The sequence below is a fragment of the Geotrypetes seraphini genome, chromosome 12 (genome assembly GCF_902459505.1).
Source record: "Geotrypetes seraphini chromosome 12, aGeoSer1.1, whole genome shotgun sequence".
Classification (NCBI taxonomy): Eukaryota; Metazoa; Chordata; class Amphibia; order Gymnophiona; family Dermophiidae; genus Geotrypetes; species Geotrypetes seraphini.
In genome coordinates this window covers 117,147,765-117,278,043 of record NC_047095.1, presented here as the reverse complement: position 1 = coordinate 117,278,043, position 130,279 = coordinate 117,147,765, and the positions used below count along the sequence as shown (strand labels likewise).

Genomic DNA, 130,279 nt, shown 5'->3' with positions numbered 1-130,279 from the left:
AGCACAGGCTTAAACACTTTTCGAGCCCCACTTACACTGATCTGCCACCCAGAGTCTTATCTTCAATAATTATTTGGAACATGGCTGTACGGAAAGGATCTACCCCCCAATCTCCTGAAGAAGCTTAGGGTGAAACGGGCCTCGTTGGGATCAAAGATCTGAGATTTGAATCAATTCAAGCTAAGATCCTGTTTAATTGCTTTTTTTTGAACTGCAGATGTACTTTAAGATTGGAGGAGGTGGTGGACCGATGATTGATGGAATTTAAGTGCTTATGTTGTTTATTAATGTTTGTATAATTCATGGCACTTTGTATTAGTTTTGAAAATTAAAAATAAAAATGGGAGGAGGTGGTGGACCAGTGATTGATAAGGCACCCATTGAATAGATCAGCATAAGCTGCTCTGTTATAAGTTAGGAAGGGGGGTCTGAAGTCCTTCCACCTTCCCAAAATATTATTTAAAGAAATATTATTGAGATATTAGAGTCAGCACACATTTGACAATTTTGAAATTATTTAAAAATTGTTTGAAGACAGATAGGGAAAAATACTTGAGTACGGTACTGGGGTTCAAGAAAGGATTGGACAATTTCCTGCTGGAAAAGGGGATAGAGGGATATAGATAGATGATTACTGCACAGGTCCTGGATCTGTTGGGCCGCCGCGTGAGCGGACTGCTGGGCACGATGGACCTCAGGCCTGACCCAGAGGAGGCATTTCTTATGTTCTTTTATGTTCTACCTGAATGTAAACCACTTAGGCTATAAGCATATGAATACTTAAAATAAAATGCTTCTGTAAGCTTACATTTTTATAAGCAGCTAAAACCTTATTGTTCTACATCTAAGTATTTTGTATTCTGCCCCCTCCTTTTGTAAAGGAGTGGTAGGGCTGCCTTGCAGCAAACACTCAACTGGTGTTTCATTATTGCACTGCTCCGTGTTATTAGCCATGTTTGTAATTATTATTAACTCACATTTTAATCCATAGCAATATTTTAAATTGTATTTTAACTAGTGCTGTATTAGACTGATGTATGTAGTAGCACTTTTTTGAAACTGTATCTTTTGCTGAAATGTCTGTTTCTCCTAGGACAAGCAGGATGAGTCAGCCACATATGGGTGTTGTCCCAACAGCTCCCAATTTGCGTTGGGACAACACCCTTGTGTGGCTGACTATCCTGCTGTCCACGGAGAACCTACGTTACAGGTAAGTAACTACACTTTTCCTGTTGTGAACCACCTAGAACTGTATAGAACTGTTTGTTTATAGAACTTATTTGTTATATCACACTGTTCTGTACTGTCAATTTACGATCCAATTTGTAAATCCCTTCGGAATCTACCCAGCTATCTCTCCTCTGTTGTAAAAAAAAAATATCCAGTCAAATCTTTTGTAATCCGCCTTGAACTGCAAGGTATAGGCGGAATAGAAATCCGTAATGTAATGTAATGTAATATAACTGTATAGAAGACTATATATAAGTAATAATATTAAATATTGAACTAAGGCCAGTACTTGGGCAGACTTGTACGGTCTGCGTCTATGTATGGCCGTTTGGAGGAGGATGGGCAGGGGAGGGCTTCAATGGCTGGGAGGGTGTAGATGGGCTGGAGTAAGTCTTAACAGAGATTTCGGCAGTTGGAACCCAAGCACAGTACCAGGAAAAGCTTTGGATTCTTGCCCAGAAATAGCTAAGAAGAAAAAATTAAAAAATGTAAATTGAATCAGGTTGGGCAGACTGGATGGACCGTTTAGGTCTTTATCTGCCGTCATCTTCTATGTTACTATGTTACTGTATAGAAGAAAACAAATTATTATTATTATGTTGTTCTATTAGCCATGTAAAGCAGTATGTAATTTGTGGATGGTTTTCTGTATGTTTTGTTCATGCATTGAAGTGCCACAGTGCAATAGGAAAAATGCCACAGATACTCTTACAACAGTGGAGAAAAGACCTCAGCGTCATGAAAAATTGTAATCCTCCGGACAGAGCAAACCTCAAAAAGATTTTTGCTTTGCTTTGAGTTTTTGACATGATTTGATACTATTTATTATGCAACTATTTATATGATTACTAGTTTGATTCAGGCAATGATTGATAATAAAATGTGGAGTTTTTGAGACTGAGAATGTGTCTGCACCTTCAAGAATCTTTTTGAGGTTTGCTCTGTCCGGAGGATTACAATTTTTCATGACGCTGAGGTTTTTTCTCCACTGTTGTAAGAGTATCTGTGGCATTTTTCCTATTGCACTGTGGCATGTTAGAGTTGGTGATTTAAGGAGCAAACTACAATATTTGATTGTTTTCTATTTTTTATTATGCATGTATTTTTTATTATGTTAATTTCCAAGCCACTTAGATGGCAGAATATATATATTTTAAATAAAATATTTATTTAAATATTTAATTGTTCTTTGTTTCTTTGTTTAGCTGCTTTGATGCCCTTTTACACCACTGTGGCCGTATATCAAATGCTAATAAAGATTAATTTATTTTACAAATTTATAGCACACTTATAATTTAAAAGTGTACCTAGTAACACTAAGCAATACATACCCCACGTTCAAAAGTTACAAACATACCCCCTCTTTTACGAACGCATAGCGTGGGTTTTAGCGCCAGCAGCGGCGGTAACTGTTCCGACAGTCATAGAATTCCTATGAGCGTCGGAACAGTTACTGCCGCTGCCGGCGCTAAAACCCGCTGTACCGGGCCATGGTGTGACCTCTCCTGGAATACTGCGTCCAGCTCTGGTCGCCGTACATGAAGAAGGACACGGTACTACTCGAAAGGGTCCAGAGAAAAGCGACTAAAATGATTAAGGGGCTGAAGGAGTTGCCGTACAGTGAAAGATTAGAGAAACTGGGCTTCTTCTCCCTTGAAAAGAGGAGACTGAGAAGGGACATGATCGAAACCTTCAAGATAATGAAGGGAATAGACTTAGTGAATAAGGTCAGACTGTTCACCCTCTCCAAGATAGGGAGAACAAGAGGGCACTCTCTAAAGTTAAAAGGGGACAGATTCCGGACAAACGTAAGGAAGTTCTTCACCTAGAGAGTGGTAGAAAACTGGAACGCTCTTCCGGAGGCTGTTATAGGGGAAAACCCCCATCTAGGGATTCAAGACAAAGTTAGACAAGTTCCTGCTGAACCGGAACGTACTCAGGTAGGGCTAGTCTCAGGACGCTAGTCTGACCAGAGGGCCGCCATGTGGGCGGACTGCTGGGCACGATGGACCACTGGTATGACCCAGTAGCGACAATTCTTATGTTCTTAACCCACGCTATGCATTCGTAAAAGAGGGGGATAAATTCCTAAATACAGATGAAAGATGATTGTAGAAGATTGAATCATCACAAGGTAAAGATTGATGGATTTCGTGTTATTTCACTTCCCCCCTCTTTTACTGAGCCCAGCAGCTGAATGCTCCGAGGGCCATAGGAATGGAATGGGCGTCAGAGGGTTTGCCATTCAGCACTTGACTGCCCAAGGGGCTGTTAATCTATTCTATTTTCCTAAATTGTATGTTCCCACTGACATGGACTATGATTTCTTTGTATATCATATGGTGTGAAATATTTATTTCATTTTTTTCTATCTCCTTCTCCCCAACGAGATCAGAACGGGTTATAGGGTAACATACATAATATACAGTCAAAACGGGATTTCATTTACTATCTACCATACAGGGGGTCCATCCTAACTTCACATAACAGAAGATCTAATTCCAGTCATATTGCAATAGGAAGAGGATTAGGTGAAAAGGTAAGTTTTTATTGCTTTCCTAACGTTCAGGAGTCCTTCGAGGGATCTGATCTGAGGGGACACTTAATTCCAGTAGCTTGGTATGAAATGGGAGTAGGATCATCCTGGGTTACCAGATGTCTGGATTTCCCTGGATGGCTTTTCAAAACCCGGCTCTGCCCCATGTTGGAGGGTCCCGGGTTCAAATCCCTCTCTTTGATTCAATTTTAAAAATAGATAAAAGACATTTATTTATTGAAAGGGTTTGAACCCTCAGACTCTTTCTCCAAATGCATGAACATCTTCCACTAGACCACCACTTACCCAGTGAATGCTGGGTTGACTTTTCTTCCCCTTATACCTTTCTCTCTCTGATTCGATTTTTTAAAATAGATAAAAGACATTTATTCACTGAAAGGATTTGAACCCTCAGCCACTTGCTCCAAAGACAGGAGCACCTTCCACTAGTCCACCACTTACCCACTGACTTTGCAGTTGATTTTTCTTTCCCTTATACCTTTCTCTCTCTGGCAGTTGTGGCAGATCTGAGAATGTGGAACTCAGTGAAAGGTTCAGTGCAGACTTTAAGACTTTTAAAAAATCTCTAAAGACGTATCTACTTGTGAGAGCTTTCCATAACCGACTGTTTGAAGATTAGCAGATGTTTCTGCTTCCCTTGACATACTGGTAACAAGAGAAGGGTACTCTAATGTAACCTGTCTTTTAATGTGTATTGATGTATTTGTTATTATTTTACATATTTAAGAATTGTAACCTGCTTAGTTTATAAGTGGGATATATATTTTTTAAATAAAATAAAATCTAAATATTAATCATATATGTGAGGTAGACCTCATGTCAAAGTGAAAGGTTGAGGGGTTTCCTTCCCTCCCAGCTCCTAATACAACTAAAAGCCAAAGAAGGCAGTTCCTGTGAAAGCTAATAAAATAATGTTTTAAGTTAGCCCAATAAAAAGATATCATCTCATTTTCTTTTCTTTGTGTATTTCTTTTTTTATGCTCTATTAACTTCCACAGGTGAAAATGGGTCAGGGATTCATCATCCATTCTGTATTCTGAAAAAGCACCAGATGAGGGCAGCACTGGGCACATTGACTACTATATTAAAAATGGGGATGGCTGAGACAATGGCGCCCTCTTGTGGGAAATCTTCAGAATTGTGTGTTCAAATGAAGGCAAACCTTAGGTACAAATTCTTGAGAGAAATCCCTTGCAATCAGATTCTTCAAGCACTTATATAGAGAGCAGATCTTGTCAGAAGGCACAAACTCACCCCACATCTCATCAAAACAGCTGCCCTTTCCCTTTAGAAACTCATGTTTGAGGAAGGGGGGCTAGCAAATAGCAAAAGCCTTAAGGTGTTGTCTTCCCCCATGTCATAAAATTGCCAAGTTAACCCAAATCTAGGAAGGAGACCTTTTGGCCAGTTGGTTCTGAACTCATACCTCAGACAAAGGAGGACGGATTGAGACATCCAAGTTTTACTTCCAATGCTTTCAATTGAAGTAAAACCCAGATGTGTCACTCTGTCTTCCTTTTTCTGGAGCTATATGGTTTGGTAACCCTAGTCTAGGAAGATGGGGGGATGAAAATGGAGAAGATGCTTGGACAGAGGGATAGAGGGCAGGGAGTAAGGGAAGAATCAGGAGCTGCCAAGCCAGAGTGGCAGGAGGGAGCAGCTCCCAGCAGAAGGCAGCATTCCACTGGATCTGCTACTGGTTGGTAAGCTGGTTTAGGGGTGTGGGTTTCAAGGTTCACCTGAATCTCCTAATACCCTTCAGCCAGCCCTAGGTTACCAGATTTGCCCCCAGCCCTGCCCCCACACAAAGCTCATCTCTTCTCCAACCCTGAATCCAGGCCACATCTGGATGGCGTCCAAGCTTGTGCAAATGTCCCTATATGTCGTGTCTCTGTTCCAGTTAGATTGTAAGCTCTTCTGAGCAGGGACCATCTATAAATATCAAAATGTACAGCGCTGTGTATGCCTTTCAGTGCTATATGTAATAAGTAGTAGTAGTAGAAGATGTGACATCATTGCATTGCATCCGAACATGCTCAGAGGCCCTCCAGATGCAGCCCCAAGCTCATCAGGGCCTTCTGAAAACTGGCTTTGAACATAAGAACATAAGCAGTGCCTCCGCCGGGTCAGACCACAGGTCCATCCCACCCAGCAGTCCGCTCCTGCGGCGGCCCAAAACAGGTCAAGACCTGTCTGAATCATCAGAAGGGGCTCCCTTGCCACCTTGGTTTCCCATTTAAGTCCTGCCTTCCTATCGAAGTCCTAGCCCTCCGGTCTTGCACATTGTGGGACCGGGATCCTGGCGAGGCCTAGTAACTCCACAGAATCCCAGTCTTGGCGCGAGTGTAACCGTGGTGGGCCACAGCTGGCCTGGTGCCTCCCATAAACTGCACACCACACTGGCCGGGTTTTGTCCAAATATTTTACTTTTATTTCTCCACAAGGAAAGTTTCAAACAAAAAGGTCAAAATTTGGCATTCAAAGTAAAAACCCAAAACATTCCAATTTTCTCTTGTTCTGCTTTCTTTCTCTTATGTGCCAGTTCTTATCACTGCACCCTTTAGTGCTGGCCAATTTAAGTTCACAAATTAAGAACATAAACTACAGTTCCTGTTAGGTAGTATTTCCACAAGCAGTGCTAGAACCGTACCTGCCTTGGCAATAGATAGGCTACCTGGTTCTAGGCACTAATTAGGCTTCTGGTAGATTTGAGTGGCAGTTCCCTTTTCCTAGGAGCAGAGAGACTTGTACTCCCACAGGTGTGGCCACTGTTCCACTTATCTAACCCAACAGTAAATTCAGCAGCTTCCAGCCCAGGTTGAAAACAGGATACAAAATCCTTCACAAAACATAAAACTCAAAAAGGAAGAACAAAAAAACAAAACCCTTTCACCAAGGAAAAAGGACATTCAGGCTTTCCTAAACCTATTCCCATTCCCTAGGGTGTTCTTCCCCAGAAGACATAGCATTATTCTCTAACCAGTCCATGTCACAAACCTCAGATAGTGTTTCAAGGTTTTGCATTTCCCTATCCTGGTGAGAACTTTCCAAGGCTGGCCAAAAGTTAGCTGCTTTAGCTGGGTTCCTTCTCAGCTTCCCCTGAGCTTCCAGTCCCAGCTGTCCCTCCTCTCTCTCTGACGAGGGAGCTTCAGAAAAAGGGAGACTCGGCACATAACCACGCCCCCTCACAGCAGCTTTAGCTAATTCCTTAAAGAGCCCTGTCCTTCCCGTTCCAGCCTGAGCTCTGTGAGCTTTTAAAGGGACAGGCTCCCTCTTAACCTTGTGCTCAGGATTTTCCCTATACACAGGATATTTCTTCTCCTTAGTCCCTGGCACATTATTAATGCTTCCCTGCTCTTTTCCCTGGGCTTTATTAGGACTAGCCAGATCCCTGTCACAACATGCACGACCAGGTTAGTTTATACTCATTACCTGATTTACTTCCTATACTTGTGTTACCTCCCAGCTCCTCCCTCAGTATCCCACGATCCCTTTATCCCTCAGGAATCCATCCAATCCCTGTTTGAATCCTTGTACCGTATTCTGCCTGATCACTTCCTCCGGTAGCGCATTCCAAGTGTCCACGACCCTTTGGGTGAAAAAAAAACTTCCTTGCATTTGTTTTGAACCTGTCTCCCTTCAGTTTCTCAGAATGTCCCCTCGTATTTGCTGTCCCCTTCAGTCTAAAGAATCTGTCCCTATCCACCTTCTCTATGCCCCTCATGATCTTGAAGGTCTCTATCATATCTCCCCTGAGCCTCCTTTTCTCCAGAGAGAATAGCCCCAGCCTATCCAGCCTCTCGGCGTATGAGCAGTGTTCCAGCCCTCTTACCAATTTCGTTGCTCTCCTTTGGACTCTCTCAAGTACCGCCATGTCCTTCTTGAGGTGCGGCGACCAATACTGAACGCAGTATTCCAGATGTGGACGCACCATCGCTCGATACAATGGCATGATGACTTCCCGTGTTCTGGTTGCTATGCCCTTCTTTATGATGCCCAGCATCCTGTTGGCTTTTTTGAAAATCCATCTGGACATGTCCAGGTTTTCACAGACATCTGGTAACCCTAAACAGCCCTGCACCATGAAAGGCTATCGCCCATCTTACGCACCACACGGGATGGCTGATAATTGTTTGTACACTGAGCCTTAAGATACCAGAATACCAGAAAGGTTTTTCCACTGGACATGGAAAGAGGGAATGGGAGAGGAGGGGGAGGAAAATGAACAGCAAAGCCATTTACAAAAAAGAAGAGCCTTCACGCTTGGTTCCAAACCACAGGGAAGCCCAGGAACTTCTTTAAATATTCAGTTCATATATAAATACACCCATTTTACTATAGTGGAGAAATATGTTACCCTCTCCTTAGGTTCACAGCGACCTTTTGACCATTTGTGGAAAAGCTTACACACAAAGGAAAGCAGTTTCATTATTACCAGGTCCCTCACCCAAGCACCAGGGCTGCACCCTACAGCTGTTAGCCAGGCCGTCTATCCCTCAATCTTGCATCAGGGTCTCGTCACCTCTTCCAGCATTTCGGTCTACGATACTCCTAGCTAAGTTAGGGCTAGATTCACTAAGCAAACCGATCATGTACCGATCGGTTTGCAACCCCTTAATGAGCAAATTTCCCTCCAGCCTGATTCACTTAATTCTCCTGCGAACCACTTCGAATCCGAGCATACAAATGAGGAGAAACGCATGCAAATTGGACAGCGACCCGATTCACTACACAAAATATCACATTGTACAGGGCTGGCCGATCAACGGAAGAAGCGACTACTGGGGACCAGTCATTCAGTGGTTTCCAACTGCATATCCTGCTCTCTGCCCCAACTCAAGCACAAATCTCCTGCCCCGAAGTCCTGCTGCCCTACACTGCCCCGAATCTCCCCGAAGTACTGCTGCCCTGCACTGTTCTTCCCCGCCCTGAGAGCCCATGGTTTTAACCCGCGAGTTTAAAGCAGGTTAAAACCACGGGCTTACGGGGCTCAAAACTACAAAAAAAAAGTAAAAAAAAACAACCGCGGGTCCAATGGACTGAAAGTTGGGAGGAGGGGTGCTTGGTCCCTCCTGCTCCTTAGGCTCACCAACCCCTCGGCCGGGTCCAGCTCAGCCCGACCCCCCCCCCCCCTGCAATATCCAAGTTGGGAGCAGGAGGGGTGCTTCTACTCTGCTGCCCAATAGCGGCCTTAGGCCCCACCCTGGCACATCATCTGATGCACAGGGAGAGGCCTAAGGCACTGATTGGCTGAGGTGCCTCAGGCTCCTCCCTTTGGAGAGGCCGGGGTACCTCAGCCAATCAGGGACTTCCTTAGGAAGGAGTCTAGGGAAGTCCCTGATTGGCCAAACCAAGGAAGTCCCTGATTGGCTGAGGTGCCCTGGCCCCTCCAAAGGTGTAACGGCTGCTAAGAAAGCAAATTGAATGTTAGGAATTATCAGGAAAGGAATGGAAAACAAAGATGAAAAGGTTATAATGCCCTTGTATTTGATAAATATAAAGACACTGACGAGGTACCTGATAAGAATAAAGACACTGAAGAGAAACCCTTTAAATGCTTGATTATATTTGCATACAAAAATAGATATGCTTGTTACCTACATCATTATGAATATCTTGGAATCCTGGATAGTTTCTCTTCAGTGTCTTTATACTTATCACATTCAGAACATTTAAAAGGTATCTCTTCAGTATGTGTCTTTATATAATATTGCAGAGACAAAGCATGCCTAAAATACATATCACATTCAGAACATTTAAATGGTTTCTCTTCAGGGTTTCAGGATATCCTTAGTAAATATGCTTGATTATATTTGCATACAAAAATAGATATGCTTGTTACCTACATCATTATGAATATCCTGGATAGTTTGTTGCATTCCAGGACTGCAGGTTGACACCCCTAAAATCTCACCTCGGCTTCCGGGTTCAGGTTAACGGTTAATCAGCTTGAGCAATCAGGGCTGCTGAAAGCTCCACACGGAGCCGGACAGGTAGGAAGTGCTTCTGTCCTAGTGACTGCTCCCGCCTCCCTTTATAGCCTATTGGCTGGAATATCTGAGGAAGAGAGGGCTATTGGAAGCAAGGATAAGCCACACCCTGCCTGCAGCTGATAATGGGGTAAGTGAATCGCAAGAGGTGATTTCCCAGGACATAGAAGTAAGCAAAAAAGAAGAGGTGAGGGGTGATGAAGGCAATCACTGGGAGAGAAATAGAGGGGTTAGGAAGGAATACTGCAAGAAACAGAAAGGGGAGAAGGGCTGGGTGACTTCTCTATTTATGCAAGTCAAAAGGAGTTCAACATAATAATAATAACTTTATTTTTGTATACCGCAATACCATAAAACAGTTCAGAGTTCATCTCTGATGATTTTAATCCCGTGGTGGGCAACAGATCACAGAGAGCCCAGATCTCTTCCAGTCCGGCCTCCTGTTCAGTGCCAGCTTTTAATAGCTGAGGGAGGTTCCTGTTTTCTCCAGCTTTGGGACTGGCTCTTGCCTGCTTTGAGGATGCTGGAGATTTAGTTAACTACTTCTATCACATTCTCCAGCAATGATTTTCAGAGTTTAATTGCACATTTTGTGAAGAAATATTTTCTCCGGATTGTTTTAAATCTACTACTTAGTAGCTTCATCGCATGCTCTCTAGTCCTAGTATTTTTGGAAAGAGTTAACAAGCGATTCACATGTACCCTTTCCATTCAGTATTTTATAGACCTCTATCATATCACCCCTGAGCTGTATCTTCTCCAAATTGAAGAGCCCTAGTTGCTTTAGCCTCTCCTCATAGGGAAATCAACCCATCCCTTTTAGCATTTTCATCAACCTTCTCTGTACTTTTTAAGGCCTGGACAGTGGTGTAGCAAGGGTGGGCAATGCCCACCCCCATTCCTTCTGTGCCAACCCCTCTCCCTCCCCACCCCCTGTACACCTCTACACCCGTGTGAGCAGGTTCTCCAGCCTGCTGTTCACGCTGGCATTGGCTGTCCCTCTGATGACACTTCCTGGCCCTGTGACCCAGAAGTGATTACACTTCTCTCTCCGTAACCGTGGTTTCCATATCTGCAGATTCGCTTATTTGCGATTTTTTGAATGCTGACTCTGACCCATAATTTTCATCACTGAACCAGGCATTTCACATTGGAAATTGCTGCTCCCGGTGGTTCCTGGAGGAAATCGCTGCTCCCGGCATCGTATGGAGCAAATCGCAGGTCGGGTTATTCACGGTTTATTATCTTTTTCAGGTCTATTTTACCGAAAACTCACGAATAACACGCAAAAAAGTTATTTACGGTGCGCGGCTATGTTCTGCCCCGCATCCCCTGCGAATACGGAGGGAGAAGTGTACAGAAGGAGCCAGGCCAGTGCAAGCAATAGGCTAGAGTAATTGCTCACGCTGGCGAAGATTTTAAAGAAGTACCGGGGGGTGGGGAAAGGAGGGTGCCAGTATGGTGGGGGGGGGGGGCAGAGAGGTGCCGGCGCCCTCACCAGGATGGCACCCTCCCTTATTACGCCACTGGCCCTGGATTCCATAAACACCACGGTTGTCGGCAGCCACCTCAAAAGCGACCACCAACCATATGTCATGTTTACAGAATCAAGCCTTCAGGAAATGTAGGTGCCAGAAATGGGCATAATATGGGCGTTAGTGTCTGTATTAGGAGCACCCGCTTTATAGAATACACTTCTCTCTCCGTATTCGCTGTTATAGGGGATAAACAGAAGAACAAATACTGAAAAACCGCAAATAACTTTTTCACTGTTTTCTATTATAAACCATTGTGAATATGGTGAAACCGCGAATAACATGGTGGGAGTCCTGACCTGCTCCTAAAGGGGAGGCAAAACACGGAGAACAAAGTGCCGGGAATCAGCGAGTTTCTCTGTAAACGCTTGGAATCAACGATTTCTCTACGCAAGCTGATGTAATTTGGGGGGAGGAGCCAGCAAGCTAAAAACCATGAATAATCGAAATCGCGAATACGGAGGGAGAAGTGTATTTTAAATTCCGTCAAAGCCGATTGGTTTGTATATGTTTGGCCAAGGATGTAAATCCCTTTGGGTCTGGATGAGATGCACTGAATACATTAAGTGAGAGCCGAGGCCGAAAATGCAGGATTTTATTAAACAATCTACGTGGGAGGCAAGATACAATCCACCTATAAACGGTTCCATATATTAGTGTAAAGATCTCATTTCTTGTGTTACCTTTATCCAATATGTACAAATATCATATTATTGCAGGAGGGGAGGGAGCACGGGATGCCACTTGCACCGCTCAAGTCAGGGACAGGCATAGTACCCCCTTCACCCTAAAAAACATACACACACACACACACACACAGAGCAGCAAGTCACCTAAATATATATATATATATACAGTTATCAGCACAATATTTATATGCTATATAACTTTTAAATTCATCGCTCTTTACAGACTGTCAGCTAAAACTAGCTACATTACAAATATTTATCAAGTTTCTACAGTTAAAAGGCCAGAGAGGCTTTGTGAGCTAGAAAATTTCTCCAGTGTTACCAGTGTTAGTGCAGAGTATGTTGTGGGGAGTGTCATTGTGAAGGTGGAGTAAAGCTGGTGGGGGGGGGGGGGTTACCAGTCTGTGCTAGTGTGGGGTACATGATTTTCAGTGTTAACACACAAAAAAAAACCGCTGCAGCTCCCCACAGAGCTACATCCAGCAGTTAGCCAGTAAGTCCAAAAATTGCTGAGGTCAAAGAGTTGGTTCTGATCCACAAGACAAAGTAAAATGTGATAATTCAATCCAATCTTGTTCCCAATTAGAAAAATGCAATAATAAAAAACAACAACCCAAAAATACAAGTTGTAATACCTCTGTTCACTCCCATTCCTATTCACTCGGTGCAACCCCATCGCCAGCAACAGGGCCCCCCCCCCCCCATAACAAAAGACATGTCACAGTAAAAAGTCCCAAGTAGGGATTTCACCTCTAGTGGAGTCAGCAGCTGATCCCTGACCATATTTTTAATTTATGAGGCCTTGAGACATATAAAAGAACATGGAGTGAGCCGGACTGAGAGGAAAATCACAGAGCCTCAGGTCCATCCTTCACAGCGAGACTAGGCTTGAAGGAGCCAATCAGGAATGAGCGCTGCCAGGGCTCCTTTCTTCCGTTAGCTGGGTCCGAGCATGCTCAATCCATCCCAGGATGACAGAGGTTCAGCAGGAGCCACATCTGTCCTCTCCATCTGCACAGCTGGACTCCAGGCCGAGAGAGAAGGAGATCAATGTTGAAATCACGATCCAGCGATTCCCAGTCTGTGATCCATTGATGCTCAATACACGAGACAGTGATTCTTGTCATTTTAATTCCAGTTACAGTACACCCCAAGGACCTGAGGGATGGTGGCAGTTACCTTATCTCTGCTTTTTTTCTACCCTACTTCCCCCATTCATACAGTATTGCCGTCATAATTGCCTTCCTACCCCTGGGGGCTAGAAGCACCTTCCAATATTCCTGGAAAAATTTCAACCGGTACGTCCATTCTCCAAGAATAGTCCCAGTCTTCCTGAGGCCATGCCTGGGAGCGTCTCCTCCTCTCTCCCTCCACCTGAACAATTTACTATTTGACTTAAGACCCAGGAGCTGGCAGGAATCCCCCAAGGGACAGGTTGTAGGGGTGATGAAGGACTCATGCCAGGGGACAGCTTGCATGGAGCTCAGCAGACGGCAGGGGGTGGTTTGCAGAGGTTGAAATACTGCGGCTTTTTTCTATACTTCCACCACCCCTCCCCCTAGTTAAAAAACCAGGTCCTGTTTCTACTGAATGTCCTTGGGAAGGGGGCACCAGGAGGAGGAAACCCCTAACTACACCATATTTAAAGCATCCTCTGTCAAGAAGCGATAGAGGTGCTGGAAGGAAGGCCGGTCCTTCGAATCCCGACACCAACACCGCTGTATCACATCATAGAGCATCTGAGGGCAGACAGGAGGGCGGGTGAGGTATATCTGCCAATAAGAAGGAAAAAAAAAATCACATACACAGCTCTGCCAATGCACCTCATTCCTGCTCTGCAACACCCTATCGTTCCAATGTTAAAATTTCTCTCACCCCAACATGCAATACACCTTACTCCAGCTCTGCAAGACCCCCTTTCTAGTCCAGCTGTGCAAATGCACTTCACTCCTACCCTGCAGCACCCCAGTTATTCCAGTGCTCCAACCCTAGGCACACAGCTTGTCTGATGCACCTTATTCCTGGCTTGCCTCACCCGCTTGTGTTCCAGTGCTCTGACCCCAGAATTGCAATTCTGCCAGGGCAGTTCATTCTGTCCTGCATCACCCTCTAATGTTCTAGTACCGAGACCATCACACGCAGCTTTTCCAATTCACCAATTTAAAGAGTGAGTAAGGTTGAGCAGACTGGATGGACCATTCGGGTCTTTATCCACCGTCATCTAATATGTTACTATGTTACCTCAGTCCTTCCTGCAGCGACCTCGAGTGTAATTATAGGCTTACTGTTCTCTGCTACATTACTGGGTCTCATAATACTTTATAAAGAAAAGGATGAGGGCTCAGGAGGTGGTTCTGATGTTCACCTGCTTGCCCTGGTCTCTGAAGAACTCTCCCGCGTTCTCAATCACATTTTCGTCGGTCAGCTGGCTGTACGGCTGCTCTTTGCACAGCATCAGGATCTCCCAGAGCGTCACCCCAAAGGCCCACACATCACTGGCCATTGTAAACTTGCCCTGCAATCAAAGCATGCGTCAGATTAGATGTCATATGCTTATTAATGTGGAAACAAAATGTTCCCTAAAATACTCCAAGAAAAAAAGGCAACAGTGGCAAAGTAAAGAGGGGGTGGGGGTGGTCCGCCCCAGGTGCCGTCTTGCTCAGGGTGCCAATACCCCTACTCTTCCCCGCCCCTCCCTCTTCCCACGCCTCCCCCTGACAAGTGCATGCCCCTTCCCTTGTACCTTTTTTTTTTTACCCTGTCCGGGACCCACACCCAGGAAGTGATGTCAGAGAGAGGGCTGAAGCAGACGTGGGCGAGTTAAAAAGGCACAGGGAGGGGGCGCACAGCAGGGAAAGGCCACCATTCACCCTCGCTACGCCAATGGAGAGTAATCCTTGTAAAACTCTGGCACCTAAATATTGACCCCAGACAGAGATATGTTCAACCTACTCTTAAAAATTTTCCGCAATGAAGATTTCTCTTTTCCAGGAAATTTGCCAAACTAATTCTTCCTGACAGATAATAAATCATAACTAGAGAATGACACGGTGACAAAATTCATAACCGCGGGAAACCATCTTCATGTCATTCTTTAAGGAGAGAGGAAGAATCAGAGTATGAATGGCCACAACCACTGACCCGCAAGCTTTGCTTTGAAGAATGCTGGTGTAGAAGGACTGAGGTTGAAATAGACACTACAGAATGACAGTCTCTGGTATCCAGAGCAGATATTGTGATGTCATGTCTCATTCCACCAATAAAAGCCAAGCTTATCAGTGATGTCACAATGGCTTCATTGTTATATACTTGGCTCAGATAAGAATCAGAGTATGAATGGCCACAACCACTGACCCGCAGGCTTTGCTTTGAAGAATGCTGGTGTAGAAGGACCAAGGTTGAAACAGACACTAGAAAATGACATGGGATTATTTCCCGCGGTTATCCGCGGGGACGGGAACGGTGATGAATTTTGTCACCGTGTCATCATAACCCACACACACATATACACACTTATTAAACAAGTGAAGAAAATTTGTTGATATCGCAAAAAAAAAGGGGGGGGGGAAACCTACAGCTGACACTTCCCAATCTGCAGAACTCATGCCAGAAAAACAAGTGATTTTTTAAAAACCTGTAAATGGATAAAGGGGGTCACGTTTATGCTGCCTTCTTTTATTAGTGTAGGGAAATGCTTTCAAGAGTTGCAGATCTCACCATGAGGATGCACTCCCAGGCCATCCAACGGATGGGCAGTACAGCCCGGCCCTGGATGCGATAGTAGTCTCCAGAGTACAGGTTTCGGCTCATGCCAAAGTCGGCGATCTTAATGGTGTAATTCTCTCCCACAAGACAGTTCCTCGTAGCCAGGTCCCGGTGTACGAAGTTTAGGGAAGCCAGGTAGGTCATTCCTGAGGCGATCTGAGTAGCCACGTGAATCAGATTCGGGTAACTGGGGAAATATTTAAATAAAAACACTTCAAGAAATATGTCTTACAAATTCAAGGGAGGAAACCCCCCCCCCCAAGTGCTCCATTTCAAGGACTAACAAAGATACCACTCTTGTGTCCAGATCAAACAGAAAACAGTAATTACATTCCACAGGAGCTAATTAAAACTCACGGCCTTGCAAAATCTTACCACCGACATGCTGGTTTTTAACAAAAAATAAAATTTCTTTTTAAAAAAAAAAAAAAATTCTTTATTCATTTTTGCATATTACAAGTGTAACAGATAAACTCATATGAACTTATAAATAAACACTTGATTAACTCTCATATATCACTTTAAGTATAAAATTTCATTACAAATTAATATTCTATTTCTTTAATAAATGTAGATGGTAAACTCTTAGCTAAGATATTGGCATTACGATTGGCTAAAAAATAAAATGTCATCATTTGTTTGTAAGCGAAAGTCAAATCAATATTGAATTATTTTTCTATGTATTCTTCAGACAACAATAGTGTTTGGATAGTCTCATGCTATATTTCTAAATTGATGGTATTAGACTTGCTTTGCATGCTAATGTGAATTGGTGTGGCTATCTACCTTAGAATTGATCATTTGATTTGATGTGGATGTGGTTTTGCTTTGATTTTTTTGACATTTTACATTGGGGGGATGTCTATTATGATGTTCAGACATGTCTGCGTTATATGTGAAAATCATAGGGAAACATGATTTTATGCATGTGACTTGGAAACCGCATAGTTATATGCGGTATATAAATTTTTAAATAAATAAATAAATGGCCGAAAAAGCAAAACTGTAATAGATGGTAAATCAATCACTTTGACTTGCTGAGCAGAAAGTAAAGACAAAGAAACCATAAAGACATAACTTTCCTTATTCCCTCTTCATAGTAATTTGCTGCTCTGGATACTTGGACTCAGTTTGTATATTATGCTGACTGCTGTTGGTTGTGGGAGAAACATTATCAACATTTTGGAGGTAATTTTGTGACTGGAGTGAGTAAAGCAGCATTTCAGAGATTCCAGTTAGTACTTCTAATATCTCAGGCAAAGGAAAACATACTGAGTAGAGTGGAATGGGTAGATGTGAGTCGCTTGTTTACGTTTTCCAAAAAGACTAGGGACTAGGGGGCATGCAGTGAAGCTACTAAGAGGTAGAATTAAAGCAAACGGGGGGGGGGGGGGAAATATTTCTTCACACAACATGTAATTAAAGTCTGGAATTCAGTGCCAGAGAATGTGGTGAAAGCAGTTAGCTTAGCAGGGTTTAAAAAAGGTTTGGATAATTTCCTAAAAGTCTGTAAGCTATTATCAAAATGGATTTGGGGAAATCCACTGCTTATTCCTAGGATAAGCAACATAAAATCTGTTTTACTCCTTGGGATCTTGCCAAATACTTGTGACCTGGGTTGGCCACTGTTGGAATCAGGATACTGCGCTTGATGGACCTTCAGTCTGTCCCAGTACAGCAATACTTATGTACTTATGTATTGCCTACCCTTATGTGAAATCCTAAGGGCAGGGAATGGGCAGCACCGAGGGTACAATTGGCACTTGTGTGTGTATATACTAAATAAATCTGTTCTTTAGTAGAATGTATGTGACTTCTAAGTATGAATGATTTCTATCCTTTAAAATAAATCGTAATTTCTTTTCCGTGACATAAGTCTGTATACCGCCTTGATCTCAGAAAAGGCGGTACAGTATGCAATTTTAATAAACAAACATTTAATATTTCATATATATCTCCTGCAAGACTGAAACCTATTGAAGCAGTGACATTCAGGTATCATAGGTTTTCTGTTCCTGGAGGGCTCACAATGAGTTTGTACCGGAGACAATGAAGGGTTAAGTGACTTGTCCAAGATTACAAGGAGCTCCAGTGGGATTTGAACCAGCTTCCCCCGATTGTGGCAGCAGGCAAAGGGAAAATGGGGGCAATGATGGACATTTTTGATGTGGTGAAGGAGAGGAGGGAGATGCTGAACACCTGGGAAGAAGAGATGCTGGACTATGGGCAGGGGTGTATAGCTTATAGTTCACCTAGGATGTCAGATATTATTTTAAGCCAGAAACTGCTTTTCTTAAGAAAATTGAAATTAGAAGACTAGACCAGCAATGAGGATTAAACCAGGACTGAATCTTTAGAAACCTCCAGGCTACTTGTGACACTTCTCTAAGGAAGGCTGCTGGATTTGTCCAGAAGTATATTACCAGCTAGAAACATAATAATGAGAGCGAGATGCTCTCTTTCAGTGAGCTGCACCGGAGAATACTGTAATAACAATTTCTGATTAAATGCGGCCGTTACAGCCTCTGCGACTCACCTGATGCTTTGTGCATCGCTGGCTGCATCCCTGGCTTTGTCTTCTAACTCATGGCTGCTGAGGAACTGGTTCAGGTCCCCGTTCTCCATGTACTCGGTGATCATGCAGAGGGGGTCGTCTCGCACGCAGACCCCCAGCAGCTGAATGATGTTCGGGTCCTTCAGCCGTGACATCACCTTCACCTCTTTTAGGAAATCATTCCTAGGTGGCAGAATGGAGAAAGGGAACAAAAATTCATCAGGCAGGAAACAAAGCATTTATTCTGTGGAGAGAGACCAGTAAGAAGATAAGTATGTGTATGAGTGTGTGGGAGGTGGGGGATGCTCCAAAAAACCCAAAGGGCAAAGTTTTCTAGCTGTGGTAATTTGGGTATCTGTTGGGAAAGGGTTTGGGGGAATAAGACACGTTTTAATGTTCTACAAATTGTGTATCGTGTGTTGATTAAATTTCAGCTGTATAAGTCATTTGTTGAAACTGAATAAAAATATTTTGGTGGAATTCAGTTTGTCATATTTATAAAATGGAGAGAGTGCTTGCTATACAGCAAGGCAATTATAATAGTTTCAAAAAGATCTGGGGGCCATTGATTACATATTCTAATGATTAGACACCTTAGACACCTTTTTATTACATAGGGCTATATTTAATGTGGGGATGGGGAGGTATGTTATGGGATTTAATGGGTTTATTCCTGATGAATGGGATGGGTGGGGGAGGGGTCTTTTTATATGCATTTGACAATAATTGTAAGAATGTCAAGTGATTTGTACGAATTATTTGATTGAATTTTGTACACTTGTTGCAAGAGTTAAAACTGAATAAAGAATTTAAAAATATATATATATTGTTACAAAATCAAATCAAACGGGGCTGCGTGGCATTAGTCATTAGCCATTAGCATGTGCGCTAAGGGGCTGATTCTGGAAATGGCGCCATAAGTTTTAATTGGCTTTTATCAGCGTGGTAATTGACCTCGTTGTTTAAAACCAAGTAAAAACTCGTTAAAAAATATAGGCCCCAGAGGCACCTACAAAAGGGGTGCTGTAATCACGTTTACAGAGGCGCCCAACGTCGAAGTAGGCATGGTTTGGGCTGGAAATGATCTCAGGTGCAGCTAGGCGCGATTCTCCGTCAAACACAGGCACCAGAAATATAGGCCTTTATTCAGGTCTGATACAGACCGTTTAACTCTTTTCAGGAAAGCTATCTTCATGGCTTTTCTAACTGATTCTCTGAAGAAGTACGAACGAAACGGATCCGTCAGAGTCAGTAACTGTGCCCCAAATTAATTCATTGTTAGAAAATCATGTTGCCCTTTCATATGATACTATATTATTTGGTACTTCAATGAGATTTAAAAGCCCAATTTCAGCTAATAATAATAAACTTCTATTAATATTAACAGGGGTTGCCATTCAGCAGATTACAGGGAATTGGAAAGATCATACTAAACTAAATTATACTTTTTGGTGGAACTCAGTGTGCCATATTTATAAAATGGAAAGGGTATTTGCTATGCAGCAAGGCAATTATAATAAGTTTAAAAAGATTTGGGAGCCATTGACTATTTATTCTCGTGATCAGACATCTTAAACACCTGAATATTGGATAAGATAAAGAGGGGTGGGATTATGATTGATAATAATTGATATATGTTAAGTATTAGTATATGGGTGGGAGGGGTGGGTCTCTTTTATAAATATTTATTTGGAGTAATACAAACAAGAATGTCAAGTGATTAATTAATGTATTTCTGAATGATAATTGTTCACTTGTTGAAATTTCTGAAAATGAATAAAGATTAAAAAAAAAAAAAAAAATAGTTTCTGTGCCACTAAGATAAGACAAGTGGTTTTAATGAATTTTTTGATATTATAAACTGAGTCAGTTTCAATGATATATTTTGAAATCTTTATCTATTTATAACAAAACTGCTATTCTTGCACAGAATTTTTCATATGACCTCATACAACTTCATCATTCATTTTGACCATCACATTATAAAATTATAAAATCCACTGAAAAATTTTTTAAATATTAATTACAGCACTTAATGAATTATTACAGTCACGTTAAGGGGATGGAGGCAGACCAATGATTGAAACCACAATATTGCATTTGTCAATAGCCTTTGGCTTTTATGAGACGTAGCAATATGGTCTGAGGTTTTGCCTTCTTCCATTTATGATCTATTAGTGCAACTGAACTGATATGTTTTGACAGTAGCCAAGATTCTGTTAATGGCGTCCACACACGATTGGCACAGGGTCGACGAGATTTTTGTAGGCGACATTTCCAAAATCTGGCCCTAAATCCATTAGCACATCTTTGTATAAGGACCCCGTTTGAGATAAGTGTTGCTTTCCCTCTTCACATATGATTTGAGGGTTTACATCTACTACTTTTGCTTTTAGTGGTTTTTTGATTTTTTCATTATTACACAATATATATATATATTTTTTTTTTTAATTTATTTATCATTTTAATACATCCTAAAATACAAGATGTTTAAAGGAAATACAGAAAATATAATACTCTCTTAGTCATAATACAAACCAAGAACTGAAATTTAAACATCCATAATAAATCAACTAATACAGTCCACAACCTGGGAGACGGAGACAAGATGAAAATAAAAACCCCTCGGGAAAGGGGAAATATACAAAGAAATAAAGATATTAAGAAATAGAGCAGCTAGTTCTTATCCTATCCAAAATAGTAATACTGCATAATTAACCTGTATCATTCGGGCTGTGTAGAGATTCCTTTACCTTCAAGGAAAAAACCTAATTGGGCAGGTTCAAAGAAAATATATTTACTCCCCTGATAGGAGACAAAACACTTACAAGGAAATCGCAACTGAAAACTTGCCCCCAAAGCAATCACCTTTGATCTATATAACAAAAATTCTTTCCTCCTAGATTGCGTCCACCTTGAAACATCAGGAAATATGTATACCCTTTCCCCCAAATAGGTAATCTGCTTTAAATTGAAATATAATTTCAGCAACATCTCTTTATCTTGAAGAAATACCAACGAGACCAATAAAGTTGCTCTTCCCAAAATTTCAATATCTGAAGACTGCAGTATAGCGGAAATGTCTAATTGAGCATTTTCCTCTACTAAAGCTTTTTCTTTCTTCATTTGTTTTAAATAATAAGTTCTTTGTATCGGGGGAAGGCTCGCTTCTGGTACGTTTAGAATATTCAACATAAAGTTCTTAAACAGTTCTTGAGGTGACATAAACTTGGCAACTGGAAAATTAAGAATCCTCAAGTTCAAATTCTTCTGCTGGTTTTCCAAGTTTTCAATCTTTCTCAAAATCATCATTTTATCTGTTGTTTGTTTGGTAATTAAGTTCTTAGTCTCTGTTGTTACTTTTTCTAAGTTTTTTAAGTCCACTTGGTGTTGCTGGGTAATAGACTCTAAAGAGCTTATCCTGGAAGTAGAATTCTGAGTTATAGTAACAAAGTTAGAACATACCAGGTGAAGATTCTCAATCGCAGACCAAATAGAGTCCAGGGTAACAGCCTGTGGTTTCACCAACGGTCCAAGGAGGGAGATACCAGCCGTCTTAGGTACGGCTCCTGCTCCAGGAATGAAATTCTGGGCTCCTGCAACCTCCCCACCGCTGTCTACCGACGGCTCCTCTCCCCCAGAACGCTGCTTCTCCAACATCGAGGTCAGCGTGTCTGTTGTATGTTTCACTTCCGGGTTCGCTTCAGAGAGAGAGCAAGCCTCCCCCCACACACCGGGGGAGCCCTCTAGCCAAGTCTGCTGCTGCGAAGATTCTCCAGGATTGGGAGGGGTGTGCGGTCCTCGTGGGCTCAGCGAGAGAGACATCTCGCTGCCCAAGCTGTGGAGTTCCCGCTCCCCAGCAACGGAGACGCCCGATATGGAAGGAGGGACTGTAAAAGCTGTTATTACAGTCTGCCTCGGCGTCGAGGAGCCCGAGGTAGGTAGAGGGATACCCCTCGTTTTTCCTCTTCGTTTAGGCATGGAAATAGCGTTTTTAAGAATGAAATAAAGAAAATTTTCCCCTAGAAGAGAGAAGTGCTCCTCTCAGCGTCCTGCTCCAAACGCCATCTTGTGAATTGTCCACCATTACACAATATATTTTGATGATACAGCTCATGAAGCACACACCTCATGTAGTTCTGTAGTTTTTTTACACAAAATAGGTAAGGCAGGTAGCACAGGACAGGCGTAGGCGATTAAAATTTGGAGTCAGGATGTGGACCTGAAGTAATATGGTCGCCGTACATGAAGAAGGACACAGTACTACTCAAAAGGGTCCAGAGAAGAGCGACTAAAATGGTTACGGGGCTGGAGGAGTTGCCGTACAGTGAGAGATTAGAGAAGCTGGGCCTATTCTCCCTTGAAAAGAGGAGGCTGAGACGGGACATGATCAAAACATTCAAGATAATGAAGGGAATAGACTTAGTAGATAAAGACAGGTTGTTCACCCTCTCCAAGGTAGAGAGAACGAGAGGGCACTCGCTAAAGTTAAAATGGGATAAATTCCGTACAAACATAAGGAAGTTCTTCACCCAGAGAGTGGTAGAAAACTGGAACGTTCTTCCGGAGCCTGTTATAGGGGAAAACACCCTCCAGGGATTCAAGACAAAGTTAGACAAGTTCCTGCAGAACCAGAACGTACGCAGGTAGGGCTGGTCTCAGGGCACTGGTCTTTGACCTGGGGGCCGCCGCAGGAGCGGACTTCTGGGTACGATGGACCACTGCTCTGACCCAGCAGCGCCAACTTCTTATGTTCTTATAAGAGGTCCTATGATCTGATCACCCACGATTATGATACGCCTGTCTCTTACTGCAAGTAAATCTACTCTTTAGAAAAAGATAGTAGCTTATTTTGTTCTATATGGTAGGCCTTTTCCTTTAGAAACATCTATTTTAGACCCAATTTACTCTACACCACAAAGCTGATGCGAGCAGCTAGTTTGTCGCTGCTTGCTCTGGAGTTAAAAAGGTACCAGGAAGGAGCAAGAGCTCACGTGCGCGGCTGGGGGAGGAGTTGGAAAGGTGGGGAGGGGTGGCCTGTGCCCTGAGGAAGACCGTGCCTGGGGCAGACCGCCCCCCTTGTACCACCCCCGATAACATGGAGTATAACAGGGTAGAGCAAAAAAAAGGAAATAAACTCCACGAAAAGACAATAGAAAATCATATAAGTGGGGCTGGAGCTGTACACATCGGTTCGCAACTGTCTTGCGCCAAGTTGTCTTCGCGCAACTGTCCGCATGCTTTTGTCTTGCGTGCATTTGACTTGCCACCGTACACATCAACCAGGGATAGATTGAATGAGGAAATACTTATTGAAATATTCATATAACTAGTGTTTTAGCCCGTTACATTCATTACAGTAACGGGTGCTAGAATAGCCCCACCTATATTCTGACCCTGACTCTGACCCCACCCATGCCCCACCTCTATCATGCCCGGACCCTGCCTCCCACTGATTCCAGTCCCACCACCTTACCTTTCACCATTTCCTTTGTACTCTTTTGGCCCTCCTGATAGGGTCTTTACTTACCCAAGGCGGCAGCAGCAGTCCTGATGTCCCAACCTTTCCTCCCTCAGTGCCCCAAAGCAGCAGTGGTCCTACCATTTCCATCTCTCCCTTTCCCCCTTTCACACCCTCTACCATCTCTCTCTGACCCTGTTTCACCTCTTTTGCCATCTTTCCCTTTCCTGTCCCCCTCTGTCCTTCCCCAAGACCATCTCTCTCTCCTGCTCCCCTCCACACTCTCTGAAGTCTATCTCTCCCTATCCCCTACCATCTCTCCTGGTCCCCCTAGTAGCCCCTATGTCCTTCTCATCCATCTGTCTCTGTCTCTCTCTCTCTCCTCACCTCCTGCCTCTGTGGAGCTCTCGCAGCTCCTCCTCATCCTCCTCCAGCCAGGCTTCGGCCGACATCCGCCTCGGGAGATTCTCGCGCATGCGCACTCCTACCTGCGGTGCCCTACAGCGTACGGAAAACGGGAGCACGCAGGTGGGAGTGCGCATGCGCGCTTAGGGCTTTATTATATTAGATAGTCTATCATATATTCATTACATCTTACATAAATGAGCTTGAAAAAACCCGAGAGAAATGCAGGGTTTTGTAGATGAAAGGAAGGGGCCAGTATGTGGTGAACCATATTATGGGTGGGGAGAAAGACAACGGTCAAATGCTATGGACCAGGAAGCAGGCGAGTCGGGCTCAGGCCCTGGCCCTCTGTGCACAATTTCAGGCTGAATCCAATTTGAAGTGTAAACTCTTATTAGCGCTCTCTGTTACTGGACTCTCATTCCCGATTGCTTTCCTCACCTGGCATTTTTGGTGGCATCCGAGCGCAGGATCTTCACAGCCACCATGAGTGGGCGTCCCTTCCGAATGTTAAAGGGGAACTCCAGGCCGGGCAGGTCCTGGGGGTTGTCGATCTCACACAGGTGCACCTGAAACGGGAGGCAAGCAGTGGAAAAATCTCGCTGAAGAGAAGATTCATGGCGAGTTGCATTATTCATTTGCTTTGACAATTGCTAACCTGCGATACCGAGTTACTCCTGAGGTAAATTAAGTTGCAGTAAAATGTGATAAGTTCCCACAGCTTAGTAACTAGCCACCTTAGTGTATGCAAATTCATGGGGGCTATTCTGAAATCCAGACTGGTAGGGAGCGTTTTCAGAAGAGGAAACATGGGACCACAGACTGAAAAGGACTTGTTTCTTAATAGGTTAAATAGAGCAGGGCTTTTCAGCATTGAGAAGAAAAAAAATGACACGAGGGGATATGATAAAGGTTATAAAATCATTAGGGAGGTGGCAAACAAAAAAGGAGGAAGCAAAATCCACACCACACTATATCCCAAAAAATGTATTGGAACACAGAAACTGTATCTGGATGAATACAGGGTTTTTTGGGTTTTTTTAATAATCATCTTTATTCGTTTTCAAATAGTGACGAAGCAAAACAACGGTCAACCATAGGACAACAGGAGTAAGAACAGCAGTGAAAAACACTGAAAAATACAAATATACAGCATCCAGTCACTGAACCAAAAACAGCCCGTTCCCCTCAATCCCAAACACCCCCCTTCTCATCACCCTCCCCCTCCCTACCAGAGTTGCCAGTTGGGTAAAAAGTTCACTTCAGATTGAATTCTAAAGAATATACGGTTGTATTAAACAATCCAGTGGTAGCTATGTTACGACCCGACGTGGTCCGTGTTTCGGCAGTTCTTGCCTTCATCGGGAGTCCTCCAAAGAGCGTATGTCCAAGAATCGCATTAGCTACACGCGAAGCAATTATTCTGCGTGACACCTTAGGCGGGTTCGCAACAGAACGCAACGCCATAATCACTGAAAAGGCAAGAAGTGCCAAAATACGAACAGTGTCGGGTCCTAGCACCAACCATCTTACATCGCCTACAATTGTATAGCTGTGACTGGACTGTTTAATAAAACTGCCCGTATTCATCCAGGGACAGTTATCTTTCAAACACCACGAAAAAAGGACACGCCGTGAAACTGATGGTCAACAGATTGAAAAAAACTAATTGTAGAAAGTCCTTCGCACAACGCATAATTACGCTGTGGAATCGGTTGGAGGAGGAGGTGGTCAAAGAGACTCATAAAGCAAAGTTCAAATGAGGATTGGACAAGTTTCTGGAGGAAAAATCTATACAAAAATTATTAGCTGGGTTTTAGAAAACCATCCAGACACTCTACAAAGAGGACATGTCTGTGTAAATCCAGACGTATGGCAACCCTAGGCAAGGCGGACAAAAAGCATTTTCCTTCCCTCACCAGCAAAACTTGTGCAGATAGAACCGCTAGAGAGCCAATTAACAAAGGTGCAAAGCTTGTGGTGCGCTTTGGCCAGGAGTCAGAACTGAGCCAGTTATCTCCATAATTTTAAGCAAAATCCAGGCAGGCCTACATTTTGTCTGCCTAGATTAAGCCCAGGTACTCAGCCTAGAAGCCAGGTCGTTAGTCTTGGCACGATATTCGATGAAAATAACCTTATGATAGTAAAAATATCTGTTGAGTAGCAGAGATTAAAATCTATTCTTTGATAACCAATTACTTAATTAACCAATTACCATATTTTCACACATATAACGCGCGCGTTATACACGATTTTACAAACGGAGCATAACCATGCGCGTTATATGCGTGAGCGCGTTGTACAATTTTTTTTTTTCATTGCGATCCGGCATCCCCCCTGCAAACCGGCATCCTCCCCCCCCCACTCGCGTCACCCCCCCTCCCCCACGATCCCCAGAAGGCTTTGAGCATGCACAAATGCTCAAAGCCCAGTCCAGCCCAGCACAGGGAAGAGGGGGGATCTCCCTCGCACCGCCCAGCCCAGCCCAGGCGAGGGAGGATCTTCGGGCACTGGCACTGGCACGTCCTGTGCATTGGTGCTGGTGCCGGTGCCCAATCGGGGTAAGTGATGTCTCTGCGGTGCTGGGGGGGATGTAGAATCGCGGGGGAGGGGGGTGGCGCAAGCGGGGGGGGGGGAGGATGCCTGTTCGCATGGCCAGAAGAGGGAGTAAGCGGGGGTGGCGGGAGGAGGTTTTAGCAGCATGCACGGTATACGCGAGTGCGTGCTATATAGAAATTTTTTTTACATAAGTGCGTTGTTCCCGTGCGCTATACGCGTGTTATACATGTATGCGTGTTATATGCGTGAAAATACGGTATTTAATGCAGCTTATCTTGGAGTCATTGATTTATATGTTAACTCCTGGTATAAACTAAAAAATACATAAAGAAAGGAAAAGCTAGTGGAGGGAGTGTCTCAGCTCCGACGATGGAGATTCCCCTTGATTTCAGATTCCATAAAAGGGATACCCCCCATCACCCTCTTAAGCGCTTCCTTACCCCCACTGTAGAAGCAATTCCCCCCTCCTCCCACCAAATTCATTCTCCCCACACAACTGTTCTCTCCACCTGCCGCTTTCAAATATCTGACCTACCTCTCCAAACTGCCCTTCCCCCAGCTTCTCCTTAAACCTCAGCCGGGCACGGGGAAACTCTCCCACAGCAATATCCTTGCCAGAAAGGGCGTCAATAGCCAGGGCGGGCACAGCGTAGGTGTTGTTTCCAGTTACCCCCTGCAGGTTGATGATGTCGGCCTCGGCATAGTGTGGGACATTGTTTGGCGGGGGCACGGGTGGGGCGGCCGCCGCGGCTAGCTTCAGGGGATCTGGTTCCGTGTAATCGGGTCCACGAACTAGACCAGGGAGAGAAAAAAAGGGGAAATGGGGGAGGGGAGAAAAAAAACAAAACAGTCCAGTAACAAAACAGAAGCTGAAAATAACCACCCCTAGAGAAGAACGAAGGAAGGGTCGAAACTGGAGGTCAAAAGCAGTCGGGGGAGATAGATGCAGCCACAAGGACAGTTTTTCTGCTCCCTCTTTATTAGATCCCTACTGAGTTGATGTATTTTCCATAAAGAGGTGCTGTTACAGGGAGGGCCAAACAGTTCTTAATGCAGCCAGGAGCTAAGAAAGAGCAGTCTTATCAGAGACAGAGAGGGAGAGAGAAAGAGGAGGAAATGAGTGCGGGTTAAAAATTGGAGATGGGTGAACATTACGGAAATCTAGCTTTGTTCTCTACTCGCATGCCCGGAATTCAGAAGAAGGGAATTAGAAAGGGTCTTAAAAGCTCTCCAATGAAACTCCCCAGAGCCAGGATTTTTTTTTTTTTTTAAGTGCACAGAAAAGAGTTAAGCTAAAGCTCCGGGTGCATAACGGATTAAGCCAGTCTGGGTTTTACTCCAAGCACCACCAGACTCTTAGGATATAGCTCTGCAAATCACAAAATAATAAACTTGAGATAGTGCCTCATATGGCTCAGAGTAAATCCTGGAGTGGCTCAGACTGCTCTGAAACAGGAGTCTTAGATTACTCCCTGTTCAGTGGAAAGGGGGGGGAAGAGCTTTCGGCAATAGGCTGGGAACGAACATTTCCATGTCTCTCTTTCTCTCTCTCCTCTCTCCGCTGACCACGGCCGCTCTTACCCTGGGTGTTGATTGGCTTAGCTTGGTCCTGTGGCCAGCCGAGGCCTCCCATTGGCTGAGAGTATGCTGAGAGGAGGAGCCGATAGGCCGGGTTGGGTAGCAGCAGAGCTGTGGGAGACGAGGGAAGACAAACAGATGGATGAGACCACCGCACACACACACACACACGCAAATGCAAACCTCAGCAATATACACAGCCGTTATACATGGTGCAAATGCACATGCAAATGATATGTTCAGATACACGTGCATTCCATATGATGAACCCGGGGTGTCAAAGTCCCCCCTCGAGGGCTGCAATCCAGTCGGGTTTTCAGGATTTCCCCAATGAATATGCATGAGATCTACTAGCATACAATGAAAGCAGTGCATGCAAATAAATCTCATGCATATTCATTGGGGAAATCCTGAAAATCCGACTGGTTTGCGGCCCTCGAAGAGGGACTTTGACATCCCTGTGATGAACAGATGCAAACACAATATTACGTGCCCTCCCCCAACACACACACAACCATACACATGAGAGGATGATAGAAAAAGGTTGGAGTGAAGAGAAGGACATGATGGGATGTGGGAAATACATCTGTAAAGACAGCAGCTGACTCCAGCTTCGCCAGAACAGGCTGAGCCAGCCCTGATTTTACCCTGTTGCAGCTACAGATCTGTAACCCTTGCTTTTGTAAAAGACACCGGTCGGCCCCATCGCCCGCCTCACCTGAATTCTCTGAACCTGTGGGGAGCTCTGGCAACTTCATGCGGGCTCGGCTGGGTTCCTGGTACTCCGTTTCCCCACAACTGATGCGCTCGTAGCGGTTGGAGGGTCGGACGTGGCCCAGGGAATTCTGGGTATTGTTAATGACAATGGTGTCCCCGGGAACAGAGAGGTGAACAGTCAGATCTTCCTCAGACATACGACGTTGGGCCTGTAGGTTGAGAAGAGAAGAGCTGGCATGAAGGGATAATGACCCAAGTACCCCCACTCCCAGATACATCAATGCACTTCAGTCCTTCCCAACTATTCTGCCACTTAAACTCACCCCCACCCCCCCACCAGTCCAACCAATGCATCTCATTCCTGGCCTACAGCATCCCCTTCCCTTTCTAGTACTGAAATCCCACACAATATTTGCCCCCAAAGCTCCCCCCTGCTACTCCAATACTGAGACACCCACACACTACTCTGTCAATGCACCCCATTCCTGCCCTGCTGCACCCCTTTGCTATTCTAGTGCTGAAACTTACATCCCCAGTTATACTAATGCACCTCACTCCTACTCTGTTGCATTTCCTATTTTAGGCCTGCTAGTCCCCTACACACACACACACATCTCTACTAGTGTTGAGACCACCCCCACCCCCCATTAACCATTTACCTTCCCCAGTAGATTCCTCCAGTATTGTCTCCAGAGGATAAGGAAAATCACCACCAAAAGGAGCAGGATTATCAGAGCCAAACAGCCAATCAGGATCGAGGTATTGCTGCTCTCGTCCTTGGCTATGGGAAGGTTGGCCTTGGGGTCCAGATCTGCGGAGTAATTCCAACAACATGAAGACAGCGCAACAGCAGAAAGGTCTTCCAATCTTGTCAGCTCCCCATTTTAGTTGAAATTAAAATTGAACTCCGGTTCAAGATGGATCACAGGGTCAATTACCACCTACACCAGGGCTGCCCAAGTCCGGTCCTCGAGATCTACTGGCAGGCCAGGTTTTCTGGATATCCAATGAATATGCATGAGAAATATTTGCATACCAAGAAGGCAGTGCAGGCAAATCTCTCTCATGCATATTCACTGCGGATATTCAGAAACCCTGGCCTGCTAGTAGATCTCAAGGACCGGACTTGGGCAGCGCTGACCTACACAATCATCCAATTAAAACTAGAAATCCACAGTTATTACATCATAATTCAGAAACAAAAATATTACAATATCATTAAATGGATATTTAACCACATCATTCCAATAGATATTGGTGGAAAGGCCATCCCTAGAACAGGGCCAGCATTAGAGAGGAGCAAACAAGGCAATTGCCCTGGGTCCCACAGCTCCATGGGGCCCCCTGTTGGCTAGGATGTCCCTTCCTTTTCCCCGCCCCGTTCTGAAGCCCCACCACCACCACCACCACCACCTCACCTTTTAAAATGCAAAGATGTTGCCGGTGCAGCTGCGATTCTCTAGCGCTGCTCCCCTGCCACCGTCTGCCCAAGTGGAAACAGGAAGTTGCATCAAGGGGAGCAGACCACGGCAGGGGAACAGTGCCGAAGAAGCCAAGGGCGGCGCTAGAAAACTGCTGCCGTACCGGTAAACCCTTTGCATTTTAAAAGGTGAGGGGAACTTCAGAACAGGGTGGGGAGAAGGGAAAGACATCCCGGCCATGGGGGGTCCACTGGAGCAGCTGATTTTTAAAAGAAGAAAAGGATGCTGGATAGAAGAACATGTGGTGGACTGGGGGAGAAGGAGGGAGGGGGAAGGGAGAGATGCTGGATGGAAGAGCATTTGGTGGGGAGTGGAGGAGAGGAATAGGGGGCCCTCTCCTTAATTTCTGCATGAGCCACAGTTTGTGTAACACCGACCCTGCCCTAGAAGAATTAATGTCCCTCCCTATACATGGTAAAGAATTCCAACCACTACCTTGTGCTCTGGGGAAAATTTGTCCCCGCGTCATTCTCTAATGTGGGCCGCATGGAGCAATGTCATTTCTGATCTCCAAGTAAAGCATCATCCCCTCTCAAACATTATACTTCCTTCCCCTTCTCCCATCTCACCAGAGGTGAGGTTAGAGCCACTGGCATGATCCTCTAGTTCTATGCCCCCTGTGGATCCAGGTTCCTCCATTCGTGGAGGGTCCAACCTCTCGCCGCGTGTTGGCCGAGGGAACCACTGGGTGGTCTCAGTCACATCAGAAGCGCCAACCACATCTGCAGAAAGAGTTAAAAACCGTAACCAATATTCAAAGGAAAAAGGCAGGTCTTCTTTTCCACCAAACACACACAGATCTCTAAGAGTGGGACAAATCTCCTTTAACCGTGCCTGAAACACAGGCAGGTCTACTGCCATACGTCACCTGAGAGAAAGGAGATCTCGCTGAAGAGCAACCAAGTGTCCGAGAAATAGAAGTGACAGCGCAGGAAGCGTCCGTTTCTCCCCTGCAGCGGGACCGTGATGGTGCGGGCACTGGGGTCCCGGGTGTCAAGCACCAGTGAGAATCCTACAGGATCGGTCTCCCAAGGTAAGTGAATGCCACGTCTGAAGAAACAGTCCACGTGGCGGAAGGCCTGCACCCCGTGCGTGTGAATATTATTACAATGCACCTACAGGCAGAGAACCAAACAAGGAAATGTGTTATTGACCTGTAAGAGCTGCAGAGAGAGAGAAAGAGAACACACCATACAGGACCGAAGGTCCATCAAGCATAGTATCCTGTTTCCAACCATGGTCAACCCAGGTCCCAAGTACCTAGCAGGATCCCAAGACAGTAAAACAGATTTTATGCTGCTTAACCTAGAAATAAGCAAGATTTTACCATCTTAATAATGGCTTATGGATTTCTCTTTTAGGGAATTTTCTAAACTTTTCTAAAACCCTGCTAAGCTAACTGCTTTCACCACATTGTCTGGCAATGAATTCGAGTTTAATCATACGTTGAGTGAAGAAATATTTTCTCAAGTTTGTTTTAAAATTTACTACTTATTAACGTCATTGCATGTCCCCTGGTGCTAGTATTTTTGGAAAAAGTAAACAAGAGACAGTCAAACACACAAAGAGAGATACAAGTGGCACATTGGTGCCAGAAAATCTTTGTAAATAAACACACAAGGTAGCAGGTCTATCCACTGGAAAGTACACAAACATTACAATATTGCTTGTTCTGTCCCCACAGTGTGAACACAATCTCCATATCCTGGCTTCGGAGTGAGGTCCTCTACTGTCATAGTATGTAGACCAAAACCCCATAAAGAGACAGTACCCCAAGAAATAGCTACCTAGACAAAATGAGATGCCCGTAAGGGCACAAACAAAGACACAACAAAGATGCAAGCATGTAGCCAGCTAGTCACTTACCTTTATGTAGGTGAACTCTCTCAGTTGGTCGAAGGCAAACTCCATCTCTAGGAAGCCCTTTCCCAAGCTGTCGTTTCTCCAACCCACGTAGTCGTAGCCCGGCCACACTCGTTGCTCCTTCATGTGCATGAAGTTGTCCGCTCCCAGAACCCCATCTGTCAGCTGGCCCAGGCCACCGTACTGCAGCCTGAGGTAGGAGGGGAAGAGTGGTAAAAGGTGAATCACAGGTAATGTCACTGCCAGCAGGGGGAGACAGAGATGAGATGAAAGGGGGAGGGGCCAATGCAGGGGAAGGGAGGCAAGACAGTTCTTACATGGAGACGGTGAATCCATCGTAGGTGGAGTCATTCAGGTTGATGGTCTCGGAGGGCAGTTTCATGATTTGACCTATTGGGGAGGTGTACGCCTGAAGACCATCTGAGTCCAGGGAGAGGGAGGGGGAGGAAAGAAACAGGAGAAGAAAGTGACAGATACAAAAAAGAAAACAAGAAATGACTTCACAGTGGGAGGGGAAGAATGAGCAGAACCTCTCTCTCTCTCTCTCTGCACATAAGTTTCATGTTCAGAGCAGTATCACACATATTATCACAAAGCTAGGCCAGGATCAGAGGGCGACAACACACTCAGGGTGGCTTCCCAACAAGAAAGGGGAGGGGAAGGGTCCTCACCTTTCCACACACAGCCGTAGAGTTCAACACGCAGACAGACAGACATCACTCGGTCTGCCATGGGGTAGAAACGCACGTAACGGGCAATGATGGGAGGGCCCAGGTCCTTCAGCACTACCTCTTGTGTGTTTTCATTGCCTGCGATGACCTAGGGGGAAGTTTCAAGAATCCTGTTACACAGCTGATTTTTTTTTTTTTTTAATCTGTTTATTAATTTTCAACCATTCAAACAAGCACGATTGCAAGAACAAACTTTTGTGTTGTACAGTTTAGTCTAAGATAACAAACCATTTCAGTTGAACCAAGGCCTGGGTTCTTATGACCTCAGTTCCCGAACCAGACAAAAAAAAGTAAAAGAAATACCCCAAACAATTTTTCCCCATACAATTACTCCCTCCATCCCTCCCCCATGCTATCCCTCCCTTTACTCTCCCTCCCCCTTCCCCCCTTGAAAGTCTTTAAAGACACTTCTGATTATTTTAAGAGACCACAAGAGAATTCTGACCCAGATGTGACATACAAGAGTGTATTTATTACCTAATGGCCACAAGCTAGAACCGTGAAAGAAATGGCAGAGTATTTACAAAGACAAGAAGCAATACATCACCGTGAAAAATGGGCAGCATCGTCTAGCCTCCAAAAACAAAGACCGGGAAGCCCTCTAAGAATGGACTGGCTGGAAGAGCTCACGCGAGGGTTCCCGGGCCGTAGTCGTATTAATTCACAGGTGAACTTCAAACCAGCCCCCTTGAGAGGATTGTTTTATGCACACACAAGAAGCGCAAGATGGTACATGTTCCCAAAATATGAAACTGAAACATGTTTTGTTTTTTTAAATGTCAGGTAAAAAGAAGACATCTACTCATAGAGAGGAAAACCAGGCCGTATCAGCATTTGAAACGTTTAATCAGTCTGTTCAGTCTAAACAACAGATGTACTGGCTTCAGTTCCCAGTGAGCTCCAAGCACAAACAGGCCCTCCTAGCCAGTGTCAGCAAACTATGCCGATAAGCAGCTAGCCATAGTCGAGTCAGCAAACACTATGCAGCTTATAACACTATGCAACGCTGTCCTATATGGTATATAGGCTCTACGATAGGGCTCTAAGCTAAATACTGCACTACAGGGAGTTACAGTACTGGCCCAGTGTGACCAGCTGTTCCCAGCTATTCCAGCCACTATCAAAACACTGGCACACCAGGATCAGTCCGTCTCCAACCACAATTTTGCCCTAGTTAGGGTTACCAGATTTTAGCAAACCCTTTCCCTTATTATTTTAGGAAGCTGATGCTCCAAAGCACAGCCAGCTGGAGAAATCGTGTGGTGGCTGGAGGCTCTGTATAAGTAACGCCCTTGAAGCGGCTCTGCCAGACAAAACACAACCATTTGGGGCATCTTTTTATCTGATTATTCTACAACAACGGCTTCTCAATAATCCTTCACAGTGTCTGCTTCAACATCATCACTCCAGAAAAATAGATAGGAGCAGTAATATATCAAAATAAGAATACACTGTTTCCCTGAAAATAAGCCCTAGTTAAGATCGACCCTGAAGCCCCCTTCCCCTGAATGTCCCCAACACTCCCTGACTCCATCCCTGATACTAGTGCTGCCTGATTTGCCGAAAAAATTGGACTCGATTCAGCAACCCCCACCCTGGCTGCTTTAGGAGGCCTCAGAGCGAAGGTATGTCAGTCTCACGATGGGAGGGTCGGTGGGGTTCTGCTGCACAGGGGGATGGGAGGGAGGGGAAGAAAGATGCTGCACATGGGGGGGAGGGGAGAAAGAGAGAGGAAGAAATGGGGTGGAAGAGAGGAAGGGAGAGATGATTGTTGTACATGACAAAAATAAGACATCCCCAAAAATAAGCCTTAATGTATTTTTTCGACCCAAAATTAATATCAGATATGGTCTTATTTTCGGGGAAACATGGTAGTATGTTACAAAACGCAATGGCCCCCCTACCCCTCCCACACAAACAAACAAACAAACAAACACCTCTGTCCCATTTCCCCTTCCATTTTTTGGATTTTTAATGTTTCTTAGCCCCGAATGGAACTTATTTTAACTAGCTAGCCATCTGGTTAGTATTCTGAATATAGTCACTAACTAGACAGCTGTGGCATTCAGCACTATATCTGGATATTCTGCATTGACTGGTATCTGGATACTGATGCCGACTGTCTGAATATTTAAAAAACCCATGGCAGCCAGTGTTGTGTCATACTGTATATTGTAACAGTGTTGACATTGCTCTATTGTTACCACCAGGTGGTGCTGTCTCTCCATCAACTTCACAACTGCAGCTCCAAAGTGACTTACCTTATTCCCAACTCCTCCCTTCCTTTGCTCTCACTTTCCTTAATTTGTTCTCCCTCTCCTTACCTCGTTCCCCCAACGATCCTTCCAGTTCATCCACTTCACCCCATCCCGACTGTACTTCAGCTGGTAAGTGCGCGCAAACTCCTTGCCATGGCCCCCGGCGTGCCGGCCCTGGGTCCCCACCAGCGTGATAAAGTGGAGACGCCGCAGATCGATCTGGAGGAACTCAGTGTTGTAGGGGAAAACGGGGCCCGCGGGGCACCAGGCTCCATCCCCGTCACTACTGTCCAACCTGCAGGAAGGGAGACAACCAAAAAATAAACCCCAAGATACCCTGCTGGCAATGACCTCATTCCCCTGTTCCCTTAATCTCCCCTCTCCCCCCATCCTGCTTCCTTTTACCTGCTGTGCTTGGCCTCAGTGGAGTCAGACCAAGCACTGGAGGATGTAATGTCCTCATCCAGGATTGTCTGGTCCTGCATTCCCAGAGCATAGCGACAGAGGGCTGCCAGACAGAGAAAGGGGGAGAGCGTTAAAGAGTTTATCACGCTGAACCTTTTCCACTTCCCCTCCATGGTGCTCACTAAGTCTGCTGCACAGTTTATCTTCCACCGCAGACGCTTCATTGGCGCCCTAATCCCTATCTGTTTCTGGACAAGGTTCAAACTAGAGAGTTGCGCAGGGACAGAAATCTCACCCATCCCCGCACTTCCCCGCCAGGATCCTCTCCAACCCCACCCGTCCCCATCAGGATCCTCTCCGTCCCCACCCGTCCCCGTCAGGATCCTCTCCGTCTCCACCCATCCCCGCAACTATTTACCTCCATCCCTGCCTGTCCCCATCAGGATCTTCTCCGTCCCCACCAGGATCCTCTCCATCCCCACCGTCCCTGCCAGGATCCTCTCCGTCCCCACCTGTCCCCATCAGGATCTTCTCCATCCCCACCCGTCCCCGCCAGCATCCTCTCCAACCCCACCCGTCCCCGTCAGGATCCTCTCCGTCCCCACCCATCCCCGCAACTAATTACCTCCATCCCCGCCCGTCCCCATAAAAAGCAGCAATTACTTTTGACAGGATCATCAATTCCACAGTTTCTTTTGTGTTGGCGCTGCTGTTTTCCTTGTGGAATCTCTTTGGTGGAACCCTTTCTTTGTTATCTGTTCAGGTAATTAACTTATAAACCCCCCTCTTTTACTAAGGCTGACGTGTCCGTTATATTATATGGACGAACCCTGCTTCCAAAGCCTTCCATCCCCGTGGGAGTCCCGTGGGCCAGAGGAGGGTCCCCGTGGGAGTCCCGTGAGTTAGGGGGATATTCCCACAGGATCCGTGGGATTCCCGCGATCCCTGTTCCCATGCAGACCTCTAGTTCAAACGCCTCACATTGACTCGCAAGTGCATTCATTCCGTGGCTCCTCTGTATTTCTCCGCTCAGATCTCTTCCTACACCCCTCCCCGAGACCTCCGATCATCTGGTTAAGCTACTCTTAGCTGTACCCTTCTCATCCACCGCTAACTCGACTCCGTTCCTTCAATCTCGCTGCACCATATACCTGGAGTAGACTTCCTAAATCAGTACATCAGACTCCATCTCTGACCCTATTCAAATTCAGGCTAAAAGCCCATTTTTAAATTATTTCTTTAGTGTTATATCCCATCCTCCCCAGGGAGCTCAGAATGGTTTACATGAACTTTCCCTATCTGTCCTGGTGAGTTCACAATCTATTTAATGTCCCTGGGGCAATGTGGGGGAATTAAGTGACTTGCCCAGGGTCACAAGGAACAACGTGGGTTTGAACCCACAACCTCGGGGTACTGAGGCTGTAGCTTTAACCACTGTACATACCACTCTAGAAATCAAAATGTAGTAAAAGTGAGCCACGTATAGGACAATCAAGCCACTGTGACATCACTGATGAGGTTGGCTCTTATTGGTGGAATGAGGCTTTATGATGTCACAAGCTCTGGTTATCGAAGGCTGAAACTTTTTACACTATTTATGGATTCAGTTTTCTATACCATTCTCCAAGGGAGCTCAGAACAGTTAACACGAATTTATTCAGTTACTTGAGCATTTTTGCATTCGACCACCTCAACTCCTTGACAAAATCATGCTTTTTTAGCCTCCACATGCTAAGGAAAGCAAGACCCTTCTTCCGCCAAAAACATTTCGCCGTCCTTGTCCAATCCATCATCCTCTCCAAACGTGACTATTGTAATGCCATTTACCTATGCTTAACAAAAAAAGCCTCCAAAGACTCCAGTTTATTCAGAACACGGCAGCCAAGCTGATTTTTGCAAAATGTAAATCTGACCACGTCTCCCCACTCCTGGCCAATCTTCATTGGCTCCCAGTGATTTCCAGAGTCCAATTCAAATGCTCTTGCCTGGCTTTTAAAATTATTCACGGCATCCTTCCTTCCCTAATCCCACTTTCCTTCAACTCCTCGTGCCCTGACTCCACCAGGACCGCCCATAAATTAAAACTATCCTTCCCCTCCCTACATGGTATTCTCCACGCAGGTAAACTGGGAAAATCACAGGTCTCTGGAATGACTTTACTATCCCGCTGCGGAACCTGAGCTCCCTCCATTTATTCCGCAAGCAACTAAAAACCTGGCTCTTCTCTAACATGTAACTTCTTTTTTTCCCTTACTTTTCCACTCGACTTATAAACTTATGTAAACCTTTTCCTACCCTTTCTCATTTTTAAGTTCTTGTAAACCGTGCCGAGCTCTACTTCCGTGGAGATGATGCGGTATATAAACTTGAGGTTTAGTTTAGTCCTGGTGGGCTCACAAGGGGGGCAAGGGGGCAAGGGGGGGATTAAGTGACTTGCTTGGTCAGTTTTTGCTTGTTTCTGTGTATGTATATGAATCGGAAGGCCTGTGTTTGGGCAGCTGTCTGTATTACGTCTATTTCTCTGTGAGCATTATTCCTGTCTTTCCTACCCCCATACATATTCCCTCTTCCCCTCTACCTGCCAGCCCTGTGCCCAGAGTTGGGATCTCCCCAGAGCTGAGAGAGAGGACCGACCTCAGGAATCCCACTCACACCCACCTGTCACAGCTGCAGTGGTGGTGGGAAGAAAGGGAGAGCATTCCTCCCAGCTGAGGCCATCGATTAACTCCCGCACTGCTGCAGGGGCGTGCAGGCAGAGACCTAAGAAGGGATTCTCTGTGTCAGGGCCCAAGGTGGCGAGGTGGCACCGCAGGCTGGGGAAATGAGCAAGGGGATCGCAGCGTGCGATGTCTCTCCGATGAGAGATGGATAGGCAATGTTGGCCCTAGCTGCTGTTTGAAGACTCGGTTTATCAAGAGTTTGTGTGTATGTTTTATTTTGCGAACTGGGAAGGGCTAGGGAACGGGGACTTGTATACTGCCTTTCTGTGGCTTTGGCATTCAAAGCGGTGGGCATTGGAGGGTTAAGTGACTTGCCCGGGGTCACAGGGAGCTGCACAGAGATTTGATCTCGCAACCCCCTGGGTTCGGAGGCAGCAGCTCTACCAATGAGCTACACCTTCCTAGGTGCAAGTCAAAAATTTTTTAAATAAATAAATTCAGAACACATGCACTTGTAACCCCTGATAAATATGTATGGAAGCATTACACAATACTTCCTGTAATCTTCTGAAATTGACCAAGGATAAAGCAAAGAAACTTCTGATCACTGGCAATGACTGAGCACAGCACAGACTCGGGTTCTAATTCCACCTCTTACCAGCTCTCAATGTGTCATGTGCCGAGGAGCCCAGAATTGTGAAACATGCAAACTCAGGCTCTAATCTCACTGCTCCCGCAAGGTCTGTCACGGCCTACCATCACAAGCCCAGAGCTGCGAGACCCACACATCCAGGTTCAAATTCCACCAACTCCACCTTCTTTCTCTGTGTGTCAGTCAGTGGCTTAGCGACAGTAGGAGGTGACGGGGCGGTGGTTTCCCCCCGCAGCTTCCATGCTCCCCCACTTCTTCCCCACACCACACTCGTACCTCTTCAAATCTTCGCCGGCATGAGCAGATTCTCCGGCCTGCTGTTCGTGCTGGTGTTGGCTTTCCCTCCGCTGTCACTTCCTGGCCCCACGACCTGGAAGTGATTTCAGAGGGGAGCCAGGCTGGCGTGAACATCAGGCTGGAGAAGTTGCTTGCACTGACACACACACACACTACGCCACTGGCAACAGAGGAGATAACCACTCTCGCACCTGCAGGCACAGCGTCCAATCCCACTGCCACCTCAAACTGTCTCCATGTTACAACCTAGTATCAAGAGGCCAGAGCTATGAAACCCACAGGTCCAGGTTCAAATCCCACCACTTTCACAAACCTTTCCTGCACAGACAGCCAAGCGCTACACAACTCCGACACTTGCAGACTGGGGGCCCGATCCCGCTCCTGCCACCAACTCACCAAGATCAAAGTGCGGCTCTTCAACCTCCTCCCCACCAACTCTTGCAGGAAAGAGTAAGGCAAGAACGAAGAGCAAGAAGGAGGAGAGCATGCTGGATCCTACGATGCCTCCCTTTTTTTTCAAAGGCTGCAAGAGCTGAGAGTCAGCACCACCTTCATCTCTGCAAGCAAAAAAGGACAGACAGGGATTAGTCTGAGGAGAGGTGTTGCATGTTTACAAAAGAGCATTGAAAGGTCAATCTACTTAGCTGAGCTAGGTTCAAGTCGATCCAGAGATTACTTCCAGGGCACCCCTTTAAGCCAGTGTTTCTCAACCAGGGACACCTCTAGCCCTTGCTTGTGCCTGGGAATCTTACTACCCTGTGGGATTGGTTTATTTATTTCATTTTCTATACCACAGGTGTCAAAGTCGGTCCTCGAGGGCCAGAATCCAGTCGGGTTTTCAGGATTTCCCCAATGAATCTGCATGAGATCTATTTGCATGCACTGCTTTCAATGCATATTCATTGGGGAAATCCAGAAAACCCGACTGGATTCCGGCCCTCGAGGAGGGACTTTGACACCCCTGTTCTATACTGTTCTCCCAGGGGAGCTAAGAACGGTTTACATGCATTTATTCAGGCACTCAAGCATTTTCCCCTGTCTGTCCCAGCAGGTTCACAATCTATCTAATGTACCTGGGGCAATGGGGGGGGGGGGGGGATTAAGTGGCTTGCCCAGGGTCACAAGGAGCAGTGTGGGTTTGAACCCACAACCTCAAGCTGTAGCTCAGGGGTAGGGAACTCCAGTCCTCGAGAGCCGTATTCCAGTCGGGTTTTCAGGATTTCTCCCAATGAATATGCACGAGATCTATGTGCAGGCACTGCTTTCAATGCATATTCATTGGGAAATCCTGAAAACCCGACTGGAATACGGCTCTCGAGGACCGGAGTTCCCTACCCCTGCTGTAGCTTTAACCACTGCACCACATTCTCATTCTCAATTCTGCGTGGAATCTTGCTACTCTTGAGATTCTGAAACCTTGCTACTCTTTGGGGTTTTGATCTGGATTGGCCTAGAACAGGGGCAGGGAACTCCGGTCCTCGAGAGCCGTATTCCAGTCGGGTTTTCAGGATTTCTCCCAATGAATATGCACGAGATCTATGTGCAGGCACTGCTTTCAATGCATATTCATTGGGGAAATCCTGAAAACCCGACTGGAATACGGCTCTCGAGGACCGGAGTTCCCTACCCCTGCTGTAGCTTTAACCACTGCACCACATTCTCATTCTCAATTCTGCGTGGAATCTTGCTACTCTTGAGATTCTGAAACCTTGCTACTCTTTGGGGTTTTGATCTGGATTGGCCTAGAACAGGGGCAGGGAACTCCGGTCCTCGAGAGCCGTATTCCAGTCGGGTTTTCAGGATTTCCCCAATGAATGTGCATGAGATCTATTTGCATGCACTGCTTTCAATGCATAGTCATTGGGGAAATCCTGAAAACCCGACTGGAATGCCCCTGGCCTAGAAGACAAAATCGATTGGCTTTGGAAAATTTTAAGCACGAGAGCACTAGTGAAGTATAATTGGCAACGGAGAGGTTTTGAAAATAGACGCGTCTAGAATTTGGGGCGTTATCTTAGATGCTAGTCTAGGTTTCGATTGTCAGTTGAAGATGCTATCTAGAAAAAAAAAAAAATCTTTTTTTCGCCTTGGGCAATAAAGAGCTATTATGTCAATCTAAATTGTTGCCATATTTAGACTGTTGCAATTCCATCTTTTGTGGTGCATCTGAAAAATTGCTCACTAGATTACAAGACTTCAGAACACCCCTGTTAGATTCATTTTTTCGGCTAGACAATTTGACAAGGCTACAGCACTGTTGCATAACTTATGTTGCCTTCCAATGATTAAGTTGGTACAAACACGTGCATATACGTAGAATGATCAAAGTGCCAGTAACCTAAGTAGGATGATGGATTATGGCATAATCATGTTGATATTAATAACTCTGCATTGCAACACCACCACAGAGCTCTGTGTATTTCACTATAGAGCCCATGTGTTGTAACACCTCACAAAAGCACTTGTAACTCTGTATGGTAGGGAAGGGGTAAAACGCGGACCTCACGGACCTGATGGACCTGGCGGATATAAACCCACACGTCCTTAAAAATCTGAGGTCCATGCCGCTTGTATGTAGTTTCTGGCTCTAACAGACCTCGGTGACAATTTAGCGCTGACGGATCCGTCTCAGCATAGGGAGGGGAAAGGATTAGGATCCGTCAGCGCTACCATGTCACCGAGGTCTGTCAGAGCTGATTTACTGGGGGCTGCAGGAAACCCGTTTAAAGGATTCGTTTTAGAGCCGCTCCAGCACTCGTCTCTGGCTCCGACAGACCTCGGTGACATTGTAGCGCTGACGGATCCTAATACTTTTCCCTCCCTATGCTGAGACGGATCCTTCAGCGCTAAATTGTCACCGAGGTCTGTCAGAGCCAGAAACTAACTACAAGCGACACGGACCTCTGATTTTTTAAGGACGTGCGGGTTTAGATCCGCCAGGTCCGTGTTTTACCCCTTCCCTGTATGGTAACATCTCTACAGAAGCTCGTGTATTATAGCACCTTTGCAGAGGCTCATGTTGTCCCTCTGAATTGACTCCCCAGTTTTAGTAGCTGTATAGAAACTCTCAATAAACAAACACAAAACGTTTCATTCACATGGCCATGCTATTAACATCTAATACATGCGATTGGTCTATTAAGATTGGTTAAGTCTGTTGTGGATATTTGATCACTTGTAGGTTTTCACTTCTCAAAGACCTTTTTTTTTTTTTTTTAACTCATCGCATGCTCATCCAGGATCTCATAATCAAATCCAATACTCTACTACGTCCTTATTGATTTCCACAAAAGTTTGTCATAATCTAACAAAACTGATTAATTAATTAATAATAATAATTATTTATTTATTATATACTGCCAAAGCCGTAGAAGTTTGAGGCGGTTTACAATAAAGAAGGCTGGACAAACAGCGAAAATTGGGACAATCAGCGAAAGAAGATACAATTGATAGGGCTGGACAATCAGCGCATATAATATAATATAAGAAGGACTAGACCGTCAGCGGATATTGGTATAGTCAGCGAATGGAGATGCAATTAAAGGGAAACTGGATGCAGGTACAATATAATATAGGGGCCGTATGTAAAGGCTATAATTACTATAATTGCATTAATTTCTTTGGTTTTGTGAGTTGCTGTTACATAGAAATTTTGCATTGGATTTTTGGATACAATTCCTGACTTATTTTTGCTTTTCAGGATTCCTACAATAAGTAGTTTGTTCTTACCAAAAAATATTTGAAACAAATTTACTCCCGCTTTTATGAAGCTGCGTTAGCGTTTTTTCCTCACTGGCTGCGGCGGTATAAGTTCCAATCGATGCTCATAGGAATTCTATGAGCGTTGGAGATTTTACCAACGGGGCAGGTGATAAAAAGCGCTAATGCAGTTTCATTAAAAGGGGTGGGGGGGGTCATTTTATTTGCTTAAGATAATGTAGCACAGGGGTTCCCAACCCTGTCCTGGAGGACCACCAGGCCAATCGGGTTTTCAGGCTAGCCCTAATGAATATGCATGGAGCAGATTTGCATGCCTATCACTTCCATTATATGCAAATCTCTCTCATGCATATTCATTAGGGCTAGCCTGAAAACCCGATTGGCTTGGTGGTCCTCCAGGACAGGGTTGGGAACCACTGATGTAGCACACTAGTTATGGCTACGATATTGCTGTGAGCATTCTCATGTCATGAATAGTCAGGGACCACAGCACAGGTGATAGACCTGGAGGGCTGTCGCGGGAGCGGACCGCTGGGCGGGACGGACCACTGGTCTGACCCGGCGGAGGCAAATTCTTATGTTCTTATGTCACCTTGTTGGGTCTGATGGATCATTCATTGCATCACCTGCAAAATATTACCACTGGTTTTCAAGAAACTACAAGCAAATGAACCACTCTTTCACGACACCTTATACCACACAGAGCATAACTGCTTAGCGATTCCCATGCATAGAGAAATTATCCACGAGCATGTTTATCAACCCATCTTTTCCGAACATGGACCACACTCTGGAACTCGTTTCCAGTTCATCAGTGGCATAGCGAGGGTGGGAGGTGCCCGGGACACTGGTGCCCCCCCCTCGTCATGTGAGCACCCCTTCCCTATCCCGTACCTCTTTAAACTTCCCTGGCACAAGCAGCATCCCCAACTAGCTGCCTGCGCTGGCCTCAGCTCTCCATCTGACGTCACTTCCTGGTCCCGCAATCAGGAAGTAACATCAGAGGAAGAGCCGAGGCCAGCGCGAGCAGCAGCTTGGAACTGCTGCTTGCATTGGCAAAGAGCTAAAGGTACGGGGCGGGGAAGTGGAGGCATGGGAGAGGGGCTGAGAGGAGGAGAGGTGCCTGGAATAGTCTGCCCCTCCGCCCCCCCTTACTATGCCCCTGCAGTCCAAGTACGCCTCCACACCTCCTTAAAACTTTGAAATCAGACCTAAAACCTTTTCGATGATGCATACTCCTGCTGAACTAAACATTCTTTGCCAGAAACTTATAAAATCAAATCAAGTCTGGACATAGCGGCACCCCCTATTGTATTTTTCTCCCTACATTTCTATTCTTTATTGTAGTTCCTCCCTCCCCCCCTAAAAATCATGTCTTTGTTTAACCCCTGTCCTTTTATGTATCAAATTATTTTTACCTTGTAAGCCACCTAGAAGGATCCCCAATGGGCGGGATGGTAAATAAATAAAAACAGGAAACATATTTAAACTCCCAATTTACCAACTGTTACAAGGTTTAATTAGAAAGAGCCATTTGGAACGATCTTTTCCTTATCAAGCTGTTCAGGTTCGGAACAATCTTCCTTTGCAAATAAGACGCCCAGTAAGCTATATTTCGCAATGCACTAAAGATCTATTTTTGCCATGTTACTCAATAGCATTGTATTGATTTTGTATGTATTTTCATTGTAATTGATATAATTCTCCTTAACGTAGGGAACTCTTTGTTGTAATCCAGATTGAATCTGAATGGAAAAATAGCAGAATAGGTGGCCATTGATTAGATTAGGACAGGGGTAGGCAATTCCAGTCCTCGAGAGCCAGAGCCAGGTTAGGTTTTCAGGATATCCACAATGAATATGTATGCAAATCTATCTCATGCATATTTATTGTGGATATCCTGAAAACCTGACCTGGCTCCGGCTCTCGAGGACCGAAATTGATTAGGAGTATGGCTATTCTTATGTAGGTTTTCAGGATACCCACATTGAATATGCATGAGATAAATTTCTCTCATGCATATTGATTGTGGATATCCTGAAAACCCGGCTGGCTAGGTGTGTCCCAAGCACTGGGATGAGAAACCCAGCTCTACGCAGAAGACTCAGAACTACAAGTCCCAGAATGCACCCATGACAAAAAACCAGAAGAAGCTGACCTGGAACCATCCCATGGTCCTTCTCCCCCATCCCCAGAGCTAGGGTTGCCAGATTTTACATGAGTAAAACGAGCAGCAACCCGGGCCCAGCTAAACAGGGGCCGCATATGTGAAAGCGACCATGAGCGTACGTCCAGTCCTGCTGCCCATAGGCGCCCTGTATAAGAGGGTTCAGGGGGCTAGGCCTCCCCAGCCCCCACCACAATCTTCCCTCAAGTCAGAGGCTTTGAACTGGGCCTCGAGGTGTTAATATTCTCTCTCAGGTAATGAAATACTTTCCAGCTTCTGGTTTCTCAGGTTTTGTTTTTTGGCTCAGTCTTTCCTCCTCATTCTCTTCTCTGTTCCTGTTACGTTAACTCTCTTTCGGCCTTGTTTTCTGTTTGAGTTCTTTTTTCTTCAGGGAAGATGCAACACATTCTCTTCCTTACTTATTTTCAATCTTTTTGAGTGTAGGTGTTTAGGTTTCTCAGCCAGTCCACCCTCTCTTATCTTTCTTTCCGATTTCTTCTCCAGCCCCTTCCTATGCACCCTCTCTACTTAAATTCCCACTCTCCTCCTCTGTCATCCCCCCCCCCCAGTTCTCTTTACTCCTCTTATGCCTTTCCCTTCTCTCTCATCTCTTAGCTCCCATCTGGGTCATATCTTCCCCCTCCCTCATTTGCTCCCATCCCAGCTTCAGAAAGCTGTTCCCATATCTTCCCTCCTAACCCCTTATCCTCCCAGTTACCAGAAAGGTCTCCCAGCATCCCCTTCACCCCTGGACGTTTCTTGCCCCATTCTTCCCCGCTCACCCCATATTCTCGTCTCTCCCCACCCAAAGCTGTTCTTGCATTCTCACCAGACCCCATTCCTGGCTTCCCTAGAATCTCTTTGCCTGATATCTATCCTGGGGGGGGGGGAGGGAAGAGGCAGACAGTGACCAAGCAGAACTGAGCTGGGCAGTGGCTTTACCAGTTTCAGGAAGCCCAACCTATTGGAAGATTGTAGGAAGATTGAGCAGTGCAGAATTGGCTTCTCCTCTTTTGTCTGCCCTTTCCTGGGTCACCAGCAGGAGGCACCACTTAGTAAAGCATTAATTTCTCCTAGGACAAGCAGGATGAGTCAGCCACAAATGGGCGATGTCCCCCGACAGCTCCAATTGGCCGACTTATCCTGCTGTCCACAGGTAAGCGACTACACTTAATGGTGCATGTGGGAGTTGTGCTGGGATCTGTGCCTGGTTTGAGCAGTGGGACACACCAACCCTGCCAGATTCTTCCTTGTTCTCCTCTCTCCAATTCCAAGGATTGTTCATATCACTCGAGTATGTAAGAATATGTAAGATAGTGTTGCCACCTTATTCCAGGTGAACTGCAACAGGCTAATTCAAATCTCAATTTCATCCTACTGCATGAAGAGAGGCTGATCTCAGATCCAGACTTGGTTTTGGATGTCACTTCCTCCCCTACAAGAGTGTACTATGGGAAATGTAGTTCCAATGAGGCAACAGGCACCAGAATGACCCTGGAAGAAATATCCAAACCCAAATGGGACTGGGACCATTCCCAAGCTTCAAAGATCCGGTACCACTTCCTGCACCAAATCTGTGTCCGCATGTAGAGAAATATTTCCAAAAGTCCTTCAAGATCATCACCTAACATTCTGTTATTATTTTTTAAGTTTATTCAACTTCCTGTAATTCTTATGGAACACGTTTTTAACGCCGTCACCTGAAATCCTCAGCTCTGCCAATCCTGCCTCAAAACAAATGCTAGGAAGTTTTTCTTTACTCAGCGGGTGGTGGACACCTGGAATGCGCTTCCAGAAGATGTAATAGGGCAGAGTACGGTACTGGGGTTTAAGAAAGGATTGGACAATTTCCTGTTGGAAAAGGGGATAGAGGGGTATAGATAGAGGATTATTACGCAGGTTCTGGACCTGTTGGGCCGCCGCGTGAGCGGACTGCTGGGCACGATGGACCTCAGGTCTGACCCGGCAGAGGCATTGCTTATGTGCTTATGTGGAGCTTAGATAGAATTACGTACCTTGCCAAACCCAAACTCCAGGCGAGTTACAATTCAGGGACAGTAGCTATTTCCTCATTCTGTCCAAATTAGATTGTAAGCTCTTCTGAGCAGGGACCATTTATTAAATGTCAAGATGAACAGCACTGCATGAGCCTTTCAGCATTATATAAGCGACAAATAGTAGTAGTCCAGAGGGCTTTTAAAATCCTGAAGTAACGTGGCCCACATGGTTTCCTCATGGCCACAAGGCGCTCCGCCTCCCCGATTCTCTGCCTTCTGCTCTAATCATTGGACCATTCCTCCACACTCCCATGCTGAAAGCCCAGATCCATCAAGGCCACAAGCTGAGACTATGGAGGAATTCAAACCCCAGGAAAGAGGGGAACATCACCTCCATCAAGACTTGCAGTCTCTCCCGACGTAAAAGGGACAATCCTGCCAGATCCCACAACCCAACAGCCTCCTACAGACTGAAAGGAAGATTTTAGTGAAAGGATGGCCTGAAATTCAAGTTTCAAGTTTATTAAAAAAAAATTTTAGACTGCTTATTCAGATTTCTAAGCGGTTTACAATATAAAATTACATAAAAGCACATAAAAACAAGGGATACTAGATAACGGCCAAACATAACAGAGGGTTTTGATGTAACGTATGGAACAACTTCAAACATTAGGGTAGTGGGGAAGAACTACAATTGTTATAGAAAAGGAGCAACATAAAAGGGAAAGACAATAGGTTAGGGTAAAAAAAGCAGTTATTTTAAATTTTGCCCTTAAGAGGACAGTTGTTATCCAAAAGCGTGTTGGAACAAGAATGGTTTTAGTTTTGCTTTAAATTGTTTTGAATCAGATTCACAGTGCAAGTGGTTAGGCAGCGAATTCCATAGGATAGGGGCGGTAACCGCAAAGTTACTGTAACGCAGCGTATTAATCGATTTTAAAGAGATTCTGAGAAGTTGAACGGAGAAATTTTGATGTGCTATTGTAGGGTCATGAAATGGTTAACTGTTGTTTAAAATATTGCTCTGGCCTACATAGCTGAAGAAAGTGTACAATCTATTGACTTCATCTGCCTGAAATGTATGTCCCTGCCTTACCACATTGTAAGCTAAATAGATAAGAGTTTGAGCCATGATGTACCCTGCCCTTCTGTACATTTAACATTTAGAACTGTAAGAGTTAGATAAGTGACCTGCTAGTGTGAACTTAGGACCAATAATAATTGTAGAAAAGTTATAGAAGTAACAAATGAAAATTGTAGTTTTTGCATATATTAGTTTGCGAAAAGGGCATAAAAGTCCGTGTATTTCCTGTTTCTGACACTCTAGTAGGCAGGCTATTAACTGCACTAGAGTCCGGTATACCGTAATAAATCTCTTGTACTTTATTCACGCCTCTGACTTTGTGTGTCCAAGTGACCTTTCACTATGGGGAATTAGAAGTCTGTTGATGAAATCCGGTTGATTATTTAATTTTGTTGTGAGTGTTAAGAGTAAAATTTTATAGCTAATTCTACGTTCAACTGGTAACCAATGTGCGCTGAACAAAAGGGGTGAAATGTGATCGTGTTTTTTTTGCATCACAAATGATCTTAATGGCTGTATTTTGCACGATCTGGAGCCGTCTAATTTCCTTTTTTGTGATGCCCTTATACAGGGCATTGCAGTAGTCTATGCAGGAAATTACCAAAGAATGGATTAGTGTGTTTAAGGAGGCCAGTTCGAGTAACTTAGCGAGAGAACATATCATTCTTAGTCGATAGAAACATTTCTGATCGACTGTACTAATGTGATGATGATAAGAAAATTTATTGTCAAAGGTAGCTCCTAATAGTTTTAAGGTTGGAACAATTTTGACGGGAAGTTGATTCGAGCTTCAAAGGAGCTTGAAGTGTTGTGTATAAAGTAAAGTGGGGGGGTTCCCCCCCATACACCCCCGTCGGAGCACCCAAAAAAGATTATAAAAAAGAGGATATGAAACTTAACATTATAAAAAAATAGGATAAACTGTCGGCCATTTTTTTAAGGGCTCCGACGGGGGGGGGGGGGGGCGTGGGGGGAACCCCCCCCACTTTACTTTATACAGATCGCGCCTCTTTTTTATAATCTTTTTTGGGTGGCGTGGGTTAACTTTTTGGCGGGGCTTATCTGGAAAAGATTCGAAATGTTAATTCTGGTTAAACAGGATACACCGACACCTGAGGCCCCCCCCACCTCCCACCCCCTCTTCCTTCTTCAATGGCTAATGCGGTTTTCTCTCCTGACTGGAGCTGTCTGACTCACGGTAGGGGAAATGCACACACTCAAGAGGCAGGAATTGCACAGATCAAATAGCGGAGGAATGGTTTTGAAAGCTTGCTGGCCCCTGAGAAATCACAGACTGACACTGTACAGGGGGAGTGCAACGAGGAGAAAGTCTTATTCTACTGACTAATGTTTCCTGCAGTGAGGAACTGGCTTCCGAGGGAAAGGAAGCAGTAGGAATTACTGTATAGGAAAAGAATGACTCAAATGACAGTTCTCCTAGGACAAGCAGGATGAGTCAGCCACATATGGTTGTGTGGCTGACTATCCTGCTGTCCACGGAGAACCTACGTTACAGGTAAGTAACTACACTTTCTCCTAGGACAAGCAGGATGAGTCAGCCACACAACCATATGTGGCTGACTATCCTGCTGTCCACGGAGAACCTACGTTACAGGTAAGTAACTACACTTTCTCCTAGGACAAGCAGGATGAGTCAGCCACACAACCATATGTGGCTGACTATCCTGCTGTCCACGGAGAACCTACGTTACAGGTAAGTAACTACACTTTCTCCTAGGACAAGCAGGATGAGTCAGCCACACAACCATATGTGGCTGACTATCCTGCTGTCCACGGAGAACCTACGTTACAGGTAAGTAACTACACTTTATCAGATTCTAAAAATCCCCTAGGGGAGGGAAAAAAAAAATACAATTTTCAGCCAGGGGAATGGGAGTTTTATTCTTAGCATAAAGTGATACAGGGTAACTGGTGTATCATTCCCAAACCAAACTGTCTCTCTCTCCCTTTGCCCTTGACAGGTTACAAGCCAAGAAGGTTTTATATTTTTAACGAGCCTGCAGCCTGCCTGTCTGTGGCTAATTTGATCCCCCCTTTCCGTCTCATCGCTCTGCGAGATTCCTTGGAGAACTTGAGCACGCGCTGGGCCCCCCCCTCTCTGCCCCTCAGGGAAGTGGTAAGCCATGGACGGGCCCTTGGGAACCAGCCAAGACGGATTGGGTTTATCCCCACCCCGTTACTTTTAGAATGTATTTCTTTCCAAATTTTCTAAAGCGAGCAGAAATAACGGGATGGGAGAACAAGCACAGCCTGAATGAACCAGTCACCCTGGTCTCGAGAATGACTCGGGGATAAATTTGTCTCTGTCCCTGCAGGAATTCAATTTTCCCATCCCGTCCACACAAGTCCACACAAGAGACCCTTGAGCCCCGAGACCATCCTAGTGGCCATCCTCTGGACCGACTCAGCTCGAAGCACATCTTTCCGGTAATGTGGCCTCCAGAATTGCACACAGTATTCCAGATGGGGTCTCACCATGGTTCTATAGAAAGTCATTATGCCACTCTATAGAACCATGGTGAGACCCCCATCTGGAATACTGTGTGCAATTCTGGAGGCCACATTACCGGAAAGATGTGCTTCGAGCTGAGTCGGTCCAGAGGATGGCCACTAGGATGGTCTCGGGGCTCAAGGGTCTCTCATACGAAGAAAGACTGGGCAAACTGCAGCTCTATACCCTAGAGGAGCGCAGGGAAAGGGGTGACATGATTGAGACATTTAAGTACGTCACGGGTCGTGTCGAGGTGGAAAACGATATATTCTTTCCCAAGGGACCCTCGGTCACAAGGGGGCACCCGCTCAAACTCAGAGGAGGAAAATTTAGTGGTGACACCAGGAAGTATTTCTTCACGGAAAGGGTGGTAGATCACTGGAACAGACTTCCGGTGCAGGTGATCGAGGCCACCAGCGTGCTTGACTTTAAGAATAAATGGGACATCCACGTGGGATCCCTACGAGGGTCGAGTTAAGGAACTAGGTCATTAGCATTCAGACTTAATGGGGTGGGTCAATAGAGTGGGCTGTGGCCCTTTTCTGCCGTCATCTTTCTATGTTTCTAAGGTTTGTCCCTGTCCCTGCCCCATTCCTTTAAACTCTGCCTTAACTGCACAAGCCTTAGACACTTATGATTTTAAAGTGTTTGAGGCTTGGGCAGAGGAGGCCGGAGCTTGCAGGAATGGGGAAGGGACGGGAAAATGAGTTCCTGCAGGGATGAGGAAAATTGCGTCCCTACTTGTGAGAAAAGTATAGAAAATTGAATAAATAGTGTGAAAAGTTTCAGCCTCTGATAGAACTGGTATTGTGACATCATAATGCCTCATTCCACCAATGGCTAAGAGCCACCCTCATCAGTGATGTCACTATGGCTTGATTGTCCTATACTTGGCTCACTTTTACTACATTTTGATTTCTAGAGTGGTATAGTGTAGAGAATGACACCCCATCCCCGCAGGAACTCAATTTCCACGTCCTCGCAGGTTTTGTCGCTGTCCCTGCCCCATTCCTGTAAGCCCTGCCTTAAGCACCTAAGCCTCGAACACGTATGATTTTAAAGTGTTTTGAGGCTTGTGCAGATGAGGACAGAGCTTGCAGGAATGGGGCAGGAACAGGAAAAGAACTCGTGGGGACAGGACGGAAAAATGAGTTCCCGTGTCATTCTCTACCCTTGTCCCCCCAGGCACCTCACTCTTCCAAGAGGGGAGATCTCCTCTTTCTACAAATAGCCAGCAGGGGGCAGCATGCCCCCCTGTGGAGAATTTGCACCACAGGTTGCCACTGGCATTCACTCCTACAGAGTAGAGTGCTTGATAAGCATGTAGAGCTCATTGTTCTCCCCCCCCCCCCCCACCCTCAATCTTCCATCTATCTCTCCCCTCGCTCGCTGGCAGCTCTGCCCGGCTTCCCTACAACACTGACAAACAGCAGCAGAATTGGGTCACTAGAGTTCCTTGCCCCTCATAATAATAATTTTGTGGATTTGTAGCCTGGATTTTCCAACGCAAGAATGGCGAATCAGTCCCTGCCCTCATGAGCTCACATACCAAGTAAGCACCGGCTGCAATAGGACACTCCCCTTGCCTTAATCACTGGGCCAATGCTCCTTAAATGCACAAATAATACCATCATTCAACATTTAAAGTGCAAACGAGACAGATAAAGGTTCTCAGAAACCTGCTTGGTGATCAGGAATAAATAGGGTTACCAGATTTTCCTTTGGAAAATCCAGACCCCTAGATTCGCCCAGTTCCACCCATCCCCACCCCATTACATCCCCAATCCCACCATAGCACCCGTCCACCCCTACACACACACTGCCTGCTCTCGTTGGGCAGGAGGAAATCCACGCATGCGAGGATGCAAAGCGATGACTTGCAAGTGACTTTGCGTAGCATCTGCACGCGCCCTCGTGCCCAACAGTGATTTGCTCCAAGCTTAGAAAAAACTCGGACTAAGTGCCGGGTTTTGAAAAGCCATCCAGACTTCTGAACATGTCCTCAAAAGGAGGACATGTTTAAGGAAATCCAGACGCCTGGCATCCCTAGGAATAAACCTCAGCTAAGTTTAGCCCACAGCCCTAAGGAAGGAGCGCCGCGGCTAAGAAAATTGGTAGCAGCCTTTGAAAAAGCCGCTATTTCTGGTGAAACGGATCCCGTCGGGCCTTGGCTACCTGCATCCGTTAAGATAATTGTTTTGTTTGTGGCTGTTTTGCTCAATAAAGAAAATATTATATAATAATAAAAAAAAAAGATTTAATAAAAAGGATTATTAAATGATTTTTAATTTAAAAAAAAAAGATTTAATAAAAAGGATTATTAAATGATTTAGCGCCGTGGCTAAGAAAATTGGTAGCAGCCTTTGAAAAAGCCGCTATTTCTGGTGAAACGGATCCCATCGGGCCTTGGCTGCCTGCATCCGTTTAGATAAGTGCAATATAAAATATTTAATAAAAAGGATTATTAAATGATTTTTAATAAAAAAAAAAAAGATTTAATAAAAAGGATTATTAAATGATTTTTAATTTAAAAAAAAAGATTTAATAAAAAGGATTATTAAATGATTTAGCGCCGTGGCTAAGAAAATTGGTAGCAGCCTTTGAGAAAGCCGCTATTTCTGGTGAAACGGATCCCATCGGGCCTTGGCTGCCTGCATCCGTTAAGATAAGTGCAATATAAAAGATTTAATAAAAAGGATTATTAAATGATTTTTAATAAAAAAAAAAAAGATTTAATAAAAAGGATTATTAAATGATTTTTAATTAAAAAAAAAGATTTAATAAAAAGGATTATTAAATGATTTTTAATTAAAAATAAAGATTTAATAAAAAGGATTATTAAATGATTTTTAATTAAAAACAAGAGCGAGAGGTTTCTCAAGATCAATGAATGAAACGTGGAACCATGTCAGACTTGGCTGAGGTTTATTCCTGATCACCAAGCAGGTTTCCGAGATCCTTTTCCTCTCTTATTTGCAACTTTATATTACATTACATTACAGATTTCTATTCCGCTTGTACCTTGCGGTTCTAAGCGGATTACATTGGGAGATAATTGGGCATTTCCAGGAAGTTACAATTGGAAGATAGCTGGACATTTCCAGGATGCTGAACGGTGGGGGTTATTGGTGCATTTTTAGAGTGTTTCCACTTTTGATCCCCCCTTACCACCTTTTTTGTGGATATCACTGCTCCTTAACCCGTCCCCCAATAAAATAAACCAGAGGCCTGGACCAGAACAAGCCGGCAAACCCTGTGTGTACATCAGCCGTACCGTGTAGCCATCTCAGTGGATCCAGGCGTCTGCCAAGAAAAGAAGATGATGACAGCATGAACTATATTTAAACCAAAGGTCGTGTGATCCTTTAGATAGGGACGGAGACACTCCCCTCCCTCCCTCAGCTAGGGGCGCAACGCAAACACCTTTTCTGGGCTCTGGAAGCAGCTAGGCAGGGGGGCATGGAGGCTGGCGTCATGGGGGGCAGAGGGGCGTTTCCTGAAGATCTTCCCAGTATTGCTACAGTAGTAAGGCCATACGAGTCAGTATGCTCCAGGCCCTCCAGATGCAGCCAGAGCTTGTCAGGGAAGAAGAGAGGAGGTTTGTGGTCACAAGGCTGGAGGCTGAACTGGGAGAGGCCAGGGCAGGGCTGGAGGCTGAACTGGGAGGGGCGGAATAGGACAGGGCAGGGCCGGAGGCTGAACTGGGAGGGGCCAGGGCAGGGCCAAGGCAGAATAGGGCAGGGCCGGAGGCTGAAGTGGGAGGGACCATGTATCTGGATTTTTGCAGCCCAAAAAATGGTACCCTATGTTTTCAAGATATGCTGAGATTTTCGGAACTTGTGCGCAACAGTCTTCTCTGATAACATCTCAGGGAATCAGAAAGCAGCATCGGCTGGAGTACCCCAGGGTACCTGTAGCTAAAAAAAAAAAAAAAATTGACCCTCAAGAGTAGGGTTGCCAGATTTTACAATTGTAAAATCTGGACACCCTAGACCCGCCCCCAGGCCCGCCCAAGTCCCACCCTAGCTCCGCCCCCGCTGCCTGCTTTGGTCGGGCAGGAGGCAATCTGGCCTGGCACCCGCACATATGCAGATTGCCTCCTGCCCGACGCGATTGAGAGGAGGCTTTTCAAAACCCGGACAAAGTACCAGGTTTTGAAAAGCTGTCTGGGGAAATCCAGATGTCTGGATGGAGCAGGTCTTCAATCAATCTAAAAATCTGACTGTGATGGACAATCAGGTCCATAGCCAGTCAGGTGTGGCGGTCAAAGGATTGATCCTGATTTTCCTGTCCCTCCCCCCTTCATTTGCACGTCTCTGTATTTTCTTAGAGCATCAAAACTGAAAGCACTGTAGATTACATGGAGTTGCCTGAAAAAGATTTCCGACACAGTTCATGGGCTCTGGCGGTGGTGAATAGAGCTAAAGCTCGACACCCTGAGGTTGTGGGTTCAAATCCTGCACTGTTCCTTGTGACCCTGAGTAAGTCACTTAATCCCCATTGCCCCAGGTACATTAGATAGAGTGGGAGCCCACTGGGACAGTTATGGAAAAATGCTTTGAGTACCTGAATAATTTGTAATCCGCAATACAATTGTAGGATATGCGGAATATAAATTATGTTTTTTAAACCCCCAACTCATCCCTCAACTCCTCACGTCTCACTCAAAGTCCCACCAGTATATCATCCTGCCACCATGAGACAAGGAGTTTTCGCTCTCCAGGCTCAATTTTTGTGTGTAGGCCTTGTCTCCCACACAGACACAAGAATCTCTAGGAGAATACACTGAGGAATGCAAAAAATGTGCTGGGAATGATAAGAATGGGTGACAGAAGGGTACAGAGAGAGAAAGCCCTGCAGCTGGCATAGACAGGGGGGGGGGGGGTTCTGGTGGGAGCTCAGAAAGTGCGGAAAGAGTTCTCTGTTGTTTTCAGCAGCATGGGGGGAAGGGAACGTCTCCGTCTTGGCATGCTTGTGTAAAAGCCACAAGTGCGGTCTCGGCCTCCTGAACCTCCGTCACAAGTTCTTGGACAACAATGCAGCGTTTCAAGGGAGAGGATGGGGCCTACTCCCTTCAGAATTCTTCTACCCTCTGTGCATCACTTTGCACCTGTCCACTTTTCCAGTTCATCTGCCATTTTGACTTTCAGTCCCCCATTCCCACAAGGCCCTGCTGCATTTCTCCACATCCTGCCTGCGTTTTGACTACTTTGACTACTTTTTTGGGTCATCTGCAAATTTGACCATCTCATTCATTGCTCCTAAAGTGGAGCCCATGAGATGGGGTTGGGGAACAGGACATGGGCATAGATGTGGCACTGGGAGGGAAGGGCTTGAATATCCAGGGAGATACCGGAGGGGACAGGAATGTGGTGACTTCCATACCCCCAGGGTCGCATTAACCATTTATGCGGTTCCAGGCAAACTTTTGTGAACGGGTGCCCTTTAAACAACCCCTCCCAAAGTAAATGATTCTTTCACCCCCTGCTCCAGCAGCTCTCTTCCCCTCCCTCTCATCAACCAATCCCCTTTCCAGAGAAAGAAAAGCAGCTTAAAGATGCAGAGCCACTGTTTGCATTTCTAATGGCTCTGCCACTCCTGGCTCTCAGAAACAGGAAGTCCACGTTTGAAGGGGCAGGACAGGCAAAATCATAGTAAATTTGCCGACATTCCATGCAATTGTATTATTTGAGGGATCAACTTGCTCATTTCAATCCTATTTATCTATGCACTATTCAGTTGGCCTACTTACAATTCATATTACTGCAAAGTGTACTAATAACCCATTTCTGGCTCTAGTTTAACGTACAATAATGCAATTTATGGTTTCCATTCAATTGCCAAGGCGGAGATATTTAAAAGGGGCAAATTGCGATTTGTATTACTATTTGTTTTCCGATTATGATTATGGTCTCTGTGCTGTTTTTGTACTCAGCTTTGCATGGTTATTTTATGGCTTTAGTTCATTTATTTATGTCAGTTCTTCCTCTGATCTCACTTCCTAAACCCAGGTCCAGGAAGTGATGTCAGAGGAAGAGCCGATGGTGGCATGAGCAGTAGCTTGAGGTTGCTGCTCATGCCGTGAACATTAAAGAGGTATGAGAGAAGGGAAGGGGGGAGCAGAGAGGAGCCTGGGGTGAACTGCCCCCCGCCCCTCCCTCTTACTATGCTCCTGAGTTGATGGCACCTAAGAAGACAAGAGGGTGCTGAAAGGTTCTCAGCCCAACCAACTTTCTAAATTCTGAGCGTTCATTTTGCCACTGTAGCTGAAAAGTGTGTTATTTTATTTTGCAACGTGCCAATTTGCAGCTCTTCGATTGAACCATGTCAACAAAAAGTGTGGAATTTTCAAGGGTGGGACTCTGAGCCGTCACGAAGTTCCTACTCCTGCAGAGGAAAACACCAAAGGAAATCCATGAATGTATGATGCAAATCTTGAGTGACAAATGTCCATCATACTCCACGGTGAAGAAGTGGTGCGCAAACTTTCAACATGGAGAATTCGAGACCAAATATGCAGCAAGATCTGGGAGGCCTCAAACGGTGATGACTCCTGAAATTGTTGACCATGTCCATGATCTGATTTTGGCAGATCGGTGAATACTGGCTAAAACAATTGCTGAGAAACCACAGGTAGCCAGGGAACGTGTTGAGCGTATAATCCACGAGCAGTTGGGCATGCATCTCTCTTCTAGATACAGCCCGGCAACACATCAGTAAAGGAAAAAAGATGATACTAATACAACTTGACCTCTCTGCTGCATTTGACCTAGTTGACCACACCATATTACTACAGATACTCGACGCCATAGGGATCTCTGGCAAAGTTTACAACTGGTTTCAAGGGTTCCTCAAATCAAGAACCTATAGGGTAAAATACAATGATATCAAATCAGAGCCATGGGCAAATCCCTGCGGAGTTCCACAAGGATCACCTCTCTCACCTACACTCTTCAACCTCTTTATCTCCTCCCTAGGAGCCACCTTAGATAACCTAAATGTCACATCCTTTAGCTACGCAGACGACATCACCATACTCCTCCCCTTCGACCCTTCAGAGCCCACCACCACCGCAAAGCTGGAAACAACCCTAGATACAGTAGAAAAATGGATGATGGATCATAAACTAAAACTAAACTCAGAAAAAACAAAATTCCTCCTGCTCGAAAAAGCCAAATCTCCTACCATCACAGAACTGATAATCAAAAATACCAAATACCCAATACAACCCGAACTAAAACTACTAGGAGTCACCATAGACAGATGTTGCACAATGCAGTCCCAAATCAACAAGACGACCCAGAAAGCTTTCCTAACCATGAGAAACCTACGCAAAATCAGAAAATTCTTCAACCAAACACAATTCAGACTAGTCGTACAATCCCTAGTCTTAGGTCTGCTGGACTATTGCAACTCCCTATATCTTCCTTGTCCAGCCATTATGATAAAGCAACTCCAGACCATACAAAACACCGCCCTCAGACTGATCTACTCACTTAGAAAATATGATCACATAACAACCGCCTTCTTAGACTCCCACTGGCTACCCATACAAGCACGAATTCAATTCAAATTCCTCTGCCTATTATTCAAAGCAATACAAGGCTCTTCCCCATCCTACCTAAACAATCGCTTAAACCAGATCTCCACCACAAGACAAAGAAGAACCCCAAATCCTTTTGCCTTCCCTCCACTCAAAGGCACACAACGCAAGAAAATGTTTGACAACCTTCTGGCAACACAAGCAGCAAAACTCAACCATTCCATCTCCAACCTGCTGACAACATCGGACGACTTCAAAATATTCCGTAAAGAAATCAAAACCCTGCTTTTTAAAAAATTCATCCAAAAACCTTAAACCACTTCACCTACCTCCAGCTAAGTTCACCTACCTCCAGAAAATTCACCTACCTCGACTGAACTCATCTACCACCAGACAATCCTCCCCCAAGTATCACACCTAATCACCCTTCATATAAACAGACCATAAAAAGATTGTAATCTTGCCTACTCTAACTGTGTTCCATTTGCTAATATCACACTGCTAGGCACGGTCAGTTTTCTATCCAACCCATAAGATCCCCAAGAAAAAAAAAAAAAAAAATTTGTATCCTCACTGGAAAATGTCCAGTAAAATCCTCTGTAATGTGATCATCTCTGGAAATGTCCAGTCAAATCTTTTGTAATCCGCCTTGAACTGCAAGGTATAGGCGGAATAGAAATCCGTAATGTAATGTAATGTAATGCAGAAGCTGTCAGCCAAGTGGGTGCCCAAATGTTTGAAAGCGGACAAGAAACGACATTTTGAAATGACACGTCCCAAGTTGATTTTGCAGCATTTTCAGCGAGCTGGTGCCGTTTTGGAACGACTAGTTACTCTTGATGAAATATTGTTACACCACTATGATTCTGAGACAAAACAACACTCCATGCAATGACGGCACTCAGGTTTATCCAAGGCCAAGGAAATTCAAGACCCAAAAATCAGCAGGAAAGGTCATGGCCACAGTGTTTTGGGATCAGGAAGGTGTAATGTCTGACTATCTTCCAAGGGGCCAAAACAGTTAATGCAGAATACTACTGTAACTTGCTGTGCTGATTAAAGGAGGCATTGAAAGAAAAAAAAAAAAAAAGGAGAGGGAGTTCTCTTTTTGCAAGACAATGCACCTGCTCACAAAGTTGGCAAAACGATGGATGTTTTGACACATTTGGGGTTTCAGTGCATAAGCCATCCACCCTACTCATCGGATCTTGCGCCATTTGACTATTTTCTGTTTCCATACCTTGAAAATTGTTGACCATTCAAAGTCTTTTTAAGTGATTTGGAGGCGATTGCAGCAGCGGAGCAATATTTCAGTGACCAGACATCAGAGTATTTTTTGGAAAGGTTATAAAAACTTCAGACAAGATGAGCCATGATGAAAATGTGGAATAACTTGTAAGTTTCACAGCACCATGTCATTCCCTTCTTGAGTGGGCTGAGAACTTTTCAGCACCCCCTTGTAGCTTAGGTAAAAGCAGTTAGCTTAGCATAGTTTAAAAATGCACTGGATAATTTCCTAAAATTAAACTAAACTAAACCTTAGGTTTGTATACCGCGCCATCTCCACAAGCATAGAGCTCGGCACGGTTTACAGGGTTAGGTTGAAAAGGAGCTACAATGAAGGGTTATAGGAAAGGAGCTAGGAAGATAAAGAACCAAAGAGCGTGAGGTGTTAGATTTTTGAAAAGAGCCAAGTTTTCAGGTGTTTGCGGAAGGATTGGAGGGAGGATTGGAGAGGACTCTGAGTGGGGATGTGAGGTTATTCCAGAGTTCTGTGGTTCTAAAGGGGAGGGATGTTCCTGGTTTTCCTACGCAGGATATACCTTTTGTAGAGGGGAATGATAGTTTCAGTTTTTGGGAGGATCTAGTGGACAGGCTTGGGATAATTCGCTGCTTATTCTTAAAATAAGCAGCATAAAATCAGTTTTACTCCTTGGGATCTTGTCTGGTACTTGTGACTTGGGTTGGCCACTATCGGAAACAGGATAGTGGGCTTGATGGACCTTCAGTCTGTCCCAGTATGACTTTAAAATTTTCTCAATTATGGAATGAACTCCCTTTAACTTTGAGATGCCCTAGTCCTTTCCAATTCTTCCGCACATCATTAAAAACTTTTTTTATGTGCTAAACATTTTGAAAATTAATCTCCTTACAGTTTTAATATTGTTTTTAATTGTTGTTAACCGAGTCGAGCTGGTTGATGACCAGGTACATAAAGCTAAGTTTTAGTTTAGTTATACACTGAGGCAATAAGGAGGCCCATGACTGAAGGGGATCTGGAGCCATATCAAGGAGCAAATTCAATTTGTAAATAAAGTGGAAAGGTTATTAGCATTAACTTTAAATTAGAGAATGACACGGTGACAAAATTCATCACCGTTCCCATCCCCGCGGATAACCGCAGGAAACCATCTTCATGTCATTCTTTAAGGAGAGAGGGAAGAATCAGAGTATGAATGGCCACAACCACTGACCCGCAAGCTTTGCTTTGAAGAATGCTGGTGTAGAAGGACTGAGGTTGAAACAGACACTAGAGAATGACAGTCTCTGGTATCCAGAGCAGATATTGTGATGTCATAATGCCTCATTCCACCAGTGCCTAAGAGCCAATCACATCAGTGATGTCACAATGGCTTCATTATCCTTGGCTCACATAAGAATCAGAGTATGAATGGCCACAACCACTGACCCGCAAGCTTTGCTTTGAAGAATGCTGGTGTAGAAGGACCGAGGTTGAAACAGACACTAGAGAATGACAGTCTCTGGTATCCAGAACAGATATTGTGATGTCATAATGCCTCATTCCACCAGTGCCTAAGAGCCAATCACATCAGTGATGTCACAATGGCTTCATTATCCTTGGCTCACATAAGAATCAGAGTATGAATGGGCTCAGCCACTGACCCACAAGCTTTGCTTTGAAGAATTCTGGTGTAGAAGGACCGAGGTTGAAATAGACACTAGAGAATTACAGTCTCTGGAATCCAGAGCAGATATTGTGATGTCATAATGCCTCTTTCCAAAAGTGCCTAAGAGCCAATCACATCAGTGATGTCACAATGGCTTCATTATCCTTGGCTCCCATAAGAATCAGAGTATGAATGGCCACAACCACTGACCCGCAAGCTTTGCTTTGAAGAATGCTGGGGTAGAAGGATTGAGATTAAAATAGACACTAGAAAATGGCATGGGATTATTTCCCCCAGTTATCCGCGGGGATGGGAACAGTGATAAATTTTGTCACCGTGTCATTCTCTACTTTAAACGTCTTTTGAAATGTAGGTGTTATGGCTTTTGTCTGAAAATCCAGTGAGAACTGAGCCTCCTCTGCGGAGATAATTAAAAATAAATGAAAACATTCTCCTGGGCCTACTACATGGGATTCAGATGACATCCTTACGAGCCCCCGCTAAGGCCCTCCAAAAGGTCACGTGTCATTTACAGGGTATTTTTAATGCCGTGGCGGTGACATCCGTGCCTCCAACACACCTCCGTGGATATAAAAAAAAAGACCTCAGATCGCACTCCCACCCCCGCCATATCCCTTGGACACCTTTCAAACTCACCCACTCTCCTGGCGAACACAGTGTTGGGAGGAGGCTGCTTACAGGGCCTACTGATTTTTGTTCCTCGCTTAGATTTGAGGCTAGGCGGGTTATAAATAATTTTAAATAAATAAAATAAAACAATATATATCTAGTGAATACAGGGCTTCCTAGCCCGTAAAGCTTACAATTTTGCAATTTCAGGTTGGTACCCAGAGATGACAGCTGTAGCGGTGGTGGGATTGGAACTCAGATCTCTAGAATGCTGCCATTATAAAGTCTGTCTCGCACATAACAGGGGGCCTGGCAGAGGGACAGGTTGGCAGAAACTGGGCCTTAAACTACATAGAACTACTGCTTTGCTACAGATCCCGAAGGAAGAGTGACAGACACCCGTGCTGGCCCTTCAGTTTGCCACCCTCGGACAGCTGTCCAATCAAACACACAGACACCCTTCTTTCCGCAGCACTTGGACGAGACAGCCTGACTGCCCCCTACTCCTTTCCCGAGCTTCTCCCCCGCCTCCCTCTGGCATCTGTTAAAGTTCAGCAAATGCAGACCCGGATGCACCGCTTGTCCTGGAGCCAAGGGAGACATATTTCATCACCAACTGTCCTACACAGGGGAGCTCAGTGAGCTGCGTGTGTTTACAACCGGTGCCCCACCCCTTAACCAAAATTAAGGTCTCTGGTGCTGACCTGAAAGTCCTCATATTCCGAAAGGTTAGACAAACTGGGGCTCTTTACCCTGGAAAAGCGGAGACTGAGAGGAGACATGATACAGACGTATAAAATCATGAAAGGCATAGAGAAGGTGGAGAGGGGCAGATTCTTCAGACTAGCGGGGACAACAAAAACAAGAGGTCATCCAGAAAAACTGAGAGGGGACAGATTCAAAACAAATGCAAGGAAGTTTTTCTTCACTCAGAGGGTGGTGGACACCTGGAACACGCTTCCAAAGGAGGTAATAGGACAGAGTACAATACTGGGTTTCAAAATGGGGCTGGATGACTTCCTGGAAGCGAAGGGGATTATAGGGTATAGATAGAAGGTTACTCTACAGGTCATAAGCGAAAAGCGTATGACAGTTGTAGGGTATGAGCACTATCAGGTCCTGGACCTGAGGGGCCGACGCGTGAGCGGACTGCCGGGCACGATGGACCTCCGGTCTGACCCGACAGGGGCAATTCTTATGTTCTTATAACAGCGCTGCCTAAGTCGGTCCTGGAGTATCCCCTTGCTCCTCAGGTTTTCAGGATATCCATAATGAATACGCATGAAATTGATTTGCATACATTGACCCCGTTATATGCACATTTTTTTTCATGCATATTCATTGTGGATATCCTGAAAACCTGACTGACAGGGGGATATTCCAGGACCGAGTTAAGAAACACTGTTTATATAGCTCTATCACAGTGATTCCCATTCTGTCCTAGGGAAACTCCCAAAAAGCAAAACAAAAGAAAGGCAAAGCCGATGTCACACAAGGGATTTTATTGAAAGTTCTTATGGGAAGTCCCAACTAGGATTCTGATTTTGGCAGAACACTGCCTTCCTCGGGGGACATACCAAATTAAAATAAACAAAGGGGTAGAGTGTGGTGCAGTGGTTAAAGTTACAGCCTCAGCACCCTGGGGTTCTGGGTTCAAACCCATGCTGCTCCTTGTGATCCTAAGCAAGTCACTTAATACCCCAGGTACATTAGAGATTGCGAGCCCTTCGGGACAGACAGGGAAAAATGCTTGAGTACCTGAATAAATTCATGTCAACAGTTATTAAAGTGATAAAACATACAGAATATGATAAACAAATCATATAAAAACTTAAAACAAAATATATTAAAAACACCTAAACTACAGAACCATAATTAGTATACATAAGGAAATCATTAGTATACATGAAAAATATAAGACATGGTAAATTTCATAAATCGTGGTCAAAGGAAGTCTTGAAAAATGCTAAAACAAGGCTAACATAGCTGATAACAGGATATTACAGTGGCATCGCTATTTCAGGTAGTCTTGAAAAAGACCTAAATGTAGATAAGATTGTCCTGAAACCGTATACTCAAATAAACTTAAAATCTAAAAAACAAGGGCAAGTGTGAAAAATCAAACAGTGACGGCAAAAAGAGTTAAAAGACAAACAGGGGAAACTCCAGCCAGCTGGGTTTTCGGGCTATCTACAATGAATACACAAGAGATAAATTTGCATGCCGAGGAGGCAGTGTATTTAAATCAGTCTCATGAATATTCATGTGGATAGCCTGAAGATCTGGAATTTCCCCAGAGCGGGTTTGGGAATCCGACAGGCCCAGGGACACAAGACATGGAGAAATGGGGGACAGTAATCTTTTATCGGAAACGTCTATACCACTACCAATGACTGGGGAGTCAGTTCAGAGCGGTTTTCAAAGACATCTGTAATGGATTTTAAATACAGATTCAGATGGATTCCACTGTGCTTGGTGTCGGCCTCCAAGCTGCTGGGCTAGGGTTTCATGTTTGCATTTGTATTATTACACTATTATATATGTATGTATTGCATGTATACACAAGATTACAGTTAACCATTCTAAGTATGCTATATTTACACTAGAGAATGACACGGTGACAAAATTCATCACCGTTCCCATCCCCGCGGATAACCGCGGGAAATAATCCCATGTCATTTTCTAGTGTCTATTTCAACCTCGGTCCTTCTACACCAGCATTCTTCAAAGCAAAGCTTGCGGGTCAGTGGTTGTGCCCAATTATACTCTGATTCTTCCCTCTCTCCTTAAATGACATGAAGATGGTTTCCCGTGGTTATCCGCGGGGACGGGAACGGTGGTGAATTTTGTCACCGTGTCATTCTCTAATTTACACCTTCCTAAATAGGTTAACCATTACAACTAAGTAATCTATATATTTTCAGTCATCCTAAATAGCTTTAGCAATGTCTGCTATATTGAGTTTTACCTCATGCAAAATTGTCATTTCTTTAATAAGACATTAGCTTTTTTTTTTTTTTTGAGGCCCTCCAAGTACCTACAAATCCAAAATGTTGCCCTACAAAGGGTTTGAGTTTGAGACCATTGTCCTAGATCAAGGGCCGGCAACCTTTTTGCAGAAAAAGAGCCAATTTATCCAAAATCTTTGATCCAAGGTTTACAAAGAGGGCCTGGGATAGGACCATAGGATCTCTGAGAGAGAGCGAGAAAGAGATAAGGGTTACTGCGGATGGGCCATTTGGCCTTTATCTGCCATCATGTTTCTAAGGTGAAACTTCTCTCTCCTCCAACCCCTCCCATGTCTCTGCACCTCTCTCTCATCCCTCCTTCCTTCCCTCCCCTTCCCCCAACCCATAGCCAAGGTTCTCTCCCCTTTACAGGCCTCGACCCTTTAATCTCCCTTTCAGCCAAATGATTCCCCTCCCCCTGGGCCTATCAGGGTACCTGGTGGTCCAGCGGGGGTCTTTGTGGCAGGAGTGCGGCCCTCTCCTGCCTCCTTACGGCTGCCGCAACCTCTCGCGGCAGCACGCAGTACTATGAGACATTTCAGAAGCAGCTGCAAGAGGCCACGGCAGCTATTTTAGAAGGCAGGCGTGAGAGAGCCACGCTCCTGCCACAAAGTCCCCCGCTGGACCACCAGGTACCTTGGAAGAAGAGGTGGGGGGATTGTGGGGTTGGGAGGGAGATTCAAAGGGCTGCAGCCACATGCAAGAGCAGCCGCAGGTTGCCGACGCCTGTCCTAGATAATTCTAATTACACTCATCCCAATGTATTTTAGTTCCGTTTATAATATTCATCCTATCTCAAACATTTTAAAGACAGGTTCTTTAAAGCGTGAGCTGCTTTTCTTAGTCTTGACTGGTTTTAGGCACTGCTCATTCAAGGCCTAGTAGAGGCAGTACAATGTCCATTCCTTTGCCTTTTGCTCCTTTGCTTTCATTTTTATTATTATAAATGGCTTACAAGTCTTTGTGAGCTAAAAGCAGAATACTAAGCAAGCAATAAATAAATACAAAAAGGCACTTCCAAATAGAGTAGGTGGTAGCCCAGTGTATCGCAAACTGTGTGCCAAGGCGAGATTTCTAATGTGCCATGAGACATCATCGAGGAGAGGCAGCGGATGACTGCCTACATCAAATGCCTCTCGCGGCGAGATGCACGGTGCCTCTCCTCCTCGCTAGCACCTTTCCTCTTCCAGGTACCCCCCCCCCTTACTGGCAGCTCAGGACCCCACCTGGAGTGCCCCCGCGCCTGCACGTACGTCAATGTAATGATGTCATGCACGCACGCGATGTCATCACGCCGACATCCACACATTTCCAGATGCATTCCAGCCGCAGCCCCAAGTTTAGTGTGCCGGGGCTCGGGAGAGTTTGCGAGCCACCGTGGTAGCCCTTCGATCCGAAGCTATTTCAAGAGGGTTTTCGCTGCCTTTGATACGACTCCTAAGGCTCTTTTAGAACTGGCGCTCCTTCTGGGTGTTTCTGACACAGTCTTTCAATTCGTAGACTCTGCAATTTGAGCCCAATTCTATACACGGCACCACTCGGCACGGTTGTAAATCAACCGCAAGGCGCCTTTTGTAGAATCACACCTAGCAGCGCCTAACTCGACTTAGGTGATAGGACAGGTTTTTCTGGGCCTAAGGCAATCCACTCCTAAACCACGTCTACTTTTTGGGTAGACACCTCAGTGAAGACGCCTACAAAGTTAGGCCCCTATCCAAACATTATTTTTTTTGTTTTTAAATTGGTTTTAATGGCGGTGTTTAATTGACGCCGCCAACTGCACCAATTAAAAAAAAATTAGGCCCCCCCTTTTACAAAATTGCACAAGAGGTTTTTAGTGCCGGCCAGCGTGCAGAATGCTCTGCGAACTGTACAAACTTTTGTTTCAACTATTGTGTATCATCTTCAAACTTATGGTCCATCTTCGCACTTGTCATTTCCTGTTGACTTGTCCCTTGGCTTTTTGCTCCCAATAATAGTATGCATGCTTGAAAAGCCGTGGGGTTTTTTTTTGCTTAAGGGCCAGTGATGGTCAGCGACATCCTTCACCTTCCTTTCAGGTTTAGTGATGAAAAGAGCAGATTGAAAAAGGGATCCAGGTCCATGACCTGGACAAAAATCACCAGTGGAGCCCGATAGGTGGGAGGTGAAGGGACAGATTCCCGGGACACGGATGGAGGTGAGGTAGAGGAGTGTATTGATGAGGGAAAGAGCAGGGAAGAGCAGAATGCTAAGGTGAGGTGAGATGAGTTGGGGGAAGGAGATGGCAATGTTTTGGGGGTAGAGGTGTGCACGGGGATTAGGATCAATCTGTAATATTGTTGACAAAAGATCCATTTATGCGGGGGATGGAAAAAAAAATCAAATCGGGATGGGGGGGGGGGGCAGATTATGTCTTTTTGCACACCTCTAGGGTCAACTCAGAGGAACTGCAAGACCATTTATCATAAAGTGTTAATAAGAATAGGTTTTGTTTGAATTTGCAAGGTCCTTTAAATTCAGTTTGGATACAGAGATAGGAAAGAAAGAAAAAACTGGGGATGGTACAAATATGATGGAGAACGAAGGAAGAAGATGCAGGGGATGGGGATCAGATTATGTCCCTGTGAACACCTCCATTTGGGGGGGGGGGGAAACAAGCTAGGAATTGAGGATGAGCATGCAGAGGAGACAAAGGGGAGGTTGAGTATTTATAGGGATAAGTTTTGGGGGGAGAGACTGTGTAGGGAGCAGAGTGGTACAGAATTTCTTGTTTTCAAGGATTTAAAATTTGAACATAAGAATTGCCATACTGGGACAGAGTGAAGGTCCATCAAGACCAGTATCCTGTTTCCAATAGTGGCCAACCCAGGTCCAAAGTACCTGGTAGAAACTCAAAGAGTAGCAACATTCCAGAGCTGAGATTGTGATGTCATAACGCCTCATTCCACCAATGCCTAAGAGCCAACCTCATCAGTGATGTCACAATGGCTTCATTGTCCTATACTTGGCTCCCATAAAAACATAAGAGTTACCGTACTGGGACAGACCGCAGGTCCATCAAAACCAGTATCCTGTTTCCAACAGTGGCCGATCCGGATCCCAAGTAGATCCCAAATAGATCCCAAGTAGATCCCAAGCTAGATCCCAAATAGTAAAATAGATTTTATGTTGCTTATCCTAGGAACAAGCAGTGGATATTTCAAAGCTATCTCAATAATGACCTGTGGACTTCTCTTTTAGGAAATTATCCAAGCCTTTTTTTTTTTAACCCTGCTGTAAGATCTGTAGCAACAATCACGGATACCACTGCACCAGCAGCCACATGAAGTTGATATAACTAGTAGTTTGGAGCTCACTCGCCTTAGTCTGCAAGAATCTGACAAACAATCACTGAAAACCAGAAGGCCTCGTTGTAACATGCTGTTCCTAGACCACCGCAGGAAGAGGTTAAGAAACACATTTTAAGAAAAGTTCTGTCATTCAGTTTTGAGAACCTTTGGGTTGATGAGAATGCCCATTATCAAATACTGTACTTAGTTACTGTGGAGCGACACTGGAGTGCAAAGCCCAGGATGTGTTCTTCTCTGTAGCTAATGTGCCTGTGTAGGAATGTGACTGAACCTGGAAACCCCAGCTCAGACTTTGCCACAGATGACCCTCAGTCACTGCAGAGTGGCACTGGAGCACAAAGCTCAAGCTGTGTTCCGAAGCCAACTCCATTATGCCTGTCAGCCAGCATTGCTGGCATCCGACACCGCCATTGTAAAAAATACGTTAACAGCTGGTTAAAAAAATTAATGAATATATCTGACCACCCTGGCCTACCGTTCTGCCAGTACCACACAGAATTCAAGGTTAAAAAATTTTCCAACATGCCAGAGCATGGAGACAAGATTCGGTCACCAGGAGGGACGCAACGGTGAGAACAATCTACAAAAGAGCACCTTGGGGGAGGGGAGCAATTTTTGGAGCAGGAGCGTTGGGTTTTCAGCCACATATGCCAGCTCTGTGGGTGCTGAGCATGCCAGTATCGTGAAAAACTTCTCCACTGCATCCAGGGAGGACTAATTTGGGTTGTGTTATGTTTAGCACGCTCAGATGTTTTGAAAAGTTGGGGGCCTATGGTTTCAAAAGCATAACTAGTTACCTGCCCGGAGCAGAGGACATGCTGAAACAACCTACTTTAAGTCCCAGGATTCGAGCTTCCTGTAATTATTCCAACGCCTTGGGTAGAATTAAAATGTTTTTAATCTCAGAAATTGCACAGCTTCGAGCTGCTATCGCGTTCTGAGTGGCGCCTGCCCTTAAACTACAGCATCAGGAGGAGAGAAAGTGAATTACATGGGGGGGGGTGTCCAAGATAACTTATCTTCTCCCTAAAGCCCTTAAACTCCGATGCCCTTTAATAGCTTTTCAATATACAGTAGACTCTCTGTTAACCGGAACTCAATTAACCAGAACTCTCAAGCAACCAGCAAAAACACATCAAAGAAATAATGTAATATTTAATTTATAAACGAAAATAAAATCAATTAAGTGGCAGAAATTTAAGTGTACACTTGGTATGCTCACGCTTTGCCTTCCACACACAAGTCCGGTAATTTGTCTGGAAGAGTTTATGGTATGGCTTAGTATGGGGTATAGTATTACCGGTAGATAGGCCTATTTTTAATAGTAACTCTCAAGCAACCAGAAACTACATTTATCCGGCATCTATCAATCCCCCTGGGTGCCGGTTAGCTGAGAATCCACTGTGTACGCATACTCCAACACCTCACTAATGCCTTCCAAATACTCACACTCTACTACCACAACCTCATTCAGCTTCTAGCCAGAGAAAAAAGGGGAGAGGGCAGATAGAAATCAAGCCGGGGCAACAACCAAAGCACGTTGGCAAAAGAGAGGGGGCAGAAGGGACAATAACCAAGAAATATTGTACAGAACTCCCAGGAGTAAGACCTAGATATAGGAACTGCCAGGGGAAACAGAAGCAATAAAAAGGGTTGCAGGAACTCCTGGGAGTGGGGGGAGGGCAGCAGGGGCAAATACCCAGAGATACAAGAACTGGCAGAGGGGGCGATTTAAAAAGCACTTTCTTTAGCTAAGATAAATGCATTTGGGATTTATTAAGCAACAACCGCAATCCCAGTGAAAGAGGACAAATGTGTGGTTTCACAGCTGCCCTTTCTAACTCCTGCTTTGGAGCCGGTGAGGCGTAGAAAAAGCCCTGAACAATGAGCCCCAATCCCCAGCGGGAGGGCGAGAGAAAGGGCAAAAGCCTCAGCCAAAAGTTTATGTCCCAATCAGCTGCGTTGCCACAAACAAGACAATCGAAAAGAGAAAAACCACAAAAGCAGAACATAAGAGAGAACACACTTACCTAAAGACAAAGTCCACAGAACCACAAGATCTAGGTAATCCCGAATGGTCTTTAAGTCAGGGTAGGGTTAATAGATCCAGGACCGGCTCCCAAAGTTTGGGGGGAAAAAACACCCCTCTTAACTTTGCCAAAGTGCAGTCGCAGCTCACCCCCAAGTCGCAAACAGAGAAAAGGCACCACGGCAAGAATCAGAGGCGAGAACAGCTGAGTGCAAGGCTGAGACAGACCTGCTCTGGCACTGAGCTGCCCAGACACTCTCTCATTTGCATAATGAGATGCGGAAGAGGCTCCTGGGTAATGGCTGGCCATAGCCCCGCCCCCTCGCTTATCTCTTCCACCTTTCCCTGCTTGGTCTGCCCACAGGCTTTCAGCTGTCTCTCCAGAGACTGCTGGGTGGAACTTCCATCTGCTCTGAGCTGTGCTGAGAGGGGACACCTGTAGCCCCAAACCTCAACCCTATGGCAAATTTAACCTGTAAACTGTATATTATGGATATTGGTGTTAGATCCCTAGTATGAGGGAGTCCAGAGAGACTAAACTGATAAAGGGTATGGAAAACTTCTCATATGCGGACAGGTTGAAAAAGCTGGGGCTATTCTCCCTGGAAAAGCGGAGACTTAGAGGAGACATGATAGAAATCTTCAAAATCCTGAAGGGCATAGAAAAGGTAGACAGGGACAGATGGTTCATAGACAACCCCGCGAAAGACAAAGGCGCGCGCCGACAACTGAGCGTAAGACGGAGGCGCGCACCGAATAAAATTTCAGTTTTTAGGGGCTCCGACGGGGGTTTTTGGGGGGGAGCCCCCCCCAGTTTACTTAGTAGAGATCGTGCCGGCGTTGTGGGAGGTTTGCGGGGTTGTAACCCTCCTCCACATTTTACTGTAAACTTAACTTTTTCCCTAAAAACAGGGAAAAAGTGAAGTTTTCAGTAAAATGTGGGGGGTTACAACCCCCACACCCCCCACAACACCCCCACAACGTGGCGCGATCTCTATTAAGTAAAGGGGGGTTCCCCCCCATGCCCCCCCCAGTCGGAGCCGTAAAAACAGTAATTTTCTGCGGCGCGCCTTTGTCCCGGCGCGCTTTTGACCTGACACCGAGACAGATTCTTCACACTGTGGGAAACCACAAGTACAAGGGGGCACTCGGAGAAATTAAAAGGGGGCAGGTTTAGAACAAACGCTAGGAAGTTCTTTTTTACCCAGAGGGTGGTGGACACATGGAACGCGCTTCTGGAGGCTGTGATAGGCCAGAGCACGTTACAGGGCTTCAAAGCAGGTTTGGATAGGTTCCTAGACAATAAGGGGATCGAGGGGTACAGATAGGAGTTGAGGTAGGTTATAAGAATAGTCAGGGACCACTGCACAGGTGATAGGCCTGATGGGCCGCCGCGGGAGCGGACCGCTGGGCAGGATGGACTTCTGGTCTGACCCAGCGGAGGCAACTTCTTATGTGTCCATTTAGGATAAAAAACTTGAATTAAAAAACCTTGCACTAAGGCAAATTGCAACCTGTAAACTGTATATTATGTATATTGTTATTATATCCCTAGTAGGTGTCGAGTCAGGATAAAAACTTGTATAAAAAAAAACTTGCTCTGTAACTATGGCAAATTGTAACCTGTTGACTGTATATTATGTATGTTTAACCTGTAACCCATTCTGAGCGCTTTGGGGGAGAACGGAATAGTTTCAAGTTTCTTGAAGTTTTGATGTGAACGCAATATCAAGTACAGTGGTACCTCGGTTTACGAGTGCACCGGTTTGCGAGTGTTTTGCAAGACGAGCAAAACATTCGCAAAATCGGCGCCTCGGAAACCGAGCGTGCCTCGATTTGCGAGTGCCCCCCCTCCCCCCCGCTAACCGGCTAACCTCGAGAGAACGTGAACTCTCAGGCCTTGAGCATGCGCACATGTTCAAGGCCCAGCACAGGAGGCAGATCTTCGGGCATCGGCAGGATATGCTGGTGCCGTTGCCGGTGCGTAGGCTACACTGAAGTAAGAAGAGGGTTCGGGTGGGTTGGGGGACCTCAGGTCGCGGCAGGGGGCAGGGGGGGTGCCCGATGGCGGCGGGGGGGTATGCCGGATCGCGGGGGGAGGGTGCCGGTTAGCAGGGGGGGGCATTCAGGGGAAGCAATGCCGGTTCTCGTGGGGGGGGGGGGAACAGTGCTGCTGGCCTCGGGGGGGGGGGGGGGGGAGGGTAGGAACCTATCAAAGTGAGTTTCCATTATTTCCTATGGGGAAACTCGCTTTGATAAACGAGCATTTTGGATTACGAGCATGCTCCTGGAACAGATTATGCTCGTAATCCAAGATATCACTGTATTTTCAATGCGTATAACAATAATAATAACTTGGGGGGAAAGATAAAACCTTATGAAACAATTAACATACAATTTTACCCAGAATTGATTAGTGATACATAAGGAAGGCAGGGATAGATTAGAATTGTTTCAAAAGAAAACAAATTAAATAAATAAGAGCCCAGAGCTGTGATACTTGCAGAGCCAGGCTTCAGTCTCACCTCTTCCACAAGCTCTCCTCCCTATGCTTGACAACGCAGTGCTGACAGCACAGGTTGCGACGCCCGCAGACGCTGGCTCCAGTCCCATTATGAAAACCAGTTCTCCGGGGTGGCACAGCCTAGCGCTGAGAGCACAGAGCCGGGATACCTGCAGATCCGGGTTCCAGGCCCACCGCTAACACAGAGCAATGTCTCCAGAGATCTCTGCAGAAATGACCTACAGGAAAAATAAGCGACTGCAGAATGCTAGACCCATGACCATGAGGCAGGTATGTCTGGGTTCACCTCACACGCCCCCAAGAAAGAAGCATAAACCAGAAATCTGGTCATTGATTAAACCATAGGATCAGCTCATTGTTTCAGGCCAGCCAGTGAGTTAATAATTTCCTGCTCTTCTCCCTCCCCTTCATATCTCCTTAGACACAGGAGCATTTGGAGGCTGGGGATGGTAAGGAAAGTCCCCGAAGGAACCTGCACTTTGGAATGGACAATGTCCCCATAGTTGATCCATAAACGGACAGGTGACATTCAGGTTCTAAGCTCTCAGGGGCAGGGGCCGCACCGGCATGCGAGTTGGTGAGGTGCAATGTGCATTTATGAAATATGGGAAGGCAAGGAGACCTTACTGTACATTTGATTATAGTTTTACCAACATACCTTTTAAAAGATACAGTGGGGGGAGAGGGAATATTTATTTAGTTTTCTATACTGTTCTCCCACGGGAGCTCAGATCAGTTTACATGAACTTATTCAAGCATTTTTCCCTGTCTGTCCTGGTGGGTTCACAATCCAAATAATGGGAAAAGTCCCAAACTGTCACAAGTAAACACAAACAAGGACTTAGAATATTGTCACCGAAGTAGACTTGAATAAACCTCTTAAGCTCTCAGACGCCTGCGTTAGCTATCTCATTGTCGGTAAGCCAACTTATGCAGGAAAGTAGGTATCTTTCATCGAGCTTTAGAGATTATACTAGAACGTTTATCAATTTTTTAAAATATTTTTCAAGTGCTGTATGCAAATAAAACATAATGCATAATATCTCAACAGAAAAACCGGCACTTAGCTTTTAAGGCATAGGTTGTCCCTGCTGGTGTTATATTCTGTTGTTAGTCATATCCCAACGGGCCCCGTTTCACCCGACTAGGGGCTTCTTCAGGGGTCAAACAATGTCTAGAGCTGTTAAAGCCCGCTCGATGAAAGATACCTACTTTCCTGCATAAGTTGGCTTACCGACAATGACATAGCTAACGCAGGCGTCTGAGAGCTTAAGAGATTTATTCAAGTCTACTTCGGTGACAATATTCTGGGTTCACAATCCACCTAATGGACCTGGGACAAGGGGAGGGATTAAATGACTTGTCCAGGGTCACCAGGAGCAGCGTGAGTTTGAACCCACATCTTCAGGGTCTGAGACTGTCGCTTTAACCACTGCGCCACTCTAGAAATCAAAAACGCAGTAAAAGTGAGCCAAGTAAAGGATAATCCAGCCATTGTGACATCACTGACAACGTTGGCTCTTATTGGTGGAATGAGGCTTTATGATGTCACAATCTCTGCTCTGGTTATCAGAGGCTGGAACTTGTCACACTTTATTCCATTTTCTATATTATTCTCCCAGGGGAGCTGAGACTTTATTCAGCTACTTGAGCATTTTTCCCTGTCTATCCTGGTGGGCTCCCAATCTATCAAATGTACCTGGGGCAATGGAGGGGGGAGGGGGTTAAGTGACTTGCCCAGGGTCACAAGGAACAACGTAGATTTGAACCCACAACCTCAGGGGGCTGAGGCTGTAGCTTTAACCACTGCGCCACACTTCTACAATGTACTGGTTCAGTGACCTCACAGGTCACAGTTTAAATCAGCCTATAAAAAACCATCATCATACAACCCTTATTCAGATTTTGCGATATTATGCTCTATTGTGTAGATTGCAGCGTTTTCGCTGTTGTGACAATGCCATGGTTACAACTAGGTAAATCTCAGGAGCCTATCGTTATCTTCTGAGGATGGGGTGGCCTGGCCCTGGTTCTCCTCATGAGGCTGGATCTGGGCTCGTTATTGCTGTAATTTATTTATTTAAAAGATTTCTTATACAAAAAAAGCTCAATCATATAAAAAATAAGAAACATATGGCACATACGATAACAAACAATAACAGCAGTTCCTTCATATCAGCCATATTTTACGGCACTCGACAAATTATCAATACAAAACCATTCATAACTCAGAAAAGATATTTATTGAAATGCTTCTACAAATAGTGTAGTCTTCAGAAGTTTCTTAAACTTCTGAAAATCTACAAGAGCTCTTAGTGGTCCAGTCAACTTATTCCACAAGCGTTACTCCCATGAAAGGACCTAGTGCTCTCATAGTGCGCTGCTGAGAAACCTGTCAGCGACAATCGTACTGTCCCCTCGTACTATAAAGTGCCATAGCCTGGGACAAATAACATGGGATCCCTTGGTGAATGACTTTGAACACCAGCATTATTGTCTTAAAAATAATACGTGATCGTACAGGCAGCCAATTAAGTTTTTTCAACCACAGCGTTATATGGTCAAATTTTCTCTGACCACAAATCAACCGTGCAGGAGCATTTTGAATCATCTGCAGCGCTTTACGCTGTGTGGTCGTAATCTCGAGATAAAGGGCATTGCAATAGTCTAATTTCAAAATGACTACTGCCTGCGCCACAATGTGAAAATCAGTGCCTGAAATCCCATCCTACTGCTCTCTCCATACTCCGTCGGGACTCCTGGGCTCCACTCATGCATCCAGGAGAGGAGCGCCAGCTTCGTCCCATGGGGACGGCTGAAGCACAAGCTAATCGCAGCATGCCTCAGCTTGCTCCAGGATTCCTAAGCAAGGGTGAGTCGGAAGCCATCATCTGCCTGTCGCCATTAACAGGCTGGGACTGATGAGCCCTTACAAGACAACAGCAAACGACTTAAGCACAGTAATAGAAGTCTAAACCAACAAAGATTTCATAGGAGACCAGCTTTCTTGCAGGGGGAATCCTACAGGGTGCTGAAAACAAAGGGATCTCATTACAGAGGGAAGCAGAAATCCTTCTTCTCCTCTTCACCCAACTAGAAACATAGGGAGAAAAAAAAAAAACAACCCTTCCCAATTGAAGCCAAATGTTTCGCTAACATTTTGTGCTTGTGTAAATTTCTTCAGGCCCTGAAATTTGTCAGGGAAAAAGCTTTCTGGTGTACATTTCCAGAAACAGCTTCTTTCTGCCAATCACCATCCCTACAACTGGTTTATTTAAAGAAAAATCTGAAAAGTGCAAAGTAATTAACTACAAAGACGCAACTGACAAGACAAACCAACCATAATAGAGAGGGCCGTGAATTGTACGAGGGTTTCTCAAAAGGTTTCCGCACGTTCATATTTTTGCAGGAAATGGTTGGGGCGGGAGCCGCGGGAAGGGGCCATGTTGTAGGATGTCACGGGAAAAATGTATTGCAGAACAGGGCGATTATGTGGAAAAGTGACGGAATTTGCTTTTGAAATATTTAATAAAGGGTGTTTAAAAATAAATAAAAGTGCAGAAGCTTTTTGAAGATCCTTCGTCAGTTACCGTCTCAGATTCAAAGTCCCTAAAACAACTGAATCACCCCCCCCCCGCCTACCAAGACACACACTGGCTACCTGTACAAGCAAGGATACTTTTTAAATTCTACCGCATGCTCTTCAAAACCCTACATGGCAATGGACCATCCTACCCGAACACTCGCCTAACTCGGAACAACTCTTCCGAGAATTCAGATACCCTTCACCCAACCCCCAATCAAAGGCATTCAGCGTAAAAACAAAAAAAATACACGATGGACTACTCGCCACGCAAACATCTCCAATTTGCTGATCTTGGTGCCAGACTACAAAACCTTCAGGAAGGAAATAAAAACCAGGTTATTCAAGGAATGTATCCAAGACAAACTCCTGCTACAACCAATATTCTCACTCCATCACCAGACGCCAAATGTTCCAACCAATAGCTCCCCTGTAATCTTCTGGAAATGACCAGAATCGCTTCCTTTTGTAATCCGCCTAGAACCGTAAGATATTGGCGGAATAAAAGAAACTAATGTAAAGTAACTAATTGATACACTTTTTTTGTCAAAATGCAACTTCAATATAAGATGGCAGCTGCACACATGAAAAAAATAACAGACTTCCTAAACGTGATCCGAAGATGAAGCATCCTTTCCCCTCCCTGTATCCACGAGGAGTAATGGACCACAAGCGCCCATGGCGACGTCATTCTACGTGGATCACATTTTGATGGAGGATGTGTTTCATCTACTACGGAAGCCAACAGAGGGAAGCAGAAATCCTTCTTCTCCTCTGGGGGGGGGGAGGGGGAGGAACCCTTCCCAATTGAAGCCAAATATTTCGCTAACATTTTATGCTTGCGTAAATTTCTTCTTGCCCTGAAATTTTGTCAGGGGAAAAGCTTTCTGGTGTAGATTTCCAGAAACAGAGGGAGAAGGCGCTCTTGATGGACATTCTCTGTCAAAACACAACCTGCTTCAGATGTTGCGGTTGTCTGAGTTCGTGCCCCATTCATTTTACTTACTCAGATAGAGCAAGAGCCGGACAATAGCAACGAACGTGATGCAAGCCACGGAAGCCTAAAAGAACCGTACCAGAGGTGTTGGTAGACCGATATACACTGAAGATGGTGAGAAAGACCAACCGTAAAAACTCCAAACTGACAGAAAAATCCCACTCTTCAAAGCGTAGGGTATAAAGAGGGGAAGGAAAAGGATCTCAGAAACCTACTTGGTGACAGGGAATAAACCTCAGCCAAGTCTGACAAGGTTCCACGTTCCTGAAAAACCTCCTCCTTCCTATTATAGTTACTTTTTACTTACAGTCATTTTAATCATTTTATTAATGATTGGTCTTCAAATCTTCTCAATTAAAGCTTCATTAAAACCATGTTCACGTGCTCAATATATCTCCAAGGTACTTATTTTAAATGTTGCAGCCAACCACAGCCCGAAGGGACCCGTTTCGCCACAATTACTGGCTGTCTCAAGGGTTCACCTAAGCCGCTACATAATTATTCGGAGATAGCATTCGGTGTCTGGACCTCCTACTGAGCGGCGACATTTAAGTACCTTGAAGATATATTGAATACCGTTCACGTGAATGTGGTTTTAATGAAGATTTAATGGAGAAGAGTTGAAGATAAATCATTAATAAAACAATTAAAATTACTATAAGTACAAATCTATAAAATCGGAAGGAGGAGGGTTTTCAGGATCAATGAATGAAACGTGGAACCTGGTCAGGGTTGGTAGACTGTCCACCCTGGCAGCCACAAGGAGTTGCATAGTCTCGGCTTTAGGTGTCAACTTTTTCCTTAAATTTCCCTGTAATTTTTTTTAATTTTTCGCCAGGTTACACCTGGCTGGGCCTCCGCGTGAGCGGATCGCCAGACTTGATGGACCTAGGGTCTGATCCGGAGATGGCAGTTCTTATGTTCACATCAAGGGAACACATTATGGACAAGGTTCGGTAAATGCTGCCAGCGACTAGGGCTTATTTGGGGGTAGGGCTTATATCAAGACCTACCCTGAAAATCATGCTAGAGCTTATTTTCGGGGTAGGTCTTATTTTCGAGGAAACACGGTACTATTTATCATTTCTATAGCGCCGAAAGGCGTATGCTAGAGAATGGCACGGGGACAAACTTTTCCCCTGCGGGAACTCAATTTCCCCAACCTGTCCCTGCGAGTTTTGTCTCTGTCCCTGTCCCATTCCTGTAAGCTCTGCCTTGACCGCACAAGCCTCAAACGCTTATGATTTTTTAAGTGTTTGAGGCATGTGCAGATGAGAACAGACTGGACTACTGTAATTCCATCTACTTAAGTCTAACCAAGAAAAATCTTCAAAGACTTCAGCGGATCCAGAACACTGCGGCTAGGTTGATCTTCGCAAAAAGCAAATTCGATCATGTTTCCCCGCTTCTGTCAAAACTTCTCTGGCTTCCGGTGATTTCTAGGATTCACTTTAAATGTATCTGCCTAACATTCAAGATCCTACATGGCATTCTTCCTCCCCTAATTCCACTATCCTGGAATTCTTCGAGACCTGACATTACCAGATCCGCTCACATAGTCAAACTATCTTTCCCCTCGTTAAAAGGTGTCATGTATGTAGGTAAATTAGGGAAATCCCTTTTCTTCAAATTCACTTTGAAGCTTCGGAATAACCTCCCCGCCCCGCTACGGAACTTAGGCTCATTCCAATTATTCCGAAAGCATCTGAAAACCTGACTTTTTTCCAAAACGTAAAGCTATTTATTAAAAATGTAAAGCTAGCTATCCTCTTCATAACCTCTAATTTCTTATTATGTCCTTCCCTCATTTATTGAATTACCTGTAAACCGTGTCGAACTCTATCTTTATGGAGATGATGCGGTATACAAACTTAAGGTTTAGTTTCGTTTCGTTTTAGTTTAGGAATGAGGCAGGGATGGGAAAATGAGTTCCCATGGGATCGGAGAAATATTTGTCCCAAAGTCATTCTCTAGTGTACGCATAAACCCTTGTGCATAATTTATGCTCGAATTCTCCCAAATGCTATTATACTACGCACATCTTTCGTGGACGCCCCTGATCCCCCATGCCCCTCTCATGGCCACACCCCCTTTTCAGTTGCAAGCTGTAATCGTTTGGGCTCAATTCCCAGACAAGCCCCCCAATGTAATCTTTTGTGTTTTTTGTGTCTCTTCAAAGGTACAATGCTTAGAGCAGTTCTCGCAAACTATCCGGAGCCGTGGACATCTAAACAGGGGACTGCGACTGGAGGGCACCCGGAAGTGTGTGGATGTCAATGCGATGATGTCATGTGCATATGTGATGTCTGCGCATGCTTAAAGGCCCTGCAGATAGGCCCTGAGCCGCCGATGGGGGTGGGGGTGCTCAACAGGAGAGGTGCAGAGGCTGGTCCATGGTAGTATGCAAAAAAAAAAAAAAAAATCAACCTTGTCAAATCTTGTCTCCACAACGCTTGTTTTTGTCCACTTGGTATGTCTTACCCATATGTCAAGTTTCAGCTTAATTAGACAATATTTAGAGGTCACCCTAGCATGCACTGTTTGCTTGTGTGTAGTCTATGTAGGCCAGGGGTGTCCAACCTTTTGGCTTCCCTGGGCCGCATTGGCCGACAAAAATGTTTCTGGGGCCACACAAATGCTGCAGCAAGACAGAGGAGGGAGCCGGCAAGACGGTAAACACTCGGGGGAAGCAGAGGAAAACACTGCACCGCCCTCGACTGGGGCCACACAAAATACTTCATGGGGCCGCAGGTTGGACACCCCTGTTGTAGGCGATTGTGCATAATCAGTTTGTATTGCGTCGTCTAGTTTGCGATCTGCACTCGAAAACTGGCTCCTTAGGAAGTCAGTCTGTCAGCTGTGAACTGCTAGACTGTCAAGTGGACTAGATGTTCTTTGACTGGTCAATTTTCATCACTATGCCAAAGGAAAACCTTTGCCGGAAAGCTATAAGTTGGCGTGTGAGTTAGCGATGGCGGTATGGGATTGAGCCAGGATACCGACTCTTGCATTAGGAAGTTGAAGAAACTACACAAAGAGTATATTGTATATCCCTTTCATCAATGAGAGGGTGATGGACAGAATGAAGAAATCTTTAAAAGTTAACTCAGTTGTTTGATATTTTAAAAAAAAAAAAAAAAAAAAAAAGATGTTACGACTGAACTTAAAAATGAAGATTGAGAATTCCTACAGAAGCAAAGGCAGAACGTGCTTTCTTGCTGTAGGAGAGGAGCTGACCTTCAAACAACTGTAAAAGAATGCAGAAAGAGGCAAGAATCTTCACGATCATGTGGTGAGTCTGAAAGCGAAGATAAATATCAACCTATGAAATCAGTGTCTACTGAGGTTTCCAGTACTGCATTGTTGACAAAAACACCTAAGAATATCTTGACATCTCCTGTGGTTGTTGGTTTCTATCCGAGCACTTAGCAGCACTTTGCCTTTTTTGATGACAGAATCGCCCCAGAAATAAGGCTACGAATGGTGCAATACTTACCGCGTCCACCGTTGGCAGACACTCCATGACGTCCCATGCGTACAGATGAAATGGAACCCGTGACCTCTGAACGTCTTGCAAACACTCCGCTTTTTTGATCTCTCGATTGAAGGAGGATAAACAAAAGTGAAAATATTCCTGAAGAAACTTCCCCCGGAGTGGATCGACTGTCTAGTTTTCAAAGAACGTTGGAATCAAGCATCCAAATACAGAGTTGCGCGGAGACAGAAATCCCACCCATCCCCACCCGTCCCCCGCCAGGATCCTCTCCGTCCCCACCCGTCCCCGTCAGGATCCTCTCCGTCCCCACCCGTCCCCCGTCAGGATCCTCTCCGTCCCCACCCGTCCCCGCCAGGATCCTCTCCGTCCCCGTCAGGATCCTCTCCATCCCCGCCCGTCCCCATATAAAGCAGCAATTACTTCTGACAGGATCATCAATTCCACAGTTTCTTTTGTGTTTGCGCTGCTGTTTTCCTTGTGGAATCTCTTTGGTGGAACCCTTTTTTTGTTTTCTGTTCAGGTAATTAACTTATAAACCCCCTCTTTTACTAAGGCTGACGTGTCCATTATATTATATGGATGAACCCTGCTTCCAAAGCCTTCCATCCCCGTGGGAGTCCCGTGGGCCAGAGGGGGGTCCCCGTGGGAGTCCCGTGGGTTAGGGGGGATTCCCGCGAGACCCCCCACCCGCGGGACCCGCGGGATTCCCGCGATCCCCGTTCCCGTGCAGACTTCTACATCCAAACTGGCTGTTGTTAATGATGCAGCAGAATGAGGGCTAAACCTCACTGAAAAATACGATACTTTGACAAAAGATGAAGAACACAGGTGAGGCTGGACTCATTTAGAGCACTGGTCTTTGACCTGGGGATCGCCACGTGAGCGGACTGCAGGGCACGATGGACCACTGGTCTGATCCAGCAGTGGCAATTCTTATGTTCTTAACAGAAGCAAATTGTTCTTCGGCTAGTGGCCAGCCACCATCTTTCTGCATTAAAGATGACTCTTAAGTAACAGACTGTCGATTATTGGTCGAATGCACAAGAATTACAATATACTGTTAAGCTTAGCAGTAGTTTTTTTTAAAAAAGCACCGAGGTGGGACAGCCCCTAAATTTTGTTTTAAGTCGCTTTTTGTGTGATTTTATTTTATTTTTAATAAAATTAGCCTTTTGGACAAACAAAATGTGTTAATCAATTTTTGGGGGGACCACCCTACTGCCCAGGCTGAAAAGGAGAATATTGCCCCATGTCCCCAGTCAGAAAAAAAAAAAAATGCATCATCTAGAACACAACAGACATTTCCAGTTTGGTCTTTTCTTCAGTTAGATTTGCGGATAAGATCGACTTATCATGCTGGTCAGGAAACAGCAGGGATTATGCAGGAGAGGGCTGAGTGTCCCTGAAACAACCCTGCCATGAAGCAGCAGTATGGACTGTACAGGGGGGGACGAGTTTTGGTTTTATGTATCCTTAGGTGACACCGTTTTCAGTAGTAACTCAAGGCCAGTTCCCTTCAGTTCCAGCGGGAATGTCCTTACCTCGGAGAAGTCACAGTCGTCTGTGCCTCGAAGGGTTTTCTCTGAAACACCTTTGGCCCTGCCCCGGGATTTGCACTCAGCAGTCAGTATTGGTCTGTTAGATCTTGCTGCGTGGTATGAAATGCCACAGACCAGTGTGAGAGAGAGGGCCAGTTGTCCACCGTTCCTAAGGCCCCCACATTGAAGCTTCTGAACAAGCTGTGTCTGCCCTAATCCTTCTTCTACAGAGCTCCTTAGAGATGAGAGACTGTCTCCCTGTGCCCAGGGTCCTAGAGGTGATGGGGGCTGTTCTCCGTGCCAGCCCCCAGGATCTAAACTAACATTCCCTCGAACTGTATTTGGGAGTGTTTTTGTGTATTGCTCCGAGAAACACAGATCCAGCATTACATCTAATCGCAGATTAAGGGCAAGTACAAACATTTTCTGTTTCCATCTCATCCTCAGAAAGACAGAACGCTTTATGTTTTCAGTAAAGCAAGCCTGGGCTGGTTCAGTAAAAACTATGAGGAGAGTTTTTTTAATAGCATCCTGTCTCCAATCAATCTTTTAGACAGCAGCGAGGTGCAAAGTCTATCACAAACCCAAATTATACAGTCTGGGGCTGACTCCCAGTAGAACTCCTGAACCTCGATGCTCTGCATCCCCCCAAAAACTCTTAATAAGGATGCTGAGCAGAATGAGGATACCCAGTGGTGTAGAGAGGGTAGAAGGGGCCCAGGGCAGTGGCAGCCCCCCCGTGCCCTCCTCTCTGCCTCCCTGTTCCTTCCCCACTCCCCCGCTACACCTGCACCCTCCCTTCCCACCGTACCTCTGTAAATCGTCACCAACCCGAGCAGCTTCTCCGGCCTGCTGGCTTTCCCTCTGATGTCACTTTCTGGCCCCGTGACCTGGATGTGATTTCAGAGGGGAGCCAGGCCGGAGAAATTGCTCGCACTGGCAAAGATGTAAAGAGGTGCAGGAAGGGAGGGGGGAAAGAGAGGGCACAAGCATGGCATGGGGGGAGATGTTGCCTGGGGTGGTTTGTCGTCCCCCCTTACTGTGCAACTGAGGACACCTCTCCTCAGTACTCACAATAGAAAAGAGAATTTTGGTGTCATTTCAATAAGAGCAACTAAGCCTCCCTCCACTGTTGGGCGCTATAAGCTAATTCTATAATCCTTTGAGTTGTGTTCTATAATCCTTTGAGTTGTGTGGTGGGAGTCTATTTTGTAACCGCGCCTGAGTGCCTCCTGGATTTCATTATAAAAAACTAGTGTAACCCAGTTTCCAGCATAACTTACATCTATGCACCATAAATCTGCTCTAATTACGATCCGATAAACGCATCCCGAATGCACAGTATTCTGCAAATATTTAAATATTTTGTACAACGCTTTGTACTGTTGGATAAGCATTTAATCAAATATTTTGAATAATAATAATGCACATGCATGAGAGACTCACCAATGCTCCATCCATGCAGATTATTATTTTTTTAATGGGATTTATTAACTGCCTTTTTCATGAAGAGATTCGCCCAAAGTGGTTTACACTACACTGCTCTTAACGTATTTTCCCTATCTTTTGGCTCTCAAGGGGACTGCGAGGACCTCCAGAAAGATCTGAACCAGCTGGAAACGTGGGCAATAAAGTGGCAGATGAACTTTAACATAAACAAATGCAAGGTGATGCATCTGGGAAAGAAAACAAGGAACATGAGTATAAGATGTTGGGGGTCAAGTTAGCAAAATGCGAACGGGAAAGGGATTTGGGGGTACTGATTGACAGTACCCTAAAGCCATCGGCACAGTGTGCGGCGGCGGCGAAGAAAGCAAATAGGATGTTGGGCATAATTAAGAAGGGGATTTCGAGTAGATCGGAAGATGTCATAATGCCACTTTATAGAACTATGGTCAGACCGCACTTAGAATACTGTGTCCAACACTGGTCTCCATACCTTAAAAAGGATATAACTCTGCTAGAGAAAGTGCAGAGGCGAGCCACGAAACTTATCAAAGGAATGGAACATTTGAGCTACAAAGATCGACTCAGGAAACTGGGACTGTTTACCCTCGAGAAGAGAAGACTGAGAGGGGATTTGATTGAGACTTTCAAAATATTAAAAGGATTTGATAAAATAGACCAAGAAGCAGCATTACTGACATTTTCACATGTGACACGGACAAGAGGCCATAGCCTGAAACTGAGTGGCAGCAGGTTCAGGACAAATGTCTGGAAGTTTTCTTTCACACAGCGCGTGGTGGGTGCTTGGAATGCACTCCCGGAGGAGGTTGTGGAGACTACTGTTCTGGGATTCAAGCGCAAGTTGGATGCCTTCCTTCCTGCATATCATATTGAGGGATACGGTAAATCCGGGTCTCCATATAAGAGTACCTAAATGGGCCGCCGCGTGTGCGGATCGCCGGACTAGATGGACCTCGGTCTGATCCGGTGAAGGCGTTTCTTATGTTCTTATGTTTCCTAGCAGGCTCACAGGGGCAATGGAGGGATTAAGACCTCTTGAGCCAGCGCCAATTTTTTCGGCACCAATAGGCGCCCAAACTCAGTTAAAAATGTTCAAATGGTGTTTTTAACTGAATCTCAAGGCGCCTACTCAGTGGCGTAGTAAGAGGCGTGGTCTTGGTAGTGCATTTTCTTACAGAGAAGCACATTTCTCATAAGGTAAGAGAGAAAATTAATGACTTCCCATAGAGCGGGAAGAATATGTGTGGCTGACTATCCTGCTGTCCACGGAGAACCTACGTTACAGGTAAGTAACTGCACTATTCTGGAGGAAGGAGGAGAAACAGCAGCTGGAGCAGCAAAATCAGAATCGAGATGAGGGTGAGCAACATCAGGAACTAGAGACTCCATTTTCTACGCTGTCATTCTTTTTCCTTTTACCAATTTCTATATTTCTTGGTCAAGGTATGGACAAAGTGTCGGACCTGGAGAGTTTTTGAATGTTATTATTTGCTATTTTGTAATTTTTTTCTGATTGTATATGTTTTTCAGTTGGTTTTTTTTTTTTTTTTTTACCTTAACCACATGAATATATTACTTTGAGCATACATATCCTGCAGAATTCTCATGGGCTGAATCTCTCTCTGCCTGTGATTAAAGATTCCCTTCCTTCTCTCCCCCTCCTCTCATTCTTCTCCTTCTCTCTTTAATGGTGTGAAAGCTGTTAATTATTCAGAGGGACGGGGCAGATGTGATCTATGGGACAGTGAGGCTGCCCTGTGAATAATTCAGCAGTGAGTGGCAGGGGCAGGGTGTCTAACAGCTGAGAACCTCAGCCCTGGGCCTTCTGCCACCATTAATAACGTGGTGATGGGGGGGGGGGAGGAGGGAGAAGGTCGTCTAATATCCTCACACATAAGAACAAACCCAGGCAAATGAAACATGCATCTAGGCCCACACACATACAGATAAACAACTCACAAATATGTACATACAATGACACACTAACACAGATCCCCCCCTAAAGCTGTGAGGGCTTCAATTGGGTCGGGACTGCTCTCCCTCCAGTCTCTTCTTTCCTCTGCACTCCTTTTGCCCCCATGACACATGTTCATGGATTCACAGCATAAGGCAGAGAACAGCAGCTGGGAGAGCAAATGGTGTTTTTTATGTACCAAAACCTGGAAAAAAATATACCAAATCACAGCTGAATAAAATCTAAATTACTCATTCTCCTTCCCCACTAGGGACACAGTCTGTTTGATAGGGAATATCCTGTATCAAAGCTTCAGCCTTTGGGGAAGGTAAATATCTTTTTGCCCCCTCTCCCATGCCTCTCTCTGGCCATCCCCTGCCTTCTGTCCCACTTTCCTCTCTCCTGCCCAACTCAGAGTGGTTGGGACCCCGATACCCCATAGCCACCCTGAAGCGTGCAGGCAGTCAGGTATCCCCTCCTGAGCTGTGGCTGGCCTGGGGCGGGGGATCTTTGTATCTTTTATTGGCATTTCATATACCACCACATGGCCCCAAGAGGCTTTGTAGTGGTTTACATTAAAACATATTACAAACATGTATATAAAAGCAAAAACAGACCACATATAATAGCCAAGGCATACAGTCAAAAACTGGTCGATACCATTGCTAGGAAGTGGGATGGTATCCCTCTCCAAGTTTATTAAAGGATTTACTATCCTACCTCCAATTAAACACCAAAATAAAAAGATGATTGAGAGTAGTTCAAAATACAGTACTGCGGTCCACCTTATTTACGGTATAAAAAAATGGGAACATGTCACACCTTTCTACCTGAAACTACACTGGTTGCCGGTGGAGCTTAGAGTGTTGTTCAAGTTTTCATGCATCTGCTATAAAGTAGCGTTCAGGCTGTCACCAGGTTACTTACTTTACCATTTTTCTTGGAGTCAGTCTAATAAAAACACACGGAGAGTGCAGTTATTTACAAATCCGTCTGTAAAATCTTGCCCTTACAAGAAGTTCCTTGATAGAACCTTTTCTTTTCAGGCCGCCAAATTGAATCCATGGCTCGGCAAAATGATGTTAGAAGCTTCTTCTTATTTAGATTTTAGGAAATTGTTATTTATTTAATAAGTTGCTATCTTAACATTTTTCTCTTAGTTTCATTATGCTTTTGTATCACTTTTTATCTCTTTTTCCCACTTACATTTCTATCTATATGGCATGCTTTTTATTCTGATGTATTATTGAAATGTATATATATAGCTCCTTGTTGTATTTCACCAGGATATTTTTGATGGAATTGTATGTATTGTTTCCTGTGTTGTGAGCCGCTTAGAACCTCCCCTGTATGGTGGCATACAAATAAATTATTATTATTAAGCATTTTACCTACAAGGTTGCAATCAGACTGGGAGGGGGGAGGAAGGAGGAGAAGAGGAACCCCCTGCAGGAGAAGCTGCTGTCCTTAGCCTTAATAAGGCTTCTCATTTTTATGCCAATACTGGATGTATACGCAGCACTGTCCTGTGGTGATATGATTTGGGTACAAATGTCCCTGCCCCAGAGAGCTTACAGCCTACACGGTCTCTTGAGGCAATGGGAGATACATAGAGCGCGCTAATCTATAAGAGCATCTGCCACAAGTCCATCGGCGCAACCTACTTTTAGACCAGCCACAGAAGAGAAAGCCCAAAAAGGCCTCGACGACGACAGAAGCCCAGCACAACGGAGGATATCAATAATTCAGCCACAGGTATACAGTTCAAAATACGTTTTATTTGTAGCAGCACCACGAAGACTCGAAGATTCACAACCATTAGCATTGCTTTGGACACCAGTTTTTGGCTCTGCTTGTTTCAAACATTAGCCTGCGCTTAATGCACTATTCATGTGATAGAGAAATCATCCTTCGAGACTCTTGACAATGGTATTGATTCTGAAACACTATCAGTGTCAAGTCTTTGCAGTGCTACTACCAATAAAGTGTACTTTGAACTGTGTACCCGTGGCTGAATTATTGACATCTTATCCTCACAACTCCTCCATTGTGCCACAGACCATGAAGTAATATCCCTGGTTCTCACAATCTTAGACTACTGCAATGCAACCCTCCTGGGTTTACCAAAATACATGAACAGACAGATCCAAACAGTACAAAACGCTGCAGCTAAGTTTCTACTAGGCAAATTGAGACAAACGAGTGCCACCCCGCTACTGAAAGAGTTACACTGGCTCCCAATTGAGAGCAGGGTGAAATTCAAAATCCTAGTGCTGATGCACAAAACTGTTCATCTCTCGGAACCGCAATATCTAGCGACCAGGCTAAATAACCATACGCCCTGGTATGCTCTGCACTCGAGCCAAGAGTCCTTACTTACATATGCCTTCCTTCAGACATCAAATACAAAAGCACCAGGGCAAGAATGTTCTCAGCAATGGCCCTGACGTGGTGGAATGCCCTACCGAAGGAATTAAAGCTAGAAAAGAACACTGGATAAAGGGACAAAGACTATCCTTTTCTCAGACTACTTCAACTAAAATTGAGAGAGAGGAAACTAGAATGTAAGAACATAAGAAATGCCTGCACCGGATCAGATCTGGGGTCCATCCAGTCTGGTGATCCGCACACACGGAGGCTCAGCCAGTCGTACCCCGGCGAATACTTTAGTCACTCGTACCCCTCAATGTGTCCTGCAAGAAGATGTGCGTCCAATTTTTCCTTAAATCCTAGAATGGTGGTTTCCTCCACCACTCTTCCGGGAGAGAGTTCCAGGCGTTCACCACTCGCTGTGCGAAGCAGAACTTTCTGACATTTGTCCTGGTCGTGTCCCCTCTCAGCTTCAGTCCATGACCTCTTGTCCGAGTCACATTTGACAATGTGAATATTTAGTTGAAATGGCCGACCTCCTTAGGAGGTGTGTAAAAACAGTGTCTAGAGTATATAGCTGCAATAGTGAACCTAATCATACATGCATATAGACGTAGGATATTTGATTTGGTAGAAACATGTGCATATAGGTAGGATGATCAATGTGCCAGTAACATAAGTAGGATGACGGATTATGGCATAATAACTGCATTGCAACACCACCACAGAGCTCTGTGTATTTCACTATAGAGCCCAGAGCCCATGCGTTGTAACACCTCACAAAAGCACTTGTAGCTCTTTATGGTAACATCTCTACAGAAGCTCATGTAATGTAGCACCTTTGCAGAGGCTCATGTAGACCGCTCTGAATTGACTCTCCAGTCATTAATAGCGGTATAGAAGTTCTCAATAAACAATAACCGCAGACACTTAAATGAATTAAGAGCATGCATAATTGGGAACCCCATCCATGTGTACACTCCTTTCAATTGCACGTGTGTTCATTTTCTTCACTTACAAGTACGCACCTTAGTTATAGAACTGCCCTTAAGGTGTGCGTGTGGCAGAAGCAGGATTTGAACCCTTCTGTCCCCAATTCTCTGCTCATTGCTCTAACCCCAAAGACACTTCCTGCTCCTCTTGTTCTACCCTTCTCAGAGGGTAGGAGGAAAGCAGCTTTTCATTCTCTGCTTGCCAACATCTGCAAATCTGTCATTTCTTCCACATCTCTGCTGCCCTCCTCCCCCCCCACCTGCCTCAAACATATGGTTTTGCACCCTGGGCTGCTGCCCCTCACCCCTACTTACAGCTCTGTTGTTTCATAATATCCCAAAATGCACGGGAGTATATGTGAAATCAGGTGTGTGGAAATACCCATGGGGCCACAAGGTGGCAGTAGACACCAGTGATCGAGGAGCAGAGGGGGTGCCAATGAATTCTGGCAGGAGCTGGCAAATGCAGCTTTGGGGCTGGCAGGGCTGCCCGAGTCTCCCCCTCCCCCACTGCACCGAAGAGAGGAGGAAGGAGCTGCTGGCAGGGAAGCAGGGTTGGCACAAGACTCTCTAATCCCTGCCAACTGCGAAGGAGAAACAGAAGCTGGCAACAAGAGGCAGGGAAGTAAAGGAGGAGAGAGAGGGAGATACAGTAAAATGGTAGAGAGGTTGAGGGATGGAGAAAGGGAAAGACTCAGATACTAGTACCACTACTACTTATCATTTCTATAGAGCTGCGAGACGTACGCTAGTGCTAAAACCCACGCTATGCAGTCATAAAAGAGGGGGTTATTTAGCAATACATGTCAGCGGCAATTTCGGATTAGTCTTTGCTCCCAAAGTTACGTTCTGCTGGCAAGGGAGATTTAGTTATACCATCTAGAAAAGAGTTCAGGATGTAAACCATGAGGGCTGCGGCCTTTTCATGGACAGGTCCAGCAGAATGGAATAAATTCCCGGGCTACCTAGAGTAACAAGGGAGTATGAGCGTGTTTAAACGTTTGTTAAAATACCATCTGTTTTGCCACATGAAATATGGGTGCTGAGGGATATGAAACAGCTTTTTTTGAACTTGAGTGTACAATTGCTAAAAAGAGGCTGCAGTGGGTAACAGTGGCATGGAGTTAGTGCTCTATAAAAGGATGGGATGATCTATTTGTTGATGTGTATTCTATGTGTGTCCGGCTGATTTAGATGAGACTGCATTTGTATGGTTATGCATTTTAAATGTGTGTATTTGTGTATTTTATTATGTATGTGATTTTTGGAACCCGCTTTGAATAAAGAGGGATATAAATAAAAACCATAAACCATAATACTACTACCGGTAATAATAAAAGAATTGGATGTGCTACTCTCTATTATAGAAATATGGCACCATCTGGTGGCTGAACCTCAGATTGCAGCCACCAGAATAAGATTTTTGAGTTGTCAAAGTAATATATAGAAATCAAACAGAAACATAAAGGAAATAAGGTAATACCTTTTTATTGGACTAACTCAATTAATTTTATGATTAGCTTTTGAAGGTAACCCCTTCTTCTTCAGATCAGAAATAAGCAAATGTTGACAAATATCAGTATATACAAGGGAAACAAGAAAGCATTTCTTTTTTTTTTCTTGAAAATTTATTGAAGATTTTCAAAAATACAGAAAGCATTTCAGTGATAGTTTCACAGGAAGAGGAAGGGATAGGTGGGTGAGCAGGAGACGGAGAGGTGACAAAGCAGTTTAAATTTCTTTGTAGTGTGAAAGGAAAACGGGGTCTTTGTTAAGTCCTGTCTGGTAGGTATCAAAATATTTCATCATTCCCCCCACCCCCTCCCCCCTTTTACAAAACTGGACCACAGTTTTTAACACTGGCCACAGCGGTAACAGCTCTGACACTCATAGGAATTGTATGAGCATTGGAGCTGTTACCACCACAGCCGGTGTCTATTTCCCTTCCCTCCATGCCCTAGCATTTTTCCCTCCCCTTCCATTGTCTGGCATCTCTTTTCCTTCCTTCTTTCCTCTCTCTCTATCTCTCTCTCTTTCCTCCTTCCCCATGGTCTGGCATCGCATCTCTCTCCTCTCCCTTCCATGGTTTTCCTTCTCCTCCCCAATCAGGTGCAGCATTTGTTTTCTCCTCCCTCCACTTCCTTCTCTCCCTTGTTCTCTATCACACACACAAAAATATATATATATATATAAACAACAACCAACCAACAACTTGCCTTTTATTGTGGGGCAAAGGCAGTGTTCTAAACTCACTGCTCTTGCCAGCATCGGGCCTTCTTCTCTCCTGGGTCCTGCCTACTTCCTGCTTCTGCAAAGGTAGAACCTGGCAGAGAGGAAAGCTTGATGCTGGCAGAGCAGTAAATTGTGAACTGGCTACTGGCCCTGGGAGCACCCCCTTATGGGCTGCACATTGGGGGGGGGGAACATTGGTACACCCCTGCATGGTATGGGTGAGGAATAAGTGTGAAAGTGTTATCCAGCTATCACGCGCTGATTAGCATGCTAACTGTATAACATAGATTTAATTTGGGACCACTTAGCACCTCCTTTCAAGAGCTAAAGATGATCTTACCAATTTATATGATATATATACTGTACGTCTGAGAGAGAAATCAGTTCCTCTTCCACTTCCAATTCCAGACTTTGTTCCTTTCATCTCACTGCCCCGTATGCCTGGAATAAACTACCTGAGTCCATCCACCATGCCCCTTCCCTTATTCAAAAGTAGGTTGAAAACCCACCTTTTATGAGACAGCCTTCAACTCATAACCTTACTCCCCTCTGCTCACCACCCTAGCCAGTAGTTTAACCATCCCTCTAACTGTAACCCCTACCCTGGCATTCTGTTTGTCTGTCTTGATTGTTTAGATTGTAAGCTCACTTGAGCAGGAACTGGCTCCTTTGTGACTGTACAGCGCTACGTACGTATGGTAGCGCTCTAGAAATACTTACTAATAGTAGGAGTAGGAGTGTGAAGAGTTTCAGTCTTTGGGAAGCAGAGCTGAGATTGTGATGTCATAATGCCACATTCCAACAATAAGAGTCAACCTCATCAGTGATGTCACAATGGTTTCATTGTCCTGTACTCCCCTCTGCCCTCCAACCTAGCCAGCAGATTAACCATTCCCCTTAACTGTATCCATGACATCCTGTTTGTCTGTCCTGTCTGTTTAGATTGTAAGCTCACTTGAGCAGGGACTGTCTCCTTTGTAACTCAGTACAGCGCTGCATATGTCTGGTAGTGCTGTAGAAATAATTAATAGTAGTAAGAGACAGAGAAAGAGAGAGATAAGTGAATCATGAGATGTTTTCCAGTAATAGTCTGAAAGTGAAAGGGGAAGGAGGGGGCGGGTTTGGTGAAGTGGAAATTTACATGTCATGATGGGTTAGAAAGCTCTGCTCTTTTGTTCAGTCCTTTCTTTGCAGTTCCAAAGGGTCTGAGCATTTTAATTTCAAAGCGCCTGAGTTTCCCCAGTTCTTTTGAAAGTCCCTTTAAGCATCCACATTCTAAAGGTTACTGGTGGCATGGTGTGATCCTGAAAAGTGACCCCCCCCCCCATAGAGGTGGAGGGCCAGCCAGGAGGGAGGGCAGAACCTGGAGATTCATTTGGATCTAGGCCTCAAGCTCAGGGTGGGGTAGGGAAAATGGTAAAACTAGAAGGCAGGGAGGAAGACTTCGGAGTAATGCTAGGAAATTCTTTTTTCACGGAGAGGGTGGTGGATGGCTGGAATGCCCTCCCAAGGGAGGCGGTGGAAAGGGAAATGGTGATGGAATTCAAAATAGCACACAGATAAACACAGAGGATCGCTAATTAGGAAACAAAGAACCAAGGCCGGTATTGGACAGACTTGAATGGTTTGTGACGGTGATTCGGTGTAGGATGGGCTGAGGAGGGCATCAATGGGAACTCCACTAACTTGGAACATGAGGACGTTACTGGCCAGACTTTACGGTAGTTATTCTGCAAACAACGGGATGGTTGGATGGGCTGGAGTGAGCTTAGATGGCAACTTCAGCAGTTGGAACTTAGGCCAATACTAGATGGACTTTAGTCTATGGCCCAGACAAGTTAATTTAATCAAGTATTTTTTAATGGTTATAATTTATGGGCAGACTGGATGGACCGTTCAGGTCTTTATCTGCCGTCATTTACTATGTTCATTTAATGGCATTTAATAAGTTTCCTTCTACATTTTATAGACATCTGTTAGATTTAAAATATACTCAGGTTATAGGTTTATTTAAGAAACCGTTTTCTCACTTTACAGAGAAAATAAGCGGCTTACAGCATTAAAATAACCATCAATGAGAAAAAAGCACATAGATAAAAGACCCACCCAAGGAATCACCCGAAAGAGTACCCCAGATAAAAATCCCCATGTGAACATCTTAGAGCCCAAAAGGAATACAACCCTTCTGTACAATCAGCCCTATCAAGGCGATGCTCTCCATTTCTGCTCCAATAATTTGAACCTTCCTCGAGAAGTGTCCCCCATTCAAATGTGGTATTGCTCTGTTTATATTCATATATGGTTCTCTTCTGGCGATGAGCTGTAAACCAGAGAAGCCAAACCCTGCTTCTGTCACCAGCTCTCTCTGTGACCTTGGATTAGCTGTTCTAGCAACTTCTGGCTTAGGGGGGGGCCCACTTAGGTGGCATTTCTCTAATGGCATTAAAGGGTACTGCATAATTTTCCTCTTTAACTTGTAGGCTGTTTCACTAATGCAGTATGGGGAAAAAGAGCTCCCCCCCCCCAACTTTAAGACAGGGTCCTCAAATCCAGTCCTCGGGGTCCACAACTCAGCCTGGTCTTCAGGATTTCCACAATGAATATGTAGGAGCTCTATTTGCATTCACTGCTTCCATCGTATACAAATCAATCTCACACATATTCATTGTGGAAATCCTGAAAACCAGGTTGGGTTGTGGTCCTCGAGGAGTGGACTCTTTCCCATCACACTCAAACACACACTAGAGCTGAAAGTCCAATGAGTCAAATACAGGATTAACAGTTGAATAGACCAATATGTAAAGCAACAGCATGACATCAGTCAAAAAAGCCACTCAAAGGACTAAATAGCGATGAACCTGCGTTTGCGTCTCCCACGCTTTCTGGATAAACTTATCATTCCTTTTTGCCCCTCGCGGACTCTCAGATCAGCTGATCAGAACCTACTATCTGTTCCATCCATCAAAGAATTTTATTACACCAGGAAAACCAATTTTTCTGTAGTTGCCCCTTCTTTATGGAATGCCTTGCCCTCCCAACTCCGCCACGAAAATCTCCTCGATAAATTCAAAACTAAACTAAAAACATTCTTATTTCAAGATGCATTCCATAGTTCCTAAATCTCTCATTACCATTTCTACCAACCGCTTTTAAGAAGCGACCCAACTCCTGATGTTATGTCCCCTCGCCTCTTCTCACCTTTTTTTTTCCCCCCCCATTAATTAGAACAATGTAACTTTACTCCCCCCTTTTTTTTTTTCCTTTTAACCCCCACACTCATGTTTGTCTTTGTAAAACGTCCTTAATGTTCACTCTTCCCCCCCCCCCTTTTATAAGTATTATTTTAATTTTTTTTTTTTTTTAGCATTGTAAACCGGCTAGATACCTGTTGATGGTCGGTATATTAAAAATAATAAACTTGAACATTCTAGATTGTGTGGCTGACTATCCTGCTGTCCACAGAGAACCTAGGTTACAGGTAAGTAACTACACTTTCTCCTAGGACAAGCAGGATGAGTCTGCCACATATGGGTGTTGTCCCAACAGCTCCCAATTTGCGGAAACTAAAGACAAAATATGACAAAAAAGGTCAACTGAACAAGAATAAAGTTGGAACAGCCACAGATAACCAACCTCCCCCCCACCTCATCCATCCCCCAGTCAGGCAGTCTTAAAAAAGCAGCCATTGTTCAGAGTAATCCCCCATCCCATCCCTTTCATGTAGCAGATGGTCAATTAAAATTCTGATTTTGTACGGGATAAAAGAGTTTTCCTCTCTCTTTCAATCTGCCTTACCCCTTCTTCCCAATATAAAGAGTGCCCTCTGGAGTCCCAGCTTCACTTCCTCAGGGTCTTATTGTCCGCTGGGCTACAGAGGGTTCAAAGAGGCCTGCCCTGTCCTCAGGCTGTACTTTTAAAGGAGACCCATTCTCTCCCCAGGCTTGAATGCGTATGTGTGGCGAAAGTAGGGTGACCAGGTTACCCGCTCCAAAAAGGAGACTTTTTGGCCATTCCTGGTTTTAAAATTACACCCAAAGCAATGTATTTATTTATATAAAATGTTTCTATACCGTTTAAAGAAGACTAAACAACTTACATCAAATAAGAACAAAAACTCAAATCTTGAAATCTGCATAATTAAATTGTTTCTTTTGTACAAGTAATAAACAACAGAACCAGTCTGTACATAGTCGTAGTTAGCTTACCAAATCATTCCACATCTTAAAACCAGCAATACAGAATGCCATCACTCTAGTATCTGACATATTTATAGTCCATTGAAATCAGTGCTGCGGGTCCCATAATGCACCAGGGTGAGGTTGGCAGAAATCCAGGACTGGCCAAAAACTCTCCCTTCTGGAATGGGTAACCTGGTCACCCTAGGCCAGGGGGTAGGCAATTCCGGTCCTCAAGAGCCAGAGCCAGGTCAGGTTTTCAGGATATCCACAATGAATTTGCATGAGATAGATTTGCATCTCAAGGAGGCAGTGCGTGCAAATCAGGGGTCTCAAAGTCCCTCCTTGAGGGCCGCAATCCAGTCGGGTTTTCAGGATTTCTGCAATGAATATGCATGAGATCTATGTGCATGCACTGCTTTCAATGCATATTCATTGGGGAAATCCTGAAAACCCGACTGGATTGCGACCCTCAAGGAGGGACTTTGAGATCCCTGGTGCAAATCCATCTCATACATATTCATTGTGGATATCCTGAAAACCTGACCTGGCTCCGGCTCTCGAGGACCGGAATTGCCTACCCCTGGCCTAGGCGAGACAAAGAAGAGTGGCCAACTTCAGCATGGAGGAACAGAGCCCGGCGCCGGACAGACTTGCACAGTCTATGTCCTGCATGTGATGAGAGACAGGTGAAGGTTCGACAACTCCAGTGTGTTGATCATTTTATTGTTGCATACTACAAGTGGGGGCTGTGCCGCTTAGGAGGGAGGGGAAGGCATCTTGACTGTTAAGTTGAATACATCGACGCTGTCAGGAGGAGGCGCAGTTGGTGAGAGTAAAAAAAGAGACTGAAAGGAAGGAGTGGGCGACGCGAAGGAGCCTACAAGCAGCCACCTAAGGATGGGAAGAGGATGAAGGCACCCCCCCCCCAGCTCCATGGTGACACCGGCGCTGCAGTCACCTACCACCACAGCCCGTCCAGGATTCAATTCTGGCGGCAGAGTGGGAAGAGGAAACAGCTGGTTGGGGCCAAAAGTGGAGGATCGGATGCTGGAGTTAGCCAGGCCTGGTGTCAGATGATGGCGCATCGGATGTTGGGGAGTCAGTGGAGGAAGAGCCCGCAAACGTTGTCCTGCAATCTTCAGCTATTAGCCCTCGCCCATGACTAGGATCCAGTGATCACCTTTGGCCAGTGATTAGAGCCTAACGGACTTCTATTCTGTCTTGCTTTGGGACTTTTCTTCTTTTTCTTTTGTATTATTTAAATTGTACTCTCCCCTCACCATTCTTTGCATTTTGTTATATCTTTACTATTTCAAAAATTGTTACTCAGGTACTTTAGCTAGATTGTGAGCCTTCGGGACAGATAGGGAAGTTCTAAGTACCTAATTTTATTTTATTGTAACCCGTTCTGGGCTCCTGGGGAAGACGGACTATAAAAATGAACAAATAAATAAATACTGTCACCAATACACCGCATATCATCCCCATCATGGTTGGCAAGGTGATGATTTCACAACCAGCATTTAAACAGGGATGTCTTGACCCTACATAGAGTGGTGGAAGTGGCATAGTAAGGGTGGGAGGGCTGTCCGCTCTAGGCACCATTTTGGTTGGGACACTGGCACCCGTCCTCCTCTCTGTGCCCCCCCCCCGCTCCTTCCTCCCCCCCAGAACCACACACGTGTACACCCCTTCCCTCGTACCTCTTTAACGTTCAGGGCGCGAGAAGCAACCCCAACCTGCTACTCGCGCCAGCATCGGCTCTTCCTCGAACACCACTTCCTGGGCCCGTGCCTAGGAAGCGATATCAGAGGAAGAACCGACGCTGGCGCGAGGGGCAGGTTGGGGTTGCTGCTTGCGCCGTGAACGTTAAAGGGGAAAGGGAAGGGACGCATGCGTGCAGCAGGGAGGGGGTGGGGAAGGAGCGGGCGGGGTGAATAAGGTGGGGGAGGGGCGCCTCTCCCTCTCGCTATGCCCCTGGTGGGTGATGCTCCAGTTACCTTGTTGGGCAGATGACAAAGGGAGAAAACTACATCGAGGAAAACAGCAGCCTCCCACCAGGATCACGATAGGAGAACAGGTCACGACAGAGGAAATCTTTCAGATATGGGGAACATAGTAACGGTTCTAAAATAAATTAGGATGAGGGCAGTGGCGTAATAAGAGGGGTGGTCCACCCCGGGTGGTCTTGGTAGGGGCGCTGGCAGCCGTCCTCCTCTCTGCACCCCCTCACTCCTTTTTGACACCCCCTGCCGCGCACGTGCGCACCCCTTCCCTGCCCCTCGTACCTCTATCATTTTCCCTGCGGGAGCAGTATCACGAGCCCGCTGCCCGCGTTGGTGTCACCTCTCTCTGACGTCACTTCCGGGCCCTGCGTGCCCACCTGCCTATCCCAGGCTCTAGAGACAGCGCTGCGTAGATTCGGTAGCACTCTGGAGATAGCAGTGGTAGCAATAATAGTTTAATTTAATTTAATTCTTATATACCGCTAATAACCATGAGGTTTCTAAGCGGTTTACAAAAATGAATGCATTAAAAGATACAATAAATAAAAATAAATAAGATAGGTACTTGGAAATTCCCTAACTGTCCCTAAGGCTCACAATCTAACTAAAGTACCTGAAGAGACAATTTATGAAAAATAAAGATAAAATATAAAGACAGAGATAGAGATAGAAATGAGCATTCCACCAAGTAATGAATAAATAAATTTAAAGATAGAATTAAAAATAAATAAGTAAAATAAATAAAAAATAGAGATAAAAAATAAGTAGCAAGAGAAATAAAAAATATATATTTAAAGTATTCTCCCCTGCTTGATCGGGGGAGGGGTGTAACTGTGATCAGGTGCCCTGCTGGAGACAGCGCTGCGTAGATTCGGTAGCACTCTGGAGATAGCAGGGGTAGCAATAATAGTTGTAATAGCAAGGCAGTGGGCTGAGATCCTGGGGAACGGAGTTCAACGCTCACCGCTGCTCCTTGTGACCTTGGGCAAGTCACTGAACCCTCCACAGCCCCCAGGTGCAAAACGTAGATTGTGAGCCCACCGGGGACACAGGAAGTACTTGCATAGAATGGGGACAGCACTGTGCATGTCTAGTAGCGCTATAGAAATGATTAGCAGTGGTAGTAATTCTACCTTGGTTATTGCAGCAACTGTGGTGGATCAGAGGCTCTAAATTCAACCACTAGGTGTCACACCTGAGCCAGTTTGCTTTTATTTATTTATTTATCCCGTTTTCTATACTGTTCTCCCAGGGGAGCTGAGAATGGTTTACTATGGATTTAATCAGGTACTTGAGCATTTGTCCCAGTGGGCTCACAATCTATCTAATATACCTGGGGCAATGGGGGGATTAATCTCCTAAGTGCCATTGAGTGCAACTGTCCATCATCTGCTAGATAGCATTTGTAGAATCACGCCTAGCGGCGCCTACGTGATCTTAGGCATTCAGGCCCGGATTCTCAAACCGGCGTCGATATCGGTGGCTTCCTAAAATCAGCTGCTGAACGTATGTCAATTACGCATCGCACTGGCTTCGGAATTGCACCAAAGTGAAAGACAGGGACTGGAAATGTAGGCCAGGGTTTTCCGGGCCTACATTTCCAGAGCTTCTCTTTGTGAGAATAGCGCCAACGTAGGTGCTGAAGGTCGACTAATACCACTGCATGCAGGCAGTCTGCAGACCCACAATTGCTCCAGCACTCCCAAGCTCCCTGAAGCTGGGGCACAATACCCCCCAACACACACTCTTGGTATGACACTGCCTGTACCCAGTATCCTAGAGGAGAAAGGCTTTGTATCCCTGTGCCCATCCCCTGAGCCTCCAGTCTCCAGTGCCCTAGAAGTGACAGACACTGTATCCCTGTGCCCATCCCCTGAGCCCACCAGCCCTAGTGCTATAACGACGATGGGTTCAGTATCTTCATGCCCACCCCAAGAGCTACTGTTTGGCTAATCCAAGCTCTCCATTAATTCGAGGCAGTGGAGCAGGTGGTAGAAACTGCTCTAAATAATTCATTCTTACGTTCTGTCCCTAAGGCTTCAGTGAGAAAAATTTGACTTTCCTTCTCTCTTGACACCAAGGCTAATGAAGTGAGGGTGACGTACACAAGCTCTTTCTAATAGACTCATGTCTCATATTAGATGCTCCTTCTCAGACCGGTTGGGTTGTAGGAATTGTATAAAGAGAATAGGTCCTCCGAGTGATATCACTTATGATATAATTGGCATCTCCCATCAGTTAGAGAGGTTATATACCTAGCTGCTTTATATTTATTTAATTTGTTTTCCATCCCATTCTCCCCAAAGACATTTTTGCCGCCTTCCTCTGGACCACTTTGTCTTTTTATATCCTTCACCAGATACAGTCTCCAAAAATGAACACAATACTCCAAGTGCGACCTCACCAATGACCTATACAGGGGCATCAACACAGCCTAGCATCCTTCTGGCTACAGCCACCGCCTAAGAGCTGCCATACTGGGACAGAGCAAAGATCCATCAAGCCCAGTAGCCAACTCAGGTCACACGTCCCTGGCAAGATCCTAAGGAGTAAAACAGATTTTACACTGCTTAACCTAGTTAGACGCAGTGGATTTCCCCATGTTCATTTTAATAATGGCTTATGGATTTTTAGAAAATTATCCAAATGGGGGTTTGTTTGTTTTTTTTTAAACCCTGCTAAGCTAACTGCTTTCACCACGTTCTCACCTTAGAGGGAACGCCATAACCATGAATTACATAAAAAAGTGCTTTCATCTCTATTGTAGCCAATCTGTTTGGAGACTAGATATAAATGATGGTTTCTGGTTTGTCAGTTTGCAATACCACTTCATTTGCCAAAGGCAAGTTGAAGCGGTGTTCAGTTTCAATTATAAAAATTAGATAAAACAGACTCGCCCGGTTTTTAGATCCAGCATTTATTGGCGGGTCACATGGGTGAATTAATTACATAAAGCATAGTAAAATGCTGTACGTGCTCTTATCGTTTTAAATAAAAACAGCACCAAGGACCTCATCGATTAGGATAACTTTATTGAATGACCCGACACTGGCCATGTTTTGGCAAACATATATACACAGTATACAGTCACAACGGTTCACAATTTGTTTTACTTGTGATATAGTGTGTTCATCCTAGTTTAAACTATACACAGAATCTAGTCCAGGGGTAGGGAACTCCGGTCCTCGAGAGCCGTAGTCCAGTCGGGGTTTCAGGATTTCCCCAATGAATATGCGTAAGATCTATTTGCATGCACTGCTTTCAATGCATATTCAATGGGGAAATCCCGAAAACCCGACTGGAATACAGCTCTTGAGGACCGGAGTTCCCTAACCCCTGATCTAGTCTAATATGCATTTCCTATTTACCTATGCGGCATCAGGCAAGGGGATTAGGTGAAGAAGTACGTTTTTATTGCTTTCCTAAAGTTCAGGAGCCCTTCAAGGGATCTGATAACATAACATACAATAAAACTCACTTCTATATCGCAAATACTGCTAAGTTCTATGCGGTTCACAAAAGATAAAGAATACAGGTAAATACAGCAGCAAAGATCTAACTTCCAAAAGATTCTATAAAAAGATGCGCTTTTAAAGCCCGTCGAAACTGTTGATAGGAGTTGGACGATGTAAATACATAATTCAGGTCCTTAGCCTATAAAGCCGCTTGAAAAGACAACAGACGCTCCTGGGATTATTAAAATTTACAGCCCTCTCCAAATGGAAAAGAGAATAGTGTGTGAGATTTCCTAGAATATTTGGAATTAGTGATGATAAAATATTCTGGGATGAGAACTGTTAATGCCAGTTTTTTTTTATTTTTTAAAAGTATTTCTATACCACTTATAGCCTAAGTCAGGGGTGTCCAATGTCGGTCCTCGAGGGCTGCAATCCAGTCGGGTTTTCAGGATTTCCCCAATGAATATGCATTGAAAGCAGTGCATGCACATAGATCTCATGCATATTCATTGGGGAAATCCTGAAAACCCGACTGGATTGCGGCCCTCGAGGACCGACATTGGACACCCCTGGCCTAAGTGGTTTTACATTCAGGTAAGAGCATAAGAACATAAGCAATGCCTCCGCTGGGTCAGACCTGAGGTCCATCATGCCCAGCAGTCCGATCACGCGGTCGCCCAACAGGTCCAGGACCTGTGCAGGGATCCTCTATCTATACCCCTCTATCCCCTTTTCCAGCAGGAAATTGTCCAATCCTTGCTTGAACCCCAGTACCATACTCTGCCCTATTACGCTCTCTGGAAGCGCATTCCAGGTCTCCACCACACGTTGGGTAAAGAAGAACTTCCTAGCATTCGTTCTGAATCTGTCCCCTTTCAACTTTTCCGAATGCCCTCTTGTTCTCTTATTTTTCGAAAGTTTGAAGAATCTGTCCCCCTCTGCTCTCTTTATGCCCTTCATGATCATATAAGTCTTTATCATATCCCCTCTAAGTCTCCTCTTCTCCAGGGAAAAGAGACCCAGTTTCTCCAATCTTTCTCTATCACTCTCTATTTCTGTCTCTCTCCCTTTCTCTCTCTCTTTCTTTCTATCTCTCTCTCTCTCTCTATTTCTCTCTCTCTTTCTGTCCCTCTCTACTCTCTCTATGCCCTTCATGATCTTGTAAGTCTCTATCATATCTCCTCTAAGTCTCCTCTTCTCCAGGGAAAAGAGTCCCAGTTTCTCCAATCTTTCTCTCTCTCTTTCTTTCTATCTCTCTCTATATATATTTCTCTCTGTCTCCCTTTCTCTCTCTCTTTCTGTCCCTCTCTACTCTCTCTATGCCCTTCATGATCTTGTAAGTCTCTATCATATCCCCTCTAAGTCTCCTCTTCTCCAGGGAAAAGAGACCCAGTTTCTCCAATCTCTCAGCGTATGAAAGGTTTTCCAAACCTTTTATCAGACGTGTCGCTCTCCTCTGAACCCTCTCGAGTAACGCAATGTCCTTCTTAAGGTACGGCAGCCAATATTGGACGCAGTACTCCAGATGCGGACGCACCATCGCCCGATACAATGTCAGGATAACTTCTTTCGTTCTGGTTGTAATACCCTTCTTGATTATGCCTAGCATTCTGTTTGCCTTCTTAGCGGCCGCTGCGCACTGTGCCGTCGGCTTCATTGTCATGTCCACCATTACCCCCAAGCATTTTTCCTTATCTGTCCTGGCAGGCTCACACTCTATCTAATGTACCTGGGGGGCAATAGGGGATTAAGTGACTTGCCCAGAGTCACAAGGAGCAGCATAGGATTTGAACCCAGAACCCCATGGTGCTGAGGCTGTAGCTCTAACCACTCCAGTGGCTTTGCACACCGCATCAAACTAAGCTGCAGCATAGAAATAAATAACTTAATAAAATCATTACCGTCAGTCTCTAATTTCCTCTTACTAATGTTAGAATCATTCTGCTCCTCATAATTTATGGGATGTTTGTGTTTATTTTGACTTGCATCATGCTCTTACATATTGTTTTAATACTTGTTTTTATCTTTAGTATGCTCTAATTATGTATGTTATATTTGGATTTACTTGGAAAACAAACAAATAAAATCATTATTATTATTATCATGAATGACTAAGAAACATAGTGGCATGTAACAGAAATGTAGGGATGGAGATCTGATAAGTTCTGATCCAGGGCATCAGATCACTGGCGGGGTCCGCACGCAGGCGGTTCTGAGCGCAGGCCAGGTAGGCACACCGACCTGGGCCCTGTGTGCGGATCGAGGCCTGTGTGTGGATCTAGGCCTGGGTTTGGTTCTGAGGCCCTGTTTCTCATTTCCTCTCCCTCTCCCTCATGCCAGGTATACATTCTAAGCAAGGACAAGGGTTGCACCTTGAGCAGAAGGCTGAGGCATTCCCCCCTCCCTTGCCACATATTAACCAGACATACATTTACCCTTTTTCTCTTATCTTGTTTAAGCATCCCTTATATGGGCAACAATCAGACTTTGCCTGAGCAAGGCTAATCAAGAGAGCTTAAGAAGCATGCATTATATCCTTTGGACTGTCACATGCCATAGTAAGATTTGAGCTCTGAGTGGTGGCGCTGAGGTTCTAAAAAAGCTAAAAAGTGAAGGGGTGCAAGTTAACTGATAGAAAGTTATACTATCAGGTGGAGATATTGTTTGATAGTTGAAGCTCCCTTTAACCATATTTAAAGCTGTGCAGTAGAGGATATAGTAAGATTTGAGACATATCAGAAAGGTACACATTGGGAATCACTTTATTATAACTGTTATTATGTATTCATATGTCGCGTGAGATAGTAGCCTTGAGACACATATGATATAGATAAACCATGGCTTAATCCTCACTGTAAATGCATTATGAAATTATAACCTTGTAGAGCATTAACTAAGTAATTAATGGAGATATGATTCTCAATAAAAAGAGGGAGAGACCATTCATTTGGAGCGTCTCCTCTCGACTCTAAGATTGCATGTGTGTGCTTCCTTTGTGGCATTCCTACACAGAAACAAAACAATAAAGACTGACAACAGAATATCATTAATTTTTCATTTTTACTTTGAATTATTATTACTATTACTAGTCTTTAAGCCCGTTACATTAACGGGTGCTAGAATAGATGTGTCTGTCTGTCTGTGTTTCTTTATCTCTCTCTCTCCTTGGCCACTGTCTGTATCCTTCTGTCTCCCCCTCCCCCCTGAGCAAAGCCGTCTGCCCCCAGCACCCACCTCCCCCCCAAATGTCTCTCCATGGCCCTCTTCTGTCTTCCCCCCCAGAGCAAAGCTGTCTGTCCCCTTTCCCTATCTCTCCATGGCCCCTTCTGTCTCCCCCCAGCACACCCCTCCCCCCAAAGCAGCCCCCTATCCCTCTCCCTGTCTCTCCATGGCCCCTTCTGTCTTCCCCCCCAGAGCAAAGCAGTTTGCCCCAAGCACACCCCTCCCCCCAAAGCAGCCCCCTTTCCCTCTCCCGCTGAATCTCTCTCTGGCCCCCTTTCTCTGCCTGTCTTTCTGTCCCTCTCCCTGCCCCTGTGTCTTTCTTTCTTTCTGTCTCCCTCCCTCCCGCTGTCTTTCTGTCATTTTTCCCCATTTCCCTGTGCAGCAGCATTTCCATCCCACTTCTCTATGCAGCAACAACAGCATTTCCCTCCTATCCCCCCTTTCCTGTGTAGAAGCAGTAGCAGCACTTTCCCCCACTCCCCCTTTCCCTTTTCTTCCCTTATCTTCCCTGCTCCGTTCAGCCCCTCCCCTTTCTTTTACTGCCGTTGTCAATCCGGCCTGCTCCTGACCCTCCTACCGCTGACAAACCTCGGGACTCCAGCCACGTAGGCAGCACTTTAAACACGCTGCTTCGCGGCCTTCTACTGGCGATTTCCTCTGCCGCGTCTGTCTCCGATGATGTCATCAGAGACGCGGCAGAGGAAATCGGCAGAGAAGGGCGCGAAGCAGCGTGTTTAAAGTGCTGCCTACGCCGCTGGAGCCGGGAGGCGACGGAGAGGGCAGGGGGTGCTAGCGGCCGGCAGCGGTGGAGAGCAGGGAAGGGCGCGCATGCCACTTGTCTTGCCTCGCGTGAGGCCAGACCGTAAGCCGTGCATGCACACTTCCTATGTGTGCTACAGCTCACAGAAAACGGATGCACGCATAGGAAGTGCGCATGCGCGGCTTACCGTTTTATTATATTAGATTATGTGTGGATTCTTTTGTTTAATATGTATTTTAAATATGCTTTAGATTATAAGCCGTCTTGAAGTTTTTCCCTAGGGCGGGATAAAAAATTTTAAATAAACTTGGAAACTTGGCAACAGCAGAACAGATATAAATATCGTCTAGATATCTCTTAATTAAACCTTTATCAAAAGCATAGAATAAACAACGTGCATGTAGAGTTTGCCTGTACTTAATTGGTCCAATAGAGACAAAGGGACGTAGTTAATTAACATGGACTACTGTTAAGACAGGTTATTTTACCACTAACTAGTGCTTTTTTTTAACACAGGTCTCATTTTATGCAATAGGTCTTAGTTACTAATAATTGGGGTTAATGGTACAACAACCCATCTTAACGGTAGCCCATTGATAGTATCCTCTCTTGGTATGAGAAGTTTCAGTCTCTGATAACCAAAGCTGAGGTTGTGATGTCATAATGCCTCATTCCACCAACCTCATTAGTGAAGTCACAATGGCTTGATTGTCCAAATAGGCAGTCCCCGGGTTAAGAACGAGTTATGTTTTTACAGCTGTTCTTAAGTCGGATTTGTATGTAACTCAGAATAGAGAATGACATGGGGAAAAAATTTGTCCCTGTCACCGCCCTAACCCCGTGACCACCATCCCCCACAGCATCCATACAAGCCTCAAACAATATTAATTAATCATATTAATTCATTATGGTAACCACAAAATTAAAAGAAACACAAAGCACACTGTATGCAGAGAAAATGTTATTTGTCATTGGTGTCACCGATCCAGACGGAGTTAGGATTATCCTAACTCCAGTTGCCATTCCGGCAGCAGTGGAAGCACCGATCAAGGCTACTCAGTCCGATATCCTCCTAACTCCGTCTGGACTGGCAGGAGAGAGTGGGTTTCTGTTCCGATCCAGTTGGAGTTAGGATAATCCTAACTCCGTCTGGATCGGAACGAATCAACCGAAGACCGCCAGGAGGGATACCAGAAAAGGGACTGGGTAAAGAATGATTATGGTTTGCTATTGCGGCCTTACCTTAGATCAGGAGTGGGACTCTCGCGGCTCACCAATGACACTGACTCAGCAGTAGTGGCAAGGCAGCTCCTCCTTATCAGAACCTGCTCCTCTGGGCTCCATGACTCGCTACTGCTGCACTGCGCCCACCACATGGGTTTTGAAAATGTATGTGACGGTAACGATTGGGTCATAGCTTGGGTAGAGAAGATGAAGATCCAATTGGGAGCTCTAGGGGGAGGAGTCAAGGCAAGGGCAAAGAACAGAAAGATGATGGTCACAGCAGCACGTCAGCAATGACGAGGACAACATGGCCGCCAGAACTTAGGAGGGCCATTGACAACATGGTGAATAGCAATAAGCAATGAGGGGTGCTTTCAAATGCGGGGACGAGGCTTGCCACTGTTCTTGCAAGTGTTGAAAAGTTTTGTCCCTGTGCCGACTCAGGCTTTAGTGTCTCCATAGTCACGGGCCCACCATGGCCCACCACAGGTTTTCTTCACTGTATCATTCTCTAACTTAGAACCTGTATATTTTAAGATTCATGCTACTTACCTCTGCTCTCAGCTGACAAAAGGACCAACTGTCCCTACCAGTGCTCCCTCTAAAGTACAGCACGCACAAACACACGCTGTTCATAATATGGCCATGCATCATTTCTGAATCTGCAGAAGGAGAAGTGTAAGAGTCTCTGCCACTGGAAATACTGTTCAATGAAATCAAATGAAGTCGCAACCACGTTCTTAAGTACGAGTCATGTTTAAGTCGGGCATCTCGGGGACTGCCTGTACTTGACTCACTTCTGATATTGTGATGTCTTAATGCTTCATTCCACCATTAAGAGCCAACCTCATCAGTGATGTCACAATGGCTTGATTGTCCTATACTTAGCTCACTTTTTTTTTACATAGAGTGGTGATATAGTAGAATGAGGCATTATGACCTCACAATCCTTTTACGAAGCCGCATTATACTTTTTTTATCACCGGCCATGGCGGTATTAGCTCCAACACTCATAGAATTCCTATGAGCGTGGGAGCTAATACCACTGCAGCCAGTGATAAAAAAAAGTCTAATGCAGCTTCATAAAAGTGGGGGTGGGGAGTATCAGCTCGGGGTATCAAAGACTGAAAATTTTCACATTAAGGGAGGAAATTATCAATATGGGCTGCTGTTAAGATGTGTTATTTTAGCACATGATTCCATGTCACAGTAAAATAACCTGTCTTAATGGCAGCCGCTGTTGATAACTTCCCCTCCCCCTTAATTAAAGAAAAAAGAAATGTATCTAGAAATCAAAATCACTACTGTATACATGATGGCAGATAAAGGCCAAATGGCCCATCCAGTCGGCCCATCCACAGTATCCATTATCTCTTCCTCTCTCTAAGAGATCTCACGTGCCAGTCATGCTGATTGCAGAAATATTTTATACTAGTATTTTAGCCCGTTACATTAACGGGTGCTAGAATATATGTCTGTCTGTCTTTATTTCTGTCTCTCTCTCCCTCCCGTTGTCTTTCTTTCTGTCTGTCTCTGTCCCTGGCCCTCTTTGTCTGTCTGTCTTTCTGTGTATCTCCCTGCCCCTGTGTCTTTCTTTTTTTCTTTCTGTCTCCCTTCCTCCCACTGTCTGTCTGTCTGTCTGTCTTTCTATCTATCTGTCTCTCTCCTTGCCTCCTATGCAGCAGCATTTCTCTCCCACCACTTCCCTGTGCAGTAGCCAAAGCAGCATTCCCTCCCCCCACACCACTTTCCTGTGCAGCAGCAGTAGCATTTCCTCTACCCCCCCTTCCCCTTCCCTCGGTCTGTCCGGCTCCCTTAGTATCTCCTTCCCGGGGTCCCGACTACGAACCTGGCGATTCCAGCAGCGTGTGCAGCAGTCTTCACACACTGCTCGTCCTCCTCCAGCCATCTACAAAGGCTTCGTGCTCCGTGCTCGCCCGCCACGGCCTGCAGTTGCCGGCAGCCGCCAACAGCCACCGCAGCCTACCTCGGAGGGAGACAGAAAGAGAGAGAGAGATTTGCGCGCTTGCGCACTTTTACCTGTGGTGCCCTACAGCGCACGGAAAACGGGAGCATGCAGGTGGGAGTGCGCATGCGCGGCTTAGGGTTTTATTATATTAGATCAATTGTGTGCTCCCTAGCTCTTGCATTTTTGGAAAAGTAAACAAGTGATTCACATCTACCTGTTCCACTCCACTCAGTATTTTATAGACCTCAGGAGCACGGATGCAGCCCCTGATTTCATCTCTCCCTAAACTCACACCTACACTTATAGACCCAATCTTGATGTAGCTGATTAGCCTGCAAAGCCCTGCAGCATTCTAGTTTCAACATCCCACAGACCTCAGCATCCTTGACACAAACCCGTTTCCTTCCTTGTTCAATTCATTTCTTCTCTCACTTCTGCATTTATCCACTGGCAGAAACAACGAAAAAAACAAGGGGAATTATATATAGCATGAGGACTTAGGAAGCTGGAGGTAATTGAGGCTGGCGGCTCAGTCTTCATTCTTCACGATATGGCTGTGGAGTGGACTGCTTTTCTTGGGGTCCTTTTTGGTTGCTTCATGGCATTCTCCAGTGCATTGGTGACCACCAGCTGTGACATCTTCCAGCAGGACATGCCAGGCTTGGATGGAGCTCTGTATGCCTCCTGCCCCAGCCTCCCCAGAATGGGCTCAGGGCTCCTGGCCAGATGCAGTAATGTAAATCACTTGGAAATTGCCCTGAAAGAGGTGCCACGAAATGTGGAAACATTGTGTTTCACTGGGTTGTTGGTAAAGAACATCTCTGAAGGCATCTTTTCAGGTTTGGACAATCTCACAGCCCTATACCTACAAGGTAGCTTCTTTGTTTTGGGAGGAGCTTTCCGTGGACTCATTAACCTGAGGTATTTGGTGATGATAGGAGGATGGGACACCCTTGAGTACATACTATTGGACAATGGAGTCTTTCAAGGGCTGGAAGCTTTGACCCACCTCAAACTGAAGAAAGTCTTTATTGATTTCACCATGCAGCCCGATTACTTCAAGCCACTAAAGACTCTCCAGGCTGCATTTTTCTTGGAGAATGAAATCCGTAGATTGTCCTTCTTAACTGAAACTTTGGCATCCCTCACAGCACTGGAGATCTTAGTATTGAATTGGAATGGCATCATTGCCACCAGAGAGGCAGATTGTATTGAGTCTGGGACACCTTCACAAATGATGGAGTTCTCCCCAGTCATTTCCGCCCTAGATTTATCCAGCAATGACCTAAAGAAAGTGGAGAATGGCTCCTTATGCAACTTCAAACACCTCAAAGTCTTCAAGGCAGATGCCACTTTTCTGAAAGTGAAGGAGCTTCTCCAGTCTGGGACTGAAGAGGTTGAGGCCCTGTCTCTGAATGCCATGATAAACAATGATTATATGAGCTTGTTGAATGTCTGTAAGGTGGTGGAACATCTCAAGGTGAGGAACCTGAGTGTAGCTGAAAATTTCATTGGTCACCTTGACCCCAAGTCCTTGGAAGGATGCTCTGGCCTGCTATTCCTCAACTTTTCAGGCAATTTATTGAGGAGCTTCTCCAGCCAGCTGGTGCAGAAACTGCCAAGCATTGTGTTTCTACTTCTGTCAGATAATAGGATAAGGACTCTAGATCTCTGTCAGTCTGAGTCAGGCTTTGTCCTCAGAAACCTCACTCACCTGGACCTCTCCCATAATCAGATAACAGACCTTGGCACCCAGCAGCTCTCCTGCCTCCCTGCCCTGCTCTCCTTGGACCTAAGCTCGAACCACATTGTGGACCTTAAAAATGGTGCATTTCTGAGTCTAGACAGATTAGAAGTCCTAAATCTGGAATCCAATGGGTTGTTCCTGTTGGAGAACTTCTACTTTGAGCATCTTCCAACCCTCAAGGTGCTGGGCCTGAAAGGTAACCTGCTAAAGAATCACAATGACTCTTTTAAAGTTCTGACCCAGTTAGAAGAACTCTCCTTAAGCTTTGAAAGCATTGGGACATTTTGTGCTCCACATTCTAACATTTCGAAGTTCCAATTGGAGGGCTCCGACATTGAAATTGGATGCTCACAGAATTGTAGCACAATGAAGAAGGTAGAAATAAAGGCTTCTAAGGTATCTATTAACCCCTGCAAATCAGCTCCCTTTAGATCGGTGACGGAGCTTCATCTGGAAGACAACCATGTATTGGTTTGCTTACCACTGGGAACTCCTGGCTCCTTTACTATGGGACTCCGATCCTTCCCTAGTGTGCAGAAGGTATTTTACAGCTCCTCACCAGATTTGCCCCTCACTAAGGTATCCAGCCCCTTGAAAGACACCCTATCTTATCTCCCCAACCTGCGCCACCTCCACCTCAGAAACCTGAGAAAAGACTTTGAGAATGGCTTCCTCATCCCTGACCTTCTCTTTCGTAACCTTACCAGTCTATCAAGCCTTATCTTGGAGGACTCTGGAATTGAACACTTCTCATCCTCCATCTTTTCAGATCTCATCTCCCTTGAACTCCTGATCATTAAATCCCAGGAGATGAAGACCTTGCAGGAAGGATTGTTTGATGGCATGGATAGGCTGAAATACCTCTACCTGACAGATGTCCATCTGGATTGTGCTTGTGACCAAGCATGGATTAATACCTGGTTAGCCACCCACACCAAAGTCAAAAGTCCTAAAATGAGTGCCATTAACTGCTCTCTTGGCTCCTCAAAGATGTACTGGCTTAACTTCCTCAAGAACCAATGCAGCTCCCAGTATGAGTACTTCTTGTTCATTGGAACATTCTCTTTCCATGCTATCTTCATTCTGGCTGCCCTCTTGTACCATAAAGTCTGCTGGTATCTCCTCTACTTGCTGCATATGTTGAGAACTTGGTGGAACTATCGAGGCAGACGGGATGGACGCCGGTGCTATAACTTTGATGCCTTTGTTTCCTACAGCAGCCACGATGAGTGCTGGGTTATCAATGAGTTTCTACCCAATCTGGAAGAAAAGGGGCCACCTTTATTCAAGGTCTGTCTGCACGGCAGGGACTTTGAACTAGGAAAAGACATTCTGGATAACATTGTGGACAGCATCTATCGGAGCCGCCGGACCATCTGCCTGGTCAGCCACCACTATCTGCAAAGCCACTGGTGTTCCATGGAAATGCGCATGGCCACCTACCGCCTCATAGCTGAGAGGGAGAACATGCTAATCATCGTCTTCCTGGAGAAGATCTCCATGAGGAGACTCTCCCGCTACCACCAGATGGCCCGGCTTGTCAAAAAGAAGACCTACCTAGAATGGACAGAAGATGCACAAGAGCAGCTCCTATTCTGGGCCCGACTTCGCAAGGCCATTGGAGAGGATGAGGAGCAGGCTCAAGAGGTTTTGGATGAGTAACATTGGGCTTTCCACGGTGGCCAAATTCTTGAATAAAAGCTTCTAGAACACAATGATTGAATTAAGCATATGAGTTCCATGAACAAATTTACAAAATGATGACTCATTACATAAGACAGACTGAGCTTCTCCTGACTTTGACCCCATTGCATGCTGGAAGATGTAGTTGTGTGGTTTGACTTCCATGCTTACACTGGGATAGAGCCAGGACTGGTTCAGCTAGATGCCATGGAGTCTACTATACTCTCTAGGTAAGTAGCATTGCCAGTGCACTCAGGTCAACCCCAAACAGCCAGGTTTGATCCTGATTATGCCCCACTTCATTGAGAAAAATGCAACTCCAACTTTTCATAGGTAAATCAGAACTGCAGTTTTAAACTGGGTCTAGATCAACCTGTTTGGGTTGACCTAGGTGAGGTGGCAGCCTATAAGCAAAAAGTACATAGCACGAATGATGTATTTATGAGTGTGGAACTATAAGTATTCAGTCTTCCTTAGAAGTGACAAACTCCTGTGGCCATCTTGGATTGGAGAGTCCCAGAGCCTTTCCAGGTTCTGGCACTCTTATCAGGAGGACAGAAGAACAGGGCAAGACTAGGTAGGGTACCCAGAGTGGCAGCTTCCGAGGGATGGCAAAAAGCAGCAAAGCAGCAGCAGTCAAAGAAAAATTCTAGGTTGTGACAGACACAAACAGGACTTTGTTTTATTTAGAGAGAGAGTGAACACAATGCAAGTGTTTATATTTTTAAAAGAATGAGGTCTGATAAAGTGTAGTTACTTACCTGTAACATAGGTTCTCCGTGGACAGCAGGATAGCCAGCCACACAACCATATGTGGCTGACTCATCCTTCTTGTCCTAGGAGAACCTACGTTACAGGTAAGTAACTACACTTTCCCTGAAGGTTCACCTAAGGCACCTGAAAACCTTAAAACTTCTTCAGAGATGTTCAGGTATACAAACTCGGAGACCATGCAAGGGCCCCTTCTTCAGACTGACCTGTTCTGGAAAGTGTAGTTACTTACCTGTAACGTAGGTTCTCCGTGGACAGCAGGATAGTCAGCCACATATGGTTGTGTGGCTGACTCATCCTGCTTGTCCTAGGAGAATGCATTTTAATTTTACAGTTCTTTTGTGGGAAGGTAGCGCTGGAATGAGCATGATTGTTGAGTTTAATTATCAAAAATCTCAAGGGGAGAGGGGCGATAAGCCTGAAGGTTCACTTAAGGCACCTGAAAACCTTAAAAATTCCTCAGTGATGTTCAGGTATACAAACTCGGAGACCATGCAAGGGCCCCTTCTTCAGACTGACCTGTTCTGGAAAACTGTGTCCACTTGAATATCAATGGAGAACTAATCTAATCTAATCTAATCAGAATTTGTGAATTGCACTTATCCAGTTCAGGTTCAAGGCGATTTACAGGGTAAAAGGTCCATGCAGGGACATGGAGAAAAGTTATATTACATTGTAGGGGAAGGTTACTTTGTAGCAGGACAATGGAAAGAGGCAAATGAGATGTCAGATATTCAACCAAACAGTTACTTTATTGTGTAAATAATAATAAGTCACATAGGGATAATAGAGTCTATAACATAATGTCCAACTTGAAAGCAAAATCTCAGAAAGAATCACAAGTCTGTAATAAGGGATAAATCTTTGTCTAGGAACACCAAGATTGTCCCAACGAGGATTCCAGTTTCGGCATCCGTAGATGCCTTCATCGGGGGATGAATAGACATTGCGTAGATCAGGGGTGTCCAACCTTTTGGCTTCCCTGGGCTGCACTGGCCGAAAAAAAATGTTTCTGGGGCTGCACAAATGCGCAAATACTGCAGCAAGACAGAGGAGGGAGCCGGCAAGACAGTAAACACCCAAGGGCAGCAGAGGAAAACACTGCATCGCCCTTGAGCGGGGCCGCACAAAATACTTCACAGGGCCAAGATTGGACACCCCTGGCGTAGATGATCCTAAACACTAACAGGCAGGCAATATACATAATCGTTCTGAGCACAGAGCAGCGTCTTTGGAGGCAAAAGCACACCAAAAAGCTAAGGCGTTTACATTATATTACTTTTTAAGATTTGCACAATAAAGTAACTGTTTGGTTGAATATCTGACATCTCATTTGCATCTTTCCATTGTACTGCTGTGCTATTTTAGAGGTAAAATTCTTCTTTCCCCCTTTTGTTTACACAGTAGCAGAGACATGGGGAAGGGAAGGGGTAAAACGCGGACCTGACGGACCTCGCGGATCTAAACCCGCACGTCCTTAAAAATCTGAGGTCCGTGCCACTTGTAGTTAGTTTCTGGCTCTGACAGACCTCGATGACAATTTAGCGCTGACGGATCCGTCTCAAGCATAGGGAGGGAAAAGTATTAGGATCCGTCAGCGCTAAAATGTCACCGAGGTCTGTCAGAGCCAGAGACTAAAACCATTCCCCTTAATGAAGTTTTGCAGAAAATCTCTCCTGCAAAAGATACCAGTGGCGGGGACCCGGCCCAACCATCCGGGCTCTATAAACCTTCAATTATTGCCAGCAAAGTAGCCCCGCCACTTTCAGTCTGTGGCTCTGACAGACCTTGGTGACATTTTAGCGCTGACAGATCCATCTCAGCTTAGGGAGGGAAAAGTATTAGGATCCGTCAGCGCTAAAATGTCATCGAGATCTGTCAGAGCCACGGACCTCAGATTTTTAAATTTACTGGGGCTGCAGGAAACCGGTTTAAAGGATACGTTTTAGAGCCGCTCCAGCACTAGTCTCTGGCTCTGACAGACCTCGACGACATTGTAGCGCTGACAGATCCTAATACTTTTCCCTCCCTAAGCTGAGACGGATCCGTCAGCGCTAAATTGTCATCAAGGTCTGTCAGAGCCAGAAACTAACTACAAGTAGCACGGACCTCAGATTTTTAAGGACGTGCGAGTTTAGATCTGCAAGGTCCATCAGGTCCACGTTTTACCCCTTCCCCGTAAGGAAAGTTACATTACATTGTAGGAGAAGGATACATTGTTGCAAGATGCTGTCCAAAGAGTGCCTGACGAGGAGATACAATATTATACAGGGAGACTGAGCACAGTTACAGGGATTGGGGGGGGAGGGGAAACAGCCAAACCGTTGTGCCACCGGAAGGGGACTGACACTGGGAAGAGAAAGGGTTAATATGCCCAATGCTGGGTCATACACCTCGGGCACAGCTCGTCCTGGCCAGTCACCCTTGTTTCAGAGGAGCTGCAGATGTATCTCTGACACAGGCACACCCGCCTACCATAGCTGGCATTCCTTTGGTTTGCTCACGATGAGTGACTTCTGGAGGCATCTGAGTTAAACACACAGGAAAGGATGTGAGAGAGGTTCCAGAGAATGGCACCTTCCGTGACTCTGCAACACGGTCACTCCCCGTCTGGATTAGGGAGACCACCGGAGCTGAGTGAACCGGATCTTACTCCTTCTCCACCAACACACAAACATATGCATACACACACATGCAGGAGCACTCTGCAAATGCACATTAATTCATCCATTCCATTTTCTCCCAGTGGAGCTCAAAACGATTTACATGAATTTATTCATGTCCTCAAACATTTTTCTCCGTCTGTTCAGGAAGGATCACAATCTGTCTAATGTACCTGGGGCAATGGCGGGATTATGTAACTTGCTAAAGCAAAAAGTTCTTGAAGATAGAAAGTGAGGTAAATAGAACAACTCCAAACGATACACGATCCTCACTGGACAGGATTGAAAATCCAAATGGGTAGAAATCAATGTCACATTTACAAAATGGAGAAAATATTGGCATTACAACAAGGAAATATAAAAAATTTTAAGAAAATATGGGATCCATTGACTAAATATTCTAAAGATCAGATATCTTAACACATTGATAATAATAATATAGGGTTAGGGTGGGAAATATAGAAATTAATATGAGAAAAAATGAAAAAACAAATAACAGGGGAAAGGGATTCAATATATATGATATGATATTGTACATACAACTATAATTATTATAAACTATATATTATGCTATTCATTTATTGTAAGAATGAAAATTTAATAAATAAAAATTAAAAAAAAAAAAAAAAAAAAGAACAAAGATGACAGACCAACTTGTGTCATTCTTCACATTGCTTTATTCAAATATTCTTGCTCCAATGCTATAATGCCCGACGGGACCCGTTTCGCCAACACTGGCTTTTTCAAGGGTTCCAGCAGGGAGCACTTGTTTTCGGCTTCCTCTTACTTCCAGCTCCCTGCTGGAACCCTTGAAAAAGCCAGTGTTGGCGAAACGGGTCCCGTCGGGCATTATAGCATTGGAGCAAGAATATTCGAATAAAGAAATGTGAAGAATGACACAAGTTGGTCTGTCATCTTTGTTCAATAATTATCATTGATTTCTATCCATTTGGATTTTCAATCCTGTCTAGTGAGGATCATGTATCGTTTGGATTAAGTAATTTGCACAGTGTGGGTTTGAACCCATGACCTCAGGGTGCTGAGGCTGTAGCTTTAACCACTGCGCCACTCTAGAAATCAAAATGGAGCAAAAGTGAGCCAAGTATAGGACAATCAAGTTATTCAGGTACTCAAGCATTTTTCCCTGTCTGTCCCGGGGAGCTCCCAATCTATCTAATGTACCTGGGGGGAGCTGACATCAGAGGGAAGGCTTCTGGGTCAGCTAAGTGCAGAGTGTAGGAACCGCTGTCCATGGCTTTGTGAAGAAGCAAGTGTGGATGGAAGGCAGGAAGAAGGAGGCCTACTTAGATGGCTCTATTACACTCCTGTGGGGAGAAGGACAAGAACTTGGGAAGGGAACGAGTGAACTCATGTGCATTGGGAGGGTCCAGAAGAGAGCGATACAAATGATTAAGGGCATGGAAAACCTCTCATACACTGAAAGATTGGAGAGACTGGGGCTCTTCTCCCTGGAAAAGCGGAGACTCAGAGGAGATATGATAGAGACCTACAAGATCATGAAGGGCATAGAGAAAGTAGAGAGGGACAGATTCTTCAAACTTTCAAAACATATAAGAACAAGAGGCCATTCAGAAAAATTGGAAGGGGACAGATTCAAAACAAATGCTAGGAAATTTTTCTTTACCCAGCGTGTGGTGGACACCTGGAATGCACTTACAGAGGACGTAATAGGACAGAGTATGGTACTGGATTTCAAGAAAGGATTTGACAAATTCCTGCTGGAAAAAGGGATAGAGGGGTATAGATAGGGAGCTACTGCGCAGGTCCTGGACCTGTTGGGCCGCCGCGTGAGCGGACTGCTGGGCATGATGGACCTCGGGTCTGACCCAGTGGAGGCATTGCTTATGTTCGGAGCATGAACTTGGGACAAAGGATGGAGGGAGAGGGAATGTGTTGGGATAAAGGCTGGAAGGAAGGAAGGAGGGAGGTGGCACGAATGTGGGACACAGAAGGGAGGGAGCGAGTGTGTGCGCATTGGGACATGGAGGGGAGGGAGAGGACATGAACTTGGTACAAAGGACAGAAGGAGGGGAGGGGGAGGGAGTGTGTTGGGACAACGACTGGAAGGAAGGAGGGAGGGGGCATGAACTTGGGACACAGAAGGGAGAGGAGCATGTTTTTACACAGATGGAAGGGAGGGGGCATGAACCTCAGACACAGAAGGGAGGAAGGATAGGGGCACAAACTTGGGACATAGGATGGAAGGAGGGAGGGAAGGAAATAGATGCTGAGGTGGAGAGGGAATAGAAAGGGAGAACTGTTGGGCCTGTTTGTTTGAGTGAGAGAGAAAGAGAGTTGGTGCACATGGGGAAATGAAGAAAGAGGAGAAATTGTTGGGCATAGGGAGGGAGAGTGAAATATTGGACATGGTGGTAAGAGAGATGTGAGGTACTGATGCATGGAGAAGAGAGAGATGAGATGGAGAAATGTTGGATATGGTGGTGGAGAACAGTAAGGGTGAGAGGTGCCCGTGGCGCCTCTTCCTCACTCCCCTGCTGTGTGCAAGCCCCCCCCCCCCAATCCCTTTCCCCGTACCTTTTAACTTCTCTGGCACAAGCAGCATGCCCACATCAGGGTCAGCTCACCCTTGATGTCATTTTCTAGGCGCAGGTCCCAGAAGTGATGTCAGAGAGAGCGCCGATGCCGACTGGACAGATTGAAAGGGATGGAGAAAATAGTGGTGGAGGAAATAGAGGGAAGGATGTGGCATGGTGCTGAACTTTCTCCCTTCCTAGATAAGAACCGAAAGAAAGCACTATAAGAGGGCTGAATTCCTTAGCTAGGTTTTACTGCTCTCTGGATTTCTAAATACTCTTCACTGTCATTGATAGCATGGATTTAAGGTAAAGTTGGGTTTTGGATGTAAGCACAATATTTTTTTTTAAAAATCTGGTGGAGGGCATGCAATCAAGAGGGATGCAGTGTTTGAGAGATGCATGCAAGCTGATACCTAAGTTTGATTTTGCCATTCTCCTAGGATAATTCACAGAGCTATTCCTCACCCCCCCCCCTTTGTTACCTCTCCATATTTTGCAAATGTAATGCCCCCCCCCCCCAAGTCACCATATATGATCTGCTTTTGAATTATGCAATTTTAAAAGAATTAGGCTACGAATCTCACTTCCTCTTAGAAGAGTCCCTGCTTGAGGTCATCTGGACCCACAACTCTCTCCCCCCCCCCAAAAAAAAAAAAAAAAAAAAAAACCCATACACAATCTTCCTCTTTCCAAAAATATTGTCAAGCAAGTAGGGTCATTTTATGGTGCCAATGGACATTTGATTTTGAGGTTTAGAGCCCTGAGCTCTGAGCAAGCAGGTTCTAATCCCCGGCTCTGTCATTGATTCTATGAATATGTCCTTGGGATGAATCACTTTATCTCCCTATTTCTCAGTTTGAACTCCCCGATTTGTCACTGATTCTCTGGGTATTGTGTCCTTCAGGTGGGTTCTCTCTATCTTGTTAGCTCTTTGCTGGTGAGGGGCATAGGGGAGGGAGAAATCTTGCAGAGTACTGGACCGTGATTCAGTTCTAGCACTTAATTTTAAGATTTTTTCCCTTTCTGTTACTGACTCTAACTGTATATGACCTTGGGGCAAGGTCACTCTATCTCCCTGTGCCTCAGTTCTAATCCCCTTCTCTGTCACTGACTCTTGTGTAGCCTTAAGATAGGTTCTTTTATTTCCCTGTGCTTCAGTTCTAGTCCCCGGTTCTGTCGCTGACTCTTGTGTAACCTTAAAATGCGTCCCTTTATCTTCCTGTGCTTCAGTTCTAATCCCCGGTTCTGTCACTCCCTCTTGTGTAACTTGAGGGGGAGTCATTCTATCTCCCTATGCTTCAGTTCAAATCCCCAGCTCTGTCACTTACTATTGGATAACTTAGAGGCAAATTACTTCATCTCTTGTATAACTGTAGAAAAAGTCATTTTATTCCCCTGTGCATCAGTTCTAATCCCTGGCTCAGTTACTGACTCTTGTATAACCTTGGGTGAGTCACTCTCTCTTCCTATGCTTCAGTTCAAATCTCCAGCTCTGTCACTGTCTCTTGTATAACTTTAGGATAGGTTTCTTTACTTCCCTGTGCCTCAGTTCTAATCCCCGGCTCTGTCACTGTCTCTTGTATAACCTTAGGATAGGTTTCTTTACTTCCCTGTGCCTCAGTTCTAATCCCCGGCTCTGTCGCTGACTGGGTGCCTCACTGATCTCTTGCTACATCTTTTTAACTCCTCTTGTTGCCATGGGTTACTAATTATACAATTCTCCTTTTATTCTAGCGCTGTTTTGAAAATATATTCCCTTCTTCATATTTCACTTTGCCATAGGCATTTCGGAGGGTCCTGGGCTTAAAAGGTAACGAGCTATAAAACCACAAAAGACTCCTTTACGTCAAGACAAAACGAGTCAAACCTGCTTCGGCTTCTGGCTCTGAGCCCATCAGCTCGCTCAGCCTCATTCTGCTCACTGAAAATTTACTCTGGTATCTGATCAAAATGTTCTGTCTCCAGAGTCATTTGTGCTTAATACAAAAGAGATATTATGTGTTCGCATGATGCCTTGCGCATTTCTAAACTGGAAAAGCTTTAGTTCCTGTCCCATGTGGACCAGAATGGTGGAGGAGGCGTAGTGTCTGCATAAGAGGAGAGGGTGGGAGCTGCATTGACCCTACGTGGGCTGGGATGGAAACAGGAGGAGGAAGAGGAAAGGTCTGCAATTGACTACAGAAGCTGCAGTCCACGCCAGTAGGAAGAAGGCCGGTGGGACATAGCTGGGGAGAAAGGGACATAGCAACATAAGAATTGCCATACTGGCCCACAGCGAAGATCCATCAAGCCCCCAGTATCCTATTTTGAACACTGGCCAATCCATGTCCCAAGTACCTAGCTAGATCCCAAGTAGTACAAAAGATTTTATTCTGCTTATCCTACGAATCCTAGTATTTTTGGAAGCGATTCACATCTACTCTTTCCACTCCACTCATTATTTAATAGAGCTCTATCATATCATCCACTTCAGGTGATTGAGGCCAGCTGCGTGCCGGATTTTAAGACCAAATGGGATCGTCACGTGGGTTCTCTTCACAGAGAAAGGTAGGGGTGGGTCATTAAGGTGGGCAGACTAGATGGGCCGTGGCCCTTATCTGCCGTCTATTTCTATGTTTCTATGTTTCTATCTCTTCTCCAAGCTAAAACAGATAAGTTAGAAAATCATGTTTGCAGTGGGGGAAGGAGGAACAAATTTAGCATTCAGACCTGCGCCATATGGGTTGGGTGTGCCCCCCCCCTCCCCCTGTTCTACACCAATCTAGAGCTATGGTAAGGTCTGGGGGGAAGAAGAGAAGAAGATGGGGATCAGGCCTGGGAATGGGTGGAGGGAGAAAGCAGAAGAGAGACAAAAAGAGAATGGGGAGGGTCATATCTGTATGAGGGGTTTAAATGGAGAGAGAATGGTGACTGGGCTGGGCTGGAGGGAAAAGAGTGTGGACCAGATGACCTTCTGATCTGCTCTCACAGTTCACGGTGGGGGGGGGGGCAATAATTCTGCACAAAAATCACCGTAGATTGTGGGTTCAAACCCATGCTGCTACTTAATCCCCCCCTTTGCTCCAGGACACACAGGGAAATGTGCTTCAGTACCTGAATAAATTCATATATACCATTCTGAGCTTTCCTGGGAGAACAATCTAGAAAATTGAATGAATACATAAGTAAATATTACTAATTCTATATATCTGAGTAATAACTTCAGACAAATAACATGTGATACTACATGTCACTCCATTTTCTGTCGTCGCACCAACTCTTTGAAATGCTTTCCCTCTACGAGGGGGTGCTGAAAAGTTCTCAGCCCAACCAACTAACTTTCTAAATTCTGAGTGTTAGTTTGCCGCTGAAGCTGAAAAGTGTGTTATCTTATTTCTTTAAGTGCCAATTTGCAGAAACAAAATTCCATGTTTTTTTGACATTGTTCCAGATTATTGATTGAACCATAGCCACGTCATTCTCTTCTGGGCTGGGCTGAGAACTTTTCAGCGTCCCCTCGTCGTGTGAAGCGTTTCAGTCTCTGGTAGCCAGCGCTGAGACTGTGATGTCATAATGCCTCGTTCCACCAATCAGAGCCAACCTCATCAGTGATGTCACAATGGCTTGATCGTCCTATACTTGGCTCACTTTTATGACATACCAGGGGATGCTGAAAAGTTCTCAGCTGAACCAACCAACCAAATTCTGAGCATTATTTTGCCACTGTAGCTAAAAACCTTCTTATTTAAAGATGCTTTTAACTAGACCTCCTTCCACTCATTTTTGGGGACCTTGGACAATCCCCATTCCCCCTTCTTGTCCCCCACTTTCCTATTTGATTATTGCATTTCCTTGTTTAACCTCTCTTCATCTATCTACAGTGGTGCCTCGCATAACGAACGCCTCGCACAGCGAACGCTGCGCACCACGAACTTCATGTCTTGCTTCCCACAACGAACTTCGTTTCACACAACGAAGTCGCCCGAGCTGCATCCTTCCGCGCAGGCACCGCGCTTAACTGCCCTCTCTCCGCCTGGCTCCCTGTGCAGTGGCGGACCGTCGGCTCGCAGGGGCCCGGCGCCTACTGCTGATGCGTTGGGGGGGCGGAGCTACTCTCGCCGCTTCCCCGATGCTAGAAAAATAACAGCTTTGTTCTCTCTCACCATTGGCATTCTGTTTACATATTGAAAGAAACAGGAAAAAAAAAAGCTTATCCATTAAGACCATTTTGTAATAAGTATAAACTAGTATTATAGACAGAATGATCTGCCCAAGGAAATGGACAACATTTTCAACCATGCAGGCATTTAAAAAATGAACAGTTAAGTCCCAGTTTTTGCCGCTGAGACTCTGCCCTCTCTCACTGTAAAATTAGACTCTACTTAGTCTGTCTTTAAATTTAAAAAATGTGTGTTGTTTTAAAAAACAATTATGTTTTTAGATGTATCTAAATAAAAATAATAACAAAAAATTTATCTTTTTTTATGTCATCTTAGCATATTTTATGCTACAGAACGAATTATTTTTTTTAACATGTATTGTTATGGGAAAACGAGTTTCACATAACGAACTTTTCGCATAACAAACTTGCTCCTGGAACGAATTAAGTTCGTTGTGTGAGGCACCACTGTACAGTACTTATATTGTAAACCACTTAGATGTTACATCAATAAGTGGTATATCAAGCTGTTAATAAACTGTTTAGTGTATGGCGTTTTGCTTATAGATTGTGATTTATGTGATATTCTAATGACAAATAAAAAAGCACACCGGATTTTAAAATATCCTCCCTACTGTGCCTTCCATATATGTTATCTTTCTCTTTTCTATAACAAATTGTAGTTCTACCCCTTTTTTTCCTTAAGTATCAGTTAGTATATGTATTCATTTTGTTTTAATGTTTTTACTGAGATTAGCTTTTTTAGGTTGTATGATACTTTATGTATTTATATTTTTATTGGTGTATTTCGCTTAGAAACACTTATAAAGCGATTGGATCAAATACTAATAAACCTTCAACCTTGGATGTATGTGTTTAATTATTTATTTTTTATCTAGGGGTAGAATATTAAAGAGACTGAAGGCGACCTAAAGAAAAGGCAACCAATATGCATCAGGTCTACCCCAAAACCTTGTGGTAGATCTGAAGGACCGAAAGCTACAACCTAGAGAAGAAGAAAGACAGGAGAGATGTGATACAAACATTCAGGTACCTCAGGGTACAAATCGGTGTAAGAAGAAACCGTTTTCAGAGGACAGAATGTTCTAGAACGAGAGGCCGTGAGATGAGGCTCCAACCATGGTCGATTCAGAAGGACCAGGGGGGAAATATTTCTTCTCAGAAAGGGTAGTGGGTGCAGGGACCAGCCTCCTAGGGGAGGTTGTGGAGATAGAAATGTGACCCATTGAGGCGAAAGTACCAAAAGTGAGGTGCCTGACTTATTTATAACACAAGACAGATGGATATTAACTTCTCAATCCAGCAAAATTTCAGCCTCAGTTCTGGACTAATTACATAAAAAAGAAAACCGTTTAACAATTTAAAGAGTAACTAACCCCCAGAAACTGTTTATTGAGAGCTTCAATACTGCTACTAAAGACTGGGAAGTCAATTCAGAGTGGTTTACATGAGCTTCTATAATGGTGTTATAATACAGAGCGTTTTGAGATGATTTTCAAAATCATATACCGGTACCCTGTAGTTTTTAGGCTGTAGAACATGAAAACCATCAAAGTTATGAACAAAAATGGCACAAAACTTTCCAAAATGAAAGTGGCTCCTCCAAACTTTTATAACCTTTATTTCTGTTATTTGTAACCCCAGTTTTGATACCTTTTTGCTCAGCGAGTCACAAACGATAGCAGAATTCAAGAAAATCTGCAATAAGCACAGAGGATCTCTAGGGAAAGACAGAGTCCACTGCGGTCTGGACTATTTCACCAGGCAGGGCTGTCTGAAGGGGTGAGCAAGGTGGGTAGTCACCTAGGGCAGTGTTCTTCAACCACCGGTCCACAGAAATTTCCACAGTACCGGTCCACAGAAATTTCCTGCCGGTCCACAGGGCCAGCACGTGCATCAGGCCCAAAACAGGGTTCTTCAACCGCCGGTCCACGGTACGATCGATGCGGCGTTATCTTCGAGCCAGCTCCCTCTTCCTAACTGATTCAGTGCACAAAGCCACGGGCAGTGGCTCCTACGGGCATCCTGCGCCTGAACCGGAAGCCTTCTCTCTGATGTTGCAACGTCAGAAGGAAGGCTTCCAGATGAGGCAAGGTGCAATTAGTACTATTATAGGGCAAGGGTCTGGGGTGGACATTGGGTAGAGATGGGCGGGGTCTAGCCCACGACTTAGCCCAGTGTTCTTCAACTGCCGGTCCACGGTGCGATCGATGCAGCGTTATCTTCGAGCCAGCTCCCTCTTTCTCAGTGATTCAGTGCACAAAGTCATGGGCAGTGGCTCCTACGGGCATCCTGCGCCTGAACCGGAAGCCTTCTCTCTGACGTTGCAACATCAGAGGGAAGGCTTCCAGATGAGGCACGGGACGTGCAAGGTGCAATTACTACTATTATGGGGCGGGGTCTGGGGTGAAGATTGGGTAGAGATGGGCGGGGTCTGGCCCACTACTTAGCCCAGTGTTCTTCAACCGCCGGTCCACAGAATAATTATTTTATTTCTGCCGGTCCATAGGTGTAAAAAGGTTGAAAACCCCTGACCTAGGGTACTGGACCAGTAGGGTTGGAGGAGCCACAAACAACATCATTGCCACTACAGCCAGCTGCCTCATCCGAAGGGGGATGCTCCATTCCTGTCCCACAAATGACATTTCAGGGGTCCCCCACCCTATATCAGCTAAGCCATTATCTCTGAGGTGGAAACTAGGAGGTCATTTTCGATTTTAAAAAACCTAACTTTCCATGGTCACATTAGTACCGTACTTAAATCTTGTTTCTTTAAACTGAAAATGATTCGTTCCATCTCCAAATTCCTAGAGCCAAAAAGGAAAGAGACTTGGGAGTACTGGTAGACAAGTCAATGAAGCTGTCCGCGCAATGCGCGGTGGCAACAAAAAGGGTGAACAGAATGCTAGGATTGATTAAGAAGAAGATCATAAACAGATCGGAGAAGGTTATCATGCCTCTGAACTGGGCCATAGTACGCCCCCATCTGGAATACTGCATCCAGCACTGGTTGCCATACATGAAGAAGGACATTGTACTACTCGAAAGGGTCCAGAGAAAAGCGACTAAAATGGTTACGGGGCTGGAGGAGTTGCCATACAGTGAGAGATTAGAGAAACTGGGCCTCTCTCCCTTGAAAAGAGGAGACTGAGAGGGGACATGATCGAAACGTTCAAGATAATGAAGGGATTAGATTCAGTAGATCAAGACAGGTTGTTCACCCTCTCCAAGGTAGGGAGAACGGGAGGGCACTCTCTAAAGTTGAAAGGGGACAGATTCCATACAAGTTCTTCTTCACCCAGAGAGTGGTGTAAAACTGGAACGCTCTTCCAGAGTCTGTCATAGGGGAAAACACCCTCCAGGGATTCAAGACAAAGTTAGACAAGTTCCTGCTGAACCGGAACGTACGCAGGTAAGGTTAGTCTCAGTTAGGGCACTGGTCTTTGACCTAAGAGCCACTGCAGGAGCGGACTGCTGGGCACGATGGACCACTGGTAAGATCCAGATTCTTAAGTTCTTATGTACTAGTCTACTCTCTAGTCATCGCAAAAAAATAGACTATTGCAACAGTCTTTTTTCCGGTATCACTCTGAAGGAAATGAGGCGAATTCAAATTATCCAAAACATGGCCATAAAACTCATATCAAAGGCAAAGAAATTTGACCATGTAACCCCTCTATTAAGTAAAGCCCATTGGTTACCAGTCAAACAGAGGATCTCTTACAAAATTGCATTACTAACCTTTAAAACATTATTAACAAAATATCCTCAATTCATAGAAAAATATTTAATTCCCTATGAACCATCCCGTCTTCTAAGATCTACGGACCGCAAGTTACTAACTGTCCCTTCCCTATGCATAATAGGCATTAAATGGCTGGACATTTTCTCAGTAGAAGCCCCCCTCCCCCCCCCCTTTTGGAACACTCTTCCTACCCTGATCAGAGAGGAAAGTAACTTAGATCGTTTCAAAGGTCTTCTTAAAACTCATTTTTTTAAAGATGCCTTTAACACCTAAAAGCTCCTTTCAGATCCTTCTGCGACAGTCTCCAGCTCTGTTTCTAAAAGAATCAGATCATTGTACCCCCCTCCTGTTTTTTCCTTACATGTTTTCTTTCCTATGACCGAATGTATTTCTCCCCCCCCCCCCCCCCCAATCCTTCTTGTGTCAGGTAAATTTTTGGTCTTGCTGTCTTTTTATGTAACACCATTTACTTAAGTTGTTTTAATCTTATTTGTACTGTTTGTTGGCGTATTTTATTTTAATTGATTTCCCCTTTTTTAATCTGTAAATCGCTTAGAAGTTGTATAAGCGATAGCATCAAATAATATTGAAAACTTGAAACTAGAGAATGACACGGGGACAAATCTGTCCCCTCCCCCCTCGCAGGAACTCAATTTCCCTGTCCCAGGAACAGGAAAAGAACTCCTGGGGACAAGACAGGAAAATTAGTTCCCGCGGGGACGGGAAAAATTTGTCCCCGTGTCATTCTCTAGTGGAAACCTCTCACCAACCACTGAGGGCACCCTTCAGGCAAGCGATGGACCTAACAGCAAAATTGTACTGGGCAGAGATTGGATGGGCCCAAAGCTTCTTTTATTTGCTCTGTGTGTCTGTTTTTCTGTGTGTCTGTTTTTGCCAGATGTGCAAACACCTTTCAAAATGTATGAAAACATGAGGGATCCTCCCTCACAGCGACACAGGTACTTTGGGAGGAGGGAGAAGAGCACTTTGTCTCGAGGAGGGGGGGGGGGGGAATTATGTAACAGATTTTAATTGCTCAGGAGAGGGACGTGGCAGAAAGATCCCTGGGCTATATCTGGGTAGATCCTCCCTCTTCTCCTTGTTTACTAGAAAGGTGAGAAGCAGGATATTCTCATTCCGCAGCAGGAGCTCCGATTGTGCTGTTCGCTCTGCTGTTGCCACCATGGCCACCACGGGCCCCATTCGTCAGCTGCAGGAGGAGACCCTCTGCCCTGCTTGTTCCCATTACTTTGACGACCCCGTAACCCTGGACTGTGACCACAGCTACTGCCGGGCTTGCATCAACCGGCACTGGAGAGAGGTGAAGGGGGCTGTGGCAGCTCTGGCTGGCCCCAGCGTGGCATTTGCGTGCCCCCGCTGCGGGCGCGCCTCTGAGAAGAAGAACCTGAGAACCAACGTCCAACTGTCCGTCATGGTCCGCATTGCCAAGAACCTCAACTTCGACCCTGTTGAAGGGCACGAACCACGGCCACGAGTTCGACCTAAAGCTGCCATGCGGTCCGTGGCATATAACCGAGGGGAGAAGGTAGGCAAATATCGTCCCCAAATTGTATATCTAAATGTTTATTCTGATAGAATTCTCTGTACGCAGAGACCAGAAAGTCAAAGCACCTTTATTATTCCAGAAGTGTCCATTTACCCTGACAGATTAATCAGCTGACAGGATGCCACTTTTCCCTCCCTTGAATTCAGTTTTCTATGTGCAGCAGGTTGAAAAATCAGGGCTGCACGCTTTTGCTCCTGACAAAATCAGTGATCCTAGGGACCCACAAGCTGCAGAGAACACAGCCAGAGCTTCCCAATCCATTGCCACTCAACAGTAGCCACAGGGAAATTTCCATTCCTCTCGATCCCTGAAGTAGAGATTCCTGAACAAATTGGCACAACAACAGCCCTTGGGTAAAATTATCAGTTGTCAATTAACCCTCTCACATGTCATGGCATGAAGAGAGAAAGGCATGTGGCATGTGTTACTTAATAAGCTTTCTTTTCCAGATGATATAACAGCTCAATTACATACCTCCAACTAATGACTCCCTGTTCTCTTTGTAATCCCCCAGGAATGCCACTGACCCAGATGCTTTCTATTTACAAGGAGCAGTGCCACGGAATGCACTAGACTTTGCAGACCCCAGGAGGACAGCAGGACAATACACGCTGAATGAATCCTCAGCACTCTTGCCTAAGCTAATATTTCCCTACCTGCTTTGATTCCTAGATCATTTCCTACTCATATTATTACATATGTTTTCTCTTTTCTTTGTGGCATAAAAAGTTTACAACAGAGGACTCATGGAGTCCTCCCCTTTCCCGGATTGCTCGTCTCAGCTCTTTGTGCTGTATTTATGCTTTATGATACCTGCATGAGACTCTGCTGTTGATCTGTCCATGCTGTACTTGTGCTTTACCCGTATCAATGTGATAGCTGTGTTCATGTTTTACTTGTTTTTCATATTTCCATACTGTTGTAAAGTTTTATGCGTACCAATGTGATGCCCAAAACGTGTTGTAATATAGATCTGCTCTTCAACTGTCTGTGCTGTATTCATAATTTAGATTTATCAATTCTTCAGCTTTACCTAGTCTTCATGCCTCCATGACATTCTGATGAAGGCCCACTCTATGTTTGTGCTGTATTCGTGCTCTGTATCAGTGTGATCCCTGTTGAAGATCCATTCTCCATCTGTCTGTGCTGTAGTTATGCTTTATCTGTTTTAGTATGTCTGCATTGGGCTGTGAGGAAGATTGCTCTTCAGCTGTCTATGCTGTATTCGTGCTTTTTGTATAGCATTGTGCTACTTGCTTGCACAGGGTTCTGGTGAAGATCTGTTCTTCAGCTGTTTGTGCCATATTCACGTTTTATGAATGTATGTAACACCAATAATGATCAGAAGAATGGACTCCAAATTTGCTCAGATTTTTAACAGGAAAAGAAACTGTCAATAAATGTAATAAATCCTAAAATATCTATTTGGGGAAATGAAACAAGAATCTCTGCACCAAGAGGAAAGGGATCCTCGTGAATCTCTTAAAGATGTCAGCTGAGTTATTTAGAAATGGTATTTTCACTTCTTTCTGCAGCTTCCAGTTCTTGTAGACTTTCGGGGGCTGGCCAATTATTCACTGAAATACCAGCCATTTCTTTTTTCTAAAAGCTGCTTTGCCAGGAACCAGCCAGGAGGTGTGTCACACTTGCTCTGCTGACACTCCTGTTTTCTCTGCAGAGAGTGTGGGTGAATGCACTAGACTTTCATACCTTCATCTTCTGGTTTGTTAGCTTACAAAAGAGCTCCTGGGTCCTTCATTCAAGTGTCACAGACCACAGCATCTTCCAAAACTATGCTGGAGGCATTTCAGTGGCCCGTGGTTTGACAACACTGACTGAGGTCACCAACCACGGCTGGGAATGGCTGGCTGTGGTCACTAAGGTGCCAATTCCACAAGTGGCATCTCCTTTTAGGTACTCCATCTGGGTGCTCAGATTCCATTCCAGAATAGTAGCATTCTAGAATGCTTTGCTAGCTACGATTCCAGGCTACAGAAATAAGCTGCTTCCTGGCTGACATCATTACATAACATAACATTGTGCTTATTAACCGTGTTACCATAAGTTCTACACGGTTTACAAAAGATTATTAACAGTATACACGATCCATGGAATAGAATGAATTAAGTAGTCAAATATTTAGAGAAAAGATAGGTTTTCAACTGTTTTCTAAAGTATTTATATGAATAAGCTGTGAGCAGAACAGGTAAAGCAAAACACAGCCTGAGCTTTCTGTTCCATTGTCACTCAGCAGCATCTGAGAGAAAAAGTTATTTTTTTAAAATTGGCCTTCCTAAATTTAGGTGTAAATGGGTGTGCCCAAGTGTGGCATGCAATATGCAAAATTTGATGTATTCTGTAAGCTGGGTGCATAAGTGGCAGCCCCACCCATGCTCTGCCTACATGTACAACCCCCAGAATAGTGAGTAGTGCACTTACATGTACAAGCACTGCTACTTCTAAGCTGAATGGGAGTCCTCCACTTACAGTCCTGCAGGTAGAGGGCGCTGTTTCACTATCACATTTTTTTTTTTTTTTTAAATAGTGAGGGACAGGTGAGCTCTGCAGAACTCCAAGGAACCTGCCTGCCTCTAGTGATTGAAAACACAATATTAAAGCACTGCCCCCCATTGACAGTTGGAGGACTCCTACTCAGCTTACAGGGGCCAGTGTCCACAAGGTGCACACATAACTGCATACACATAGTTATAATAATAATAAACAGTTTATATACCGCAGGACCGTGAAGTTCTATGCGGTTTACAATGATTAAAAATGCTACAAATTGAGTAGAACTGGCAGGTTAAAACTAGTGAATAGCAGCTCTAGAGATCAGTTATTGTAGGAAAGATTGTACAAATCAACTGCCTAAGTACTTCAGGAACAAATATTTTTAGATGTCTCCTGAATTCCCCATAAGTATTAGCAAGCATAAGTAATTGTTCCAGGTCTTTACCCCATAATGCTGCTTGATATGAGAGATATGAGAGAATGTTATAACATGGCCTTTTAACTGTGGTCGAGAATGACTCTATATGGGCTGATAATACTGTGGCTGTGGTTAATGTGTCTGAACATGGAAAACCACAATGAAACAA

General features: G+C 45.0%; 3 protein-coding genes across 6 annotated transcripts; 2 read left to right on the top strand and 1 right to left on the bottom strand.

Annotated features, from left to right (window-relative positions):
* Positions 1-11,889: 11,889 nt before the first annotated feature.
* Positions 11,890-106,417, bottom strand: DDR1 (discoidin domain receptor tyrosine kinase 1). 4 transcript variants are annotated; one of them, XM_033916621.1, is made up of 18 exons: positions 70,320-70,546; positions 39,784-39,944; positions 35,779-35,881; positions 35,440-35,668; positions 33,056-33,203; positions 32,702-32,804; positions 32,388-32,574; positions 31,390-31,636; positions 31,091-31,243; positions 29,700-29,851; positions 29,042-29,249; positions 28,327-28,434; positions 27,281-27,537; positions 24,628-24,755; positions 18,303-18,503; positions 15,719-15,953; positions 14,367-14,516; positions 11,890-13,773 (listed from the first exon to the last, which is right to left on the bottom strand). In XM_033916621.1, exons 2-18 carry the CDS (start codon positions 39,872-39,874, stop codon positions 13,633-13,635), a joined length of 2,841 nt encoding a protein of 946 aa, XP_033772512.1. In that variant the 5' UTR covers positions 39,875-39,944; positions 70,320-70,546; the 3' UTR covers positions 11,890-13,632. The 4 variants fall into 4 exon arrangements, with proteins under 4 accessions (XP_033772512.1, XP_033772511.1, XP_033772510.1 ...); XM_033916620.1 differs by lacking the exon at positions 70,320-70,546 and adding an exon at positions 106,338-106,417 and having other exon boundaries at positions 13,633-13,773; XM_033916619.1 differs by lacking the exon at positions 70,320-70,546 and adding an exon at positions 72,844-73,046 and having other exon boundaries at positions 13,633-13,773.
* Positions 106,418-108,838: 2,421 nt separating this feature from the next.
* Positions 108,839-112,295, top strand: LOC117346327 (toll-like receptor 13). The gene has a single exon (XM_033915726.1). It carries the CDS (start codon positions 108,839-108,841, stop codon positions 111,695-111,697), a length of 2,859 nt encoding a protein of 952 aa, XP_033771617.1. The 3' UTR covers positions 111,698-112,295.
* A 14,418-nt stretch (positions 112,296-126,713) lies between these two features.
* Positions 126,714-130,011, top strand: LOC117346917 (RING finger protein 39-like). The gene is made up of 2 exons (XM_033917178.1): positions 126,714-127,160; positions 127,696-130,011. The coding sequence occupies exons 1-2, from the start codon at positions 126,798-126,800 to the stop codon at positions 127,705-127,707; spliced, it is 375 nt and encodes a 124-aa protein (XP_033773069.1). The 5' UTR covers positions 126,714-126,797; the 3' UTR covers positions 127,708-130,011.
* The last annotated feature ends 268 nt before the right edge of the window (positions 130,012-130,279 follow it).

Excerpts from the sequence above, each read along its gene's own strand:
- LOC117346917 (XM_033917178.1), top strand. The coding sequence starts at position 126,798 with ATGGCCACCACGGGCCCCATTCGTCAGCTGCAGGAGGAGACCCTCTGC.
- DDR1 (XM_033916620.1), bottom strand. The coding sequence starts at position 39,874 with ATGCTCTCCTCCTTCTTGCTCTTCGTTCTTGCCTTACTCTTTCCTGCA. Across the intron at positions 31,637-32,387 it reads GAGAGTTCACCTACATAAAG|GTGCATTGTAATAATATTCA; the intron begins GTAAGTGACTAG and ends CTCTGCCTGTAG. Across the intron at positions 31,244-31,389 it reads CGAGATCTCCTTTCTCTCAG|ATGTGGTTGGCGCTTCTGAT; the intron begins GTGACGTATGGC and ends CTCTTTCTGCAG.
- LOC117346327 (XM_033915726.1), top strand. The coding sequence starts at position 108,839 with ATGGCTGTGGAGTGGACTGCTTTTCTTGGGGTCCTTTTTGGTTGCTTC.